Source organism: Nicotiana tabacum, chromosome 18, assembly GCF_000715075.1.
Source record: "Nicotiana tabacum cultivar K326 chromosome 18, ASM71507v2, whole genome shotgun sequence".
Classification (NCBI taxonomy): domain Eukaryota; kingdom Viridiplantae; phylum Streptophyta; class Magnoliopsida; order Solanales; family Solanaceae; genus Nicotiana; species Nicotiana tabacum.
The window spans coordinates 50,436,493-50,580,671 of NC_134097.1; the positions used below are offsets into that span (position 1 = coordinate 50,436,493).

The following is a 144,179-nucleotide window of genomic DNA, read 5'->3' on the forward strand; positions in this document are numbered from 1 at the left end:
CTGAGTCACTTTGCTTCCGATGAATTGCTTCCCGTTATCACACGTTATCTTAGAAGGAATTCTGAATTGGCATATGATATGGTCCCAGATGAAATTAATGACTTATTTTTCCCATATTTTTTTGAAGGTTTGTGCTTCAAGCCATTTTGAGAAGTAGTTAGTCATAAATAAAATAAATCTAGCTTTACCTGGATCCGTTGGTAGAAGTCCAACGATGTCCATACCCCATTTCATGAACGACCATGGTGACAAAATTGAATGTAGTTGTTCACCAAGTTGGTGAATCACTGGGGCGAATCTTTGGCATTTGTCGCATTTGCGGACGAACACTTTGATTTCCTTCTCCATGTTGTCCCAATAGTAGCCTGCCCTGATTATTTTTCGAATTAACGAATCGGCACTAAAATGATTTCCGCAGGTGCCCTCGCGAATCTCTTGGAGCACATAGTCTGTATCACCCGTCCCTTGACATACTGCTAGAGGGCCATGAAAAGTTCTTCTGTAAAAAGCTCTACTTTCGTCGAGCAAGAATCGAGCTGCTTTGGTCCGCAGGGCCCTCGACTCTTTTGGGTCTGTGGGTAGCTTCCCGCTCTCCAAATAATCGATATATTTATTTCTCCAATCCCATGTTAGGATAGTGGAGTTGATCTCGGCGTGGTCTTCCTCGATCACTAACTATGACAGTTGAACAACAGATATGGGGAGTATGTCATCTTCCTCGACAGATGATCCCAGGTTTGCGAGTGCATCGGCTTCGCTATTCTCCTCTCGGGATATGTGGACTAGGGTCCATTCTTTGAAGCGGTGAAATGTGATTTGAATTTTGTCTAAGTATCTTTGCATCCTGTCTTCCCGAAGCTCGAAGCTCTCATTTACCTTATTTACCACCACGAGGGAATCACATTTTGCTTCAATGACTTCAGCTCCTAGGCCTTTGGCCAATTCCAGACCTACAATCACAGCCTCATACTCGGCTTCACTGTTAGTTAACCTTGTTGTTTTTATAGATTGTCTAATCACGCCGCCTGTAGGTGGCTTTAGGACTATGCCGAGCCCAGACCTTCTTACGTTCGAGGCGCCGTCGGTGAATAGGGTCCATATCCCAAAAGATGTGCCCATTTTTAGCAAAAAGTTCTTTCTCGACCTCGGGTACGAGAGAAGGAGTGAAGTCGGCTACGAAGTCTGCCAAAATTTGAGACTTTATAGCCGTCCGGGGCTGATACTCGATATCATATCCCCAGAGTTTGATGGCCCATTTGGCCAGTTGGTTGGATAATTCGGGTTTATGCAATATACTTCGAAGGGGATACGTTGTTAAAATCCAAATATGATGGCATTGGAAGTAAGGTTTCAATTTTCAAGACGCACTTATTAATGCAAGATCTAGTTTTTCCAGGTGCGGATACTTGGTTTCAGCATCACCCAGTGTTCGACTTACATAATAAACAGGGAATTGCGTGCCTTGTTCTTCTGAAACCAACACACCACTTACCGTTATCTCTGATACGGCCAAGTATAAATATAATTTCTCATCCTCTTTTAGGGCATGGAGCAAAGGAGGGCTTGTCAGGTATCGCTTGAATCCTCCAAGGCACGTTGGCATTCTGGAGTCCACTCGAATTTTTTTTTATTTTTTGAGCAAGGAGAAGAAATGGTGACTATTGTCTGATGACCTTGATATAAACTGGCCCAAGGCTGCTATCTGCCCGGTCAGCCGATGTACGGCCTTTACGTTATTTACCACCATAATTTCTTCGATGGCTTTGATTTTATCGGGGTTGATCTCAATTGCTCTATTCAATACCATGAAACCTAAGAATTTGCCCGATCCTACCCTGAAGGCGCACTTCTTGGGATTGAGTTTCATGTTGTAACTTCTGAGGATGTCGAATATTTTCTGTAAATGAGTCAAATGGTCCTCTGCACACAGGGATTTACTAGCATATCATCAATATAAACTTCCATGGACTTGCCTATTTGATGTTCGAACATCTTATTAACTAGGCGTTGATATGTGGCCCATGTGTTTTTAGCCCAAACGGCATTACATTGTAATAGTACGTACCATACTTTGTGACGAACGAAGTCTTTTCTCTATCCTTGGGGTTCATCTGAATTTTATTATACCCCGAATAGGCATCGAGAAAAGTGAGGATTTCATGTCCAGCCGTGGCGTCAATCAAACTGTCGATGTTGGGCAGTGGGAACGAGTCCTTTGGGCACGCCCTATTTAGATCTTTATAATCTATGCATATTCTTATTTTATTCCCCTTTTGGGAACTACCACCACATTGTCCAGCCATTCGCGATATTTTACTTCCCTAATAGACCCTATTTTGAGGAGCTTTGTTACCTCGTCCTTAATGAATGCATGCTTTATCTCAGACTGGGGTCTCCTTTTTTGCTTCACCGATTTGTACCTGGGGTCGACACTTAGTCGATGGGTAGTTATCTCTGGTGGGATCCCTGTCATGTCTAAATGGGACCAAGAAAAGCAATCAATATTGTTAATAAGGAATTGAATGATCTTTTTCCTGAGTTCGGGGGTTAATCCCGTCCCCAAGTATACCTTCCGATCTAGGAGATGCTCGATCAATACGACTTGCTCCAGTTCTTCAACGGTCGACTTTGTTGTATCTGATTCTTCGGGGGAAATGAAGGTTCTGGGAGTGAGGAAATCCCCTTCATCATCCTCGGGGGTTTGTTGGCTTTCCAACTCTTCCGAGGTGGAGTGTGCAGAATTCAATACCTTTTCATGGTCCGCGAACATTTCCTTCGTTGCATATTTCTCCCCATACACCATCTTTATACCGTCCATTGTTGGAAAATTCATCATTTGATTCAGGGTCGATGCTACCACCTTCATGTTATGTATCCATGGCCTACCGAGCAAGGCATTGTACCTCGTGTCACCTTTAATTACATGGAACCTGGTATCTTGAACTGCATCGGATATGTTAACTGGGAGGGTGATCTCTCCTTTCGTTGTTTTGGTGGCTATAATGAAGCCATTGAGGATTCAGGAGGTACGTATGACCTAATCAAGTAATCCGAGTTGTTCTACCTCCGTCGACCTAATTATGTTAAGAGAAACGAGTACACGCTTAATTTGGATATTATTTAAGAGAAACGAGATTACCAGTGCATCGTTGTATGGATGAGACAAAGTCTCAAAGTCTTCTTCACTGAACGCGAGGATGTACTCATATGCTCGGCCCTGGGTTTGCCCTTGTTTTTCCACATAAACCTTTATCCGCTTAGTCTCGGGCCCTTGGGGAACGTCGGTTCCCCCGACAATCATATGAACGATGTGCTGAGAGTTTCCCACTTTGCTTCCCCTGTTTGCTTATCTTTCTTCCCGGGTGAGGGCTTTTCGAGTGTCCAGTTGATTTTCTCGGCATGTACTCCTGTTGGTGTGGGAACTTACGCCAATGTGTTGAGTGTTGTGTGAGACCATATCAATAGGAATCGGTTCTTGTGCGACCTCAGAGTTTTGTGGTGGTACACCATTACCTGGAACAGCTGCACCATACTATTTATGGTCTTCGAGGCCATTGTTGTCATGTGCGTTTACCGAGCTAGATATTTTGACCTGAAATCAATGATTGTTGGACGAGCAAAAACGTGAAAGATAACTTGTGTTATGTATTAAACTAACATGAAAACAATCAGTATTATTTTTAGCCCCATGGTGGGTGCCAAACTGTTTACCTAGAAAATGGTAATAACAATTAGATTTTATTTTGTGGTTCTAAAAATATGTGATCTATTTTTATGCTCGTTGTTAGGCAATAGATGCTAAGTAAAAGATTAGAAAGAATAAGACAATAGCTTGAAGATAGTATAATAATCAAACCAAATGGCTGGAAATCGGAGCCTCGAGCTTGCGCGTGCGGGGCCTCGAGGTCAAGTCGGGTGCCGGACTAAGGGCAATCAGTGGAGGATTAACAGCTATGATAAATTTGATTGCATCTCTTTTGACCAATAATGAGCAATAAAACTAAGAACAATAAATAGAACACAATGAATATAAGCAATAAATGTAAGTATCAAGACTATGAGTCCAAGTTAGAGAGCTGAGAGAATGTTCTTGTATATTCAGTATTGAGTATCAGATCCCCTACAAAAATGACAAGGGTCCCCTTTATATATGAGGGAAAAATCCAATATGACACATGTGTAATTATTACATAAAGTAGCGATACAACCACTCAATCAGCCTGGTGCAGTCTGTGACTATTTGCGCAGGCATTGTCATAAAATACTACTCCTAGGGAAATTCCCGCTTACTTGCCATAAGCATCGGTTTGTTCTGTCCCGACACCGGGCATGAAGAATCCCTGAAGACATCGAACCCCGGGCTATTCTCTGGGCCCTTCGAGATGAGATTGTGTAATGCCTCATCTACCGTAACAATGATCTTCCCGATTTTAGCCGTATACAGTGTACTAAAAAGTTAGAACTTGGTCAAACCTTTCAAATTTAAAGCTTTAAGGTAAGGAACATTCTTCCATATCTGTTCTGATTAACCTGAAACCCAAAACCGACGATTACAAATGCCATAATACATCATACGGGGCTAGTCATGACCGATAACTAGCGAGCAAAGTGCAAATTCTCAAAACGACCGGTCAGGTCGTTACATCCTCCCCAACTTAAACATACGTTCGTCCTCGAACATGCCTAGAGTTGTTTCGAAAACCACCAAATCGTTGTGTACCCTTACCACACACATACCTAGGGGTGATCCCATGTCACCCTATCTCATATAGGTTCAATAGCACAACATAACTGAAAATTCGCAATCCAACCTAGCCCATAAACCTTAGAACCAAATTTCCACTTCCGAAATTGTCTACAAGATCAGAATCTCACATCTATACACTGTATAAGCCCAAACAAGCTGTATCAAACTATATCTGTAACCCAAGATGTAATCACCTAATAACTTCTACTCACAACAGCTACTCAAACAACCCAATACCGGTAATAAATCTCTTATCAAATAAAGCCTCACTCCAACACTTTCATATAATTCCAATGATGAAAGAAAACACGCAGAAATCATAACCATTCCTCATATCAACCAGTCATAGAGTTCCTTATCCTTCTGCAAGGACAGTAGTAAATTTCTAAGCCGAATTCCAATATTATCCTTCCAACATGCTAAAATCGAATCCGATCGTATTCAATCTAGACCCTAATGACCTCATCTCACCCAGCACGACTACTCTAGTGACATGGCACATCGAAACAATCTAAAGCCACAACCCGTGCAACCCGCGCACCAGTAAGTAATAGTCCAACTGTACACAATTCATGGAAAAATGGCTCAAATGACAGAGCTGTACCGCAATCTCACCAGTACCACCACAACACAATACTGAGAACCCATCACACATCGTAGAACCACAACACACGAATCTAACCCGAAGGATCATATCTTAACATAACTTCGCTGCAATGCACGACCCTATCCAAACACTGGTCCACATGAGACACCCCAAGTCACCATGCTCAAAATCATCAACCGCGCGCAATTTGATTCCTAATACCAAAAGTGAATCACCATAACCACGTCGAAACAAATGACACAATTCCATACCAACCCAAAAGAACATATCCAATGCGCAATCAATCATGCAACACCCAAATACCCATCTCATTCAAATTCCTCTATAAAGCCCCAAATTGAACCCTATCACTTGTGCATAAAATCAATGAATCATAACTCCTCACAAAACGGAAAGGTAACTCATAGATCACTCCCAAACGCAAATAAGCTCAACGACAATCGAAGGACATATCCCTCAACAATAGCAATTCGGAATTAGCAAAGCCGACTCGATGTAGAACACACGTCCATATTGGCCTATCAATGAACCCCTTATCAAGGAGTTCCTGATGCTGCTCCTTCAACAATTTTAACTCTTCCGGTGCCATACAATACGATGAATTAGAAATGGGCTGAGTGCCCGACATCAAATCAATACCAAAATAAATAACCTTGCCCAACGGCATGCCCGACAACAGGAAACACATCCGAAAAATCCCTTACCACCGGAACTGAGTTGATGGTAGGAGTCTCTGCACTGACATCACTCACGAAGGTCAAATAAGAAAGACAACCCTTCCCAACCATCCTTTGGGTCTTCAAAAAAAAATCACTCTATTGGGAATATAATCCATCGAACCTCGCTACTCAATTCGTGGCATCCCCGGCATAGCCAATGTCACCGTCTTAGCGTAAGATTCCAGAATGGCACGACACAAAGACTACCAATCCATACCTAATATCACATCAAAAACCACCATACTAAATGACAAAGTATCCACCTAGGTATCCAAACACCCGATAGTCACCACACAAGGTCGATACATGCGGTGCACAACCATGACATAACCTATTTATGAGAACTCCCGGTCTTCAAATCCGTATAGCACACGAATCACCATATCTGATCCCAACTCCACCGCCTGTACATCTAACACACCTCTAATACTCGATCATTCCACGAGGGATACTCTTATAATCTTTCTGTGCCACCAAGCAAACTCGAATATCAGCAATCGATCAATAAGATAGTGCCGCAATACAAATGAAGTATCCTTAACTCAAACATATTGCCCTTTCTGAAAATGTATACCCTCTTCAAGCCACAACAATTAGTAATATAATTTACCTAGTCATCTGAAACTGTCCATGTTGCCTAAGAATTCATGACCTTCTTTTCGGAACTAAACTGTGACCTTACACATGCAATCCTCACTCCTACATAACATACCGCATATACCATGCCATCCCATGATAAATATGAGAACTTCATAGTCCATTCCGAGCCACAAGCAACTATCTACTCAACTAGCCAAGAGCTTTCCATTTGATCCCATCTAGAAGAAAATCACTATATATCACATGCTCCTCACTCCAGTAGAAAATATACATCCCTAACCATGGTAGAAACCATCAAGAACTCTCTGAATCCCATCTATACAAAACCAAACCATCAGGACTGAATACTTTTAACTCAACCAAGTTACGCAGGTCACCAAAAACCCATAAACATTGTCGTGAAACACCTGTAGAAACTCATTACCTCACAAGCACCCAAAGAACCAATCATATCCCTCACCATGCCGATCCGACCTACTACAAAGCTATCATATTTATCCAAGTTCCTTCTAAATTACCTTCAACTAGATGTTTCTCCTCACCATAATACCGCAATCCTCAACTCAAACTCACCACACAGGACCCAAGCATAAAACTACACCGTTTAAAGGCTCATAAATTGCTGATACTCTGTTAAATATCCCCAAAAGCACCACATTCAAAACACTTACCTTGAAGAGACTTCCTGCGAATCCAAAATAATTACCTTCACCTTCCTGATACTGATATGCAGAATCTATAATTTATATAGAAATGCCATAAGTCTTGACACCCTCCAATGTAAACCTCAGTTTCTAGCCAAATACACATCCTAAATAATTCCAAATTGTTACCTGTAAATTATGAACCCGTCAGAACATCCTCGAGAGTCGTCCACTCTACTTAGGTCTCAATTAGGCTGATCAAAAGGTCCGAACGACATGTGCCCCATTAGCACAACAACACCTAAGGAAGTAACCCATCCTTCCAAGAAGCCGAGTGATATCCTGCTCCATACCGTTTACATCCCTTACGACAACAACTAATTCATCCAACGATTTCTCATATACTCACAATGCATAACACACCACTATCCAAAATTTCCTTTACTCGGGTCATCCTTGATCTCGACCTCTGTAAGCCACTAGTGATTCACCGGTATACCATGAACTGAAACTAATACAATACCTAGCCATTCAATTAACTATCAATAGCAGACTCCCCCACTTGGCTCAAAGCCATAGGCCAAAACTCGCAATGCCCATACTGTATTACTGCCATAATACTATAGGGAAATTAAACTAAATCCTTTATAAGCTCATGCAACACAATCATCAAGTACTTCAAATCATCCGAAAATCTTGCATTCACCCTTGTAACGGTTAAGACAACTCTCATACGCAATCCAAACTAAAACTACAGCACATATAATTCACTGGAAAAAGAGGACCTCCAACAAACAATATAGGGGTCACACAAACTTCTGAACACTACGTAGGAGATAATCCACCTGCTTTTCCTAAAACTAACTCCTCTTCCTACCCTTCCACCGTCATAAACATCATGCAATCACTTAATCTTCCTGAGTCTGAACTCATATCCATAAAATCTACCTCACTCCCCGCCTAAATAACATGAAAAGATCCTTCAGCACACCCACAACTCGGGGCTATGCATCAAATTACGATGGAAATCAAGCACCAGATAGTTCTTTCTACCCTCAAGCAGATCCTTCTCGTCATATACAAATCATGTGAGCGCACCTCGCAGTCACATCATACCCATCACGTAGCCATCCAATCATCACTTTCTTTAATAGACACACTATCGAACATATAAATCCAAAAGCACGTGCTCACACAATCAACACCTCAGTGCTCAAGTTGTAGGCAAAGCCCGACCTCAAGTCCTCCAGACTTGCCCAACATCAACACAGAGAAATCACATCTCGCCCCTCGATCAGGGAATCACAAGCCATCGATGCACAACTAATACCGAGCATTCATGTGCTCATACGAACGCGTGGAAGGAATTTCAAGAGTTACATTTAAGGTTGACTCAATGACGCATGATAAGAATTCAAGAATTTGGGATTTCCTAAAGGTTCTACAACCTTTCAAAGATAAGAACAGACGTCTCCGTACCGATCCGCGAGACTCTACTAAACCTGCTCATGACTCGTGAGACCTATGTAACCTAGGATCTGATACCAACTTGTCACAACCCCAAAATCGGCCCGATAGTGATGGCGCCTATCGTGAAACTAGGCCAACCAACACAATCCCAAATCAAACAAATATTATATAAAAGGAACATTTTAGGCTATTAAACAAATTAAATCCCATAACATGAGTCTAACTAACAAGTGCAGAAAAAAAAACACAAGCCCGACATCGGGGTGTCACAAGTCATGAGCATCTACTAAGTTCTGAATACAACAAAGAGTACCATAGTCTGGAAAAAAAATACTAAAACAGTCTAAGGAAGATGAGATGGAGAAGAGCAAGACTGCGAACGCTAGGCAGCTACCTTGCTAACTCTGATGGACCTGCCACTAAGTACTCAACACCCGCTACCGGGTTCAAAAATACCTGAATCTGCACACAAGGTGCAGGGAGTAATGTGAGTACGCCAGCTCATAACGTAATAAAATTAAATAAAGACTAAGAAATAAGAAAACACATAATCTACGTAATAACACCACAGTAAGTACAGGATGTTTCCAAAATAGTATATAAATCAAGTCATCTTGTTAAAATCCAAATTCAGTAAAAATCCTTTGAAAAATATCTTTCTATCACTTTCAACAGAGATTCAATAAAGTTTAGAATAAAAATGATGAAAGTCGTAAATAGCCCCTCGACAAGACATGTATCATAAACCACCCTTCGGGCATAACATCAATCAGAAACAGCCCCTCGGGCTAACTCATAATCACTCGTAATCAGTCCCTCGTGCACAACTTGTATCAAGATCAGCCCCTCCGGCAACATCATATCACTCACTTAGGGTACCCGCGCTCACTGGGGCTATTCATACTCTAGATGGGCTCCTACAGCCCAAGCACTATAACAAGCCATCTAGTGGCATAAATCAGTCAGCCCCTCGGCCTCATAAAAACAAGCCACCTCGTGGGATAAATCAATCAAGCCCTCGGCCTCACAAAATCATGAATCAGTAACAACCTGCTACGGTGTGCAACCCAATCCCATATTATCCTTACAACACAGTCCTTCGGCCTTACTCTGTCAGAAAACTTTCAAGCCACTCGGGCTAATAGTGAAAAGGGTGCTCAGCCCAAAATATAATTTTATATAACAAACAAAGTAAATAAGACTGAGTTACGAAATCTGTAAGAGTATAGCATGGCTGATTACAGATATTATATCAAAACAGTAAGGGGTAATAGTAAAAAAAGCCCCTAAGGGTCTAACCAGCTTGGCACAAGGCCCAAATATGGCGTTCAGCCCAAAATATAGTAATATTTTCCAAAGCACAATAGTATCAAATAATTTCCAGTCAAATATGCGACTTAATGGTCGTACAGGATGGACCAAGTTACAATTCCCAACAGTGCACGCTCCCACGCTAGTCATCTAGCGTGTGCGTCACCACGAAGTAGTGAAACAATGTAAAATTAGAGGTTTCATACTCTCAGGACAAGATTTACAATCATTACTTACCTCAAACCAGACAAAACTCTAACCCGTGAAGCCATTGCCTCTCGACTCGGCCTCAAATCACCCCAAATCTATCAAAAATCAGAATCATATCATCAATACATGATAAAGGAACAAACCCCACACGAAAATTATTAAATTAAATCATAATTCCTGAAATTGGCCAAACTCGACCCCCGGGCCCACGTCTCGGAATCCGATAAAAATCACAAAACTAGAATCTTTATCCTCTTACGAGTCCATATAAACCAAATTTACCAAAATCTGACTCTATATGACCCCTCAAACCCTAAATCAAAACTCTCCAAAATCGCAAGCACTAACCCCTTATTTTACCCTTAATAACCACTAATTACATGATTAAACCACAGACAACTACCAAAATCACGAGTATTAAGGCTCAAATTACTCACCTCAGTGAAAACCCCCTTGAATCCCTCTTCAATTTGCTCCCAAAAGCTCCAAATCCGGATGAATAATTGACCAAATTTCACGAAGGGGCCTTTTTATACATTCTTCCCAGCACTTCCGCATCTGTGGCCCAATTCACGCACCTAAGGGACCGCACCCGCGATCTAAACGCCTCATCTACGCATTTCACTTAAATCTTCAGCTTTAGCATCTGCGCCCCAGGCCTCGCACATGCGGGCTCGCAGGTGCGGTTAAATCCTCCGCTCCTGCGACAAATTCCGCATCTGCGGTTGCTTCCCGCGTCTGCGATCATCGCACATGTGGTCCCCACTCCGCAGGTGTGGAAACATTAGAAGAAGCAGCTTCAGCTGCAAAATCCCACTTCCAAACTTCTCCGTTAACCATCTGAAATCATCCCGAGCACCTCAGGGTCTCAACCAAATATACCAATATGTCATATATCAACATATGAACATAGTTGAACCTTCGGAACACTCAAAACAACATCAAAACACCAAATTACCCTCGAATTCAAGCCTAAAAACTTCTAAACTTCCAAATTCTGCAAATGATGCCGAAACATACCAAACCTCGTCTAAATGACTTGAAAGTTTGCACACACGTCAAAAATGACACTATAAACCTACTCCAACTTCCGAAATTCCATTCTGATCCCGATATCAAAATTTTCACTGCCAACCGAAAATTGCCAAATTTTCAATTTTGCCAATTCAAGTCTAATTCCACTACAGACCTCCAAATCACATTCCGGCCACGCTCTTAAGTCCAAAATCTCCTAACGGAGCTAACCGAACCATCAAAATTCACATCCGAGATCGTTTACTAAAAAGTTAAAATTTGGTTAAACCTTTCAAATTTAAATCTTCAAGCTAAAGATCATTTTTTATATCTGTTTTGATTATCCTAAAACCCAAAACAGACGATTATATAAGTCGTAAAGATGGTTGGAGTTTACAAACACCCAACCCCATATGGCAATGCCTGGCATGCTGCTTACCATACTAAGCACATCGTGGCAAGGGCGGCCTCACCTGACTTGACTCACCCTTATATTGAGAACTTGAGGCCCTGAAATTCTGGCCAGCCCCTGAATATGTGGAATGATCAAATCTCTTACCGCTAAACTGAGGGGGCGCACTAGCCAATGGCTGGGCTGGATACCTGGGGTATTGTGGTCTCTGACCACTCGAAACTCACCAGAAGGACTCGAAGACCTCCCTATTTTATTTTAGGCCCTATTATGCTCACGATCGGCCCTCTACTTCTGCTTACGCTCCTCTACACCCTGAGTGTATGCCTGAACACAATTAATATCCATGTCTGCCTGAAGTGAGACCGACATACAATCGTTAAGCAATTGCGGCTCTAACCCTATCACGAACCGGTGAACCTGATCCTCTATCTTAGATACAATAGTGGGAGTATACCTAGCCAAAGAATCAAACTGAAGATTGTATTCCCGAACACTCATGTTACCCTGCCGAATGGTCAAGAACCTATCAACTCTGGCACGTCTAAGCCCTGGTGGCAGATAATGACGAAGAAAAGCCTCTGTAAACTCCTGCCATAGTTTTTCAATTGTAATTCCTACCTAGCTTGTTTAGAAGCATTCCATAGGAAACCCTTTGTAAACCTTAAACCTGTGTGTTTTTGGTTTGGATAAAGTTAGTCATGTTGGAAAGTTTTTGTAATTGAGTTATTACAAAGTGGCTTGTAATAGAGTATTATAGGTTAGTGAAGGATTAAGAGGTTAATTCCTAGGTTGCATAGGTTGTATTAAAGTTGTTCAGTAGTGAAGTTGAAATCCTACAAGGGTAGGTCGTTGTTTTTAATCCCATTGAGCTAGGAATTTTCCACGTAAAATTCCTTTGTCATTATATTTACTGCAGTGTGCGTGTGTACTGTTGAATCTGGTAGAGAACTTGGTTCTCTATAGAGTTTAGTGGATCTTTATATTCTATTAATTGGTATCATAGCGGGTTCTTTCTATCAGGTTAACACCTACAAATGATCCTCATGGTTGTTCCTTCAAACTTCGAAGAAGGCTAGTCTACTTATAGACTTCCAAGGTTCAAGGAAATACTATGGATGGTGGAAAACAAGGATGCACGACTTTATCATGGCTAAAGATTCTGAGCTATGGGATGTTATATGTGACGGACCCTTTGTCCCTACAAAGAACCTTGGTGAATCAGGTGTAGTCATCCCCAAAACTAGGAAGGAATTCAATGACGCTGATAGAAAGGCCATAGAAAAGAACTTTCGTGCCAAGAAAATTCTTGTTTGTAGCATTGGTCCTGATGAATATAACAGGATATCATCATGTTAATCAGCAAAAGAGATATGTGAGGTTCTTCAGACAGCTCACGAGGGAACAACACATGTGAAACAATCCAAGATTGATATGCTCACAACTGAATATGAGTTCATCAAAATGAAAGATAATGAATCCATCCAAGATATGCATACTCGATTTACCTCCATCATCAATGAGCTTCACTCTATTGGTGAAAGTATTCTAAGAAACAAGCTTGTCAGAAAAATCTTTAGTGTACTACCCAATTCTTAGGAAAGCAAAGTTAACTCCATTATGGAGGCTAAGGACTTGCAGACACTGACCATGAATGAACTTGTTGGAAACTTGAAAACCCATGAAATGAAGAAGAAGAAGAAGAAGAAGAAGAAGAAGAAGAAGAAGAAGAAGAAGAAGAAGAAGAAGAAGAAGAAGAAGAAGAAGAAGAAGAAGAAGAAGAAGAAGAAGAAGAAGAAGAAAAAGTAGTAGAAGAAGAAGAAGAAGAAGAAGAAGAAGAAGAAGAAGAAGAAGAAGAAGAAGATTAAGAAGGACAATGAAAGAAGAGAGCCCAAGAGGGAGAAGAACCTTTTCCTTAAGACGGACAACAATGACTCAAGTGGTGAAGATGGGGACATGGCCTATTTGACAAGAAGATTCTTGAAGATGGTTCACAGGAATGGAGGCATTCCAAAAAGGGAAAGTTCCAGCAAGCCATGAAATTATGACCTCTATCATAAATATGGCAAGCCAAGACACTTCATCAAGGATTGCCCCCTTCTAAAGCAAGATCAGTACAATAACAACTTTGTACCATAGCAAATGTGCTAATTAATGCATACCATAGTCTTATCACTGATAAAGATGCATTAATTATGGAACAAGGAAAACCTGAACAAACTAGAGATGACTTAGTAGTCATTGTAGTCGATTTGAAAGAAACGATAAAGAACCAGAAAAAAGAAAAGAATGCCTTAGAAGAGAAAATTGTCAGTATAGAACATGAAAGAGATGATCTAATGGTTATTGTGGTGGACTTAAAAGAAACCTTTGAGTGTGCAAGTAGAGAAAAAAACCCTCATTGAGAGAGTTGATGTCGTTGAGCGAGAAAGAGATGACCTAGTAGTGGTGGTAGTAGACTTGAAAGAAACAACTGAGGAATTTAAAATGGTAAGGAAGTTGTAAGTGAGGCACATATTACGCTTGAAAATGAGTTGAATTTGGTGAAGACTAGTCTGTGTGCTAATCTTGAGAAAAATAAAAAGCTTCAGGAAGAACTAGGGAAGGTAAAGAGTGACCTTGAAAAATTGCTTAAGTGGACCTAGTTCTCTAATGCCATCACTGCCATGTAAACCAATAGCGGGGGAAATAGATAGGGTACTGGGTTTCAAAAGGAAAAGATTCCCTACAAAGTGGAAAAGTATTGTGAGATTTGTAATAACAACTTTAATTTCGTTCATAAAGATTTCTAAAATCTCTGGTCAAAGTAAGTTGCGATGTGATGGTCCAAGCCAACTCATTTTGAGGGCTCTAACATTTTAAGAGGTCGTTTGGTAGGAGGTATTAGAAAAAATAATGCAAGCATTAGCTCTACGCATTACTAATACCTTGTTTGGTACCTTTTTTTAAACTTGTGTATAACTAATACTTATATTAGTTATACATCATACTTGGCATTATCTTATGCATAAGTAATGCATAGAAAACCATGGCATTAGTAATACCAAGGCTTTAATGCATGCATTAACATGGTTAAAGACAAAATTATCCTTAAAGTCCCTTAAAGCTAGAGAATATGAAGGGCATTTTTGTAAGCAACTATTTTTTTTAAAAATTATGCAATGCTTTATAATTTTAATACACCACACCAAATAATAGATAAGAATTAATATTTGCATAACTAATACTTGCATTACTAATGCATGCATTAGTAATAGACATTATTCCACATTATTCTTATACACCCTACCAAACGACCCCTAAGTGTCCAGAGAAGCTAAAAAAGAAAAGGAACTTATATGCATGAGAAATTAGTACCTTTCTCAATACCAAAGCCATTTCTTCCCAAAATGAAACTACTCACAAACCACATTGTACAACACATGCAATGCACATATTTTTATGCAATAACTGAAAATTCCTCCTACAGTACAACTACCCATTTCCTACAGTTAGACAATCAGAACTTCTCCCCATATCCGATCACCCAACCCCGCCTTCCCCCCTCTCCGATCACACTTTTGCCCCATTCCCCACTCGACTGGCTGAATCTGTTGCATTTCTCCTCTCAGAATCTGCAAATTTGACAAAAAAATGTCACAAGGAGACACAATACCTCTTAACTCGACATCCCAACCGGACATTGATGAAATCAAAAACCTCATTTATTCCCATCCTTCTACTGTCCTTCTAGCTCGCCCTCCTTCTCCTCCTCGTGCTGCCATCCCTATTTCTTATTCTCCTTTCATGCCTTCCAATATTCGCCCTCCACCTCCCCCTACCGCCAATCAGAAGAGGACACACGTCCCTTCCGTTCCCGCTCCTCCTCCGCTGCCTTCATCAGCTCAACAGTCCAATATAGCCGCTATGGGATTCGGATCTCCGCCAAATACGCTTACGGAGCCTGTTTGGGACAACGTCAAAAAAGATCTCTCCAGAATTATTAGCAATTTGAAGTTGGTGGTTTTCCCTAATCCGTATAGAGAAGATCCGGAGAAAGCGCTTCGGGATTGGGATCTCTAGGGTCCTTTCTTCTTCATTGTCTTCCTTGGTCTCACCTTGTCCTGGTCTGCTTCTGTTAAAAAGGTAACACATCTACATTGCCATTGTTATGAACAATCACTGTTAATCCATTTGGTAATTTTCCCTTACTATATGAAGGCTCCGATTTAAATCCCTAGTTATGCCCAATTTTGCATGTGTTTTGTCTGAGAAGGTACTGATATGTGTAAGCTTTCTAATATACTCCCTATATTTTGATAAAGAAAATAACAATAGGTTCATTTTAATTCGTACTACTTCAGTCCTAGTAGTTGTGATTAGATAATAGGCATGTTTTAGTTCAAGGGATTACTGTACGCTCAAATTAGATCAATAGACTCCTGTACGGGGGAATTAAAAATTAAAGCTTTAAAGATTGCGCGTGCTAGGGGAATAAAATACAAAGTGATCTATCCGCAAACGGCTCGATCAACACTTACATAGATCTAAACCATCAGTCACAAAACTTTTCATGCTACCAATCATAAGGGTTTTGGCATTTCTTTCAAAAGCAGGTGCAGAATGAATTATTAGCCCTGTCGCAGAGAAGCCAAAAAATAGGATCTCGGCAAAAAAAGAAAAGAAAAATATATATTCTAGGCATAACATGCTAGTGTGTTATTCGCCTTAAGGTTACTTTTGTTTAATAAGATGAAGAAATTCATAGGCGGAGTCATTTCTTGCGCATGAGTTGTCTGCACAAGTACACTTCCCATTGATAACCTGAAATGAATATTTGACATATGTTTTATTATCAAACATCAAACTATTAACCACAAATATAGTGATTAACATAATATCCCTACACTGTTTCTCCTCCAAGAAGCCTACATCCATTACCAACTTGGTAGGAGATAGCTGGTAATAGGTGGAATAGTTGAGGTGCATAAAAGTTGGCTTGGAACCACTGTTATTAAAAAATAAAATTGGCGTTAAAGACCTTGATTGACATTTTATGCTCTAGAGGTAAGACACATGTCTCAATAGCGCCAATCAGAAACCAACACCTGTCCCTTCTATTCCCATCCCGCCTCTGCTGCCTTTATCATCAGGACAATTGAATATAGCTGCTATGGGATCTGGATCTCCTCCAATACGCTTACGGAGTCCATCTGGGACACAGTCAAAAGAGATTTATCCACAAATATTAGTGATTTGAAGCTTGTGCTCTTCCCTAATCCATATAGAGAAGATCCAGGGAAAGTGTTTCCGGTTTGGGATCTCTGGAGACATTTCTACTTCATTATCTTCCTTGGAGACCTTTCTACTTCATTGTCTTCCTTGGTCTCACTTTGTCCTGGTCCGCCTCCTTAAAGAAGGTAACTCACCTACGTTGCCAATTTTATGAACAATCACTGTTAATCCATTTAGTAGCTTTCCCTTTCTATACGAAGACTCCGATTTAAAATTTAAATCACTAGTTATGTCCAATTTTACATGTGTGTTCTGCTAGAAGGTACTCTATTATGTAAATTCTGTAAGTATAGTCACTATATTTTGGTAAAAGAAGCAAATAGGTTCAGGTGAATTGGTACTACCTCAGCCCTTTTGCATTGTTATTACAAGTTCAATGGGTTTTAGATGAATTTCATTTTCGTGATTTTGTGGGTACGTTCTTGTAGTTTTGAGGTATATAATTTGACCAATTCTAATTTACTATGGCACCAAAGAGCGTACCTATATGCTCAAATTAGAGTCTAGAGGAATAAAAAGATAATGCTTTGAAGAGTACAAGTATCAGAAGAACAAAATAAAAGTATAATCTATCCACAAACAGGTCGATCAAAACTTACATAGATCTAAAGCATCAGTCACAAAACTTTTCATACCACCAAACAAAAGTGTTCTGGCAGGTGCAAAAAAATTTCCAATGAAAAGGAGAAATTTGTGATGCCTTTTCTCTTTTTGATGAAGTTGTGATCTTCTGGTGTAATCTTCTATAGAAATTCGTGAGAGTTAATTTTACTAGTCATATTGAAGATAAACGAAATAAGAAAATCTGTAGGCTTACTCCTACTTAATAAGCTAAAGAAATTTATAGACAGAGTCATTTTCCGGTCATGAGCTGCCTGCACAAGTATGCACAAGCACATTGCCTATGGGCAACTTGAAATGAACCTTTGACATATGTTTGTTTATCAAATATCAAACTGTTAACCACATATTTTTGATGAAGTAAGTGGTATATTAATAACAAAAGCATCCAGCGGATGCAAAATTACAAAATAGGAGAAGTATCAGCTCACAATATAGACAAAAACAATCAGAGGATTATGGAGCTGATAAATTCCAAAAAGAGGTCAGGACTATATATAGGGGTATGGTAACCCAACTAAAAAGGAAAACTAAACATCTAGCCTTAAGTTGACATCTGGCAGTTGAAATACCGTCAAAGCATCTTTGATTCCTCTCAGTCCATAAGCATCACAAAATAGAAGCAGGAACCATAGACCAAATTTTCTTGATGGATTTGTCAACTTCCCAGCAGCTCCAATACACAAAGGTTTCCCTCACACTACATGGCATAGTCCAATGTAGTCCAAAAAGTGAGAGGAACATAGACCATAGGCCAGTCGCAACTGAACAATGTAGAAATAGGTGATTGATCGATTCAGAGTTGCAGAGACATATGTGACATCTGTTGGCTAATTGGAAATTCCTTCTGATGAGGTTGTCTTGAGTTAGGCAAGCGCCATGTAGAGCAGTCCAACAGAAAGCACTGATCTTTGAAGGGAGCTTCATCTTCCATATACGTTTCCACGGGCATCGATCAATCAATACTTTAATAGAGATCAGATTAAAATAACTTTCTTTGACTGAAAAAGAACCTCCCCTCTTGTTGCCCCATTTAAGTTTGTCCATAATCTGAACGTTGACTGAAGCACTTTGGAGACTACAAAGAAGAGACAACAAGTCCTCAATCTCCAAATCATTTAGGTTTCTTCTTAAGTGAGGGCACCATGAGTTCTCCACCCAATTCTGAGCAAATATAGAATCTGGGTTAGACACAAGCGAGAACATTCTTGGATAAACATTTTTTAGTATGGTAGTTCCTATCCATAAGTCCTTCCTGAATAGGATACGTTCACCATTGCTTAACTGGAGTGAAGTAGTAAGAGAGAAAAAATCCCATAATGACCTGATGCCTTTCCATAGCCCACAACCATGAGGAGTATTAGCAAAACTAGAGCACCAGTGGCTGTCACAACCATATTTGGCTTGGACTACCAAGAAGAGCCAGCAAGTCCTCAATCTCCAAAGGTTTCTTCTTAAGTGAGGGCACCATGAGTTCTCCACCCAATTCTGAGCAAATGTAGAATCTGGGTTAGACACAAGCGAGAACATTATTGGATAAGCATTTTTCAGTATGGTAGTTCCTATCCATAAGTCCTTCCAGAATAGGATACGTTCACCATTGCTTAACTAGAGTGATGTATTAAGAGAGAAACAATCTCACAATGACCTGATGCTCTTCCATAGCCCACAACCATGAGGAGTATTAGCAAAACTAGAGCACCAGTGGCTGTCGCAACCATATTTGGCTTGGACTACCTCCTCCCAAAAAGCCATTCCTTCTTTATTATACCTCCCGTGCCATTTCATAAGCATACTTTTGTTGTGTAAATCCAAATCCTTGATCCCTAGTCCCCCAAGTGACTTAGAAAGAATTACCTTAGCCCACTTCACATGGTAAAATTTATGTTTTTTACTGTTGCCCTCTTATAGGAATGAACATCTCAGTTTGTCATGCTATTTCTGAACACTAGATGGAAGTTTGAAGAGGGATATAAAGTAAGTAGGTATGCTATCCAAAACACTATTAATAAGGGTTATTCTGCCACATAGGGAGAGATGTTGCTACTGCAAGGAAGCTAATCTCTTCTCAAAATTTTCAATGATTCCATTTACAGTAGATTTCTGTCTAGTAGCCAGAGGAAGGCCTAGGTAAGTTGTCGGGAAGGACCCTATATTACAACACATAATTTCAGCCAAATCCTCTAAACCAAGAACTACATTAATATGATAAATGATGCTTTTATACATGTTAACATGTAGCCCTGACAGTGCTTCAAAAATCATCAAAGTGAGACTAAGATAATGAACTTGAGTCTTCTTAGTACCACAAAAAATAAGAGTATCATCAACAAACAGCAAATGTGAAACTGAGACTGAATGACCAGATCTATTGCCAACCCCAAAGCCCTCTAACCAGTGCAGTTGTTTGGCCTTGTTTTAGCATGTTATTGAGTCCCTCCATAGCTAGAATAAAGAGGAAGGGGAATAAAGAATCCCCTTGCCTTATTCCTCTCTTGGGAGGATAAAAAACAATCGGGCTTCTATTTACCAAAACAGTATATTTGACAGTGGAGAAGCAATATTCAATCCACTTGATCCATTTAGCACCAAATCCAATCTGATTTAGAATCGAGATGATATATTTCCAGTTGATTTTGTCAAATACCTTCTCTATATCAAGATTGAATATCAACCCAAGTTCACCACTTTTTAGCCTCCAATCTAAGGCTTCACTAGAAATAAGAGCAACATCTATTATTTGTCTACCTTTGATGAAAGCATTCTGATAGTCGGAGACCAGCTTCCCAATAACCTTTTTTAGTCTTTTAGTAAGTACCTTGGCCACTATCTTGTACATACTGCCAGTGAGACTGATAGGCCTGAAATCCTTAAGTTTGAGAGATCCTTTCTTTTAAGGAATGAGGGCAATGAGAGAAGCACTAAAGGATTTTACCATATGACAATTACTGTGAAAATGGTTGAAGGTTCCCATGATCTCCTGTTTGATAGTTTCCCAACATTTTTTATAAAATACCATTGTAAAACCATCTGGACCGGGACTTTTATTAGGGGAAGAAGACTTTATGGCATTCAAAACTTCTTCCTCATCAAAAGCAGCTTCTAATACCTCCATCGCCTCATTATTTAGATAGCCCAAGCCTTCGAAAGTAGCGTTTGGTCTCCAATCTTCATTCTCGGAGTAAATGTCCTGATAGAACTCCAAAATCACACTTTTAATTTGCTCCTTATCTTCAATAATATCTTCTCCCACTTGGATTCTGTCAATACAATTATATCTCCTGTTGGAATCGGCTAACTTTTGGAAATATTTAGTGTTTTTATCCCCCTCCTTATACTACAAGCATCTTGACTTGTCTCCATAATGTCTCTTCAGATCTGGCAAGCTGCTGCAATTCCAACTTTAACTGCAAAATTTCATTGGATTCAGCTTGAGTCTTCAGTCTTTTTTCTATAGCATGCTCCATTAGTAATAGTTCTCCAAGTGCTATGTTAGTTCTAGTACTAACTCTACCAAATACTTCCTTGTTCCAGATTACTAGATCTTTCTTGAGTAGATTCAACTTCTGAGCAAGAATAAAGTCGGAGGATCCATTCACCAAATAACCTTGCCACCATTGTTTGATCATAGCACCAAACCCTTCCTGTTGCAGCCACATGTTCTCAAATTTGAAGTAAGAAGGTTCATTAGTCCCGGCCCCCCACCCTAATGCAATAGGTCTGTGGTCTGAAACCACTTTGGGAAGAGCTTGCTGTTGAACAGAGCCAAAAAAATCATTCCATTATGAAGAAATCAAGAACTTATCGATTCTTGAGGTTTGCAAGGAATTTTCACCTCTAGCCCGTGTGTAATAAGCCCCTTGGAGTGGAAGGTCTACCAAGCCCATGCCTTGAATAAATTCAGAGAACATCCTCATAGCCCTTGATCTTCGAATGCAGTTAAATCATTCATTCTCAAAATGACATCCATTGAAATCCTCCCAATCACTCAACTTTCATTCCACAATCCTCTCACAGCAGCCAATTCATCCTAAATTTCAATCATTTCCCAATTAGAGTGAGGATCGTAAACACTAGTAAAGCAAAATCTGAAATCAACACGACCCCCCTGTAGCATAGAAGAGATAGAGAATTGACCATGCTTATACTCGATGTAATTGCAATGTCTTTTATCCCACAAGATGATAACACCTCCTATGTTGCCTATAGCTTTCAATGCAGTTCAGCCGACCCATCTAGACCCCCAAATCTGTCTAACAATATCCACTGGACAATTATCTGTCTTGGTTTCTTGTAAGCAAAGAATGTCTGGACTTCACCTCTTAACTAGTGACTTTATTGTGTCTCTTTTGCTCATGTCATTGAGCCCCCTAATATTCCAGCTGATGATTTTAGCCTTCATTCGGAAAAGGCTTTGTGGTACCTGCCCCTAACTGAACCTTTACCATTTTTATATGTAATTGAACACTCCAGCTTCTTTATTTCTTTTTCCCCTTTGTTCTTTAATCTCTTCTCTATGGTCCCCTTCAGCCCTTGCATGAGCTTCTGAAGTTGCCTCTTTTGCTCCATTCGAAGGATCATATCAAATATTTCATGCTGAAAACCAGATGAATTAATTACAAAAGCCTTTCATGCATTAGTCATCGCTACCTTGGTCCAGTGGGTGGTTTCGATAATCATTGTTGTGCTGATAGTTAATTGCCCTAATGCTTCATGCCATGGTAGGGACATAGTTTCGCTGCCAAAAAGAGAAGAGATATCAGGATCTTGGAGTCTTACCATGGAGAAGTTGGGGAAATTCGATGGTAGAGAGAGGAGTGAAAGGTTTGGACTTGGATCAGCTTCATCATCAACATCTTCTTCTCTATCATCGAAGTCACCGTACCCAAAATTAGAGGTAGAAGCAGTGGCCATCTGATTTGAGGGGGTAAGGTTGGGCTCCCTTTGCAAAATCATAGGTGGGCTTCAAGAATTAAAGAGTGATTGGGCTGACCCAAAAGATTTAGCTCTCCATTTCATTATTTCTTTCCCTTTTGAAATAACCTTGGCCCTCTTACCTTGGTTATAGTTATTGTAGTATTTATGGTCCATCACGAGAGGGTTAGTAAATTTAGCTGACTTGTTGACCTTTGAGTTGGCCAACTTTTTTGTTAGACCGGGCCTAGATTGAGATACAAATTTTAAAATAGCAGGTGTGGGCCTCGATGCAGCCATCTCCTTAGACCAAAGGTCTTTGGACCTTTGGTCAATAGAAAGTGATTGAGAGCTAGTTCCGGCAGCAGCGATACTGCAGTGGCCATCTGGAATAATGGAGATAACAAAGACCAAATCTTCCACAACCAGGTCAATTTTACTTGGAGGATCTTGGACTTAGTACTTGATACAAATACGAGCCCACATGAGGTTGTTTCCATTCTTGGTGTCTACATCTATATCTATATAACCACCACAACAATTGCCGGTGAACTTTAATATTTTTTCAGACCACCCATGCAATGGAATCCCAAAAGCCCTTACCCATTTTTGACCGAGAATATTCTCAAAGATTTTTGTACCCATGGTCGGAGACCTCCAGTCGAGGGAGAGTCTTCTCCTGTTCCAGAACCAATCGCTAAACTTGACCCTTTCAGCTTCCTGCCTCAAGGGAAGCTCGAAAAGGAAGAGATTGTGAGTTAGAGGCTTAACTCGCATACCAACCATCACTTTCCATCGACTAGAGAACCATGTCTGAAGCACTTCAGGTTGAGGATCAGAACAAAAGGAGTCATTGAAAGCTCCGACTAGGCAGCTGGATAAAATCTTACTGTTTCTGTCTTCTGGGTTGGTGTGAGATTCAAAACCACGCCATTTTTGTAGGCTTGCTGCTTGAAAATAAGATAGGTCCAGCGAGGTAAATTTCTGATGAGAAGTGTTGGGGTTCCCCATAAATCTTAGGATCTTGTCTGCCACGTCACTCCAGCCCAGGTTGTAATCCTTCTCCGGGATTATAATTGTCGATTTCCTTTCGCCAATCCATTTTTCAACTCGAATGAAACGACCATATATGTTGTAATTTTGATATTCTCTGTGAACAAGATTTTGTTGCTGGAAACATCACCTGAACCCCTGGAAGCTTGCTTGAAGTTATCACATACCCATCTCAGATTGTCCTCATCAATTTTAATATTTTCTAATAAAACGGGCACTCCTTTCTATGAGAAGGAACCACCTAAGATGACCACACATTTTTATCAAACTAACATAACTTCCCTACATTATTTCACCTCTGAGAAGCTTGTCTCCATCACCAACTTGGTGGGAGACAGCAGGTACACGCTGGAATAGTCGAGGTGCGCACTAGGTGAGTTTGAAACCATCATTATGAAAGTAACGGTGCTAAAGACATAGATTAACATTTTCAGCTCTAGAGGTAAAAGACATGTCTCAATCGCTTTGTGTCTCCTCAGTGTTCAAAATAGCGACCGCTTCCTCGCTTTAAGTGAAAAGAGAAGCAGAGCGCCAGGTAGGTCGTTACCCAAACTAAAAGCGGCTTAGGTGGTAAAAAGTGACCGCTTCTGCCAAAAAAGCGAGAAGCGGTGAAGCGGTAGGAAGCGGAAGAAGCGAGCGCTTCTGGAAATAAAAGCCCAAACGAATCCTTTTCAATTAAAAGACCCAAATCGAGTGAGTCTTCTATTTTAGTCATTCTTCATCAGCAACCTAGGGTGATAAACCAACGATTTGTTCCTCAAAAAAACAGCGATTTCTTCCTCACATGAAGCAATGATTTGTTCAAGCAAACTAGGGTTCTTCTTCTTCAATATTACAACAAGTCAACAACAACTTTCAAGTTTCAACAGGTATGTTTTTACTTTCATTCTTCTTTTTCTTTCTAAACATCCAAAAAGCGCCGAAATGCTGGAGAATTTTTTTTCAGAAAAATTCTGCCCCGTTTCTGCCCAAATTCTGCCAAATTATATATTTTTTTATTCTTAGTTCTTATGGTCTTTCTTATGTGTTATGTAGTTGATATTTTAATGGCGCCAAAAGAAGATAGGAAAGACGCGTCTTGGGCTTACTCGGGAAGAGTTAGCGAGACCAACAAGATGGCCATTAGATGTCTTTTTTGTGATAAGATTACAAATGGAGGAATCTATCGTCAAAAAGCGCATCTAATCGGTGGTGATCCAAATGTTGCATCTTGTCCTAAAGTTCCGGGGCATGTGAAGAGAGAATTGAAAGCATACCTTTAAAAAAGAAAGAGTTAAAGACTCAAATGATGCATGAATAAGAACTTTATAATTTTGATGATGATGATGATGAAACAGAAGAAGGTGACGATGCTTCGTCGCTTCCACCAAAATCACAAAAACGGGGAAGGATGCTTTCACCAATGTCTTCTAGTTGTGGATCTACTGGCAAGACCAAAGGTCCTATGGATTATTACTTCCTGCAAAAATCTGGAGATAAGGGATAAAAAAGTGGTAATCCTCAAGTTGATGCCAAAGCGATTTTGAAGCAATATTCAATCCATTTGATCCATTTAGCACCAAATCCCATATGATTTATAATGGAGATGATATATTTCAAGTTGATTTTGTCAAATGCCTTCTCTATATCAAGCTTGAATATCAACCCAAGTTCACCACTTTTTAGCCTCCAATCTAAGGCATCATTAGAAATAAGAGCAACATCTATTATTTATCTACCTTTGATGAAAGCATTCTGATAGTCGGAGACCAGCTTCCTAATAAACTTTTTTAGTCTTTTAGTAAGTACCTTGGCCACTATCTTGTACATACTGCCAGTGAGACTGATAGGTCTGAAATCCTTAAGTTTGAGAGCTCCTTTCTTGTAAGGAATGAGGGCAATGAAAGAAGCACTAAAGGATTTTACCATATGACAATTACTGTGAAAATGGTTGAAGGTTCCCATGATCTCCTGTTTGATAGTTTCCCAACAATTTTGATAAAATACCATTGTAAAACCATCTGGACCGAGACTTTTATTAGGGGAAGAAGACTTGATGGCATTCAAAACTTCTTCCTCATCAAAAGCAGCTTCTAATACCTCCATCGCCTCATTATTTAGATAGCCCAAGCCTTCGAAAGTAGCGTTTGGTCTCCAATCTTCATTCTCGGAGTAAATGTCCTGCTAGAACTCCAAAATCACACTTTTAATTTGCTCCTTGTCTTCAATAATATCTTCTCCCACCTGGATTCTGTCAATACAATTATATCTCCTGTTGGAATCGGCTAACTTTTGGAAATATTTAGTGTTTTTATCCCCCTCCTTATACCACAAGCATCTTGACTTGTCTTCATAATGTCTCTTCAGATCTGGCTAGCTGCTGCAATTCCAACTTTAACTGCAAAATTTCATTGGATTCAGCTTGAGTCTTCAGTCTTTTTTCTGTAGCATGCTCCATTAGTAATAGTTCTCCAAGTGCTATGTTAGTTCTAGTACTAACTCTACCAAATACTTCCTTGTTCCAGATTACTAGATCTTTCTTGAGTAGCTTCAAGTTTTGAGCAAGAATAAAGTCAGAGGATCCATTCACCAAATAACCTTGCCACCATTGTTTGATCATAGCACCAAACCCTTCATGCTGCAGCCACATGTTCTCAAATTTGAAGTAAGAAGGTTCATTAGTCCAGGCCCCCCACACTAATGCAATAGGTCTGTGGTATGAAACCACTTTGGGAAGAGCTTGCTATTGAACAGAGCCAAAAAAATCATTCCATTATGAAGAAATCAAGAACTTATCGATTCTTGAGGTTTGCAAGGAATTTTCACCTCTAGCCTATGTGTAATAAGCCCCTTGGAGTGGAAGGTCTACCAAGCCCATGCCTTGAATAAATTCAGAGAACATCCTCATAGCCCTTGATCTTCGAGTGCAGTTAAATCATTCATTCTCAAAATGACATTCATTGAAATCCTCCCAATCACTCAACTTTCATTCCACAATCCTCTCACAGCAGCCAATTCATCCTAAATTTCAATCCTTTCCCAATTAGAGTGAGGATCGTAAACACTAGTAAAGCAAAATCTGAAATCAACACGAACCCCCTATAGCATAGAAGAGATAGAGAATTGACCATGCTTATACTCGATGCAATTGCAATGCCTTTTATCCCACAAGATGATAACACCTCCTATGTTGCCTATAGCTTTCAATGCAGTTCAACTGACCCATCTTGACCCCCAAATCTGTCTAACAATATCCACTGGACAATTATCTGTCTTGGTATCTTGTAAGCAAAGAATGTCTGGACTTCACCTCTTAACAAGTGACTTTATTGTGTCTCTTTTGCTCATGTCATTGAGCCCCCTAATATTCTAGCTGATGATTTTAGCCTTCATTCGGAAAAGGCTTTGTGGTACCTGCCCCTAACTGAACCTTTACCATTTTTATATGTAATTGAACACTCCAACTTCTTTGTTTCTTTTTCCCCTTTGTTCTTTAATCTCTTCTCTATGGTCCCCTTCAGCCCTTGCATGAGCTTCTGAAGTTGCCTCTTTTGCTCCATTCGAAGGATCATATCAAAGATTTCATGCTCAAAACCAGATGAATTAATTACAAAAGCCTTGCATGCATTAGTCATCGCTACCTTGGTCCAGTGGGAGGTTTCGATAATCATTGTTGTGCTGATAGTTGATTGCCCTAACGCTTCATGCCATGGTAGGGACATAGTTTCGCTGCCAAAAAGAGAAGAGATATCAGGATCTTAGAGTCTTACCATGGAGAAGTTGGGGAAATTCGATGGTAGAGAGAGGAGTGAAAGGTTTTGACTTGGATCAGCTTCATCATCAGCATCTTCTTCTCTATCATCGGAGTCACCGTACCCAAAATTAGAGATAGAAGCAGTGGCCATCTGATTTGAGGGGGTAAGGTTGGGCTCCCTTTGCAAAATCATAGGTGGGCTTCAAGAATTAAAGAGTGATTGGGCTGACCCAAAAGATTTAGCTCTCCATTTCAGTATTTCTTTCCCTTTTGAAATAACCTTGGCCCTCTTACCTTGCTTATAGTTATTGTAGTATTTATCGTCCATCACGAGAGGGTTAGTAAAGTTAGCTGACTTGTTGACCTTTGAGTTGGCCAACTTTTTTGTTAGACCGGGCCTAGATTGAGATACAAATTTTAAAATAGAAGGTGTGGGCCTCGATGCAGCCATCTCCTTAGACCAAAGGTCTTTGGACCTTTGGTCAATAGAAAGTGATTGAGAGTTAGTTCCGACAGCAGCGATACTACAGTGGCCATCTGGAATAATGGAGATAACAAAGACCAAATCTTCCACAACCAGGTCAATTTTACTTGGAGGATCTTGGTCTTAGTCGTTGATACAAATACGAGCCCACATGAGGTTGTTTCCATTCTTGGTGTCTACATCTATATCTATGTAACCACCACAACAATTGCCGGTGAACTTTAATATTTTTTCAGACCACCCATGCAATGGAATCCCAAAAGCCCTTACCCATTTTTGACCGAGAATATTCTCAAAGATTTTTGTACCCATGGTCAGAGACCTAAAGTCGAGGGAGAGTCTTCTCCTGTTCCAGAACCAATCGCCGAACTTGACCCTTTCAGCCTCATACCTCGAAGAAAGCTCGAAAAGGAAGAGATTGTGAGTTAGAGGCTTAACTCGCATACCAACCATCACTTTCCATCGACTAGAGAACCATGTCTGAAGCACTTCAGGTTGAGGATCAGAACAAAAGGAGTCATTGAAAGCTCCGACTACGCAGCTGGATAAAATCTTCCTGTTTCCATCTTTTGGGTTGGTCTGAGATTCAAAACCACGCCATTTTTGCACGCTTGCTGCTTGAAAATAAGATAGGTCCAGCGAGGTAAATTTCTGATGAGAAGTGTTGGGGTTTCCCATAAATCTTAGGATCTTGTCTGCCACGTCACTCCAGCCTAGGTTGTAATCCTTTTCCGGTATTATAATTATCGATTTCCTTTCGCCAATCCATTTTTCAACTCGAATGAAACGACCATATATGTTGTAATTTTGATATTCTCTGTGAACAAGATTCTGTTGCTGGAAACATCACCTGAACCCCTGGAAGCTTGCTTGAAGTTATCACATACCCATCTCAGATTGTCCTCATCAATTTTAATTTTTTCTAATAAAACGGGCACTCCTTTCTATGAAAAGGAACCACCTAAGATGACCACACATTTTTATCAAAATAACATAACTTCCCTACATTGTTTCTCCTATGAAAAGCTTTTCTCCATCACCAACTTGGTGGGAGACAGCAGGTAAACGCTGGAATAGTCGAGGTGCGCACTAGGTGAGTTTGAAACCATCATTATGAAAATAATGGTGTTAAAGACAGATTAACATTTTCAGCTCTAGAGGTAAAAGACATGTCTCAATCGCTTTGTGTCTCCTCAGTGTTCAAAATAGCGACCGCTTCCTCGCTTTAAGTGAAAAGAGAAGCAGAGCGCCAGGTAGGTCGTTACCCAAACTAAAAGCGGCTTAGGTGGTAAAAAGTGACCGCTTCTGCCAAAAAAGCGAGAAGCGGTGAAGCGGTAGGAAGCGGAAGAAGCGAGCGCTTCTGGAAATAAAAGCCCAAACGAATCCTTTTCAATTAAAAGACCCAAATCGAGTGAGTCTTCTATTTTAGTCATTCTTCAGCAGCAACCTAGGGTGATAAACCAACGATTTCTTCCTCAAAAAACCAGCGATTTCTTCCTCACATGAAGCAACGATTTGTTCAAGCAAACTAGGGTTCTTCTTCTTCAATATTACAACAAGTCAACAACAACTTTCAAGTTTCAACAGGTATGTTTTTACTTTCATTCTTCTTCTTCTTTCTAAAAATCCAAAAAGCGCCGAAATGCTGGATATTTTTTTTCAGAAAAATTCTTCCCCGTTTCTGCCCAAATTCTGCCCAATTTCTGCCAAATTATATATTTTTTTATTCTTAATTCTTATGGTCTTTCTTATGTGTTATGTAGTTGATATTTTAATGGCGCCAAAAGAAGATAGGAAAGACCCATCTTGGGCTTACTCGGGAAGAGTTAGCGAGGCCAACAAGATAGCCATTAGATGTCTTTTTTGTGATAAGATTACAAATGGAGGAATCTATCGTCAAAAAGCGCATCTAATCGGTGGTGATCCAAATGTTTCATCTTGTCCTAAAGTCACGGGGCATGTGAAGGATGAATTGAAAGCATACCTTTAAAAAAACAAAGAGTTAAAGACTCAAATGATGCATGAACAAGAACTTTATAATTTTGATGATGATGATGATGAAACAGAAGAAGGTGACGACGCTTCGTCGCTTCCACCAAAATCACAAAAACGGGGAAGGATGCTTTCACCAATGTCTTCTAGTTGTGGATCTACTGGCAAGACCAAAGGTCCTATGGATTGTTACTTCGTCCAAAAATCTGGAGATAAGGGATGAAAAAGTGGTAATCCTCAAGTTGATGCCAAAACGATTTTGAGGGATAGTGCAGTTACCTTTTTTGCGTGGTGGATGTATGATGCAGGTCTTCTCTTTAATTATGGTAATTATACTGACACTTTTGTTGCTTTTACTGAGGCCGTAGGCCAATATGGCCCAGGAATGAAGTCTTCAACTTATTATGAAGTTAGTGGGCCATATCTAAAAAAGGAGGTGGCAGAGGTGAACAAAATCGTGGAGGAGCACAAAGTAGAGTGGAACAAGTTTGGTTGTTCCATTATGATGGATAAGTGGACAGCGAGAAATGGAAAAATGATCATCAATATCTTGGTGAATTCTCCTAAAGGAAGCCTGTTTCTTGAGTCCGTTGATGCAAGCGACTCTTCGCTGATTCAATCAAAATGTACTCCTTGTTCAAGAGTACAATAGACTCTATTGGAGCAGAAAATGTTGTTCAAGTTGTCACGGACAACGCCAGTGAAAATGTTAAAGCTGGTGATATGATGTCTGCTTGCTACCCGCATATCTATTGGACTCCGTGTGCAGCACATTCTGTTAATTTGATCTTCGGTGATATTTTGAAGGAAAGACACTTCAGTACTGTCTTTAATCAGGCAATTATAGTGCATTCCTATATTATTCAAAGGCCTTTGTTATTGAACATGATGAAGAGATTCACTAAATAAAGAAGCTTGGTGAAACATGCAAAGACAAGATTTGCTACTGCCTTTTTAACTTTGGCTAGGATGTATGAGCAAAAAAGCAATTTGAAGAAGTTGTTTGTTTCAGATGAGTACACTTGCAGTGCCTATGGAAGGGAAACTCGAGGGAGAGAATCTACAGATATTATACTTTCTCCTTCATTCTGGAACAACGTGGTTCATGCATTGAAGATTGGTGGTCCTTTAGTTAAAGTGCTTCATTTGGTGGATGGGAAGCAAAGGCCACCAATGGTCTACTTGTACGAAGCAATTGATAGGGCAAAGGACGCTATTCATGCCTCTTTTAGTGATCAAAGAAAATACAAAAGAGTCTTTGAGATCATAGATAAAAGGTGGGATAGTAAGCTTCATAACCCCTTGCATGCAGCTGGACTTGTTTTGAACCCGGAACTATTTTATGACAATGAAGAGAGGATTCTAGGAGATGAATCTTTGTGGAATGGATACTATGAATGCATTGAGAATTTGATACCTGAAGAATCCGTGCAAGATAAAATCACAGAGCAATTTAGTATTTATAGGAATGCTGAAAGCCTTTTTGGAAAAAGCATGGCCATTAGACAAAGAAAGACGAAGTCACCAGGTGAGCGAGTGCTTACATATTGTTTTATAGTTAATAAGTTATTTCTTTATTAATATTATGTTTTGAAAATTTGTTCTACTTCTACAGTTGAATGGTGGAAGCAATTTGGTCATTCCACTCCATATTTACAAAAGTTTTCCATCAAGGTTCTAAGTCTAACATGTAGCTCATCCGGGTGTGAGAGAAATTGGAGCGTGTTTGAGCATGTAAGAACTAATAAGAAAGATTTAGTATTTTGAGATAATTAAATTATATCTCAATTGTCCTAATCTTACTAATTACTTATTATTTGCAGATTCATACCAAAAAGAGGAACAAACTAACCTTGAAGCGTCTCAATGATCTAGTCTTCATTAAGTACAATAGAACATTGAGGCATCGTTACAACGCTCGCAATGTAATTGATCCAATTAGTTTGGACAACATCGATGATGCTAATGAATGGCTAACTGGAGTCCCGAAAGATCATGCAGATGAAGAAGTATTTGAGGATACTTCTTATATCACTTGGGATGATGTTGCAGAGGCACGTGGAATTGGGGAGAGGATTTATGGTTTGAGGGGGAGTATCTCAACTTCAAGTTCACAGAGGAAGGGAAAACAGGCAACTACTTTGTCCCTAGTTGATGAAGAAGATAAAGTTGAAGAAGATGATGAGCAATATAATAATGATAGTGGAATACAAGAATTTGACAATCTTGTAGAAGAATAGGATGCTCATTTGGTGCTTTAATTGATGCTACTCTTGAAAATCTTGTAGAAGAATAGGATGCTCATTTTGTGCTTTAATTGGTGATACTCTTTAGTTTTTTAATTCAAGTATTGAACATTTGCTTACAATTACATGTGTTGTCTATGCCGTATTTATTTTAATTTTTTTTAAAAAAAATTCCGCTTCACTTCAAAAAAGCGGGCGCTTCGCTTCTCGCTTCTCGCTTTTCGTGAAATGGGGGATGTCTCTTTTCCTTGATTCACTCTATTTTTAACACTGTGTCTCTTTGATTCTTTTGAATTTTAAAAATTTCTGATCGACGAACCACAAATTTGGAAAAGAAGGAACAAAGAGAAAGTGACATATCTGAGAGAGAGAGAGAGAGAGTATGTGTGTCAAAGATAGGAGCAAGGGCTGGAGAGAGGGAGAAAGAGACATGGTGTGCTTGGATAGATATGATGTTATGTGTGTGGTATGGAGTGTTCATTCCTTTCATCTAAGATCTAGAGATTTTTTGGCTTTAGCACAGTTACATGGAGTTACATATGATGTGCGGGACTACTGGGTTGGTGGTATTTTATGGAAAATATTTGACTTAAGTTGGACATATTATAGCTCAAGATTGCTATAAAAGATGTTAATACTAGAGAGAAACTTTGTTAATCACCCGTATAAAAATTAAAAAACAAAAGCTAAGGAAGATTAAAGAAACTAGGTTATGCATCTAGTGTGCCATCTCTTCAATTTAAGTCTATAGTAGAGTTCCTTTTAAAATTTAGTCTCCCTTCCTTCTAACTATTTCAAACAAGAGCATGCACAATCACAAATAAGCTGACAGTTTCTCTGTTTTTCATCTAAGTTGCTCTGACACGGCAATTTAGGTATCGCATCTGTGTCGACACGACACTAGTAATGGGTGTGGGTATGGGATCTGTACTGGATCTGGTCAAATAATTTTGGGTACTTTGACTGCGATAGACGGAAAAATTCGAGACGAGATACAATTTGATTTTCGAAATCAGAACCAAAACTAGGATAAATCTGAAGAAAATAGCATGTCGTATCTACGAAATCAATCTTTACTTATCTACAACTTGAGAATAAAAATTAAATCCATACTTTACAACCTATACGTAAGTATTCCACAATCTTAATTTTCCACATTCCATACTAGGATCCATATCCCTGAATCTTAAAATTTTAATCTCGAAGGATTCGACCTCTAGATCCACACATGTGTGGGATAACATCACCCATGTCTGAGCAACTTAGGTTTAGGTGCCACACCTTTGTTGGCACGACACCAGTACGAGTGTGGGTATGAGATCCATACCAGATTTGTTTAAAAAATTCTAGACACTTTGACCACGATGGATGGAAAAATTCGAGATGAGATATAATTTGATTCCCAAAATCAAAACCAAAATTAGGATTAATTTGAAGAAAAGAGCGTGCCTTAGCTAAGAAATCAATCATTTCTTTATCTATAACTTGAGAATAAAACAATTCTATATTTTACAAGTAATACGCAAGTATTCCGCATAACTAATCATAATTTAGATATACTTTTATATATATTTTTTCTTTTTCAAATTACTTTTAGCTGGATCCCTGCACTTGTATCCGTAGTAGGATACGTATTCCCGAATCTTAATATATACATCTCAAATGATTCGACCTCTAGATCTGCACCCGTATTCGAGCAACTTAGCTTTTTATACCGTATTGGAATGAAATGGGCCTAAATGAATTGGAATGGACACAACAGATTCATTTAGCCAACACAACTAGTCTGGGATTGAGGTAATGTTGTTTTATGCAAGGCCGACCACTTCATTTGTTGTTGTTTGCTCATATCTCTCTTGTTCCAAATTCTTTTCTTCTATCTCCGCCTCTTTAACTAGTTTTCTTTGTAATTGGCTCTCAATTTCTCCCTGAATCTCGACTTTTCTTGCTGGTTCATCCCACAAGTCCAAACAAAAGAAAACTCATTGGAATTACCGAAGTTTCATCTTTTTACTATCAGTGTTGTCAAAGGCGAAAAGCTTTAGGTTCATCGGGCTTTAAGTGCAAAGCGCCAATTTAAGTGTGGACTTTAGTTATAAAAGGCGCAGTAAAAATATACGTGTAATTCAAGAGAAAAGTAATAAACTCATTCATATTGTTTTTCTTAACAGCCAATCCACTTATTTGCAATTATAATCTATTATTTCTCCATTTAAGATAGAATTCATGGGCAACAAGGGGCACATCTTGGTGTCTTTCCTGCATTGAAGCACAACTTAAGTGAGGCGAAGTGTCCTCCCTGAGATTTTCTGAGCTTCATGGCTTACGCACTTTAAATGAGCCTTTGGCAACACTATTTACTATCTAGCTGTCTATTGGCTATTACAGTTTTTGCTATAATCATGTTGATGGTTCTAGGGAGAAGGATGGTTATCCCTATCTTCTTTTAAGTATACTGTTCTTTGTTGATGTTCTAAGCTAGTAATCCTCTTTACATTATGATGTATTCTTGTAGGCACGTCCTATAAACGTGATCGGGTATCTTAAACATAGTTGGCTTGGTTAAAAAATGACTACAAAAGCAGCATGAATGGGTGCAAATAGTTCTGTTTAGTTTGTGCACCAAATTCCAACTTGCCTAGAGTCCCTATTCTCTTTGGCTATGCCTCTTCTTCGCCTCGTGGTTTAAGATATCCATTTTGGTTGAGGTATCAATATCATTTCCATAGAACAAAATCTCTATGCTCCACATGCAACAAAGAACTTTAGAGCTAAGTTGCTCGAATACGGGTGTGGGTATCCGACACGAGTGTGGATCTAAAGGTCGGATCCTTTAAGATGTAAATTCTAAGATTTGGGAATACAGATCCTAGTACAGATACGGGCGTGGGGATCCGGCTAAAATTAATTCAAAAAAATAAAAATATAAAAATATCTCTAAATTATGAGAAATTTTGTGGAGTACTTACATATAGCTTGTAAAGTATGGAATTTTTTATATTCACAAGTTGTAATAAGTAAATGATTGATTTCCTAGATGTGTTATTCTTCAAATTTACGCTAGTTTTGGTTTTGATTTCGGGAATCAAATTGTAACTCGTCTCGAACTTTTTTGTCCGTCGTGGTCAAAATACCTAAAATTGTTTGACCAGATCCGTTATGGATCCCACGCCCATACTAGTGTCATGTTGACACGGGTGCGGCACCTAAACTGCCATGTCAGAGCAACTTAGCTCTGAAGACCATCTCATATGTGCCATTTTGTAGGAAATGAGGAAATCAATAACATAGTGATAGATACAAATATCTTGTGGAAAGAACCAAATAAGAGATATTCTGGCAACAAAAATATATATATATATATGTGTGTGTTAGATAAGTACATAATGTAGTCTTGTCCCACATTGGAATATAAGTAGTATGTCCTTGTATATTATAGCTATAAATAAGGACCTCTTGTATTGTATTGAACACACAATATCAATATATCATATTTTCTCCCGTGCCTTCTCACAGTGTATCAGAGCTATTGTGAGAGATTTATAGATGTGCATAAATTCCAACGATTCTGGGAAGTGAAATCACTCACCGGTACCCTTTTTTCCGGCGATTTTTCAAAGTTGTTTTGCGTCTCCTTGTCTCGGTCAGTGTTGTGCAAAATCCAACACTACCACAAGAATAGTCAGTGTCCAGTGACCAAACCCCAGTGAAAATCTCTGGCGGTACTGTAGCTGTCAGAAGAAACTTTTTCGGCGAAGTTCTAATGTTGCGTGGGCCACCTTGCGGCCATTTTTCGGCGATAGCTCTTCAGGACAGATTGTTCCCCTTACAAATCCGAGCCTACCCATCCAGGTTACACCAAATTCCGACCACTTTTATATTTTTCCGACGTGAACAGTGATTTCAGAAGTGGACTGCCGACCATTTTTTGAAAAAGTTTCTTCAGAACAGTTGGGTCGTCTAGTAATTCCTTTTTTACCCCTACTGTTATTATTTCATTCCGACCACTTTGAATTTTTTCTTGCTGCTACAGTATTTTTGGCGTGAACAATATTTTCCATGCAGAACAGTGTTAAGTTTCCTGCGCAGAAATAGTATTTTCTTAGCGATTTCTTCAGTTTTCCCAAAGAAGTTACTAATTTATACCATTTCAAGTTAACCCTACTACTATTAATTGTAGCGACATGGGAACCGATACGTCGAATAGTCGGATGATTTCTTTTGCGAATTATTTTAAGTTTCTTCAGTACAAAGGAGGTAAGCAGACATCTTCTGAGATAACTTTCGTTGTTCAAACATGTAATAGCATGACTTGTGTCTCTCAATCTTCATCCTCTGAGTCTTGGATCATTGATTCAGGTGCATCGGATCATATTTTTGGTAACAAATCTCTTTTTATTATTATTTCATATTCTCAATCTCTTCCAAGAGTCACAATGGCCAATGGGTCTCATACCATGACAACTGCAATAGCTCAAGCAAGCCCAATTCCTTCCTTACCTTTAGATTCGGTTCTTTATGTCCCTAATAGTCCTTTTAATCTCATAGTTGTTAGTCTCCTAGCCAAATCACTTAAATGTGCCGTTTTATTTCTTGATGATCATGTTTTTATACAGGAACGCAGTACAGGGAGGATCATTGGTACCGGGCGTGAATCAAATGGACTTTATTACCTTATCCTTGCTAAATCACATGGACTCACATCTTGTCTTCCATCACCTACCTGTCATGTTACTGATTCACCAGCTTTATTACATAAACGGTTGGGGCAGTTTGTCAAAACTTCAGAAAATGGTACCTAGTTTATCTCACTTGTCAGCTCTAGAGTGTGAGTCATGTCAGCTTGGTAAGCATACTCGCTCTCATTTCCCTCGACGTATTGATAATCAAGCAGAGTCACCTCTTACTTTAGTCCATTCAGATATTTGGGGTCCTAGTCGGGTCAGTTCTACATTAGGATTCCACTACTTTGTCAGTTTCATTGATGACTATTCTAAGTGCACCTGGATATTTTTTATAAAAAATTGATCTAAGTTGTTTTCTCTTTTCCAGACCTTTCACGCTGAAATTCAAAATCAATTTGGGGTTTTTATTCGCATATTTCATAGTGATAATGCCCGAGAGTATTTGTCTTCCCCATTTCAGTAGTTTACGAAATCTCATGGGATTATTCATCAAACATCTTATCCATACACATCTCAACAAAATGGGGTAGCTGAAAGAAAGAATAGACATCTTATTGAAACTGCTCGTACCCTACTCATATAATCTCATGCTCCGTTGCATTTTTTGGGGTGATGCAGTTCTTACATCTTGCTATCTTATTAATCATATGCCATCTTCAGCTATCCAGAACCAAGTTCCATTCTTTGTCATGTTTCCCCACTTACCTTTGTTCTCTCTTCTACCTCGTGTCTTTGGAAGCACTTGTTTTGTCCATAACCTTACTCCAGGAACAGATAAGTTAGCTCCCCGTGCTCTTAAGTGTTTATTTCTTGGTTTCTCGAGAACACAAAAGGGGTATCGATGCTATTCTCCTGACCTCCACTGGTACCTTATGTCCGCTGATGTTACCTTTTTTAAAACCCAATCATACTTCACAGGTCCAGGTAATCACTTAGATATTTCTGAGGTACTATCGGTCTCTTCTTTTGGAGATTCAGTCACCATCTCCCATCCATCTTCCTCTACATCTCCAGCTCCACCATCTATAACTCCCATTCCACCATCTATAGCTCCAGTTCCATTACTTATAGGTCCAGTTCCTCCATATAATCCAGTTCAACCTTCTGTAGCTCCGCCACTCTTAACTTATCATCGTCGTCTACATCCAGTATCAAGCCCAGGTGATTCACGTCCTACATCAGGTTCAACACCTACTGCGGACTTGTCTCCTCTTAGTCAACCAATTGCACTCCGCAAAGGTGTACGATCCACACTTAATCCTAATCCCCACTATGTTGGTCTAAGTTATTATCGTCTGTCGTTACCTCATTATGCTTGTATATCTTCTTTGTCCACAGTTTCTATTCCTAAGTCTATAGGTGAGGCACTATCTCATCCTGGATGGCGACATGCTATGATTGACGAGATGTCTTCTTTACATGCGAGTGGCACTTGGGAGCTTGTTCTGCTTCCTACAGGTAAGTTTACTGTTGGATGTCGTTGGGTTTATGCAGTCAAAGTCGGTCTGGATGGCCAGGTTGATCGTCTTAAGGCTCGTCTTGTTGCAAAAGGATATACTCAAATTTTTGGGCTTGATTATAGTGATACTTTCTCTCCCGTAGCTAAAGTAGCATCTGTTCATCTTTTTTTTGTCCATGGCTGTTGTACGTCATTGACCTCTTTATTAGTTAGACATTAAGAATATTTTTCTCCACGGTGATCTTGACGAGGAAGTTTATATGGAGCAACCCCTGGTTTTGTTGCTGAAGGGGAGTTTAGTGGTTGTGTATGCAGATTGTGCAGGTCAATATATGGTTTGAAACAGTCCCCTCAAGCCTGGTTGGGTAAGTTCATCACAATTATTCCGGAGTTCGGCATGACTCGTAGTAAGGTTTATCACCCTGTGTTTTATCGGCATTTCGCTCCGAATTTATGTATTTATCTGGTGGTTTATATTGATGAATACGTTATTACTTTCAGCGATCAGGATGGTATTGCTAATCTGAAGAAACATCTCTTTGAGCACTTCCAAACTAAGGATCTGGGCAGTTTGAAGTATTTTATAGGTATTGAGGTCGCTCAGTCTAGCTCATGTATTGTTATTTCACAACGGAAGTATGATTTAGACATTCTTGAGGAGACTGGAATGATGGGTTGCAGACCTATTGACTCTCCTATGGATCTGAATGCTAAGCTTCTGCCTGAATAGGGGGAGCTTCTTAGAGACCCTACAAGATATAGGAGGTTGGTTAGAAAATTGAATTACCTCACAGTGACTAGACCTGACATTTCTTTTCTGGTGAGTATTGTAAATCAGTTTATAGATTTTCCCTGTGATAGTCACTGGGATGCAGTTGTTCGTATTCTTCGGTATATAAAGTCAGTTCCAGGCAAAGGATTACTATTCGAAGATCGAGGCCACGAGCAGATTGTTGGGTACACAGATGCTGATTGGGCAGGATCACCTTTTGATAGACGATCTACATCTGGATATTGTGTCCTAGTAGGAGGTAATTTGGTCTCATGGAAGAGCAAGAAACAGAATGAAGTTGCTCGATCTAGCGCCGAAGCCGAATATCGGGTCATGGATATGGCAACGTGTGAGTTAGTTTGGGTCAAGCAGTTACTCAAGGAGTTAAAGTTCGGAAATCAGCAGGATGAAACTAGTGTGTGATAACCAAGCTGCTCTTCATATTGCGTCAAATTCGGTGTTCCATGAGAGGACTAAACACATTGAGATCTACTGTCACTTTGTCAGAGAAAAAATACTTTCAGGAGATATTGTTACAAAGTTTGTAAAGTCGAGTGATCAACTAGCAGATATTTTTTCACTAAGTCTCTTACTGGTTCTCATATTAGTTACATGTGTAACAAGCTCGGTACATATGATGTGTATGCACCGGCTTGAGGGGGAGTGTTAGATAAGTACATAATGTAGTGTTGTCCCACATTAGAATAAGAGTAGTATGTCCTTGTATAGTATAGCTATAAATAAGAACCTCTTGTATTGTATTGAACACACAATATCAATATATCATATTTTCTCCCGTGCCTTCTCACAATATATATACACCTTACTTTCTGGTTTCAATGGAGCCTGAGCCATTATACCCAATTCAGCTTATTCCATGGTTGACAAGTGTATAGTTACTTTCCTTGGTAATTTTTTGCGGAAAGAATGGGAAAGTGAACTGGGCTTTTGGACCTCATTTTGATTTTAAACTATTTTAATTTCTTTGAACCAGGGCAAAATTGAGGAAGAAAAAGCTGTAGTAACCCATTCAAGATCTCCAATGTCTGGAGATATATGTAGACCGTGCGTTACTTCCAGACTTATCTATTGAGCTGGAGGGAAGCGCAAAGAGAAAGATTCTAGGTGCAGTTTAATTTATGCATTTTGGTTTCACCTTTTCAACTATTGATCCTATTTAATGTGAACAGGTTATTAACGTGGAGGAGGATAAGATCATTTCTTCCTGCTTTTCTTTGTGCTTGAGAAAAGATCATTTCTTGCTTTTCTTGCCTTGCTTCTCTTAAAAAGATCCCAGTTATTTCTTGGCCTTTATGAAGTCCCTTCTGGCATACTTGCTTTACCTCTTCATTTTGAAGCTGTTCGGGTCGAGCTAGAAGTGCTTGCTCAAAGCGTTTGCTAAGGTTGTCACAAGCCCTTCTACCACACTAATGCAGCTTCCTCATCTTATCTCATGGTGGGCAATTAACTGGGAGTAGATAGCAGATGGTCAAAGAGAGGAAGTTACAAGAACTGATCTGGCCTTTGGATAGCTTGCTTGAATGATAAAAACTAGAAAAAATCAGATGTATAATAGTTAAAAATTTACTATCCATAATGAGAACTAGAAGTGGTGGAAGAGAAGAGAAGAGAAGATGCAAAGGAAGGGAATGGAGCATACACCGAATTTTAACGAGTGTGCAACTAACAAATGTCTAATTCTAAAATAAATATTCCTCGTCTAGGTAAAACTATTAAAGCTTGTATTTATGATGGAAATCATGTGTCATGGGTAAGACTTCCCAAAACTTGGTTGTTAAAGCTAAGACTTGCAGGGAGAATTACCTAACCAACCAGGAAAACATCAGGGCATATTTCACTAAGGTCAATCAAGGAGCATGTTACATTATTTTGAAATACTTGTGAAATTCATCAAAATATCCTTAAGTAATTGACATTAAAACTCCTGAAAAAAATCAATAATGGTAATGTGTTTGAGAGCATATAATTCTATTTTGTTATAATGCTTTGCTAGGGAGCATTGTTAGCTACTCTTGGAGCAACCCCGATTAAGAATATGGATTTGCTATTGCACCTAAGGGTTTAGCGTAGTCGTTAATAGAGTGGGTGGTGAATATGAGTCTCAGGTTTAGGTCCCTGTGGAGACGAAAAACTATGTGATTTGTTTCCATTTGCCTAAGCGTTGGTGGCTAGAATTACTTGGTATCTATGCTGGTGGGAGGTTTTAGGTACCCGGCGGAGTTGAGGTGCGCACAATGCTTGCCTGGACACCACCATCATTAAAAAGAAAAGAATATGGACTTCCTGTTCTCCTTCTAACTATACGCTCTGTTGGTTTGTTACCTTCTCGCTTAAAGCAATCACAAACGAGTATAGTTGTTTCAAACCTTTCCTATTGCTTCTTAGAAGGCATCATTGTTCTGATTTTCACAAAGTGATTTCACATGCAACGTGCAGTCCCAATCTGAGGCTCCATATTATCATATGAATTACTCTGTAACTTCTTAATTCATCTTGGTCTTGAACCCATGAGCTTGGTTCTCAAAGTGTTAGTCAAACCAATTGGATCAACTGTTTGTGGCATTAAAACCACTAGCTCCCGCTTCATCATCCGATCCTTAAGTTTTTGATGGCCACCCGATCCATTTGCAAATCATAGAGAAAAATATAGAATGCTTAAATGATAATGTAGAACAGTAAACGCAAATGTGTCGTAGGACCACATGGTTCAGTAAGAACTTTTCTATCATGTGGGAAAGATCCTTGAGCTCTTTCTGATAAATAAAAGAACCTTCAACTCTCCTAATTAGAGGCCCTACATGCCAAAGAGAAACCTCCAATTTAGAGTGGGTATCGGGCATAATTCAAGTCCTAAACTCAAACCCACTCAGTTTTCATGCATCTCAATGTGGACAGTTCTTATTCATGTCTAACCGAACCTTCTGCAGTTGTTTTTGTGATTTTTAGTTTTTTATTTTATATTCTTTATTTTCTGCTGTTACTTCTTGTCTCTGATCTGACATAATGGGAGAAGTTACCAATCTAGTTTGATAACAATGTTTCTGTGGACCCAAGGACAAACCGAGGTTATTCAGTATCAAGAGAAAATGTTGTTTGTCTGGATACTTTAGTTATTCTGAGAAAAATTTGATGGAATGAATAAATCTACATCATTTTATGGACCGTTGAAACTTAGGTTGGGCTGGATCTTGCACAACATGACATGCTGTCTTGTGGCTGTAACCATGTCCAGGGCTACAGCCTTTACTTTACTTTTTGTTTTATACTACTACATTTGGTTTCCTCTTTACATAGCCAAACCAAAAATAGCTTGGATTGTTAAATAACTGAACTAAACTAGGACTAAGGCTTATGTGTTGATTGATTGGTATTTAATTGCCTGTGATTTGAGTGATTTATAGACTCACAATGATTAACAGGTAGACACTGATCACGCACAACTATGCCTTATAAAAGGACAATACGGATGTTGCAAATATAACCTGAGTATTTATGCCCAGAGTCGAATCCACAGAGAATTAACCTATCAATTATTTTCGTTGGACTTACTAAATTCTATAGAATCAAATTCCCCAAACGTTGTGAATAACAGTTGATGGTATATTTAATAACTAAGATTGAAAGTCAATAAACAGTTGTAAACTAAATATGCTAAAGTTGTGAACAATAATAAGAAGGTTCTAAGGTAGTGATTTCCCCTATTGATGGAATCCCTTCTGTTTATGATTCATATAGATTTACCAACACATCTCTATCAATCATGAACATTCTTTTTACCGTGAATCTCTTCCGAGCAATCACGATAATTTACTAGACGCACTCTCCCGAGATACGCTAGCTGGCTTTGTTTATTACAGTTCACTTTAGATTGCACCCAAGACTTCGTTATCCCTAATCTTACCTTTAAACCCGCAGTTATAGATCCCTCTTATACTTTGGGAGTGGTGTTGTTCAACAATCACCTAAATATGCACTCTCTCCCGAGTTATGCACACTAATTAGGCACAGCTAATTGAGGATCCTGTCAATTAACTACAACAAACACGTAGTTGAACAAATAGAGATTAAACTGGCAAACTATATTAACATAATCAAGAAGTTCATCCTTCAATAGGTTCCATCAAAACCCTAGACAAAGGATATAGCTACTCATGACAATGGGTAAATAAACTATGAAAACATTCATGATCAAAATTGCCAGAAAAATAAAGAGAAAGAAGAAAATATGATGTTTTGGATGATCTCTCACACTTGTTTTTCTTGCCAAAGTACTCTCTAAAACATTGCATACCTCCCTTGGACGAGTTCTATTGTTTAATATAGGGTTTTGGGCTAAAAATCCCGTGTTTTGCACTTCAGTCCCTCAATTTTCCGCTTCCTATCGCGGTTACGCCAGGACCGCGGCCAACTAGCCTCTCAAAATCCGCAACAGCCTTCTGCCGCGGTCCGACCGCGGTTACGTCGGGACCGCGGCAGTCCATCTCCAGTTCTGGTTTTGCTGCCTTTGCATGGTGCACTTAGAGGATATTGTAGGATTGGCCTCTTTTTCTCCGTAATTGATCCCAAAGGTACTCCATAGACTTCTTTTATTGTATATAGCCTGCAAAGCATGAAAAGCACTAATCAGAGCATTTTGTCATCACTTTTATCATAAAAACTATACAAGAAGGTGGTTCTTTAGGGCCTAATTATAGTCCAATTCACCTATTATCAACACCCCACACTTAAATCTTTGCTCGTCCTCGAGCAAGTTGAACCACACTTCTAGGCCTAATCGTTCGATGCATTACCCAGTTTATGTCACACCCGCCATTATGAAAGAACAACCTAAGCAATGCAACAGCCACACCTCAGATGAAGACTCTAATGTTATGCAACACTCGTGCTTACTCTAGTTACTCTAAACAGAGGTGAAAACTTGTTTTTTCTTCCTGAGTAACATGCCCTCACATCACATTTCTGATAGAAGTTTCAAACACATAAAATCAAGCAACAAGGAACTATAGATAGAACGAATCCACTCACTCTCAGCAAAGAACATTCACATGCCACACAGATACACCATAAGCTTGCCCTTAGTGTAATACTCTACTAATCGAGTTGTTCAGTCCAAGATCAAGAGGTCTTTATTTGGTTATAATGTAGGCTAAGGGACGAGTAGGATATATTTGGATATAGTGACTAACCTCCCTAAGCACTTTTAATACAATCGTTCCCTTTATTCCAATTTCCATGTTCAACCCAATCATTCTTCCACACTTGTTTCATAGGCTACCCCCACTTTTTTTTGGCAATCCGCTAGGCAAGCGCCTAGGGCTAATTTTATTAATAAAAAAATGATAAACAAATAACATTGTCAGGTGTACATTAAACCTATTACCAAGATTAAGCAAACAAACTCAACCTTGGTATCACAAAATGCATGCTATAACTAAAAAAGATAATGCCAAAAAGCCTTGTACTTGTAAAGTAGCTCCATTTTGATATCACATTAAAGTTATTAAACTTTGTAGAAAATCACTCGAGCCCACTTAAGTCGTTCCATGCCACTGAAGCCCAATGATAAACCAGTAATTGTCCAGTTAAGTACATGTCAAATTTATGTCTCTTCAGCCCAATTCCAATGCATCATATGTTTACGTACATAGCCTATTCCCAGTTTTGCATTTGTAGCCCCTTCTCTTGCAATCTATGCATATGAAGTTCAAAATCTGTGTAGAATCCACCCATGTTTTTTTTATGTAAATCTGTAGATTCCCATGGAGGTATCATGTGATCTCCACTTTGACCAAGAGAGCATGCTTCAATTAAATAAATGGGATGTTGTGAATGCTTCCAAATTGTGCAGTCGAAGACTCACGGTTACAATTTCAAATTGCCATGGAAGCATTCGTGCACAATTTCTCAATGATCCAGCGTATTTAAAATAGTAGAATTCCTCCAAAGCATGGTTGAGCATCTGGTCTTTTCTTTTTTCGGAAAAGTTGGAAAGGACAACAAAACATGTGATCTCCACTTTGTCCAAGCGAGCATGCCTCAATTGAACAAATTGGATGATGTGAAAGCTTCCAATTTGAGCAGTCCAAAACGCACGGTTTTCTTTTCATAGTTTGTACCCATGCTGGTCCTCGTGGGCTGAAAACCAGCGTGCTCCAGCTTAGCGTTCCAATACACAAAACAGAAACTGTAACAAGCAGTAGGCGTGCAAGATGTCCCCATGCTGCTCCTCGTAGGCTGCAAACCAGCGTGCTCCAGCTTAGCTTTCCAATACGGAAAACAGAACCTGTAACAAGCAGCAGGCATGCAAGATGTCTCAAAGAGCAAATGTGCTTTAAAATAATATAAAGCTGTGTGTGGATGCTTGAACATTTCAATGTGGAATCCCATGCACATGGACTGTTGTCGATCCCCATCCTTTGTTCATTTAAAAAATAAATTGTCACAACATTATATCTTTGTCTTTTGTATTTCTTTTCTTCCAAAGCTATCTTTTTCAGAGTGCTTAGATGGACAAGCAGCATGTGCACCAAAGAATAATATTTCAGCAAGCTTTTCCTTTTATTTATGAGTAATTCCCCATTTTGCTTTTTAAAAGACACATGCGTGAATAAAATATAAGCATGTCGATTTCCCATGATCAACTTGTCATTCCTTTCACATGCCCTCCACCACTTTGTAAGTACTCTAGTTATACAACATTTTAGGCTCAGATACCGTTGGTCCCAGTTGAGATTTTTCACAATCTTTCTTCTAGTTTTCTTCATGGGCGCGATTGTGATTGATCCCTTATTTCTCCACATCCTGACTTCTTCTTTTTTCACTTCCTGTTGCTTTGGTTGATCTGCCTCATGAAATGGTCGATCAAATTCCTCCAAAGTTCCAGCAATTCCTTTTGATGTAATTGCCTGCCTTGAAATGATCTTTGTACATATTCCAAAGCCCACCTTTAATGTACTCCTAGTGGATTGAATGCAAGGCATTAATACCACCACTTGAGATTCTACTATAACATAAGGCTTTAGCATCGATGAGATACCTCCAAAAAAGTAAACAATGTTAGCTGAAAAATTGCTAACCAATCTCTCCTCAAGAATGATTCGAGTCTGATAGCAAATTGTAGTCTGTTTTCCTCCTAATTCCTTGCAACCTTCACTCTTATGTAATGACATTGCATCTTGTCTTCATTAATAATCCTCCTTCCTTTTGAGTCCATATCCCAGAAGCCATGACATTCAATATTTCCTTCATCTAGAGCATAGTTGGCAAGGTGGTCTGCTAATGTATTCCCTTCTCTGAGTATGTGTGTGACCTTGATGATACTTTATTCCTTCAATCTTAAAATCTCCTCAACATGATCAGTAATACACCAAGGAGGCTTCCATGATTCCTCTATATCTTTAATAGCAAGGAATCTGTCTGCAGCCATATCGGAAAATAATTAAGATTTTTGCATATCTTCAATGCCTCCACAATAGCTACTACTTCTGATTCATTATTGGTTACTTCAAAAATCTCCCTTCCTTCTGCATATATCAAATCACCTACCTCATCCCTTATGCAGAAACCAATTGAACTCCTCCCTGGGTTCCCTCTACATGCTCCATCCGTATTTACTTTGATCCACCCTATTGGAGGAAATTCCCATAACACATTTTCATATTTCAATCGAGGTGTGTATCGCTCCATCATGGTCAGTAAGTCCAGCCACTTGTGAGGCACATGCAGTCCAGGCTTTTTTAGTTGGACTAGAGCTTACAGAGTAGATGACACCTGGTAAATAACTCTGCTCACTGACACTGCTTCTTCATATTTCAAACTGTTTCTTCTCTTCCAAAGTTCCCATACAATGCATGCAGATAAAACTTGTATGACTGGCTTCAATCTGGGAACAACTGGTGCTATCCAACACTTTGTAATTGCTTGTTGTAATGATAACCCTTCTAATGCAATTCCAGGTCTCCTCAGGAAGTAATTCCAAACACTCCTAGCTGCATTGGATGTGAAGAACAAATGTACTAGTGACTCCTCCTTAGGATCAACATAGCACCAACATTTTGATGGCATGGAGTACCCTATTTTACGCAAGAAATCATCAAGTGGCAGTTTAGCTTTCCACACCTTCCGTAGGAAGAAGGATATCTGAAAAGGTTAGCCTTTGACCCATATCATCCTGTAACCTAATCTTGGGTTGTCTCTTCTTCGCAGGTAATCCCATGCAGACTTCACTAAAAAATGACCTCTTATTTCAAGCATCCAGAATGGTGTATCTAACTCTGCACATTCGTTTGGTGGTCTAATATTCTGCACAATGTGGTTTGCCAAATCTTCAGGTAGAGTCTGAAATATTTTTTCCAAGTTCCACATACCATTTTCAACCAGATAATTGACATTGTGAATATCCTCATCGATACCAAACTCTGCAGGCACTTGGAAATATAAGGCTCCCAGCTCAGTCCAATTGTCGAACAAGAATTGAGCTGATCCCATTCTCGGTTTCCAGTAGATTTGATGCTCAATCAAGTCCCTATATTCTAGCATTTTTCTCCACATGTGGGATCCACGCTTCCAAGGTACAATTACTGGATTTAGTTTTTTGCAGTACTTTTGACTAATAAATGCACTCCATAAACTGGGCTTTGTCCTGAAATTCCACCACAATTTACAGAATAGTGCCTTGGATACATCATGTAGGGACCTGAAGCCTATGCCTCCCTCCTCATAAGGCATACAAAGGTTAGTCCACGATGACCAATGTCTAGAGTTGCCTCCCACATTGCTGCTCCAGAAGAATTTGGCAAAAATGCTATGTAATTTATTGATCAAATAAATTGGTGGATTAACTGCTGACAACATATGAATTGGGATACTTTGCATTACATTTGCGATCAATACAGCTCCGCCTCCTACAGATAGGAGTTTGCCTTTCCACGACTGCAGTTTGTCCATAACCTTAGTGATTAATCCCTGGTAATAGTCACTCTTTCTTCTTGCATAAAAAATAGGGCAGCCAAGATAGGTCATAAGGAAACATTGTCTTCCTATACCTGTAATCCTTTCAACCTTGTTAATTACCTCATTATCCGTTAAATGATGCAGGTATATGGCAGATTTGGCTTTGTTCACCAGTTGACCAGACGATGATTCATAAGCTTACAAAACCTCCATGACAAGTCTCAGTGAAGTTTCATCAAATGAGGAGAAAATGATTGTATCATCAGCGTATGAGAGATGATTTATTTTTGGGCTCCATTTTGGCATTCCAAATCCACAGAAATACAGGTTAGTGTGTAGTAAATTCAATCCCCGAGACATTGCTTCTGCTGCTAGAATGATAGGGTTGGTGACAAAGGGTCACCCTACTTAACTCCCCTCGAAGATTTGAAGAAATCATTTGGCTTCCCATTTATAAGAATAAAGTACCAATTATTCCCAATCAAATCAAAGATCAATCCAATAAACGCTTCAGGAAATCCCATCTTCCTAAGCATTTTGGCAAGGAATAGCCATGATAGCCTATCGTAAGCTTTTGTCATGTCGAGCTTAATCACAACATTTGGGCCTGCTTTTGTTCTCAACCTGATATCCGTAATGATTTCTTGAGTTAACAGTACATTCTCAACTATACTTCTTCCCTTCACAAAACCTGTCTGTTCCTGTGAGATTAAGTTTGGTTAAAATTCAACCAACTTTTCATGAATACCCTCGAGAAAATCTTGTTAACAAAGTTGCTGAGACTGATTGGGGTCATGTCTGCAAAGGTCATAACTTCTTTTTTCTTTGGTAATAAAACCAAGTTTGTGTGTGTCACACTCTTTGGCAATTGCTGACCGCAAAAGAAAGCCTTGACCATGCCTACTACATCTTCTTCAATGATTTCCCAGCATGTTTGGTAAAAGGCTCCAGTGAAGTCATCCGGTCCACCTGCTGAGTCCCCATTCAACCCCATAACTGCTCTCTTCACTTCTTCATTGGAAGGCAAAGCCATCAATCTTTCATGTTGATCACTATCTACCATTGAAGGTACATGATTTAGAATATCAAAAGCATTAGGAACTTCACTCTCAGTAAATTGATCCATGTAGAACTTTAATGCTTTTTCTGCTATTAAGTGATCTTCTTCAATCCAGTTATGAAGGCTATTCTGGATCCTTGATAATTTCTGTCTCTTCCTTCTCCCATTAACTTGAGCATGGAAGAATTTAGTGTTTCTATCGCCATCTTTGAACCATAACATACCAGATTTTTGTCTCCAAAATTCTTCCTCTAATGTAAGATATTTAACCATTTCAGCTTGTACCTGTTGTAATCTTTGTTTGTTCAACTGTGTCGGATTGAATTCAAATTTCCTTTCATGAACCAAGACCACCTCCTCCAGGCTTACAATCTTTTGGAATATATCCCCATATGTAGCTCTGCTCCAGGTAGATAGTGCTTTCTTAAGCTTCTTTAACTTGTAGTTAAAAATGCAGAAATGGTTAGCACTAAAATCAGCATTCCAATTCTCCTTTACTACATCCTTGAAGGTTTCATGCTTAGTCCAGAAGTTAAGAAATCTAAATGACTTATTAATTGGAGGAGTTTCTATATCACATTTCAGCATCATTGGGCAATGATCAGACCAAATTTTGGACAGGTGAGTTGCCTTCAATCCAGGAAAGGTCTGTTGCAATTCATGATTGCCAAAACATCTGTCCAATCTTTTAAAAATACAGTCTTCATCTGATATTCCATTCCACCATGTAAATATTCTTCCTTTAAATCCCAAATCTGTCAAGTTGCAGGTATTGATGAAGTGCCTAAAGTCATCTACTTCAATAAGAGAAACTGGTAAGCCTCCAAATTTCTCTTCCTCGTCCCAAATCACATTAAAGTTGCCTCCAACTAGCCATGGTACTATCATATCTGATGTCATTGCATACAAAGAATCCCATAGTTCAATTCTTTCAATGTGATCATATTTGGCATAAACTAGTGTAAGGATGAGCTCAACATGTGTTTCAGTGTGCGTTAATCTCAAAGTCAGCTATTGAGTCATGTTATACAGAATAGTAACCTCAAATATTTCATCAATAAAAGCCCAAATCTTGTTTGATAGATTCACCACATCCTGTGCCAAACCAATTCTTGCTCTATCCCTCTCCATTTTGTGAGAATGTTGCATAGGCTCAAGGATTCCTACGAACTCAAAGTGATGTTTTCTGTGCATTGTAATCAGCCTTTCAAATGCTTGCATTGTATTTACTGACCTTACATTCCATATAATTGCATCCATTAAATGTTTTGGGGTTTAGACAGTGCTCTCCTTGTTTGTACTCCACTGGCTGGGACAGTAGAAATCTGTTTTGACTGTTTCTTTTTTCCTTTTATTGCAGATTTTACTATATCAATAAGACTTGGCGATAGATCACCCTGCTTGGCAACATTAAGGAAATTTTGTGTAGTGGATTCCTCATCCATGTCTCTACCTTTAAGTTCTGCGTTGCCAACTTGGTCATCTGCTTCTATTGCTTCTTTTGATGTCACAACATCATATGCCTGATTGGTAAGTTCAGCAACTTTTTCCTCATGTTCATTGGTCAACAGTTGTGTATTGTTTGATGGAACAACATTTCCTGCTAGATCCTTCACTGTGCTCAATGGTACAACACTTCTTGCATATACTTGCACTGTCTTCTCTTGGTTCTTGTCTGAATTTTTCTCTTGGTTCTTGTCTGCATTTTCAGCTTCTTTCAAGACATTACTAACATCATTATGTAAAATCCCTCCTGGATCTATAATATTGATGTTCCCCTCTTTTGTCTTTTCTACTGCTGCATTTGTGCATTTACTTATGCTTTGAATATTGATTGCATTGGAATTACAATTAACACTTTGATTCTCATCTTCCACTTCATTTCCTCCAATTTCTTCTTCACTATGCATTGTATCTGGAATCTGCCCATTTGCTAAGACTTCCTATGTTTGGTTGATCCATAATCTCCCTCCTGCCCATTTATCTTTTTCATTGGTCCTGAATTTCTCAAAATCTGTATCTTCAATTAAGTCATTCTCTTTATTGTTTGCTAAATGTTGTTCAACTTTAGTGTCCTGTGAAGGAATGTCTTGACATGAAGTATTGACTTGAACTACATTATTTTTGAATGCTTCTTGCACCCATTGGGCAGTTGAGTAATTTTCAAAATGCTGCTTATTCCCCAAATCTCGTTGTACGCAATCTGCTGTTGATTCCCTATTTGCTGCATGATTTCTTATTACTGTAGGAATGAAAGTAGGTGATGCAGGGTTTAGTTTCTTTGGTTCTGACATAACTAATGGTCTCTTAGATGAACTAGGTGAAGTTCCTTTTGTACCATTTGTCTAGTCAAAAAATCAAATTGCAGCTCTTCCGACTCATTCTCCACAACTGTATGAATATTAATGGGGTCTGCATTATTTTCAGTCACAGGAATTATGGACTTGGAGGCATTTTTTTGCACAGCACTGTTAATGAGCTGATTTGTACAAAGTTCTTCACTATTTTCCACTTCTAAACGTGCAAACTTGTTTGGTGTCTGAACTTGCGGTGGAATTCCTTTTTGATTGTTTACAGCCACAATTTCTTGTCCAGTTTTTGCTAAATTTGCTGCCTGCTTCTCTTTTGCTTGTACTCTCCTATCTTTGACCTCCTTCCATTGAACAACTTGATTGCCAACAACTTTCCCACTTGTAAGAACCATTATTGGAGCATTGTTTGTTTTGTTATCCTTGTTGGGCTGCACTACAGCATCAGTTGAAGCCTTCTTTTCATCATTTCTGTTGGCCATTAGTTCAGGATGAATTTTCCAGCATTCGAACACATCATGGCCCTGAAGCTTACATTCCTTACAATACTTGGGTAGATAGTCATATTTGATAGTCACCCACTCAGTTCTAATATCTCCAGTAGGCTCATTAACAATGTCTAATCGAACCTTCTTAGGCAGGTCTGCTAGCAGGTCCACCAACACTTTCACGCGAGCACAACTAGGTCTAGTTTTCTTGACAGTAGCCAAGTCCAAATGGAGGGGTTTACCGACTGTAGAAGCTAGGGAGAACAAGCATTCTCTTACAAAATAAGTAGGCAGCAGATTAGGGAATGAGATCTACACCATTACCTTAGGAGTCTCTTCGTCAACTTTAAATTTAGCATCATAAATCAAGGTTCTTAGTTGATATTCATCTCCAAGATTATCCTTTACATAATACACACCTTTTGACGAGAAGTCTACATAATCTTGCCATAATGAAAAACGAATCAAAATGTGCGTATCACGTAGATATCCAATGTTGCATTCAACTTTGATACCACACTGTAAAGGAACAATGCGACGTATTTCATTGATATATGGCCATCCGTATGAAAAGTTTCAAACAACAGCCTATTGCAAACCTTCCATTAAATTCATGCATTCAACTTCAGTTTCAGAAAATCGTACAATTGGTTGTCCTTGAAATATATGGGCTTGTCTTGGAGGAATTTGGCTCAACTACTGTTGCACGTTCTTGCATTGTCGAAGTGTTGTTCGTAGGTTTTACAACATTTGCATAGTCCATAGGTTTTGTGCCATTAGAAAGTTGGGTGATGTTGGGGTGGGGGGGGGGTTGTGGAGGTGGCCCAACGTGAGGGGGTGGCTGGCCACTGGCCATAGTGGCCGTGGCAGCACTGCATGACAGTCTTCCCAATGAGTTCTTCAAAATATGGATACTTCGCGTAAAAGTTGTAAATCACTTAAGAAACGTGATGCTACATTAATAGTGGCCAAAATCTAGATCAAATATCTGCCAGATAATTCACCAAGAGAGATGTCGTGCTACAGTAATTTTCGAACTCAACTGATAATCAGTAGAATTGTTATACAAGTATATAGTTTTTCAACAAACCAACCCTTGAGCTTAGAGCATAACAGATTCACATTACAAAGTTGAATAACGAAGCAGTTTGAATGAAATAACTCGACACTACAGTAACTGGAAAAGCTAGAATTAATATCTGTAGCTTCTTGATATAGAAATCAGTGAAAACACCAAAGGAGGTTGTTTGTGATGAGAATGGTGTTCTTTTAAGACCAATTTTGTAGTGTTCCCTCACCGGATGAAAGAGTTATGGCCGATGAATAGTGACAGAATCACTATTATTGTCTTCTTCCTACCCCCACTTTTTTTTGGCAATCCGCTAGGCAAGCGCCTAAGGCTAGTTTTTATTTATAACAAAAAGAAAAATACAACAATTAGAAAAAGTAAAAATAAGGGGGACAATAGCACCGGTCTTATTACCCATATAACACAAACTGGGCTAACCTTACCTTACTAATCCCCACTTTTCTTTAGGTACAACTGGCCTTTTTTTTTCTTTTTTTTTAACAGCCATTGCACCATTCAAGTATTTCCTTGATTTTCCTTTTCCCACTGCATTACTACCCCACACTTTGACTTTTATATGCTCTTTAACAATTCAAGTTCTTCTAGGAGGTACAAGTTCAAATAGTCAAACTTTTCAAACACAGGGATGTAGGTTATTGTAAGGTTATCAAAGAACAGGCTTCAGGCTCGAAGGGGTTAACTATGGCAATATGTACGGGTGGATTCATAATTATATAGGCTACACAAGGAACTTCCTCAATCATCTCTAATGCCAAACAACTTCTATTTCACTTTGCAAACACACAGGGCAAGTTCTAGGTATCGCATGCAAGCATAGAATACAAGTATTATCTCACACACACTTGGCGTGTAACTAATTGTGAATTAGTTTGTCAACACACCCACGTGAGCGTTCAAGAAAGACAAGGTGTGCAGAATTAAGACATAAAATTATGAGTCTACAAACGAGCCTAGACATCGCACCCTCAAGTTCGTTTTAGTTATTTGCAGGTGTGTACATTACGGGTTGCATTCTTGCCTTCACCCATCTTGGTCCAATAGAGTCCTAAGGGTCCTAAAAATATTAAAGAAAAATCTACCTAACCCGGTTCAAGAAAAGCCCTTGGAAAAGAACCGTGGTCAAAAGAAACACTAAGGAGGAATTACTACACTACCTAAAAAGAAAAATAAAAAAAAAATCTAAATGGACTACTTCCCTCAAGAGTATTGTCCAAGTGGTCCGTCCTCAGGAAGAGTCTCCTACATTTATTTATTTTACAACAATGTATATGTACACTAATAATACACCACTAAAGCAAGTCTCCCACCCCACACAAAAAGTATATGGCATGTCCCCATGTCATAATACAAATAAAGTGCAGAAGGGTAAGAAGACTTCCCTGAGCATCACTCGGAGTCGGAGACGGTGCTGGGATCCACATGACAATCCCTCCCCAAAGCACATAACCAAGCCATCATTCGGCTCTCAGACCTGGCCTGCCGCTGAGACATGGCATCCATACGCACATGCAGGCCATCCACCGAGGAGCGAAGATCTGCCACCTCTTCCTCCAAAGAATGCAACATGGGTCAACTGGACTGTGATCTAGAGAACCCTGCCCCAGTATGGGATCGCTGAGAGGATCCGGCTCCATCATAGGATCTCCTGGATGGTTCCATGGGTGTTGGGGCGTCATCCTCATCATCAAGCTCAATGGTTGTGGGTGCATCTTTGCCCACTGTGATCTTTGAAGCTCTGAATGTCGCTTTTGCGGGCAAAGCTCCATCTGTAGGACTGGTGGGGACACCATCCAGCAGACACAACCTCGTCACAAGTGAGGGGAAGTAAAACCCCTTAGATAGCAGAGGTGACCGAAGGATCATTTCATCTCCAATAATTCTCGCCACATCAAAGTCTTTCTTGGTGACGAAGCACCACACCAATAGATCTCGTAGGTGGTTCACATCTGTCGTGTTGCACGTGGGCAATAACCGGCTACAAATAATGGTGAACCAGCACTTAGCCTCATGTGTGAATGACTTGGAGTGAAGGGTAATGTTGTCCTGTAGCCAGATTGGTCAACCCACTACGCAGATTGTCTCAATCATAGTGTCCCAAGTGACCCCTTAGGCATCGTAATAATGATCAATGTCACCAGTGAATTGGGGTAGCTGCAAGACCTGGGAAATCTTAAGAGTTGAGGCATCTACCACCCTGCCCCGCACTATTATTGGGTTTGCCATCTCGGGTTCATCAAACAAGAACTCTATCTCCCTCCATCTGATTTCCTCATACATGTCTGCTTTTTCCATACAGAGGGCAGCCCTGTCAATAGGAATCTCAGGGATAAAGCTTTTGGTGGCCTTAGCATGAAACGCGTCCTCTGCCTCCTGTGACTGGAACCTGGTGGCATCATATATTGGCATTTGGGAAGTGCTTGCCGAGCTCTTTCGCCTTTTTCGAGCCATATTACCTGTAGACAATTCAGGGTAACAATCAGATGCATCCTAACATGTGCCAGTCGGATGGGTACTCAGACTTCGCCACCCGATGGCACCAAACAGTTTCCTTTTGTCAATCAATGCCAGTATACCCAATTAGTAAGGTGCCCAGAGTTGACAACCTCCACTATTGCCCTCACACCACTATTAATTCTATAATTCCTCCATATAATACCCCACACAATCTCCCACAAGGGAATCATGTCAAATGCTACCACCACCACAAACTAAGAAGGGCACAAAGTGCTCCAAAATTTTACAACACAATTTTCGGCCATTTATGCCCCTCCACCAAGCTTCACCCTAAAAAATTTGTTTAGGCCTCCAAACATTCTAAAAATCGCCCCCAAGTTAAGCACAATGAAAACCCAACCATTTAAGCATCAATCATGGCAAAAAGAAGCAAATAATGGAGAAAAGAAAAGATAGAAAAGAAAAAAAAGAAAAAATATTTACCCTAAAACACTACCTAGGGTTTAATTGAAACTAATTTAGACTACTCATTACACTTAGTTATGGAAAAGAAAGAGAAAAGAATGGAGAAGCTTACCTTGAGGATGAATGGAAGGGATAGGTTGTGGAGAGAGAGAGAGATGGAGAAGAAAGGAGGGGCAACAATGGGGGTTTGAGGGATAGGAGATGGTGTGAAAGAGAGAAGAGAAGAGAGAAGGGGATGGGGGTTGCGGGTGGTTTGAAGAAAAGAAGGGTTTGGGGGAATAGTGGGGGGTTAGGTTTATTAAAAGGGGGGGGGGAAAGAAAATTCTGCAACTTATCTGGCCCATGCTGGTCTACCGCGGTCCTACCGCGATTACGCTGGGACCGCAGTAGATCTCTTTCAGAGGGGGTATTTGACCGCGGTTACGCTGGGACCGCGGTAGACTTCTTTCAGAGGAGGTCCTTGACCGCGGTTACGCTGGGACCGCGGTCTGGGCGTGTTCCTGCTACTTTTTTTTCATGAAGTTATGCATTACACTTACAACACATTCGTTGGTTGCCTCCCACGCAGCGCCTGATTTAACGTCGCGGCACGACGCAGATGAGCGCATTTATGGCTCGCTCGACCTCTGTGGTTCAGTCAGGTGTAGCTCAGACACTTCCTCTGGTTCTCTCATGCCCATATATAGTTTCAATCTCTGCCCATTGACTCTAAATGTACGAGAGTCTTTCTCTATGGCGATCTCAACATCACCTGAAGGGAAAACTTTGTCGACGCCCCCTTTTTCTCTAACCGTGGGATCAAAAATCGGTTATACGATATTGGGAGGACAACTCTATTCCCTTTCGAGAATTTGGTTTAGAAGTTGAAGAGTCGCCACCTAATGATTATAGTGCATTAAGACACTTATTAGAAGAGCTTGAGTTGGAAAACCAGAGATTAGGGTAAGAGCTAGAAATTATCCCGAGGGGAAGGTGTTAGGCACCCCTCAGGATCCACAAGTGTGGTTCTCGGCCATGCTACAATTGTGACTTTAAGAAGACAAGTAGAAAAAATAAAGCAAAGGGCTTCACATAGTTTTGCAAAAAAGTTTAAGAGTTCAAGAAGTAGAGAGTATAGAAAATTAGTTTTAAAAGAAAGCTTAAAGATTAACAAGTAAAGGGGAAAGGGGTCCTAGGTTTGTGATTAATATGGATCACTTCAATGCAATACCCAGCAATCACTCCTCAAAAGAGGGGTCGCACGTGATATTAGCGCATCGGTCATCATCTCCATATTCTACCCTTCCCACCCCGTAAAAGTTATTTAAACGCGTGATTGGGTCACGAAAGCGTATTGCGTGTTGTACCCGTCCCATCCTATAAGTCCTAGAGGGTATTTAGGACCACTATTCCTACGAGGTAAGGACTAGGCTGAACCCTTAGGTTTAAAGGACAAAATGCTAGGCGACATACATAACAAGTAGGACTACATATAAAGGAGTCATACAAAGGCGAACAAGTGGCTCACAAATCCCCCCACAAGTAAACATGTAATTAGCACGTCTCAAACCCATTTATGGTCTTAAAGATAAGAGTTTTAAAAAAAAACAAGAATGCCGGAAAAAGATAAACTTCAGTGAAAGCAAAAGGTTTAATCCAAAAAAAAAAATGGCCCGAAGAATGTTTGACTTGCAGAAATACAACTAAGAGGGCAACAGTTGAGTAAGTAAAAGGTAAGGGAATTGTTAAAACATCATTTGAAGAAAGTAGAGATTTGAAAATACAGCAGTTTGAAATAACACGTTTTTGGACAGAAAGATAACCTAGTAGCTTGAAAGCTTAATAGGGCGAGACTCAGAAAATTAGTGAGAGTGTATAAATATGAAACTGGTTTCCAGATAGAGAGATTTTCAAAGAAAGAGTGAACTTTAGAGAGGCAAACGAGAAACAAAGTTCAGAAAGTTAAAAGAGGCTGAGTAGTCTGAAACTGATAAAAAAAATCAATAAATTTTTATTAGGCCTAAAGCTTGCCTAGGCGTCGTATGTATTGCCTACTTGAAAAGGTGAACATGCATATCAATTACAATTTTTTAAAGAGAAGAGGCAGTTTAGCCCAAACATGTGTTATTAAATTAAACAACTGGCGAGGTGTTCAGCAATTGCAACTCAGATGAAATAGAATCCTAAGCAACATGATGTCTAATGCACATCAAGCTCTTAAAACATGATCTCTAAATGCAGTAGTAATTTTTTATAACAGTTGTTTGTTGGTTACTAATCGTGATTACGAAATGAGTATAATAACAATATGAAAGTAAAGAGCCTAGAGCAGGATTTCTATATGTAAGATGCATGTCCTATACATGGTTTCTATTGCACAAATAGGTAAGTAAAGCCCTATAGACATGTTTTCTACCCATTACTTAAACTAAGCATGCGTAATCCCACCCAATTTCACTATAGGCCCAATCAGTTGTTTACAAGTTATTACAAACCATGATAGCTGAATTACGTAAGTAAAAAAAAAGTTACTCTATAGGGAGCCTTTAACCAGGCCCAATCTTCCAAACTCACTTCTTTCGAGTTTCACAACCTTTGCCATGGTTTGGGTGCGACAAAGCTCCCTAAGGGCCCATTCAGATCCTTGGCCAATACCAGCACCCAAACACTAACAAAATATTGAACAAGTGTAGTGTGGGATTACCAGCCTTGTGCATCAAAGTTCAATAATTTCTCAAGGGTACCCAAGGCAATGCTTACACGAAGGGGGTAGAACCTAAACTCTAGGATTAGTGAGAGTGCTTGACATAGTTTTTAAATAAATAGAGTTGACAAACAGTTTAAAACAAATGATCCATGTAGAACCAGTTTTGAAAGAAAACAATGTGACAATTTTGACAATCTCAGAGCCAAAATACCACATATAGTTTAGGGAAGTAAACAGAAATAGGGAAAAAGGGAAATGGGGACAAGTAGTTCACATGTAAGAGCATAGACATCAGAGAAAATACTTCAGCCTTCAACAGTCATACTCCGTCCCAAAGAGATTCAGGATTATTTAATAGCTAGGAAGGGTTATGAATACAGACTGATAACGTATTGGGGTTAGGGGGGTAAGGAAGAAATGTATTAACAAGTAAAGGAAACATAGACAGGCTGAACTACAGGAAAGATGATCACATCAATGAATTAGCAAAAAACATGCTAATTGCAATGAAGACAGCAGAACCATAAGTAGAAGCATGAAAGAAATAAGATAAAGTGCAGTATGTATAAAAACATATTGTTTTGGAAGCTGTAAATCAAATAGAGGGCATACAAGTCGAGGATGAGATAATATAGAACAGTAGTGTGCAGAGAAGTAGAGCAGTAGTATGCAGACCAAGCAAGTAGCAATGTATGGAGCAGTAGAATAGTAGAGCACTCCCAAAATCACTCAGTCTTGGCTTTTAGCCGACTGAGTAATCAGTAGTCAACAGGGGAAGTGAGAGAGGATGTGTAGAGAAACAAGAGAGAACAGTGAGTATGCTTATGTGTGTAAGAGAGAGTTCAGAACACTGAATGTCTTTTTTGCTAAAGAGAGGGTAGAGTACTTATAGTTCTTGAAAATAAGTGGAAAATAAGGTAATACGTATAGACTGATTATAATTATAGAAAGAATACTTATTAGAATCAATTAAAAACTTGGATTTCCTTCAATTAGGGAGTCACACCTTAAACGGTACAAATTGCATCAAATAAGGAAGATGTTTGCAAGACTAATATTTCGTTAACAGGAATAGTATGAAGCATGTAATAGGGACTAAGTACAAAATAATTACAAGTAAGGAAAGTAAAATAAAAGTATATTGTGCACATAAACAGATGAATTAAAGACGAATAAAAAAATTAGTTCAGGAATTCACAGACGAGATTGAGAATCACAGGGAATCAGCACTAAGTAAGGAAAGCATCTCACAAACAAGGAAGTGACTCAAATCAGTGGAAAACCTTCAAAGAAATCACATACAAAAATCAGGGATTCGAAGAGATGCACAAAATCGGCAGAACATTTAGTAAATAGAAAACAATTAGACCTATTTAAACACAGTAGGCACAAAACCAAAGAACCCTAAGTAAGAAATCACATAATCAGTGGAACGTTACAACAAAATTAACACGTAGAAATCGGGAAATAAACCAGAAAAAAATTAGAAGATATAGTGATTTCGAAAGAGGTTCAATAACCCTAGTTTTAAAAGAAGAACAAAGCGTTGAAAACTTGAGAAATCATAAAGATCGAGTAGAGAGTAGTGTAAAACACAAAAGAGTAAGTTAAAAATCGTTAAAAAGACTGAGATTTAAGAGGTCTAGGTAGAAATTAGGGTTTCGTAAAACCAGCAAGAGGTAAGAAACCTGGCTATGAAACTCGTCAATAATGGTGTTCGTAGCACCATCGGACCAAAACCCATCGGGAAAAGGCCGGAGACAAACCTGGCAAAGCTTCCGGTGACCATCTTGTATGGTGGAGGCTTTTGGGGTCTCGAAGATAGAGGGAATCAACAAGACAAGGTTTCACGGCGGCTGGTGGTCGAGAGAGGTGAGGCTGGAGGTGGCCGGAGAGGCGGTGGATTCATCGGAGAGAACCAGAAGGTTCTAGAGGGAAGGGAGAGCAAGAGTCAGTATCGAGAGATCGAGAGAGAGAGAGAGAAAGAGAGAGAGAGAGAGAGAGGGAGAGAGAGAGAGAGACCGTCTTTGAAATGAGGGGTCTGGGGGCCAGGTAAAAAATGAAATTGGGTCGTTTAATTGGGTGGTATTGGGGTTTAATTTTGGGCTAAAATTGAAATGACAATGGCTATGTGTTAAATAAACAATTTCTCCCCTTTTATTTCATATAAAATAATTAAAAAGATTTTTAAAATAGATTAAAAGCATTGAACTAATTAATAAGGTATAAGTATTAATTTAAAAATACTGAAAATAATTTAATAACAATGAAATACTATTAATTGTAAAATAGGCTATAATTGCAATTACATGCAATTTAGCTTTTAAATATCAAATAAATTTGTAAAAATATGCAACAAAATCACCTTAATTATATTTTGGTGTAAATATGAGAAATAAATAAATTATTCACCAAAATGATAATTTTGGGAATAATTATTGAATTTTGCACTACTAAAATGGATAATAAATTGGTTTTGAAAGTCTGTAGAAATTTGGGAAAAATATCAAAACACTTGGGCATGCTTATGTATGCACATATATGTTATTTTGAAAGTATTTTAAGTGTAAAAAATACTTAGGGAAAAATTGGGTATCAACAACTGCCCCTCTTTACCCGGGAAGGATTAAAGAGTTGTTGGGTAAGGATACGATGGCCAATTTTGCCCGAAAAGAAACGATTTGAAATGTTTTGCTCGAGCTCTGGTTCCTGAGTTGCCGATATATCCCTGGTATTACAGGAATCAGGCCACGTGTAGTTCAAGATCCATTGACGGGATATGCCGATGGAGATTTTAAAAAGAACAGACATGATGTTTGGTTGAGAAGAGTGGTTGAAGTCTGAAAGGCTGCGAGAACTGGAGTGGGATCGCTCCTGCTGAGGCGGCTGTTGATAGCCGGTGTACCTGCAAATGAATAATACCAACATACATTGTGCATAAATTTAAACGTCATGCAAGTTCCCATCGGACCATGAATGTTGTCTATGGATGGTTAGGATGACGTCCTCAGATCATGATGTCCTGGGCGCATGAAGCATATAATAAAGGATTCGCAGGCTATGAAATGATGTTCTCGGGCTATGATAATGATGCCTCCGAACCATGATGCCTTTGAATAATGATATGCAAAAGGTAAAATAGGGGTCCTTAGGCCATGGCATGGCGTTCTCGGGCAATGCAAATGGTACCTCCGAACAATGACGCCTTTGGACAATTTGGCGATCTTTCAGCCCATGAAATGTAGAAGGTGGCGATCTTTCAGCCCATGAAATGTAGGATTTGGCGATATTTCAGCCGATGCGAGGCGTAAAAGGTGGCGATATTTCAGCCATGCGAGAGAGATAAGGTGGCGATCTTTCAGCCGATTCAAAAAAATAAAGTGGCGATATTTTAGCCATGCAGGATGGAGACAGAGCTTAGTCTCGGAAGGCAGAAAGGTAGCCTTGTGCAATGCAGGAGATACAGATGGAGGTAGAGCTTAACCTCGGAAGGCAGAAAGGTAGCCTTATGCAAAATGCAGATGGAGACAGAGCTTAGTCTTGGAAGGCAGAAAGGTAGCATTATGCAACGCATGAAATGCAGATGGAGGTAGAGCTTAACCTCGGAAGGCACAAAGGTAGCTTTATGCAAAATGCAGATAGAGACAGAGCTTAGTCTCGAAAGACAGAAAGGTAGCCTTATGCAAAATGCAAATGGAGATAGAGCTTAGTGTCGAAAGGCAGAAAGGTAGCCTTGTGCAACGCAGGAAATGCAGATGGAGGTAAAGCTTAACCTCGGAAGGCAGAAAGGTAGCCTTATGCAGAATGCAGATGGAGACAGAGCTTAGTCTCGAAAGGCAGAAAGGTAGCCTTATGCAAAATGCAGATGGAGACAGAGTTTAGTCTCGAAAGGCAGAAAGGTAGCCTTATGCAATGCAGGAAATGCAGATGGGAGAAAATACTTAGTCTCGAAAGGCAGAAGAGTAGCCTTATGCAGTGCAAGAATGTAAAAGGATGATTAGTAGTAAAATCTCTTAGCTGATAGCCGATTACGACAATATGACTACTGGGGAGATTGTGTACGGATAGCAATTGCGGGCAAGTGATGATTCTGAGAAGTTGCATTCTTGGGAAAGTATGCGTACATAAATATACCTGACTATATTGCAGGTTGAGTGCCTGCATCCAAAGAAAATCGTGAGTTCTGTGAGGGGAAAGGTTAGTTTGTCTTCCCCGGGCTCTTGACGTATAGGTGCCTTTGGAACCCCAAACTCAACCTCAATTGGCCCGACCACCTTCGCAGAAGAAGGTGCTTCAAATTTGAGAGGTATAGACATGTTTACTTCATCGCCCCTGGAAGGATGGTTCTGCACAACAATCGGGTTAAGTGTGACCGCTGTTTCTTTGGCTCATCATCCTCAACAATCAGTCCTATTGATCCCTTGGGGTCCCAGTCATCTTCGATCTCGATCATGTGAATGTCCCCACATCTGTGATCAGGCAGAGGGTTGTTGCGGACATTAGGAGCAGTCTCCTTTTCTACGATAACCTTATTATAGATCGGAGTTTGAATTCTGTCCTTCAATGAGCGGCACTCATCAATGGTATCTCCCTTCATGCCGGAGTGGTACGCACATGTCTTATTAGGGTTGACCCACTGGGAAGGATTTGTTGTAGTTATGGCAGGGATAGGGGAGACGTAACTAGCAGCTTTAAGTTTCTCATACAACTGGTCAATTGGCTCAGCGATGGCTGTATATTATCTGGGAGGTCTGCGGTCAAATTTTGGTCTGGGTCTAGGGAAATTTTGGCGAGTGGGAGGTGATTGGTAGTGAGAGGGTTGGGCATTATAAACTTGGTAAACGGGTGCAAGTTGAGAGTATCTGGGTGAAGTGGGTTGATATGTGAGAGGTGGAGATGATTGGTAAACGGGTGGTGGATTTTGGTAAGAGGGTGCGGGTGCTTGGTAATTTGGGATAGGCTGATATGTAAGTGGAGGTGACGGGTAAGTGTGGTATTTTTGTGGTGATTTGGCTCCCTGTGCGACCATCACGACATTGACATCCTTATTCTTGGCCGTGCCACCAGATTGTAAAGCCTTGTTGGTGGCCTGTAATGCTTCAAGATTAGTAACCATACCATTCTTAATGCCTTCCTCAATTCTTTCTCCCAGCTTGATGATATCGGAGAATTTCTGGCCCTCGATCAACATCAACCTCTCATAATATTGTGGGTCCTAAGCCCGGACGAAGAATCTATTCATTTGTTCCTTTTCTAAGGCTGGCCTGACCTTAGCAGCCTCTGATCTCCAACGAGTAGCATACTCGCGGAATGTCTCGGTAGGCTTCTTCTTCAGATTCTTGATGTAGAATACATCCGGTGCATTCTCTGTATTGAATCAGAACCTATCCATGAAATCTGATGCCATACCTACCCAGCTTGTCCATTTCTTGGGGTCCTGACTGATGTACCAGGATAAAGCATCCCCCTTTCAGGCTTCTCATGAAGAGTTTCATACGGATTTTCTCATTCCTTCCGGCTCCGACCAGCTTATCACAATAAGTCCTTAAATGGACTCTGGGATCTCCCGTGCCATCGAACATTTCGAACTTGGGAGGTTTGTATCCCTCTGGAAGTTCAACATCTGGCTGAATGCAGAGGTCCTCGAAATTCAGCTCCTCTATGCTTCTGTTTCCTTCCATGCCCTGGACTCGGCTGGTCAACTTCTTGAGTTCTACTGCCAAGTTTCTAATAAGAGAGTTCTTGTCATCAGACTCAGGTGCACTTGAGATTGGTTGAGTGTAGTGGGGTATGGTATCTACGTAGATGGGAGTGTAGTGGGGGTGGTCGTTTGTGGTGTTCAGTGGTTCAGGAATGAGTAGTGGAGTATGGCATGTGTTGCAGTGTTAAGCATGAGTGGGTTGCATCTGTGGTTGTGGGGTGTTTTGTGGAGGTGCGGGGTTTTGAGCGTTTGGAAATTTGACATCAGGAGCGGTGAGAGTGAATGATAAATTTGCCAAGTTCCGCACTTGATCCAGTTCTTCTTGGAACTTCAATAGTTTCTGCTCAAGTTGGGCAGCAGTTTCCTTAGCAACCGGGGTACCCTGAGGAATCTCAATTCTTTCAATTTCCTTTCTGGCGCTTGAATCTCCCATTCTATCTTTGTTCTTGTTCCGGATAGGACTTAGAGGAGGAGGAGGTGGAGGGCCCTTGGATCTCATACTGTATGATGATGGTGCCAGAATGCACGAACTAACCTTTGGGGAGGGGAATAAAAAATAAAAAAAAAACAAAAAAGTAACAAGTTAGTGCTGGTTATGAGAAGAAAATGTTGCAATATTTAAACACATTGTGCAAGAATATAAATCGCGTCATAACTTGGGTGCCTCGTTGTGCCCGAGGTAGGCCTAGCGACAAATTAACTTGGAGAACTTATAATGCTAAATGCCTAATTTTATTGATAAAAATAAGACGAATCCAAAACGATGCTAAATAATAAAATGTCACTAGTGGCCATCAGCCTTATTACATCATTAAAATCAAAATAAAAGACTCCTAACTACTTGGTCCCCGAAGGACCTTCCCCAGATTCAGTATTTTTATCCCCCTCGAACAGCTTCACCAGCTCGCGCAGCCCTAGCAGCAGAAAAGCTTGGGCCAAATGTCCGCCTGCATTCCCTTCAGTGTTTCGACAATCTTCAATCCTCTTGAGGAACTTTCCTTCTAGCTCCACTAGACCCCGCTCCAAATACCCTAGTCGCTTGTTCGCGCTAACAGCCATATCCTTCCATTCCTCGATCAACTTCTGATGGGCTTCTTGTATTTCCCGATGCTCACTTTCACACTCTCGAATCCTCTTGCGTAGTTGATTGTACTTAACCCGTGCTTCAGCTTTCTCGTCAATGATTCTGTGTCCGTAAATGAATCTGGGATGACCCATACCATTGTGATTATCTTCCAACCAAACCGAATAGTGCGACACGCAACCAGCGCGATACCCGTCTGGCTCAATAGATTCTTTCCCCAAAATGAGCTTGCAATGCCACATATGTTGAGTTTGGCTTTTTTGAGGGCTATCATCGTCCTGGAAATCATCCCTAAAGTGACTCATTTTGTCGACTCTTGGTATGATTTGCTTTCTTCCCGCCTACCTCATGGCTCGGAGGGGAACGTAGGGATAAGTTCCTCTTAGACCAATGAGTATGAGAAATGGTGCGTCTCGGGATCGAATAATGAATTCTTCCGTAGGGAACCATTCGACCATCCACTATACCTGGTCTTCTTTTAGATTCTCGAATAGCTCCACCCATCTTCCAGCGTCCTCTGGCTGAGCGAACATGTTAGGTATATAATTCATACGCCTTGGCTGGTGGAAAGCAATGTGATCATCCCAGTCTCTGCGTAAGATCTCCTGTCGGTATTCTCCTTTCTGGAGGTGCTCCATGAGCCAGAGCTGATGTAATAAATTGCATCCCTCAAAATGACTGGCTTTTCACTGACAGTTGTCCAGAGCCCGGTATATCTCAACAACGATCATGGGCACTATATTGAAAGGTTGTCCACCAATTCCTTCCATTAGATTCTTAGTTACCATGACCAGTCTGGTGTGGATCCTACCCTTTTTCATAGGGAACACTATCATCCCCAGGAAACAAAACATGAATACGAATACCCTTCTGTGAATATGCCCCAGTGAGGTGAGGGAAAATTCATCTGAGTAGGTGCGGTATGACTTGCTATGGTCGTACCTCTCGTACAGATAGTCGAATGGGATGTAGGAGTCTTTCAAACAGGTCAAGTCTGGGTTCTTCTTTAGTCCCATCATCTTAAGGAAACCCCTACCCTTGCGATTCTCTGGCATAAGGAAACCCATCGTCTCCCAAGGAATACCAGCTAAGCCTCCTATTTCTTTGAGCAAAGGAGTCATTTCAAGGTCCCCGAAGCGGAACACGGACCTGTCACTATCCAGAACAGAGTTGCAGCCTCTATGATTTTGTTGTCAGGCTGGATTTCTAGAAGAGAAGGCATATTCCCTAAGTATTTTTGGACGAGTGTCTGATCACTGGAGTGGAGATCTTCCTACCAATTTAGCAGCCTTGGATGAATGTTGGTTACCATGCCAAATCTGGGGACTTCGTCACTCATTTTCTACAAAACAGAGTGTTAGACCCTTACCCCACCAGACTAGACTATTTAAACCAATAATTAGCATAAAAAGCAGTTACTTCTCCAAATAAATGCACAGGACATGTAGGTGTCCGTTTGGGTTTCAGGGAAACCCGATGGACTTTGGACAAGGCTATCTTAGTGAGTCACTATGTGGACAACATAACTGACTCGACTAGGTTTGACCATGATGCATGCATAGTTAGACAGAGTAAGGTTTCTATCGGGGTGTTAGACAGGTACCCTTGAGCGGACAACTCAAGAGGGAAAGGCACGGAACCGTCGACTGCACCGCTGATCGACTGGTTTTACCGCAAATACGCATTTGCCAAGATAAATGATTACAATACTTGCAGTAATTGCAACAGTATTAAAATAAAGCAGTAAAGGAAAGCAACTAAAGGAAAGAAAAGACATGAAGAGCCAAGTCAGTTTCGTAGTGAAAGAATAAAAGACAGTAAATAAAGAAATTAATGAGATAGTAAAGTCACAAGCAACATGCAATGGTAAAAGCCTAAAGAAGATCCCCAGCAGAGTCGACATGCTGTCGACGCCCCCTTTTTTTCTAACTGTAGGGACAGAAATACGGTATATGACATTGGAAGGACAACTCAATTCCCTTTCAAGAATTGGGTTTAGAAGTTGAAGAGTCGCCACCTAATTATTATAGTGCATTAGGACACTTTTTAGAAGAGCTTGAGTTGGAAAACTAGATATTAGGGTAAGGGCTAGAAATTATCCCGAGGGAAAGTTGTTAGGAACCCCTCAGGATCCACAAGTGTGGTTCCCGGCCATGCTACAATTGTGACTTTAAGAAGACAAGTAGAAAAATAAAGCAAAGGGCTTCACATAGTTTTGCAAACAAGTTTAAGAGTTGAAGAAGTAGAGAGTATAGAAAATTAGTTTTAAAAGAAAGCTTAAAGGTTAACAAGTAAAGGGGAAAGGGGTCCTAGGTTTGTGATTAATATGGATCACTTCAATGGAATACCCAGCAATCACTCCTCAAAAGAGGGGTCGCACGTGATATTAGCGCATCGGTCATTATCTCCATATTCTACCCTTACCACCCCGTAAAGGTTATTTAAACACGTGATTGGGTTACGAAAGCTTATTGCGTGATGTACCCGTCCCATCCTATAAGTCCTAGAGGGTAGTTAGGACCACTATTCCTACGAGGTAAGGACTAGGCTGAACCCTTAGGTTTAAAGGACAAAATGCTAGGCGACATACATAACAAGTAGGACTACACATAAAGGAATTATACAAAGGCGAATAAGTGGCTCACAAATCCCCCCACAAGTAAACATGTAATTAGCACGTCTCAAACCCATTTAAGGTCTTAAAGATAAGAGTTTAAAAAAATAGGAATGCCGGAAAAAGATAAGCTTCAGTGAAAGCAGAAGGTTTAATCCAAAAAAAAATGAATGGCCCGAAGAATGTTTGACTTGCAGAAATACAACTAAGAGGGCAACAGTTGAGTAAGTAAAATGTAAGGGAATTGTTAAAACATCGTTTGAATAAAGTAGAGATTTGAAAATACAGCAGTTTGAAATAACACGTTCTTGGACAGAAAGATAACCTAGTAGCTTGAAAGCTTAATAGGGCGAGACTCAGAAAATTAGTGAGAGTGTATAAATATGAAACTGGTTTCTAGATAGAGAGATTTTCAAAGAAAGAGTGAACTTTAGAGAGGCAAACGAGAAACAAAGTTCAGAAATTTAAAAGAGGCTGAGTAGTCTGAAACTGATAAAACAAAATAAATCAATTTTTATTAGGCCTAAAGCTTGCCTAGGCTCGTATACATTGCCTACTTGAAAAGGTGAACATGCATATTAATTCCAATTTTTTAAATAGAAGACGTAGTTTAGCCCAAACTTGTGTTATTAAATTAAACAACTGGCGAGGTGTTCAGCAATTGCAACTCAGATGAAATAAAAATCCTAAGCAACATGATGTCTAATGCACATAAAGCTCTTAAAACATGATCTCTAAATGCAGTAGTAATTTTTTATAACAGTTGTTTGTTGGTTACTAATCATGATTACGAAATGAGTATAATAACAATCTGAAAGTAAAGAGCCTAGAGCAGGATTTCTATATGTAAGATGCATGTCCTATACATGGTTTCTATTGCACAAATAGGTAAGTAAAACCCTATAGACATGTTTTCCACCCATTACTTAAACTAAGTATGCGTAATCCCACCCAATTTTACTATAGCCGCAATCAGTTGTTTACAAGTTATTATAAACCATGATAGCTGAATTACATAAGTAAAGAAAAATAAGAAGTTACTCTATAGGGAGCCTTTTACTTGGCCCAATCTTCCAACCTCACTTCTTTCGAATATCACAACTTTTTCCATGGTTTGGGTGCGGCAAAGCTCCCTAAGGGCCCATTGAGATCCTTGGCCAATACCAGCACCCAAACACAACCAAAATGTTGAACAAGTGTATTGTGGGATTACCAACCTTGTGCATCAAAGTTCAATAAGTACTCAAGGGTACCCAAGGCAATGCTTACAAGAAGGGGGTAGAACCTAAACTCTAGGATTAGTGAGAGTGCGTGACATAGTTTTTAAAGAAATTGAGTTGAAAAACAGTTTAAAAAAATGATCCATGTAGAACCAGTTTTGAAAGAAAACAATGTGACAATTTTGACAATCTCAGAGCCAAAATACCACATATAGTTCAGGGAAGTAAACACAAATAGGGAAAAAGGGAAATGGGGACAAGTAGTTCACATGTAAGAGCATAGACATCAGAGAAAACACTTCAGCCTTCAACAGTCATACTCCCTCCCAAAGAGATTCAGGATTATTTAATAGCTAGGAAGGGTTATGAATACAGACTGATAACGTATTGGGTTAGGGGGTAAGGAAGAAATGTATTAACAAGTAAAGGAAACATAGATAGGCTTAACTACAGGAAAGATGATCACATCAATGAATTAGCAAAAAGCATGCTAATTGCAATGAAGACAGCAGAACCATAAGTAGAAGCATGAAAGAAATAAGATAAAGTGCAGTATGTATAAAAATATATTGTTTTGGAAGCTGTAAATCAAATAGAGGGCATACCAGTCGAGGATGAGATAATATAGAGCAGTAGTGTGCAGAGAAGCAGAGCAGTGGTATGCAGACCAAGCAAGTAGCAATGTATGGAGCAGTAGAATAGTAGAGCAGTCCCAAAATCACTCAGTCTTGGCTTTCAGCCGATTGAGTAATCAGTAGTCAACAGGGGAAGTGAGAGAGGATGTGTAGAAAAACAAGAGAGAACAGTGAGTATACTTATGTGTGTAAGAGAGAGTTCAGAACAATGAATGTCTTTTTTGCTAAAGATAGGGTAGAGTACTTATAGTTCTTGAAAATAAGTGGAAAATAAGGTAATACGTATAGACTGATTATAATTATAGAAATAATACTTATTAGAAGCAATTAAAAACTCGGATTTCCTTCAATTAGGGAGTCATAGCTCAAATGGTACAAATTGCATCAAATAAGGAAGATGTTTGCAGGAATAGAAAACTTGAGAAATCATAAAGATCGAGTAGAGAGTAGTGTAAAACACAAAAGAGTAAGTTAAAAATCGTTAAAAAGACTGAGATTTAAGAGGTCTAGGTAGAAATTAGGGTTTCGTAAAACCAGTGAGAGGTAAGAAACCTGGCTGTGAAACTCGTCAATAATGGTGTTCGTAGCACCATCGGAACAAAACCCATCGGAAAAGGCCGGAGACAAACCAGGCAAAGCTTCTATTGACCATCTTGTATGGTAGAGGCTTTTGGGGTCTAGAAGATAGAGGGAATCAACAAGACAAGGTTTCATGGCAGTTGGTGGTCGAGAGAGGTGAGGTTGGAGGTGGCCGGAGAGGCGGTGGATTCATCGGAGAGAACCAGAAGGTTCTAGAGGGAAGGGAGAGCAAGAGTTAGTATAGAGAGAGAGAGAGACCGTCTTGGAAATGAGGGGTCTGGGGGTCGGGTAAAAAAATGAAATTGGGTCATTTAATTGGGTGGTATTGGTGTTTAATTTTGGGCTAAAATTGAAATGACAATGGCTATGTGTTAAATAACCAATTTCTCCCCTTTTATTTCATATAAAATAATTAATAATATTTTTAAAACAGATTAAAGGCATTGAACTAATTAATAAGGTATAAGTATTAATTTAAAAATACTGGAAATAATTTAATAACAATGAAGTGTTGTTAATTGTAAAATAGGCTATAATTGCAATTACATGCAATTTAGCTTTTAAATATCAAATAAATTTGTAAAAATGCAAAAAAATAACCTTAATTATATGTTGGTTTAAATATGAGAAATAAATAAATTATTCACCAAAATGATAATTTTGGGAATAATTATTGAATTTTGCACTGCTAAAATAGACAATAAATTGGTTTTGAAAGTCTTTAGAAATTTGGGAAAAATACAAAAAACACTTGGGCATGCTTATGTATGCACATATATGTTATTTTGAAAGTATTTTGAGTGTAAAAAATACTTAGGGATAAATTGGGTATCAACAAACTTCGACCACTCTAAATGGTCCAGACCATCGTGACCTGAGTTTACCCGGAAATAGCCTTAATCGTGAGTTATAAAGCAACACCATATCTCCAGGATTGAAATTCTTCTCCACAATGTTCTTGTCGTGCAACCTCTTCATTCTTTCCTTGTACAACCTTGTGCTCTCAAAATCAAGATGTCTGAACTCATCGAGCTCATGCAATTCTGTGATTCCCGTTGTGCCCACAGCCTCGATGTCTAGATTCAGCTATTTTAGTGCCCACCACGCTCTATGTTCAAGTTCCACTGGCAAATGGCAGGACTTCCCGAACACCAACTTATATGGTGACATACCAATCGGTGTTTTAAAAGCAGTTCTATAGGCCCAGAGTGCATCATCTAACTTTTTCGCCCAATCAGTTCTTGTGGCGTTCACAGTGTTGGTTAGCACGCTCTTTATCTCTCTGTTGGACACTTCAACCTGCCCACTAGTTTGCGGGTGATAAGGGGTATCCACCTTGTGGCGTACATCATACTTTGCAAGCAACTTCTCGAAAGCTCTATTATAGAAGTGAGTGCCTCCGTCACTGATAATCGCTCTTGGTGTCCCAAATCTGATGAATATGTTCTTCTTCAAAAACCCCACCACCACTCTTGCATCATTAGTGGGCACCGCTGCAGCTTCTACCCATTTGGACACGTAATCCATAGCAACAAGTATGTACTTATTGCCATAGGAGCTGACGAAGGGACCCATGAAGTCAATCCCCCAGACATCAAACACTTCGACCTCTTGAATTGGGTTCATGGGCATCTCATGGCGACGGGAAATGTTCCCGGTCCGCTGACATTCATTGCAGCCCTTCACCCATTGGTGAGCATCTTTAAACACTGTTGGCCAAAAGAATTTGGCCTCAAGAACTTTCGCAGTTGTCCTGACCCCTCCAAAATGTCCTCCATAAGCCGATGTGTGATAAGCCTGCAAAACAGAAGATTGTTCTATCTCGGGGAGACACCTCCCGATCATATTGTCAACACAAATTCTAAATAGGTAAGGCTCATCCCAATAATACATGCGGAAGTCACGATAAAACTTTTTCTTTTGTATAGATGAAAGGTCATAGGGAACTATACCGCAGGCCAGGTAATTTGCAAAGTCTGCATACCATGGCACCTCCTCAAGATCAGTAGCGATTAGCTGATCATCTGGAAAGGTTTCTAGAATATTTTCAACCTCAATTGCATTTTCACCTCCCTCAAGTCGTGATAGATGATCAGTGACTTGGATCTCTGTGCCCTTACGGTCACGAATTTCAAGGTCGAATTCTTACAGCAGCAACACCCAACGAATTAGGCACGGCTTAGACTCCTTCTTCTCAATCAAGTACCTGAGAGCTGCATGATCAGTATATACAATTACCTTAGAACCAAACAGATATGATCTGAACTTGTCGAAATCAAACACCACAACCAACATCTCCTTCTCAGTCATAGTATAGTTCAGCTGGGCTCCACTCAGCGTTCTACTAGCATAGTAGATTGGGTGCATCAGCTTGTCCTTCCGCTGTCCCAGCACTGCCCCCACTGCGTAGTCACTGGCATCACACATGAGTTCGAATGGTTGCTCCCAGTTGGGGGCAACAATGATAGGTGTTGTGACCAGTCTTTTTTTCAGCTCTTCGAATGCTACCCTGCAATCATCATAAAACAAGAAAGGGTGATCTTTTTCTAACAACTTATAGAGCGGGTTGGTAATTTTTGGGAAGTCTTTTATGAATCTCCGGTAGAAACCGGCATGCCCAAGGAAGCTTCTGATTGCTTTGACTGATGTTGGAGGAGGTAGCTTTGCTATTACGTCCACTTTAGCACGATCCACCTCAATTCCTTTGCTTGACACCCGGTGCCCCAAGACTATGCTTTCTTGTACCATGAAGTGGCACTTCTCCCAGTTCAGAACCAAGTTAGTCTCGATACACCGTTTCAGCACACGTGTCAGATTTATCAGGCACTCATCAAATGAATTCCCCACCACTGAGAAGTCATCCATGAACACCTCCATTATGTCCTCTACCATGTCAGTGAATATGGTCATCATGCACCATTGGAATGTGGAGGGTGCGTTGCATAGGCCAAAGGGCATCCTCTGAAAGGCATAAATGCCATAAGGGCAAGTGAAAGAGGTCTTCTCTCTGTCTTCCGGTGCAATGGAAATCTAGTTGTATCCTGAGTACCCATCCAGAAAACAGAAGTGTGACCTCCCTGCCAGTCTGTCTAACATCTGATCAATGAAAGGAAGAGGGAAGTGGTCTTTCCAGGTGGCTAGATTTAGCTTTCTATAATCCATGCAAATTCCCCAGCCCATGACTATTCTTGTAGAGATCAATTCATTGTTATCATTCTTAAATACCGCCATGCCACCCTTTTTAGGTACATATTGAACTGGGCTAACCCAGCTGCTGTCAGAGATTGGGAAGATAATTCCCGTGTCTAACCACTTTATTACTTCTTTCTTCACCACTTCCTTCATGTTAGGGTTGAACATTCTTTGGTGTTCCCTGGAAGGTTTGTGTCCCTCTTCCAATAGAATTTTGTGCATACAGTAGGCGGGGCTGATCCCCTTTATGTCTACCATGGTCCACCCAATGGTAGTCTTGCACTCCTTAAGTACCTGCAAGAGTTGTTGCGCCTGCACATCTAACAAACTAGATGAGATAATAACAGGTAATGTGGAGTTAGGTCTAAGGAATTCATACCTCAGATGGTTGGGCAATGGCTTTAACTCCAACTTTGGTGGTTCTTCGATAGATGGCTTGGCTGGAGGAGTCTCTCGATTTTCCAAGTGTAAGGGCTCAAATTCTAGAGTTCTATCCCAGAACCCTCTACCCTCTAATGCCAACACCCATTCCGCCAGTTCCTCTCCATTCACCTCATCCAAATTCATTAAACATGCAGCAAGGGGGTCCTCAAAGGTTGGCACCTCATCATCAGTCTCTACGATTACATCTACGGCATCAATAAGAGAACAATTGGCGAATTCACTTAGTCCTCATAGATTTCTGCACATTGAATATTATCTCCTCACCGTTCAATCTCATCTTGAGCTCCCCGGTTTCACAATCAATGAGAGCTCTCCCTGTGGCCAAGAATGGTCTTCCCAAAATTATGGGAATCTCTTCATCCACTCTGCAATCTAAGATCACAAAATCTGCAGGGAACACAAATTTCCCTACCTGAATTAGCACATCATCCAGTATACCAGAGGGTCGTTTCACTGTCTTGTTAGCCAGCTGCAACAACATAGAGGTGGGTCTAGCTCTTCCAATGCCCAGCCTCTTGTAAATCGCCAGGGGCATAAGATTGATGCTGGCCCCTAGATCACACAGTGCTTTAGCAAAAGCAAAATTACTAATAGTGCATGGCATTGTAAAGCTCCCTAGGTCAAACAGCTTTTCTGCAATTGGTCTAGTCACCACTGCACTACATGTCTAAGTAAGAGTAACTGTGGCCAAGTCTTGGAAATCAAACTTTCGGGACATCAAGTCCTTCATCATTTTTGCATACCCAGACATCTCTTTCAAAGCTTCAATCAATGGTATGTTTACCTGGATTTGTTTCAGCATTTCGAAGAACTTCTTGTATTGTTCCTCCTTTTGGTACTTAGCCAGCCTCTGAGGGAAAGGTGCAGGAGGTCTCTTCTTCCCAATCAACTGGGATTGATCCTTATCAGCTGCTACATCAACTACTGGTTCCTGGACTGTCTCAGCTTCTTTCTCGGTCGCATTCTGAATGCTATTTTCTCTTCCTGGGCAGGCTGGACTAGCACCTCCGTCAGTTTTGTTGACTCATCCAGCTCAATGGGCATTGTTATAAGGGTCTCAGCGTGTCTAGTTTCTCGAGCCCTCTCTTGCTCTACATTCAGATCTCTGCCATTACGTAGACTTACCGCCATCAGCTGCTTTGGGCCTTGATTTTTTGGATTTATCTGGGTGTCTGCAGGTAGTGTCCCATGAGGACGATTATTCAGAAACATAGAAATTTGGCCCACCTGCACTTCAATATTCTTGATTGTTGCATCATGTGCATCCACTCTCTCATTAATCTTTGCATTAGACCCAATAACCTGCTGCATCATTGCCTCAAGTCTAGCAAACCCATCTTCCTGCCTTCCACCATGCTACTGTTGAGGAGGGTGATACCCCTGCTGCTGATTCTGATTATTATATCCCTGTGGCCTTGGGTAAGGTGCCATATTGTTAGGGGGTCTCATACCTCCCATGTTTCCATTGTTGAACTGTGGATGGACTGGCCTGTATTGTTGATTTTGCTGGTCCCAATTCTGACCACCTTGTCTGGCCTCAATAATTAGACACATAATTCATGTCTTCAGGGTAGTGGTGATGATCATGTTCTGCATTCCATTGGTTACCAATTGGTTGACTAATGCAAGATGCGCATAGGCCCTCATTGGTAGTATCTACGATGTGTACCTGCTGCTTCTGCCCTGACTCTTCCACCTTTTTGGTGAGTATACTCATCTGTGTCAATAAGGTGGCCATATTTTCAGCCATAGAGTTGGATGGATCTAAGGGCATTGAGTGAACCACTAAAGTGATAGGTGCATTCCTGGTTGTCCATCCCAAATTTTGTGCCATCTTGTCAAGCAGACTTTGGCCTTCTCTCCATGTTTTGCTCAAAAATGCTCCACCAGTTGAAGCATCAACAATGTTCTTCATGCTATCTGACAATCCCATGTAAAACTGCTGCCCCAACATCAGATCTGGAATACCATGGTGCGGGCATATAACGTGCATCCCTTTAAAGCGCTCTCATGTTTCATGCAGTGTCTCCATTGGTCTCTGTTTAAAACTCAAAATTTCATCAATTTGTTGAGCAGTCTTATTGGGTGGGTGAAACTTGTTATGGAATTGTCTGACTAACTCATCCCAAGTTGTTATAGAATTTATGGGAAGTGAGTTTAGCCAAGTCTGGGCAGCTTCTGTCATTGAGAATGGAAACAATAACAGTTTGATTGCTTCAGGAGTTACGTTGGGCTGCCTTTGGGTTTTGCAGATAGAGATAAGTTCTTCAAGTGCTGCTGAGGATCTTCGACTTGCGACCCCGAAAATAGTCTCTTGTTCTGCAATAAGTGCAACATGTTATTCATAATTTGGAATGACTCGACCTGTATCTGCGAAACTACAATGGTTGTGGACAGATTTTTAGCTGTGGGTTGTGCCCAGTCATAGATAGCAGCCTCTGGCACTATTGGTACCGCTGGGTTTTCCTCGTAATCCCCCCTGACTGTTTCGAATTGTACAGTTGTTAGTTGTTGTTTGTTTTTTCGATTAGCCCTATTCAAGGCCTTGAAAACTTTCTCGGGATTTGTTAATGCTTCAAATACTTCACCAGATCTCGATGAGTTTCTAGGCATGCACCTGTGCAACCAAGTCAACAAACGTTAAAATTTCAATGTAAAAAATTGGGTATAGAGAAAATATGACTACAATGAGAATTTTTGTACTTCTTTCAATTGTAATTGATAACACCGTTAATTCCCCGGCAACGACGCCAAAATTTGATCACGCCCAACTATGCCTTATAAAAGGACAATGCGGACGTTGCAAATATAACCTGAGTATTTATGCCCGGAGTCGAATCCATAGAGAATTAACCTATCAATTACTTTCGTTGGACTTACTAAATTCTTTAGAATCAACTTCCCCAAACATTGTGAATAACAGTTGATGGTATATTTAATAACTAAGATTGAAAGTCAATAAACAGTTGTAAACTAAATATATTTAAGTTGCGAACAATAATAAGAAGGTTCTAAGGTAGTGATTTCCCCTATTGATGGAATCCCTTCTGTTTATGTTTCATATAGATTTACCAACACATCTCTATCAATCATGAACACTCTTTTTACCGTGAATCTCTCCCGAGTAATCATGATAATTTACTAGACGCACTCTCCCGAGATATACTAGCTGGCTTTATTTATTACAGTTCACTTTAGATTGCACCCAAGACTTCGTTATCCCTAATACCGCCTTTAAACCCGCAGTTATAGATCCCTCTTATACTTTGGGAATGGTGTTGTTCAATAATCACCTAAATATGCACTCTCTCCCGAGTTATGCACACTAATTAGGCACAACTAATTGAGGATCCTGTCAATTAACTACAACAAACATGTAGTTGAACAAATAGAGATTAAACTGGCAAACTATATTAACATAATCAAAAAGTTCATCCTTCAATAGGTTCCATCAAAACCCTAGACAAAGGATTTAGCTACTCATGACAATGGCTAAATAAACTATGAAAACATTCATGATCAAAATTGCCAGAAAAATAAAGAGAAGAAGAAAATATGATGTTTTGGGTGATCTCTCACACTTGTTTTTCTTGCCAAAGTACTCTCTAAAACATTACATGCCTCCCTTGGACGAGTTCTATTGTTTAATATAGGGCTTTGGGCTAAAAATCCCTTGTTTTGCACTTCAGTCCCTCAATTTTCCGCTTCCTATCGCGGTTACGCCAGGAACGCGGCCAACTAGCCTCTCAGAATCCGCAACAGCCTTCTGTCACGGTCCGACCTTGGTTACGCCGGGACCGCGGCAATCCATCTCCAGTTCTGGTTTTGCTGCCTTCGCATGGTGCACTTAGCGGATATTGTAGGATTGGCCTCTTTTTCTCCGTAATTGATCCCAAAAGTACTCCCTAGACTTCTTTTATTGTATATAGCCTGCAAAGCATGAAAAGCACTAATCAGAGCATTTTGTCATCACTTTTTATCGTAAAAACTATACAAGGAGGTGGTTCTTTAGGGCCTAATTATAGTCCAATTCACCTATTATCAGACACCTGATTAACGAATTCATTTTTCTTTTAATTTTCTTTAAGTCGGAGGTTTTTGCTGTTGCATTTGCTCTGCTTGCCGCTGGTGCTGTCATTCTGACATTGAATGTCTTGTTACTGGTAATGACACTTTCTCAACCCATCCCTATAAAAAGAATAAAGACAAAAAGAGTAACAAGAGAAAAAACACCCTAAATATGGGCATGCTCAAAGATTTTTTGCCAGTTATGAGATATATATTTCCTCTGGTTTACAATAAGTGACCAATATGCCTTGGGCACATCCATTAAAAAAAATACTAAATTCTAGATAAAAATAGTTAGTGCAGCTAAACTATCCTTAATTAAATGTTGTAGCATAATTTAATGTGAGGAGTAAAAGGCTTTTTAGGGATACATACATCTGGGTAATTTTGGTAAAACAAATTGATTTTTTTCTTAATTATATAAATGGAAATTTATTTTGGACAAAGATAAAAAGATATTTTGTTCACTTATTGTTGACGGGAGGGAGTAATAAAGATGCTTAGAGAAGAGATGTTGAACGGATAGGGGAAAGGGCAGCTCATCTGTGGATATATACCCAAGGAACGCAGTCTATAGGCACTATCAATGAAACAAAACCATTATACAGGCACTTTTGAGCAACAATTTGCAATTTTTTTTACAGTTCTAAAGGAGATGGGGGGTCACAGAATTAATGTAAATGATTTATCTATTACTTCAGATGGATTAAGGATGTTGACTTGCAGGGTGGTCACATAATCTTCTTCCAAAGTCTCAGTCTGTTGGGTTACTGTCAATTCCCACTTGATGTTGGTGCCCTTATTTGCATGCTTAAGGACAGTGTGATATTGAAGGTGGTTGTGGTATGTGTTGCACTAGCTTAGAGCTCTTGGGCTGCATACCCTTTCATGAGTACAGTTGTTAACCCTAGCAGGAAAGCTCTGGCCTTGTATCCTGTGGTACTCATGTATGTATCTGTTGGATTTCTCATTATTGCCATTGATTGATGTCACTGATGCCTGTCATATGAAAGATGTTTGAAACCCGTTAAATGCATCACATAAGATGTTTGAAGCCCATTTGAAGTATGCATATAATGTGGATGACTTTTTACCATATGAAATTTTGTTGATCGTTTCAATTCTACCACGGATATGTCACATTTTGTACTGTGTTTTAAAGATGTTGTATATATCTAGTTATTTCTGGTGTTTATCATATAAGCATGAAACACCGTCTTCACTGTAAAAGATATCTTCTGATGATGGTTGTTTATTCATGGGTGTACTATGGTAGATCGGTCACGTACTACACTCGTCTCGTTAGTGCAATGCGTTGACTCCTTTCTTCCTCGTCATTATCTCCAGGATACCTTTAAGAGGCAGAGGGAAGCATTTTCACTTTTTTCATTGAAGGGAAAAGGTCTGAATTTGCCCTTTAACTTTGGGATATTGTTTACATTTAACCTTCACTATACTATTCAGCCAAATTTACTCCTAATCGTTATACTATTCGGCCAAATTTAATCCTACCATCAGTAAATTTTCAAAAATTACCCTTCAGTCTATTAGGTAACCCAAAATCTCTCAAATTACTTTTATTTAAATCACTTGTTCTTCTTATTGATTCACTATTTTTAGAAATTACTATTAATATGAATGCTAAAGATACTAAACTATACAAATTATTCATGGATATTTTTAATTACCATTGCACCCACTTTTTTTCTTGTGATAATGGTTTTGGAATTGGTTTAAAATTTTTATAATTTTTCAATCATATTAACACTACAAAATTTTGTGGGTATATTTATTATTCCCTCCATTCCAGTTTATGTGAACCTATTTTCCTTTTAGTCCCTTCCAAAAAGAATGACCTCTTTCTAAATTTGGAAATTATTTAGCTTAATCCTCCAATTCTATCCTTAGTGAGAAGCTTTTATAACCACACAAATACTCTGGACCTCTTTTTGACTTGTTTAGTACCACAAACTCTAAAAGTCTTCATTTTTTCTTAAACTCCGTGCCTATTCAAACAGGTTCATATAAATTGGAATGGAGGGAGTATGTATTGTATGTGGCTCCTCATCATGTATGTACATATACATTCAAATAAATTTTTGTAATTGTCTAGTTAGTATTCGGTCGACTAATTTAAGAATACACACTACGTAGGTATTTGATTAAGACAAAGTTGAATTCGACAATGCAAAGTCTCAAAGGAACTTCAACTTCTATTATCAATACTTGCAAAGTCTTCGTACCTTTTGTGGAATGAATTTATTAAAGTTGAGGTATTGTAAATGCTTTTGAAATTTAAACAAACTATCTACTTTAGAATCTTCAATTAACTATACTTTGTTACTAACCGCTATATTATTTTAATATTTCTTTCTTTTATTTTTTTTCTAATTAAGAATACCGATAAATGCTAACTATTTTGAAAATAGTGGATCAAGAAGAAGAATAAGTGACTTAACAAAAATGATTTAGGAGATTTTGGGTCACCTGACAGTCTAAGGAGTAATTTTTAAAAGTTTAGTGGTGGTATGGGTAAATTTGGCCGGATAACAGTAGGGAAAACTTGGCCAAATAGTATAACAGAGTTTAGGAAAAATGGGAGGTAAGATAAGCTCATAAGCAACCTCCCCAACACGTCGCAATACCTAAAAAGGACCAATAAACGTCAGACTCAATTTTCCCTTCTTCCCAAATCTCATAACGCCCTTCATAGGCGAAACCCGAAGCAAGACCCGCTCTCCAACCATAAATGAAACATCGCGAACCTTCCGGTCCACATAACTCTTCTGTCTGGACTGAGCTGTGCTGAGTCTATCCTGAATCACCTTAACCTTCTCCAAGGCGTTCTGAACCAAGTCTGTGCCCAATAATCTAGCCCTGCCCGGCTCGAACCAACCCACCGGGGATCTACACCGCCTACCATAAAAAGCCTCATACGGTGCCATCTGAATACTAGACTGATAATTGTTGTAGGCAAACTCCACCTAAGAAATGATCGTAAGAACCTCCAAACTCCATCACACACGCACAGAGCATATCCTCAAGAATCTGAATAGTGCGCTCGGACTATTCGTCCGTTTGGGGTGAAATGCAGTGCTCAACTCCACCCGAGTACCCAACTCATGCTGTACGACCCTCTAGAACTATAATGTGAACTGAGTACCTCTATTTGAAATAATGGAAACTGGAATACTATGCAGACGAACAATCTCCCAAATATAAATCTCCGCCAAACGCTCCGAAGAATAGGTAGTACACACAGGTATGAAATGTGCGGACTTGGTCAGTCGATCCACAATCACCCAAATGGCATCGAACTTCCTCAAAGTTCGTGGGAGTCTAACTAGGAAGTCCACGATGATCCGCTACCACTTCCACTCCGAAATCTCTATCTGTTGAAGCAAGCCACTCAGTCTCTGGTGCTCATACTTTACCTGCTGACAATTGAGGCACCAAGCTACAAACCCAACTATATCTTTCTTCATCCTCCTCCACCAATAGTGCTGTCTCAAATCCTGGTACATCTTCGCGGCACTCGGATGGATGGAATACCGCAAACTGTGGGCCTCCTCTAGAATGAACTCCCAAAGCCCATCAACATTGGGTACACATACCCGACCCTGCATCCTCAATACCCCATCATCACCAATGGTCACATCTCTGGCATTACCATGCAGAACCTTGTCATTGAGGACGAGGAAATGAGGTTCATCATACTAACGCTCTCTGATATGATCAAACAAGGAATACCGAGAAATCACACAAGCTAGAACCCGACTAGGCTCCGAAAGATCCAATCTCACAAACTGGCTGGCTAAGGCCTGAACATCTATCGCCATGGGCCTCCCCGCTGCTGGTAGATAAGCCAAACTCCCCAAACTCTCCGCCCAACGAGTCAAAGCATCGGCCACCACATTGGCCTTGCCCGGGTGATACAAGATAGTGATATTATAGTCCTTCAGCAGCTTTAACGACCTCCTTTAATGCAAAATAAGGTCCTTCTGCTTGAATAGATGCTGCAAACTTTGATGATCGGTATAAATCTCACAAGGAACATCGTACAAATACTGACGCCAGATCTTCAAGGCGTGAACAATAGCAGCTAATTCGAGATCATGGACAAGAAATTCTTCTCATGCACTTTCAGTTGTCAGGATGCATAGGCAATTACCCTACCATCCTACATCAATACCACTCCAAGGCCAATCCTCGGGGCATCACAATAGATAGTATAAGACCCCAAACCTGTAGGCAATATGAATACTGGGACTATAGTCAAAGTTGTCTTATGCTTCTGGAAGCTCTCCTCACACTCTTCCGTCAACTTGAACGGAGCACCCTTTTGGGTCAGCCTGGTCATAGGTGCTGCAATAGATGAACATTCCTCAACAAACTGACGGTAATAACCCGCTAAGCTAAGAAAACTATAGATCTCTGTAGCTGAGGATGGTCTGGGCCAACTCTACACTGCTTCCACTTTCTTCGGATCCACCTTGATCCCTTCATTCGATACCACGTGACCCAAGAATGCCACAGAATCCAACCAAAACTCACATTTCAAGAACTTCGCATATAATATCTTTTCCCTCAATGTCTGAAGCACTGTCTTCAAGTGCTGCTCATGATCATCCCGACTCCGGGAGTATACCAGAATATCATCAATAAAGACAATGACGAACGAGTCAAGATATGGTCGGAACACACTATGCATCAAATGAATGAACGCTGCTGGGGCGTTAGTCAGCCTAAATAACATAACAAGAAACTCGTAATGACTATATCGAGTCCTGAAAGCAGTCTTCGGGATATATGGCTTCCAAATCATCAACTGATGATAACCTGAACGCAAGTCAATCTTAGAAAACACTCGTGCGCCCTGAAGTCGGTCAAACAGATCATCAATACGAGGCAAAGGATAATGGTTCTTCACTATAACCTTGTTCAACTGGCGATAATCAATACACATACGCATAGAACCATTCTTTTTCTTCACAAACAAGACAGGAGCACCCTAAGGTGATACACTGGGCCAAATAAAGCCCTTATCAAACAATTACTATAACGGATCCTTCAACTCCTTCAACTTAGGAGGGGCCATATGATAAGGAGGAATAGAAATGGGTTTAGTACCTGACAACAAATCAATGCCGAAATCAATATCTCTATTGGGTGGCATATCCGAAAGATCAACTGGAAACACATCAGAGAAATCCCATACTATTGGGACTGAATCAACTGTAGGGGTATCAATACTGACATCTCTCACATAAGCTAGATACACGTCACACCTCTTCTCAACCATTCGCAGAGCATTAAGAAATGAAATAACTCTACTGGGAGTGTGATCTAAACTACCCCTCCAATCTACTCGTGGTACACCTAGCATAGCTAGCGTCACAGTTTTGGTGTGATAATCAAGAATAACATAATGGGGCGACAACCAGTCCATGCCCTATATAAAATCAAAATCTACCATGTTGAGCAATAATAAATTGGCTCTGGTCTCAAAACCACTAAGAGCAATCAAACACGACCGATAAATGTGGTCCAGAACAAGAGAATCTCTTACAAGAGTAGAAACATAAACAGCGGAACTCAAAGAGTCCCAAGATACGCCCAAATGTGGGGCAAAATAATAGGACACGTAAGAATAAATGGAGCATGGATCGAATAGAATAGATGCATCTCTATGGCAAACTAGGACAATACTTGTGATGATAGAATCGGAGGCGATAGCCTTAGTACGGCTAGGAAGGGCATAATATCTGGCCTGGACCCTCTATAGGGCGGCATCTACCACCTTGACATCCACCTCTAGCTGGCTGGGCAACAACTAATGCTGTGATCATAGCCTTGGAACTCTACGGAGCACGCTCTGGATGAGAAGTCTGTGGAGGTGCACCCCTCCTAAGTCTGGGGAAATACCTCACCATATGGCGTGTGTCACCCACTCAAAACAAGATTTGGGAGGACGTGGCAGATTTGACTGGCTCGGGCTACGTCTGCTGAACTGACCACTGAAAGCACCACGCGTAAGAGGCACACTAGATACTGGAGGTGCATAATAAGGCTCCTGAGGTCTAGGAGGATCTGGAATACCACTGGCTACTGGAAGAGCTAAATGAACAGGGCGACTCATATAACCCCTAATAATGGCCCGACTCTTGAGACCTCTTGGCCTTCCTCTCCACTCTATCCCGAGCAAGCATGCCCTCTACTCTCTTAGAAATGCTCACTACTTACTGATAAAAAATATCCATCTCCAACTCATGGTCCATGCTGGACCTGATGCTGGGAATGAGCCCCTCATAAATCGGCGAACTCTCTCACGAACTGTAGAACCAAGGTCGGTGCATGCCTAGCCAAGCCATTGAAACGGACAGCATACTCCGAGACAGTTATAGTACCCTGGCGCAAATGCTCAAACTCCGCGCGCCATGCGTCCATGAGGCTCTAAGGAACATACTCCCTCAAGAACATATTTGAAAACTGGGTCCATGCAAGGGAAGCTGCCTCAACTGGGCTGTCCAACTTACAAGTACGCCACTACTGATAGGCTGCCCCTCAAAGCTGGAAGGTAGTGAAAGAAATCTCACTCGATCCTGATATACCCATAGTGCGGAGGATACGATAGCACTCCTCTAGAAATCCCAGAGCATCATCTGATGCTAAACCATTGAATATAGGAGGCTTGTACTTCTTGAAACATTCAAGCCTCCATTGCTCATCCTCTGAAGTTGTTGCCCTGTCCTCAGGCTGAATTGGGGATACAGGATGTACCAGTATAACCTTTGAGATCTGATCAACCCGGACCCGCTGCTCTGGGGTGCAGACGACGGGAGTCTGTGTTCCTCCCTAGGCCTGTGATGTGGCTGCAGCAAGGGGAATCAACCACGCCTGAGCTACAGTGGTATACATGCTCACGAATTGTGCAAGGGTCTCCTGAAGAGCTAGAGTAGTAGTAGCAGTAGGCGTATCAGGTGCCAGGGCTCCGGCTGGAGCTGCTGGTGGCTCCTCTGTGGTAGCTCGCGCGGGTGCTCTAGCTGCACCACGGACGCGATCTCGGCCTCTACCCCGACCCCGACCTCTAGCGGCTCTAGCAGGGGGCACGGGTGCCTGGTCATCTCCGGTAGCACGTGTCCTCACCATCTATGAGAGAATAGAAAATAGAGGTTTAGAATTTTGATATCAAAATCTCGTACGACAAGGAAATCAAATAAAGTGGAATTTTCCTAACAGTTACATTGCTTCTTGTAGATAAGTACAGACATCTACGTACCGCCACGAGACTCTAATAAACCGGCTTGTGATTCATGACTCCTATGACCCTAGAGCTCTGATACCAACTTGTCATGACCCAAGTTTTCCCTCTGTGAACTGTCGTGATGGCACCTAGTCTCTACGACTAGGTAAGCCTTGCAATTTGCGGAAAAGGGAAATGAAATAGGAAACTAGCAAGTTGCGGGTAAAAACATAATAAAAGAGTTTAAATTACCGCTTGGCATATACAATACACACTCTCAAAATTGAATCAAAACTCCCAAAACCTGGAAGATCATGAAATCACATGTTATATAAACCACATAGTGTTCTAACTACAGAATTTCCAATCAAAGGAAGCCTAAAGGTAAAAGGGAGAATAGAGAGGGACTCCTAGGTCTACGGATGTGGCAGATATACCTCAAAGTCTCTGATATCACCCGCCTCACTGATAGAACGACTGATCAGAAGAACCTAGTTCGGTACACGAATAACATGTGCAGGAAAGGGCATGAGTACACCACAGCGGCACCCAGTAAGTGCCAAGCCTAACCTCGGTCGAGTAGTGATGAGATCAGGTCAGGGCCCTTTTGGATTTATATATATATATATATATATATATATATATATATATATATATATATATATATATATATATATATATATATATATATATATATATATATATAAAGATAAAGCAGTATGAAATGTGATAGTATAATTAAGATACTAACAGTCGATAAAGAATAAATCACAGAAAGAATATAACTCAGTACACAGAGATAGCAAAAGAGGATCTCCCAGGATATCGTCCCGTAATCCCAAACGTAAATGTGCAGAGGACTTCCCAGGATATCGTCCTATAGTCCAAATCATAAATATGTTGGAAAATCTTCCGGAATACCAATTCGTAGTCCCAAAGTAAATATCTAGTACAGGGGATCTCATGGGGTCTCGTCCCGTAGTTCCAATTCTAAATGTGCATGGGGATCTCTCGGAATAATGATCCGTAGTTCCAAAGTAAACATGCAGGGGGATCTCCCGGAATACCGATCCATAGTCCTAAAGTAAACACACAATAGTATCAGAAAAGAATCCTACAATTCTATTCAAGTTCGTATCAGGAAAATAGGAAATTTCTACTCTAAACATGCTATAGAAAGTCTAAGTAAGCAGTTAAAGTAGGTAAGATAGTTAAGTCACATAAGCAAGCTTTTCCTAAGATAAACAAGAGGCTTTAAAATACAAGTAGTGTTCAACAAAAAGGAAGCACATATATTTAATTAATGAAAATGGGATTTTCCAACAATTAGCACGTGTACCACTCGTCACCTCACATACATGGCATTCACATGACAACAATATCAAACCCTAAGGGGAGTTCTCTCATACAAGGTTAGGTAAGCCACTTACCTCGAACTAGCTCAAGTCAATCCGATCTCACGCTCTTGCCACGAGTATCCAACTCTGAGTGGCCCAAATCTAATCAAATCAATGACATAACGTAAATAAAACTACAAACGACTAATTTAACTAATGAATTTAAAGCTATGGAGAGAAATTAGAAAAACAACCAAAAATCCTCCACAGGACCACGTCTCGAAATTGGGTAAAAATTACAGATTATGAACACTCATTCACTCACGAGTCTAACCATACAAAAAACACTCAAATCCGATACCAAAACCTCGATCAAAATCTCAAAACTCGGCCTAAGAACATTTCCTCAATTCTCCTAATTTTCGTCCCAAATCCAAAATTAAATGATGAAATTAAGCTTAGTATTAATGGAATACAACCAAAAGGGAGTTAGAAATCATTACCCAACGATCTTCTCTTCAAAATCCCCGTAGAATTTCCTTCCTCCGACCTCTAATTTGATTTCCAAGTTATGAACTCAAACCCTCAATTTTTCATATTTCTGCCCAGTGATTTCCGCTTTGGTGGTCATGGGGCCGCATCTGTGGTCCCGCTTCTACGGCTGGGTGCCCGTACCAGCGATATTTCATTAAACCCCCAGGAGCCGCACCTACGCTCCAGACTTCGTAGATGCGGTCCGCTTCTGCGGTTCTTAAGTCGCATCTACGACCACTGGTCTTCAGGCCCCAGACCGCACCTGCAACCTCTTTCCTCGATTCTGAGGGCTGCACCTGCGGGCTCCTCACCGCAGGTGCAAAAATACTAGAAGCAGCAAAGTTCAGAATTTGCGTAAGTCCGAATTCACTTTTATTAAGCATCCGAAACTCACTCGAGGCCCCTAGGACTTCAACCAAACATACCAACCATTCCTAAAACATCATACGAACTTAATTGAACCCTCGAATTGCATAAAAAATTGCTAAAACCACGAATCACCCTCCAATCCAAGCCTAATGAACTTGAAATCTCAAGAATTCTACAACCAAAGCCGAAACCAACCAAACCATGTTCGATTGACCGCAAATTTTACACAAAAGTCACATTGAACACTGCAGAGCTATTCCAACTTTTGAAACTGGATACCTACCCTGATATCAAAATCTCACAATCGATCCGGAAACTTCATGTAACGACCCGGCTAGTCGTTTCAAGAATTAATGCACCGATACTCTATTAACTGCTTTTATCGTGTTTTTTTCTGCTATTTTGAATTGCTGGGATAATTCGTTGGGATTTTCGCAGTGTTTTGGGACACTTAATCCCTCAATGAGAGCTGAAACTTTAGAATTTGGACCGTAGTCGGAGAACTATGAAGGCGGCCTCAGAATGGAATTTTGTCAATTCCGTTAGCTTCGTTGGGGGACTTTGGGTTAGGGGCGTGTTTGGATTGTGTTTTGGAAGTCCGTAGCTTATTTAGGCTTGAAATGCCGAAAGTTGAGTTTTTGAAGTTTCTGTATCAATAGTGAAAATTTGATATCGGGGTCAGAATCTGATTCCGAAAGTTGGAATAGCTCCGTAGTGTTGAATGTGACTTGTGTGCAAAATTTGGGGTCAATCGGACTTGGTTTGGTTGGTTTCGACATCAGTTGTAGGATTCTTGAAATTTTATGTTCTTTAGGTTTGGATTGGAGGGTGATTCGTGGGTTTAGCATTGTTTGATGTGATTTGGGGGTTGTACTAATTTCATATGATGTTTTAGGATTAGTTGGTATATTTGGTTGAGGTCTTGGGGGCCTCGGGTGTGTTTCGAATGCTCAACGGACCATTTTTGGACTTGGAGAAGGATAAGATTTTCTGGTTATTCTGTTGCAGACTTTCCTTCATCGCAATTGCATAAGGAGGCTCCCGATCGAGTAGGCTTAGCTGAGTAGAGGGAGTAATGTTCTTCACGATCGTGGGAAAAGGTATGCGAACGCATAGTATTGGTAGAAGGTTGAATCGCGAACGCGTGGGCTATGTCGCGTTCGCGAAGAAGAAGTGAGGAAGATATGGAGCGGTGAGTTTCTCTTCGTGATCGCGTGAGGTCAACCGCAATCCCGTAGACTAAAAAGTGCAAGCATCGCGTTTGTGCGGAGAGTATCGCGATCACGTAGGGTAAATCTTAGAGCCAGTGAAGTTGTTCTTCGCGATCGCGTGGGAGCTTCTACGATCGCGATTAAGGTCGCGTCTGGGCAGAATATAAATTTCAAAATCGAGGGTTTTGAGTTCATATCACAAATATTGAATAGGGAGCTCGGTAGGAAATGAATTTTGGAGAGATTTTCTGAGGAAGTTTGTGGGTAATGATTCCTAACTCCTTTTTGCTTATAACTCATTAATCTAAACATGAATTCATCATCTAATTTCGGATTTGAGGTGAGAAATTGGGGAAAATTGAGAAAAGTTCTTAGGCCTAATTTTGGGGTTTTTATCAATATTTTTGTATCGTATTGGAGTAATTTTGGTATGGTTAGACTCGTGAGTGTATGGGTGTTCATAATCCGTAATTTTTACCCGATTCCGAGACATGGGCCCGGGGAGGATATTTGGGCATTTTTCTATTTTCTTACCTTAGCTTCGATTCCTTTAGCTATATTTATTGGTTGTAGTTTGAATTAAATTATGAAATTTATTTGATTATATTTTGGCCACTCGGAGTTAGATACTCGTGGCAATAGCGTGGTATCAAGTTAATTTTCATGTTTGTTCGAGGTAAGTGTTTGTCTAACCTTGTGTGGGGGAACTCCCCTTAGGATTTTGGTATTGTTGTTATATGAGTGCCATGTATGTGAGGTGACGAGTGCGCACACGTGCTAATTGTTGAAAAATCCTGTTTCTATTAAGTAAATATCTGTGTTTTTCTTGTAATTGAGCAATGCTTGTACTTGAAGCCTCTTGTTTAGCTCAGGGAGATCATGCTTATGTGTTCTAAATGTCATACCTGCTTTAACTGCTTACCTGCACTCTGTGCAGCATGTTTAGAGGAAAATTCCTGTTTATTCACTAATAGAACTGTAGATTCTTTCGTGATACTGTTGTTTGTTTACTTTGGGACTACAGGACAATATCTCGGGAGATCCCCCTACATGTTTACTTTGGAACTATGGATTGGTATTCCAGTAGACCCCCCTGCACATTTCTATTTAGGACTATGGGACGACACCCGAGAGATTCCCATGTACTGAATATTTACTTTGGGACTATGGATAGGTATTCAAGGAGATCTCCTGCACTTTTACGTTTGGGACTACGGGACGATATCCTAGGAGATCCCCTGTTGCTATCTCTGTGTACTAAGTTACATTCTTTCTGTGATTTTGTTTCTCTATTAAGTGTTAGTGCTTATATTATACTATCATATTTCGTATTGTTTACCTTGTTTTATGTATATAACCAGTAGGGCCCTGACCTTCCTCGTCACTACTCGATCGAGGTTAGGCTTGGCACTTACTGGGTACCGCTGTGGTGTACTTATGCCTTTTCTTGCACATATTTTTTGTGTGCAGATACAGGTTCTTCGACTCAGCCATATTATCATTGAGGCGAGGTGTTTTTCAGATACTTCGAGGTATATCTCCCGTATCCGTAGACCGAGGAGTCCCTCTCTATTTTCTCTTTAGCTATAGCCTTCTGTATTTTCCTGTGAGTAGACATTCTGGAGTTAGAAAACTATGTAGTATCCACAACTTGTGATTTCATGAGATTCCAAGTTTTGGAAGTTGATTCAATTTGAGAGTGTGTATTTGTATATGTCGAGTGACATCTTAAACGTTTATTATGTTTTATCCGTAGGTTTTATTAGTTTCGTATTTTGTTTCCTTTTTCCACAATTTGTTAGGCTTACCTAGTCCTAGAGACTAGGTGTCGTCACAACAGTTCACGAAGGGCGAACTTGGATCATGACAAGTTGGTATTAGAGCTCTAGGTTCATAGGAGTCACAAGCCGGTTTATTAGAGTCAATCAGATCGGTACGGAGACGTTTGTTTTATCTACGAGAGGCTGTGTAACTATTAGGAAAATTCCATTTCATTTGATTTCCTTGTCATGCGAGATTTTTGAAATCAAAATTCTAATCTTATGTCTTCTATTCTCTCACATATGGTGACGACACGCGCTACCGGAGATGATTAGGCACCCCCGCCCCCTACTAGAGCTGCCAAAAGTCGGGGTCGGGGTAGAGGTCGAGGACACGCCCGTGGTGTAGCTAGAGCACCCATGCGAGCTTCCAATGAGGAGCCACCAGTGGCTCCAGCCGGAGTCCAGGCATCTGATACGCTTGTTGCTACTACTATTCCAGCTCTTCAGGAGACCCTTGCACAGTTTGGGAGCATGTACACCACTGTAGCTCAGGCAGGGTTGATTCCCCTTGCTGCAGCCATATCTCAGGCCGGGGGAGGAGCACAGACTCCGCCACCCGTACTCGGTTCTGAGCAGTGGGTCCAAGTTGATCAGATCCTAGAGGTTATACCGGTACCGCATGTGGCCCTAGTTCAGCTCGAGGACAGCGCAACGACTTCAAATGATGAGCAGCAGAGGCTTGAGAGGTTCAAGAAGTATAAGCCTCCTATATTCAGTGGTTTAGCATCAGATGATGCCCTGAGATTTCTGGAGGAGTGCTACCGTATCCTCTGCACTATGGGTATATCAGGATGGAGTGGGGTTTCTTTCACTGCCTTCCAGCTTCGAGGAGCAGCCTACCAGTGGTGGCGTACTTATGAGTTGGACAGCCCAGCTGAGGCATCTTCCCTTACATGGATCTAGTTTTTAGATATGTTTTTGAGGGAGTATGTTCCTTAGAGCCTTAGGGATGTATGGCGCATAGAGTTTGAGCATTTGCGCCAGGGTACTATGACTGTCTCAAGAGAGTATGTTGTCCTTTTCACTAAATTGGCTAGGCATCAGGTCTAGCATGGCTCGGAAGTTGGAGATGGATATTTCTTATCAGCAGGTGGTGAGTATTGCTAGGAGAATAGAGAGTATGCATGCCTGGGATAAAAAGGAAAGGTTGGCTAAGAGGTATCGAGAGTCTAGCCATTATTCTAGTAGTTGTGCCCCAGCTGCAGTTCGTCATGGTAGGGGTTATATGAGTTGCCCCGTTCATTCAGCTCTTCCAGCAGCCAGTGGTATTACAGCTCCTCCAAGACCTCGAGAGCCTTATTATGCATCTCCAGTATCTAGTGCGCCTCCTGCACGGGGTGCTTTCAGTGGTCAGTACAGCAAACCTGGCCCGAGCCAGTCATAGCTGCCACGTCCTCCCAGAGCTTGTTTTGATTGTTGTGACACACGCCATATGGTGAGGGATTACCCCAGGCTTAGGAAAGGTGCATCTCCACAGACTTCTCAACCACAGCATGTCCCGTAGAGTTCTCAGGCTATAGTTACAGCACTAGTTGCTACCCCACCTACTCAGCCAGCTAGAGGTAGAGGTTGGGGAGGTAGAGGTCACCCTAGAGGGGTAGGCCAGACCAGATACTATGCCCTTCCTGCTTGTACCGAGGCTGTCGCCTCCAATTCTGTCATTATAGGTATTTTCCAGGTTTGTCATAGAGATGTATCAGTTTTATTAGATCCAGACTCCACTTAGTCTTATGTGTCCTCTTATGTTGCCCCGCATTTGGGCGTATCTCGGGATTTTTTGAGTTCTCCTGTTTATGTTTCTACTCCTGTGGGAGATTCTCTTGTTGTCGACCGCGTTTATCGGTCGTGTTTGATTTCTCTTAGTGGTTTTGAGAGTAGAGTCGATTTATTATTGCTTTAGCAGATAGATATCCCGGAGTGGAAGTGAGAGCGGATCACCATGGACTTCGTATTTGGACTTCCACGGACTTTGAGGATGTTCGATGCCATCTGGGTAATTATGGATTGCCTGAACAAGTCCGCGCACTTTATTCCTTTGTGTACTACCTATTCTTCAGAGCGGTTGGCGGATATATATATATCCGGGAGATTGTTCATCTTCATGGTATTCTAGTTTTCATAATTTCAGGTAGAGGTACTCAGTTCAGATCACGGTTCTGGAGGGCCGCACAACATGAGTTAGGTACTCGGGTGGAGTAGAGCACAACATTTCACCCCCAGACAGACGGACAGTCCGAGCGCACTATTCAAATTCTTAAGGATATGCTTCGTGCGTGTGTGATGGAGTTTGGAGGTTCTTGGGATTAGTTCTTGCCACTAGCGGAGTTTGCCTACAACAACAGTTATCAGTCCAGCATTCATATGGCACTGTATGAGGCTTTGTATGGTAGGTGGTTTAGATCCCTGGTGGATTGGTTCGAGCCTGGCAAGGCTAGACTGTTGGGCACAAACTTGGTTCAAGATGTCTTGGAGAAGGTTTGGGTGATTCCGGATAGACTCCGCATAGCCCAGTCCAGATAGAAGAGTTACGTAGATCGGAAGATTCATGATGTTTCCTATATGGTTGGAGAGCGGGTCTTGCTTCGTATTTTGCCTACGAAGGGAGTTATGAGATTTGGGAAGAACGGAAAATTGAGTCCGAGGTTTATTGTTCCTTTTGAGATATTGCTACGTATTGGGAAGGTTTCTTATGAGCTTGCCTTACCTCCCAGCTTGGTAGGAGTTCATCCGGTATTTCATGTTTCGATGCTCCGGAAGTATCACGGTGATCAGTCGCACGTGTTGGATTTTAGTTCCATCCAGTTAGACAAGGATCTATCTTACGTTAATGAGCTAGTGGCGATATTGGACAGGGATGTTCGAAAGCTGAGGTCAAAGAACATTGCATTAGTAAAGGTTCAGTGGCGGGTCAGCCGGTCGAGGAGGCATCTTGGGAGATCGAGCAGGATATGCGCAGCCGTTACCCTCACCTTTTCACTACTTCAGATATGTCTCTATGCTCGTTCGAGGATGAACGAATGTTTTAAGAGAGGGAGGATGTAACGACTTGGCTGACCGTTTTAAGAATTAACGGCCCGAATCCCTATTACCTGCTTTCCCCATGTTTGTTTCTACTATTTTGATTTGTCGGGATGATTCGTTTTGAGTTTCTGAGTGTTTTGGGACCGTTAGTCCCTTAATGAAATCTTAAGCTTTAGAATTTAGATCGTAGTTGGTGCAGTGTGAAGACGGCCTCGGAATGGAATTTCGTTGATTCTGTTAGCTCCGTTGGGTAATTACGGGATTAGGGGCGTGTTCGGATTGTGTTTTAGAGGTCCGTAGCTTATTTAGGCTTGAAATGCCAAAAGTTGAATTTTTGAAGTTTCCGGATCAATAGTGAAATTTTGATATTTGGGTCAGAATCTAATTCCGAAAGTTGGAATAGCTACGTAGCGTTGAATGTGACTTGTGTGCAAAATTTGGGGTCAATCGGAGTTGGTTTGGTTGGTTTCGGCATTGGTTGTAGCATTCTTGAAATTCAAGTTCTTTAGGTTTGGATTGGAGGGTGATTCGTGGTTTTAGCGTTGTTTGATGTTATTTGGGGGTTGGACTAAGTTCATATGATGTTTTAGTATTGGTCGGCATATTTGGTTGAGGTCCCGGGGGCCTCGGGTGTGCTTCGGATGCTTAACAGACCATTTTTGGACTTGGAGAATGATCAGATTTTCTGATTTTTCTGTTGCAGATTTTCCTTCATCGCGATCGCGTAAGGAGGCTCACGATCACGTAGACTTATCTAAGGCAGAGGGAGTTTTGTTCTTCGCGATCGCGGGAAAAGGTATGCAAACACGTAGTATTGGTAGAAGATTGAATTGCAAATGCGTGGACTATGTCGCATTTGCGAAGAAGAAGTGAGGCAGTCGTGGAGTGGAAAGTTTCTATTCGCGATCGCGTGTGGTCAACCGTGCTCGCGTAGACCTGAGCAATGCAAGCATCGCATTCGCATAGAGTGTATTGCATTTTCATAGGGTAAATCTGGGAGCCAACGAAGTTGTTCTTCACGATCCCATGGGAGCTTCCGCGATCGCGATTAAGGTCGTGTCTGGGCAGAACATAAATTTCAAAATTGAGGGTTTTGAGTTCATATCACAAAAATTTAATTGGGAGCTCGATAGGAGACGAATTTTGGAGATATTTTCGGAGGAAGTTTGCGGGTAATGATTCCTAACTCCTTTTTGCTTATAACCCATTAATCTAAACATGAATTTATTATCTAATTTTGGATTTGGGGTGAGAAATTGGAGAAAAATTAAGAAATGTTCTTTGACCTAATTTTGGGGTTTTACTCAAGATTTTTGTATCGGATTGGAGTAATTTTGGTATGGTTAGACTCGTGAGTGGATGGGTGTTCATAATCCGTAATTTTTACCCAATTCCGAGATGTGGGCCCGAGGAGGATTTTTTGGGCGTTTTTCTATTTTCTTACTTTAGCTTCGATTCTTTCAGCTAAATTCATTGGTTGTAGTTATAATTACATTATTAAATTTATTTGATTAGATTTGGTCCACTCGGAGTTAGATACTCGTGGCAAGAGCGTGGTTTCGGGTTGATTTTTTAGCCGGTTCAAGGTAAGTGACTTTCCTAACCTTGTGTGGGGGAACTCCCCTTAGGATTTTGGTATTGTTGTTATTGAGTACCATGTACATGAGTGACGAGTGTGTACACGTACTAATTGTTGAGAAATCCCGTTTCTATTAAGTCAATATTTGTGTTTTTCTTGTAATTGAGCAATACTTGTACTTGAAGAATCTTGTTTAGCTTAGGGAAAGCATGCTTATGTATTCTAAATGTCTTACCTGCTTTAACTGCGTTCTTGTACTTGTGCAGCATGTTTAGAGTAGAATTTCTTTTTATTCACGAATAGAACTGTAGATTCTTTCGTGATACTATTGTTTGTTTACTTTGGGACTACGGGACGATATTCCGAGAGATCCTCCTGCATGTTTACTTTGGTACTACAGATAGGTATTCCGGGAGACCCCCTGCACATTTATTTGGGACTATGGGATGACACCTAGGAGATTCCCCTATACTGAATATTTACTTTGGGACTAAGGATTGGTATTCCGGGAGATCCCCTGCAGCTTTACGTTTGGGACTACGGGACGATATCCTGGTAGATCCCATGTTGCTATCTCTGTATACAGAGTTACATTCTTTCTGTTATTTTGATTCTCTATTAACTGTTAGTGCTTAAATTATACTGTCACATTTCGTATTGTTTACCTTGTTTTACGTATATAACCAGTAGGGCCTTGACCTTCCTCATCACTACTCGACCGAGGTTAAGCTTGGAACTTATTGGGTACCGCTGTGGTGTACTCATGCCCTTTCCTGCACACGTTTTCCGTGTGCAGATCTAGGTTCTTCGGATAAGCCAATATATCAGTGAGGCGAGGCGATCTTCAGAGACTTCGAGTTATATCTGACGCGTCCGCAGACCGAGAAGTCCCTTTTTATTCTCTCTTTTAGCTATATGCCTTTTGTATTTTCCTTTGAGTAGACATTCCAGAGTTAGAACACTATGTAGTATCCGCAGCTTGAGATTCTGGGTTTTGGGAGTTGGTCTAGTTTGAGAGTGTGTATTTGTATATGCCGAACGGCATCTTAAACATTTATTATGTTTTATCCATAGTTTTTGTTAGTTTCGTATTTTGTTTTCTTTTTCCCCAATTTGTTAGGGTTACCTAGTCATAGAGATTAGGTGCCATCACGACAGTTTACGGAGCGAACTTAGGTCATGACACTTCAAAAATTCACCTTTCGACATTTCAAGCCTAAATAAGCAACTGACCTCCAAAACACAATCCGAACACTCCCTTAAGCCCGAAATCATCCAACGAAGCTAACAGAGTCGATGGAATTTCATTCTGAAGCCGTCTTCACAATGTTCCGACTACGGTCCAAATTCTAAAGCTTATGCTCTCAATTAGGGGTTAGGGGATTGGGGCGTTAATTCTCAAAATAACCGCCGGGTTGTTACATGGAGATTTCATGTATTGACACGGTTTATTTATGATATTTGACTTTTGACTTGTATTATTTCCGAAATTTTGTTATCTTGTTCCGTTATTGTTATGCTTGGCTTGCCTAGCAAGTAAGTGAGGCACCATCACGCTCGGATGGTAGTTTTGGATCGTGACAAGTCATGACCTTTTCGCTAATTAGGACCACAAAGACTAAGAGACCTACAATTGGGGGAAAATGTCTCTTAAATACTCTGTTTGGATCATTATTCCCCTTCGTTTTATAATGTATTGTATTATGTTGTATCGTATTGTATCGTATCATTTTATGAATACAATGTTTGGATAGATTGTATTGTTTGTTATAGTTAAATAATTTTTTGATGTTTAGTTTGACTGTATCGTACTGTACTGTAATTGATAACTATACTAAGATACCCTAAATTATTTAAATATTAAATTTATCAAAAATTATGCATAAAAATAATTTTAAAAACAAAACAAAAGAAGACAAACCACTTTAGGAAATCAAAACAAAGGAGTGAGATAGAAGAAAGCAAAACAAAGGAGCACAACTAATTAGAATTGAGTTAAAAGCAAATTAGAAGAAAAAATAAAACAGAAGGCGGCAAAACACCTTTAATGTTGGCGCCAGATGTTCTGGAAAAAAATAATGTACTCCCTCTGTTTCAGTTTATGTGAACCTATTTTCTTTTTGAACTGTTCCAAAAAGAATGATCCCTTTCTAAATTTGAAAACAATTTAGCTTAAACTTACAATGCTACCCTTAATGAGAAGCTTTTATAACCACACAAATACTCTAGGCCCCTTTTTAACTTGTTTAAGACCACAAATTCCAAAAGTCTTCATTTTTCTTAAACTCCGTACCCAGTCAAATAGGTTCACATAAATTGGAACGGAGGGAGTAGGTTATAGGATTGAGATTTGGAGTTAAAATAGCAAAAAATGCTAAAGGATAAAATATAATTGTGGAGTAATAAGTTATGGCATAATTAGAAAGAAAAATAGAAAACAATCCCACCATACCAAATTGGTTGTTTCAAAAAAGGGACTTTTCGTTGTTCCAGAATAATGGATTTGAGAATACAATACAATCAATTTTAATGAAAGAATCAAAACAAATATTGTTTTGGGATAACAATACAATACGATACAACAGTGAGAATCTGTAAATAAATTTAATCATCTGAACATTGAAAACCATTATGGTGGACTGTTCGACTGCTTATAGCTAGTTACCTTGCCCAATTTAAAATTTTCACCTGATCAGATTGAGAGAGAGTACCGACAACATTGAGATTTAGTCTACAAAAATAAAAAGTATTGCGTGAGATGGAAAGAAGTAGCACAAAGTCCGTGACCATATTTCACTCTAAAGCAAAAGAAAAATAAAAAACAAATGTTGAGAGCGACTAAAGCTAATTGTACGGCCTGTGAATGGAGGAGCAAAGGATACGCAAAGGGGAAGGGTGAGGGAGAGGAAAAGGAGGAAAAGTAAGGGGAACCAAGATTTGAGCATCAAGCTCTGTAAACGTCAGCGGTAAAAGTTATTTAGAAAACCTAAATGTTTCCACTTATAATTGTTTCCAACAGTTTTTAAAATACCATTTTCCTTATTCGACTCTCTCTTCTCTTCCACGGGAAAAAAACCAACCACTGGAAATCCATCAAACTAATGAAAAAATTGTATCACATGTCGTGATCTGAATTGAAATCCAATAGTTGCCATTCAAGTTGGTAACTTAAGCGACAAAAAGGCCCGGTAAATCTTTTTCCTTTTTTTTAAAAAATATCAAAAACTGAAAGTGGATATTTCAGATTTTACGGATCTAAAATTTTCGCTTTAAATTTGATGTTCTTCATTTTTTGCTCTCTTGATTTTCTGTTAACTGGGAAAATAATTTTTGATTGTGATTTCAGGATATGTTAGTCACAAATAAATCAAGCTTTTCGTCACTTGCATTCACTTTGTTGGTGTTGCAATCACAAAAGAGAAGAGAAACTTTTTTTTTCAAAGTAAAAGATCAGCCACTATTATCATTACTTGGTAATGTCTTCCTTCTCCTCTTTTCCTTCTAAGTTAATTTTTGTATCAACATCTACTTTTATTTAATTATTGTGTCTACTGACCGAATTTGTATCGCTTACACACTAACATAAACTTGCGACTAATAGTAGCTATCTTAATGATTCATATTTTATCGTTCACAGCCGATGTTTATATCAACTTAGGGAATATCTAATATGTTTCTTTACGTAATCTGTTCGCGCTTAATTATATTCGATCAATATGAATTTTTAGATTGAAAGGATACAAACACATATTAATTTTGCTAATACTTTTGCCGATCTTATGCTATTTGATTTTGTTATAAATGACCAATCGTGTTGATTTTTGCCAAAGTTGAACATCGAAAGCAACAAGGTAGACTGGTGGTACTGATGGTGGCTCTACCCCTACTTCTTCCATTGACGTTTGTCCTTTGGGTAATTTCATAAAATTTGATGTTTCTGTATCGTTTACTTTTTCTTGAATTTATTCGTTGATCCTTTTTAGTTGGATTGTATAAGGGACATGTTTTATATAGGATACCCATAAGAAATAAGCCTTTTGAGGTGTTTTATCTTTTTCGCGCAACCTAATTTTGATAATGACGATTGAGAATCTTGAAACTTTACTATAAGTGTAGTAAATTTGATAAATTATTTCTTATAGTTGATATGTGTGACGACCCAAAAAGTCATCACTTGTTTTAAAATAAAATACCGATTCTGAGGCCTTGAAAATCTCATTTAGATTCACCTCAATTTGCGTGCGCAATCCAGGCTCGTAGCCGGAAAGCTTAAATATGATAATCTGTGAAAAACGATAAGTTTTGATTATAGAATGAGATCATTTGACTTCGGTCAATATTTTGGGTAAACGGACCTGGACCCGTGATTTGACAGTCCCGGAGGGTCTGTAGGAAAATATGGGACTTGGGCGTATGCCCGGAATCGAATTTCGAAGTCCTAAGCCCGAGAAATGAATTTTCAAAGGAAAATTTTTTTCTGAAATTTTTTAAGGAAATTTAAATGAAATCTGATTAGAAAGCGATAGTATCGGGCCCGTATTTTGGTTTCGCCGCCCGATACAGGTCTTATATTTGATTTAAGTCATTTATGTAAAGTTTGGTTGAAAACGGACGTCGTTTGACGTGATTCGGACCTAAATTGCTAAATTTGATACTTGATGAAGTTTGAGAAAAAATTCTTGATTTTAAAGTTTGATTCATTGTTATATAGGTTATTTAGGTGATTTGATCATACAGATAAGTTCGTATGATGTTGTTGAGTTAGTACGTGTGCTTGGTTTGGAGTTCCGAGGGCTCGGGTGAGTTTCAGGATGTTTTAGGGTTAAAACCAGAAAACAATTGCAGGTCTCTGAACCCCACCAGTGCGGTCCGTGGTCAACCTTGTGCGGTGCGCAGTGCAGGCTGTGCAGCCACGGTCGGCTTTATGCGGTACGCACAGGGTGCTGCAGTGTGGTCCGCAGTCGGTTGCGTGCGGAGCGCGGTTGAGACCTGTGAGGCCGCGGTCCATTTCTTGCGGTCCGCACTGGGTACTGGACCGCAACACTTCAGGAGGGCCTGTGCGGCCGCGGTCCATTTTGTGCGGTCCGCACAGGGAGTCTGAGAGGGGTATAAATAGATGGGATTTTCAGTAATTTTTTATTTTTCAAAACCCCAAAAACATAAGAGGCGATTTTTTCAAACAACATTTCTTCTCCAAATCAATTGTAAGTAATTTTTAACTAGTTTTCTTCAATCATTAACATCTTTTAACATGATTTCAACTTCAAATCAATGATTTTAATGGGGGAAATTGGGTGTTTTGGGTAGAACCTAGGTTTTTCAAAAATTGAGGATTTGGACCTCGATTTGAGTTCCGATTTCAAAACAAATCATATATTTGGGTTTGTGGGGGAATGGGTAATCGGATTTTGGTTCGAACCTCGGGTTTTGACCATGTCGGTGATTTTTGACTTTTGGGTAAAACTTTGGAAAAACTCATTTTCATGCATTGGGGTTGATTCATTTAGCATTTATTGATGTAATTAAGTAATTTGTGACTAGATACGAGTGAATTGGCGGTGGAATCAAGGGATAAAGCTATAATTGAAGCTTGAGTGGTGTTCGAGGCATCGAGGTAAGTGTTTAGTCTAACCTTAGCTTGAGGGATTAGGAGTTGTGTCCTATTTGCTATATGTTTCTTGTCGAGTACGACGTACAGGCATGGTAACGAGTATCTATGCGGTGGTGTCAAGCATGACCGCGAGTCTTATTTTGTGATTTTCATGATCTCGCTGTATTATTCATGCCTTGGTGAAGATTTCTATTTGAAGTATAAAGTTGTGGAAAATTTGTGACCTATGAACATTGAGGAGCGTTGGCTCCAATTGTATAACGAATTGTGAAAGTATAAGTGATAATCGAAACTCTAGAGCATTGGCTCGAGTTGTGAAGTGAATTGTGAGGTAAAAGTGAGAAAGAGAAGAGATCATTATGTTACCCCTTGCCAGGCTATTGTTGAGTTGAGGTTCCCTTGCATTGTGCTCTTAATTGATATTACGGACGATTAGGTTGATGATTCTTCGTGTTAGGTGTTGTAACAAGTTTGGTTATAGCTGGGTAGTTAGGTGTTGTAACAAGTTTAGTTATAGCTGAGGTAGTTAGATGTTGAAACTAGTTGAGTTATAGTTGAGATAGTTAGGTATTGGAACAAGTTTGGTTATGGCTGTTTCTCCCTTGCCGGGACGTATATACTTGTAATGTGGAGTTCTCTTGCTGGGATAGTGTAGTCTATTGTTGATCCCTTGCTGGGATGGTTAATTATAATTATTGTGGACTGTATATTTGGAATGGGTTGCGCGCCGCAATATTATTAGATATTATGTTGGATCGGGTTGCACGCAGCAATAGCTATATATGTGGATTGGGTTGCACGCCGCAACAGATATTATATTGGATCGGGTTGCATGCCGCAACAGTTATATATGTGGATCGGGTTGCATGCCGCAACAATGTTAAATGATAAGGGATCGGGTTGCGCACCGCAATAGTATTGTTATCGTATTGATTGTAGACATCGAGTGTTTCTCCACACTTTATTATGTTTCTGATAGAATTGGTATGTTTCCCCGAAGCATATTTCCCCTTCCCTTTAAAACTGTTATTACATGTTTATACTTCTGCTGTATATTATATAACTGCACAGGTTTATCTAGAGTCTGCTCCTAGCCTCGTCACTACCTCATCGAGGTTAGGCCAAACACCAGCACATGGAGTCGGTTGTGCTATTACTACACTCTATATTCTGTGAAGATATTGGAGCGGCACTTGATCAGTAACAGTAGCTCGGGAGCCAGCCTTCAGTCCACCAAGACACCGAGGTAGCCTTGCAGGCATCCGCAGGCCCGGCGTCTCCACTATCTTATTATATATTCTGTTATCTCAAGTATTCGAGACAAACAATGTTAGATTTCTTTCAAACGGTTGTATTTAGTACTCTTAGTAGTCTGTGGATGTTGTGACACCAGGTTCTGGGTAGAGGCATGTATTGACTTTCGAAACATTCTGATTTTATATTTATTTAAGACTTCCGCTTAAATATCATATTCCGCTGTTATTTAACTATTTATTTCCTTGTTAATCTAATTGATAAGAAGTTTTAAAATAAAGGAGTTAATGATTTCTAAGTTCATGGCTTGCCTAGCTTCTACGAGTAGGCGCCATCACGACTCCCGCGGGTGGGAAATTCGGGTCGTGACAATATGTCATTTGTATATGCAAATTTTAGACCAAAATGGAGATACATAATGTGCTACTCCAATGAGATATAATCTTTATTTATTTTTCATCTTTTAAAGTCTTTCCAGGATCTATTTAACTTTATTCTTAAATTTTTGACTTTGTTCTATTTTTTGGATATATTGATTTATTATTTAAAAAGAAAAAAAAATTTAATATGTCTTTTCTAAGTAGTTTTCCAATTTAAATAAGTAGCCTATAGCCATGTTCCTTTCTCCATTTAAACTCACTACTTCATAACTTAATTACTTGAATATTCATCCGTTTTGATTGCCCATTATTTTGATTAGCTTTTAATGTGTTCCATTGTTGTTCAAGCCTACTACTTGACTTTCATAGGTTTTATGTTAGTTTCCTCAACCATACTTTTTGACATTTTTGTTGCTTATATAGATCTTTGCTCTGTTCGTAGCCCGTGAGAAAAGTTATTACTATCTCCACTTCATGTATAAGTTCAAGGGATCATTTGATTAATGTCCGGTCTAATGAGTTAGAGTTCAGACTTATATTGCTTCCATATAATGAGAGTTGAACCCAAAAGTTTAAAGGATTTCAAGGGGAAAAACCTTGAGTATGATACCTCATAGCTTCATGAGTTCCTTGCTCGTTTATTTTTGTTCAATATCGTACAGTACTTGATAATTAATGTAATCAAGTACAATAGGTAAACCTTTAATATTTTGACTAGGTTTTCCCTAAATTAGATTTGTTGATCGAGAACTCCTTCCTCTTACCTTCTCCATGTCTTATTAATCTTGGAATTGAATGTTTTGTGCTCAGTTTAAAGTATAGAAAATCTCTTGATTTTTTGCTTGATATTTCGTAACATGGAGCATAATTATATTGTAGCCTTACAAGGGTGATATTACTGCAACTTAGTAACGAAATAAGTATTATTTTTATGCAAGGCTACAAGTGAACAATCAAATAATATCCCTCCAAAGCAATAAACCATGAGACACTAGCGAATTGGGAAACAATCATGCAGTAACAATTACGGAGACCATAAAGAGTTTACAAAATGTCTGATAAGAAACGACGGAGTCTTGTAACTTTTGTTGAAACAAAATGCATATATTACCATTGAAACAAACTCTAAGTTTTCAAGTTAGTACTAAAGTGAGGAAGGTGTTGCGAGAAAAGTTATAATCATCTCATAATCCAAGCAAATATGTATTATTCTTTTTTTTTTATCAGTGACTGTATTATTCTTCAGTCAACATTCCCAGAAAGAATATATAATTTTCATGATTTCCATTTACACTAAACATTGAACTCATATGGCAAAAGGTGAATTTTGCTGCTCTTATATTCATTTTAAATGCATTACCCCTCCAATTGTCACTTTTATTACAAAGAAGTTAAAAGATCAAACCATTTTGTACAAAGAAAAATGACAAACTGCACCAACCTGATAATCCGAGTCAAACCGAGAAAAAAAATTCGACTATGGTTTGGTATTAAAAAAAAAAACCCGACCATAATTGGTTTGGTTTGGTTTTAACTAAAGAAAGTCAAACCGAAACCAAACCAACCCGACATTACATATATAGTAATTTAAGATATATTTAATATATAAATATACTTATTCTGATGTAATTTATAGATATTTCTTAAACTTTTTCATAATTTTATCTTTTAAGGTATTATTATTTCAAGGTTGGACTTAGAACTTTTGAATGTTCCAATAAGTTTTATAGCCATTAATATAAGTAACTTAAATAATGCTAATAAAAGCCCAAACCAAAATCAAATCAATACTAACACTAACAAAAGACATTCAATTCAATGCTAGAACGACAATGTATTGAATATCTATTTTTTATTTTGCAATAATTTAGATAAAAATGCATAACATATTTTATTTTTTTTCTTTAGCGTTTAGTCATGTAATTAATTAATACTCCCTATTAGTCTACTTATTTTAGTATGATTTAGTACTTTTAGATTATGTTTATTTCTATTATGACTTTTTAGTTAGCGATATTTATATTACATAATTTTATTGTCTTTATTGTTGAATATTTTAGGATAATCCCATGACACATCTCATATTATATATTGGTTTCTTGAAAATACCTTATATAGTTGTATCTTACTAGGACTAAAGAATTTTTTTTAGCACAAGTTATATGTTTTGTGGTACGAAGATTTTACCAAAAAAAATCCGAACAAACTCGACACAATTGGTTTGGTTTGCTAATTTCAAAACCCGAACCAACCTGACCTATGTACACCCCTAGATCAAACCATTTAGCAAACCGTCTAATGCACTAAGATATAATTTACGCTACACTTGATTCTTCAGTGTGTACCTCCTAATATGATATAATAGTGACTTCGTTAATTCTTTATGTCAAAATATTAGTTGCCGTTTTAAATGGGTGTTCAATTGGTTCAACGAAGATGCCTTTATCATTCTGCTAAAGACTTTATGTCTTCCATCTCCACTGTTAAAACTAAATGATATATTTCGTTAATTTAAAAAGGTTTATTATGACTGCGCGCGCGAAGCACGGACAAATTATCTAGTACATAAATAAGTTGCAGCTACTAAAGCTAATTGTACGGCCCATGAATAGAGGAGCAAAGGATACGCAAAGGGGAAGGGTGAGAGAGGAAAAGGAGGAAAAAGTTAGAGAAATGGAAAAACGTTTTGCCTCAGTTGTATTTATACGTTGGATCACATGGATCTCCTTCTTAGTTTAATTCCACATAATAGCAAATTAAAGCTTGTTGATGTTTATGCAATTAAGAACCTTACGTAGGTAGTATACTTATATCTTAACAAAAGTTTTACATGTAAAGTTTTAGGCTTTAAGAAATACTTATATCTAAAAAAACAAAATTAGTAGCAATCGCTATTCTTGGCAGAGTGAGTTCTCACTAAAAATTGCAGCAATATTGGATAGTATTACTCCAATGAAGGAAATATAGACAAAAAGTGATAATGGTCCCCTGCCCATTTCAAATTCCAAAAGCAAAATTTGTTCTTATTTTCTTTTCAGCTTGCAATAATACTATAAAGCCTATATCATCAGCATAAAATTCTCCAATAAAAGAAAAAAAACTATTGAACTAGGAAAAAGGGAGGACAAAATATGTGTGTGCCTAAGGTATATGATACAACTTAGATGGTTTAAGATCCCTAGTGACATTGAAATAAGTAAGTGTCTGAATCCACTTCTTTTGGTTCTTCAGAAGATGAACTGCAATAGTGTCCGGCCACAGCTCGTGCGTACATCTAGTCGGCGGCTCGGGAAAATTGTACATAGACCATTTGGCATTGTATCGATGTTTTCCCCGGTGACCATCTCGGAGCCACTCTCCAAAAACCTTATCTTCTGGCCCTTCTAAATGATTTTTAGGAATATTAGAATCTCTTATCCATTCTGCTATATCCCAACTCACTAAATAACCCATGCCTGACATGTAGTGCACAAAAGGGTTCATGCTAGGACATGGAATAACATAACCGTAGTACAAATCTTCCCTAGGCAATGTCCTTAAGGATTCTACAAAATTCTCGAGCCTTATGTACGTGTCATCGTCGGCTTTCATCACGTAATGATAAGGTGGATAATATGGCTGGTCTGAAAAAATTTCTGGCAAGCTGGAAAAATAGGTATACGTCTTACCTTTGTTCATATTTTCTTGGCAGTTGAGGATGATGATATCGTCGTAACGCATTATTTCAAGTGCCACTAATACCTTTTGATCTTCTTTTGTTAGATTACAGAACACAAACTTGATGTCAACTTTTGCACCCATTATTGGAGGTTGTGTTCCATAGATTAGACGCAGGAAGTGTCGCTTTTGGTACTGATCAGGAAGTGTCAAAATTCCTATGAGAATTCGGATTTCGTTATTGGTGGACAAGGAGGAGGAATTTACACTAAGAAAGTTTGTAGCAGAAGAAGAATTACTACTAATTGTTGCTTGTGATAAAGCACATCTACCAACCTTCAAAAAGCTATCAAATCCGATTTCATTGATTGAAGCTAGAACACAAAGGAAAATAATACAGGAAAATGAGGGAATGATGAAACGTCGACCATATGGCCTGTATTTCTTCATCGTAACATGTAAACAAAAGCTTCGTGAACAAAAAAACTTAAAGAGGCAAAGCTTTGGGAGAATGAGTTTGGAGTTTAAAGGGCGGCATTTCAAATTTTCAATATTAAAATTGGTCATAATAAAGTGCACTAATTTCCTTGAGTTTAAAGATTTTGGTTGGCTATATCGTGCTACTGAGTCTATCGCTTTGACTTTCGTCAATTGGACTCAAAGAGTACGTGGGTATTATTACTCCCTTTGTTCCCATTTTGGTGAGGGTATTCGGATTTCCATAGACAAACGAATAATTATATATTGATCATGATACTTTTATATATCTTTTAAATATATTAGATTATTAATTATTGTATCTTATTATACCTTTTTATGAAGTTTTGAAATATATAAATTTTATTTCGAAAAATTAAAAAGTTCTATGTCGAGATGTATAGTCAAAAATTAAATTATTTGAATCTTGAAAAGCGAAAATTACAATGTAAATTGGGGAAAAGGGTATATATACATTACTTTGTTTTATTTTATTTATTATACATTTTTATAGAAACAGGAACAAGAGGAGCTTAGTGTCACGTCCTTAGTCGTTAACTAAGTACACGTGCGACACTTGACAGCTCATTCACGATCTTGTACAACCTGCTCACGTTCTTGCTATGCCAAATCAGCCTTACTACACTCAAGATCACTAAGAGAGAGGTAGAAAGAGCACAAGAGAATTGTTAAAGGAAGGTTTGTATTACAGAGAACTTGAATTGTTTGCTTGGTGAATTACAAATGAATGGTCCCCTTTATATATTAGTCTCCTAGAGGCTAGTCTGTAAATATTACTTGTTATACAAGTCCCTTATTATTTATAAGTAAGTTCCTTCTCTAGAATTTTCTACATAGCTAGAATCTTCTAAAGACATTCCCAGCAAATCTATAGGGATCTAAGGTCTTCCTATGGAAATATCCATACTTCTATAGAATCTTCTCACAAATGCTAGCCTTCCTCCTATGTAAGCTTCCACATGGTATTAATATATGCCAAATGACACCTATGTGGCATGATGACATGGTGGGTCATCACACTCTCCCCCACCTAATATTGCGATGACCGTAAAGCAATGCTACTGCATAAACTCTCGGATCTTATCTTTGAATTGCCATAAGTCTTCATATGGTTCCCACGTGTCCTCCTCCGGTGATTGCCCATTCCAATGGACGAGGAACATAACAGTGGCTTTTTGCCCTTATTTTAGCATAGCCTGGTAATCAATGATAGCCTCAATTTCCTGATCATGCAAGGCGGTGGTAGTAATCAGCGCTCAACTTGATTGGCCCCTACTCGGATCATCCTTGTCTTCATTATATGGCTTAAGCATGTTGACATGGAAGACGTGATAAATCTTAAGATACGATGGCATGTCAAGCTTGTATGAGATCTTTGCTACCTTGGCGTTGATATTAAATAGCCCCTCATACTTGCAAATCAGATTCAGATGCATGCCCCGTAATGCCTTGAACTATCTTGGGTTAAACATCATCATGACCATGCCCCAACTCTATAGTCCGTGGGACGCTGCTTATGGTCTGCAAACTTTTTCATCTTCTTAGCTGCCTTATCCAAGTAGGACTTAGAAGTGTCAAGCTGCTCCTCCCATCCTTTGGCCATATGATAAGCCCCCAAACACTTTCCCTCAAATGCGACTGGTAATGAATGTAGAGTTTGTAGTTGTTGGCCTGTGGCTAGCTTAAATGGTGTTCGCCCCGTGGACTCACTCTATTGCAAGTTATAAGAGAAATGGGCGATGTCTAGGAGCCTAGCCCAATCTTTCTAATGTGTGTGTATGCGGCAAAATCAAAAGACTTGATTCTCGCTGTCAAGTCATTTCTGAAGCATGCCTCGAGACCCCGAGGACGGGAGGCCACGACTGAGTTCCCAACCTCGGGGCTCGTCGAAGCCCGACTTAGAGAAAATGGAGACCGAAGTCAGGACAGAGGGGGAAGCTCCCAAGGCACACAGCTAAGTCAGACAGGGCCGGCCTAGCCAGAGCCTATGCTGAGGCATCACGTCAAGCCATCCCATCTCCATACTTTGTAATTAATCTCCACATATTTGTAGCCGAGTCCCCCCTCCTATATAAAGGGAACTCACCCTACCTTGTAAAGGTCTGATGTTGCTCCATTTCTCCACAAGTGCGATAATATCCCCCTCTCTCCCTTTTCTTTCTAAATTGCTCGTTCTTACTGGTTTGAGGCCACTTTAATATCTATCATTCTCTTACTTGTTCTTCACTATATTGATCAATATCGGTTGTGAAGAACCTTGATTAATCGTATACTTAATTGTTATCCCATTCCCGGCTGCCCCCGATAGCTCGAGCTCGACTCGAATCTCGACCCCGAGGTCCCCATCGACTGGTTCTGTATCCGGGCAACAGGCCCCTTCGGTTTGATTACTACCTCATTTTAGCCTGCATTTCATCGTTAAACTTCACGTTCTTAGCATCAACTGCTCTAACAACTAGCTCAAGAATAGATCACGTATTTTTAGAATTCCATTTACAAATTTAATTGTTGTTACCATTTTCAAGATTAACAGTTAGGCGCCCACCGTGGGGCTAAAAATAATAGTGATTATTTTCTTGCTGGTTTTATTGCACAAACACACATTATCTTTCACAATATTTCTTGTCCAAGATCCTTTGATTTCAAGTTAAAATGTTCGTCTCGGTAAGCAAATTCAAGAATGACTATCCTAAAAATCACAACGGAAACGGTGTGGCTGTTCCAGTGGCTAGCGCGATGCTGCATAACCCCGATAATGCATCCAGATCGATTCAAGCGGACGCGGGCTCGCAAGGCGCACAACAGGTCGATGAAGCCTCACGCACCAATGGTAGCATACATCATATCAACCAATAGGAAGCTCAAAAAAACCCGATCCAGAAAGAACATGAAGTGAGTCTTCGCGGTATTTTTAAAATATTATAGGCACAATAATTGGCTATCGCTCAGCTGCAAAGTCACCCGAAGACTCCCAGCACAGTAGCGCCGAAACATCTCCCTATACCGAATGAATATTCAAGAGATCAAACAACAACGGATCGGTAACTGACCCCACCGTAGCAAGGATGCTTGGGGATCTCTTTGGAAGGATCGAGTCAGGTTCATGGAAGTTCGTACGACAATCGCCCCCCAAGGAAGCGGTCCCAAAAACAGCTTCAAGGAAATTCGGAATGCCGAAACTCCCTAGGTACGACAGGACCTCGGATCCCTATAAGCACACCACCGCTTACACGTGCTCATTCAAAGGCAGCAACCTCTAAGATGATGGTTCGAGCCCGTCTCGTTGAGGAAGTTCGAGGAAACTCTCTTGAAAGAAACCATGATGCAGCGCCACCGCCTGGCACCTGACCTCACAAGCTTGCTTACCATACCAGTGTGTTTCTCCGCAGAAGCACGCACCGATGCTATTAAAGCAGTAGCGAGAGGTCCCGATACACCTGAGACCGAACGAAGAAAAAATGAAGCACCACGGGAAGCCGCACCTCATTCCCTGATAGAACGAATGAGATCGCTCCCAGTTTTGGATGATTGGGAAACACAGGCCTTCACCCGAAACATAAACAAAGCATGCTCGACAAATCCAGGAAATTTCAAACGAAGCTTGATCAGATACCTAGCCGAGATCTGGTCGGATGCCCATACCGGGCACCAACCACAAATTGGGGTCATGGACAACCGTCCGGGAACCTCCTCGAGTTCGGTATATCCAAGTAGACTCCCGACAAAGAAGCTAATTCCAAATAGATGGAGATACCATCCATGCACCGCGAATAGAAGAAACGACACGAGATGAAACCTACCTCGCAACGATAGATAAATAGGTCGATGGCAACATCCCCGAGAAATCTCGAGTGGAACCAGTTTCGACAAGGCACAGCCGACAAGGGAACCCCGCCAGCTGAGTACAATTTTAGCATTGCTTTACTGAACATCGTGATCACCTTAAGCAAAAACAAGAACTCCAGGCGATTCAGACCTATTCGACCAAGACCCTTTCAAAAGAACCATTACCCGGTGCAGTAACCGTAGGGCATGCGCGGCCACGGAGTCAAAAATGGCTACTGTCTAAAAAGAACGACAACTATGCTATTCAATAAAAATACCACCAAGTACCATAGAGCGGTTAGGCTCGAATCTAGCTCCAAGGGAGGAAAGAGACCGAGAAGAATGAAGCTGACAAGCCACAACGTATTGCCACGACAGTAAAGGGGCGGCGACACCCTTCAAGGATCCATAAAATTTAGAGTGAAAGTGCTCGTCGCTGGGGAAAGACGGGTCCAGGAAATATTCCAGAGGGCACCCTTACATACAGAGAAAAGGACACTAAGACCACGCCTCTATCTCACACTTACACATTGGTAACCTTCCCCCTCGTTTAATCTATTTTCAATAAAATGTATGTTCATGAGTTTAGGAGATTCGATCAAGTACACCAACAATGTTGGACCAAAATCAATTGAGCGGTCCGGACCAACGGACCGAATCGCTTTGGCATCTCGAATCGCCAATAGATTCGCTGATAGATTCCAGACGACGGTAGCCACAAAAATCATTCTATTGATACAGCCCGTCTGAGCTTGGGCTGAGACTACCAGCTCCGCACCATTAGAGAAGGCGCAGGCGTCTTATTCAGAGGGCCACCAACACACTACCCGAAGACAACATCTACCCCATTTCGCGAAAAAGATGAAATCTCATGCAAATGGCGGGTTTAAAATAAGGCGGCAAGGGGCAACACGCCACGAGTGAAAATTCCTCACCATATAACGCACCGCCGACGTCAATGCCTCTGCCCTCAAAAGGATTGCAGGGTACGGCAAACCACATCTTCAGCCAAGCCTGGTTGAACACAGTAGAAGGCTGTATTAGGGCTCACGCCTCGGAATGGCAGAAATATACCAAACCTCGAAATGTCACCTACACATCCCGCGGTGAGAAAGAACTACTTCGCTCCTTTATTTATTTTTCACTAACCTGTATGTAAGCAATCAGCTGGGGCATTCGGAAGTTCTAACTCCACCCGGAGATCCAAGGACTTAGTAGGTCCCGCCGTGCTCTCTTCCCTCGATCATACTTCAGACCCAATGAGGGTCCCGCCAGCAGGATCCGACAAGATCACAAGCCCTCTTCTATAATCGGACGATGAGCGATGATCTTCTCTTAAGGGAATCATTCCCTCGGAAGGACAGAAAATAGTAGACTGAGTTTCAAAAGGGAACCTTGTAACAAATTAGATGGTCCGAAGAGCCGCACCTACGCGGGCCGAGCACACAATAACAAGACAACATGTATTTACAACATAAATTAACGCCAAGCGATGAAGAATATCTTTTTGGCATTTCATTCTTCGGAAAAGGGGATTTCAGCATAATCGCGACAAGGGCCTCTCTACCGAATGCGTCCCGAGATACTCGAAGACTTAGCATCAGCAATTCAACACCCGCACAATCCCAAGGCCGGAACTCCGGGATAATGAAGCCCCCAAAAGGCAACTCCGAGCTCACGAGAAGCGGTCTACAAGCTTAAACAAACTCGATGACTGCCATTAATCGCCATATGTTGGAAAACCCAAAACTGTAAGACCCCTAGCGGGCAGCCTTGATGTAACCAGATCTATTCTACGTTACACAAACTGTAAGACCTCAACAGGCATGACAAACTGTAAGACCTCAACTGGCATGACAAACTGTAAGACCTCAACAGGCATGAAAATCCTGAAATTTAGGCTATACATCACATTTGTAGAAATCCCTAAAGGGAATACATACTCTCGATGTAGACGCCTAAACTATCACTCGGGATCAAAAATGGCTACGGCAAAACGCACATGACTACAATCAAAACGGCTGATACAACCAAAATAATGTGACTCGGGGATGCCCCACTTCCACTAAAATCGCAGGCCACTACTTTGAATATACTTCGAAAAGAATCGATTAAAACAGGCTTCACTCAACAGGCAATAAACGAGCTCTGACCATGTCGGCTACAAATCGCAAGAGTGTCGATCTACTCGACCTACGAGCTATGAACCTTCTGAGGTGCTCAAAACATCACTGACAACGACTTGAAATCGAGGTTCTTCTAGAACCGACAACGGGTCAGGCCAAAATATCTCAAAAGACCTTAACGAGCGGAAAACAAAGCCTACAAAAAAGCCCACAAGCAAAAATAGCGCAAGAGCCATTGTCGCCAGCTAAGCAAGCCTTCAGGCCACATATTAAAAGTTCTCTATGACCAAACAGCGTAAGAGCCATTGTCGCCAGCTAAAAAATTGACAACTTGAGGATTAAAATAAGCTCGAATCATTACCCGATTCGGAGACCGGATCCAAATAGTTAACTTTGCAAGCCTCCGGGCAACATATTGAAAGATCTCAATGACCGAAACAGCGTAAGAGTCGCTATCGCCAGTCTAAAAACCAAAGGTACTTGAGGGTCAATTAAAGCTCAAGTCATAACACGACTCGGAGACTTGGCTCGAAATAGCTAAACCACAGTATGCCTAAGGACACGGCATAAATGCCACCATCACCAGCCGAGCGAGTCTCGGGCCACGTGCCTGTAAGGTCACTTTGACCCAAAGCACAAAAGACTGTCATCATCTTCCCATGCAGGCAGGAAAATGCTTGAGGGTCAACTGAAGCTCGAGTCACAATGCGACTCGGAGACTGGATCCAAAATAGTTGAAACGGCAAATGCCCAAGGGCAACTTATAAGAACAATTGCTACCTGCTCGCACGAGCACAAAAGATTCAAGGGCAAGAAGGATCGAGTCAAAGCCCGACTCGGAGACTAAGCCTAAACAGCCGGGCCGAGCACAGAGGCCCCACCACCTGCTCACATCAAGGATCACACTTAAGAGCCCCCGGGCCTGTCCGATCAGTTGCAGACCTACAAGGATCCCGTCAAACACCAAAACCAGCCTGCCCGGTCGAAATAAATAACAGAAAAGAGGTATAGAAGAAATAAAGATTAAAGTTTCTTCCTATATATTACATGCGCGAAAAAGGAGCATTCTTTATCTATAGGCATGCTCTACATATATCAAAAACAAAGTGACAAAATGGCAAAATCTACAATCCACACTAAAGGGCTACAGCTTGTCAAATTCGCCCTCCGCGACGTCAGCAAAAAGTGACCGAGCGTCTCACTCATCTGCCTTTGCTCTAGGAAATTCCTTTGAGAGAAAGAAGCCCCCTGCACCGACCTCCTCGAGTACCTCTCTTCGGGGTTTGGAACAAACATATTCCTAGATCCTCTTCTCCTGATCGAGGGCTCGCTTCAGCTTAGCTTGGGCATCAGCAGCATCCTTCATACGAATCGCCATCTCCTGATCAGCCTTGGTTTAGCTTAGTGTCGCTTCAGCCCGGGCGTCAATTATCTCAGCTCTGACATTTGACAGATCAGATTTAAGTTTCCCAATCATATACACTTGAACTTTGCTGTTGTCACGAGTCAAGCGGAGTTGGACCTCGAAGGTAGGGACCTTGGCCGAGGCATTTATCTCCACCTAAGCTCGAACTTGCACTTGAGCCCTTAGCTCCTCACAAGCAACTCTGACATGGTTGACTTCGCCTTTGAGGTACTCCTAGGCCTCCGCCATTTTCTGCAGCTGATATAACAAAAGGGGTTAGCCCTAAGGTTAGAAAGGAGCAAAGCGCATACTACAAGAAGTTACCTGCTCCATCAAATAGCTCTCATAGTTTGAGCTCTGATACGCCTCATATCGCCAATGCACCAACTCAACCTCCTTCTCCTCGCTAAAGAGTCTAAGGGACTCTCCCTTGTTCAGGATTTTCTGGAGCCTGGTCCCTTGATGGAGTAGCTCAGACATAAGCCTATCACAGACCTGCACAAAGAAAACTCAATAAAGGGAGGAGGGCGCGACATACAGGAAAAAACACGCCTAAACTCACCTCGAAGAGAAGCTAACGGACTTCCTCTAAGTCGAAACACACTCCTATTGATCCACCTCTCCGGACCCAGGAGAACTATTCACTTAGAGGAACCACCGCCCGGGAATCTGATACTTCGAGAACATCAGGCTCAGACGATGCCCTCTCCTCAAAGATACGAGCCCACCTAGTGCCACTAAAAGCTCCATCATACCACAGATGCCGATCCCCCTTATCGCCATCGTCCCTCGGCTGGGAGGCCGACGACTCATTCCCCTCTTCGAAAGAGCACTGCCTCATCCCAAGAAACCGCCCGATGTCTACAAACGGCGAATCCAGTACAAACGAAAGGGAAAAATGTTAACTCGAATGTACGAAGGCCAAGGCAAAGTCAACATATGCACATACCTTGGTATTTTACCCCCCATCTGGTATGAAATACAACTTTCCACCTGCACTCGTCGCAGGTCGAATGGGTCACCAGCCTCTGGACCTAGCCGGGCAGGTCAAGGACTTCGCCCAACGTCCACGAAGTTGCTGCAACAAGGGAGACAACATTATTACTCAACTCATTTTTATTATAGGCAAAATCTGAAAAAGTGCCAGATGCCCCACTCACATGTGTGATTCCACCCTTCGGGAAATGGCAAAAGCCCCGCAAGGATAATGTCAGCCGTCCAGACCCAGATAAACCAATTGGACCACTCTCGATCCTCGTCTTCTTCATCGTCAACAACAAAGTGCATGGACAAATGGCACCTCAGAGTTAGCAGGCCTCGATGATGGAAGGGACGATATAGCCTAACGAGGTGATCAAGCATGAATTTTAGCCTAGCTTTCGCAACAATGAACCTCATCATCAGCACCACTCGCCAAAATGACGGATGTATCTACGCCAGAGTAACCTGATACATTAAGCAAAAATCTAGCACAACCATATTAGGGGGGACAAATGCGAAAGGGTATAGGTATACGCTCAAGAATCCATCAGTGGAGTCTGTAATACTCTCATATGGGGAAAGCACCTGCAGTATTATCCCCTTGCTCCACCCGCAGTATCTCCTCACCATCTCCAGGTATTCCTCTCTTTATCAAAGAAAAGATCTCCAAAGCGAATTCCCTTAATTCCTGGGCGCCAGGAGCAGCACTCCCTACTTCCTGACGGGCCGGCCCCGAAGTGCCCACCATGACTATGGTAAAACTAACAGATCAGAGCAAGGACGTGCGCCAATGTTTTTTGTGCCTGAAGAAATGTAGAACCCTATGCCAAAGCGAAAGGGCAACTATCTAAAATAGTGAGGTCTTGCAAAGAAGCCGAAGTCGACCCACATATATACGAGAGGCAGTGACGACTTGCCTACCTGAGGCAAGCCCCGGGAAACTAACAGCCTCGATACTGATCGACGGGTCGATACTCGATCCAGATAGCATCTTTCAACGAGAAGTCAAGACTCAAGGAGCCGTCCATATTATCTCCAAGCTCGAGATAGCATTCTATCTCGAGGACTCTCGACCCGAAGAAGTCAGACTTCGGGAAGATTTCGACGCCATCACTCGACGTGAGGCAGGTACATGGTCTCGTGGTTCCCCTCTTCTAAAAGAGAGGAATAAGGACGGGAAGCTCCGATCACAAAACCTCCATGAAGGTCCAAGGCAACGCCTAAATACATGCAACTTTTCAGAAGAAGTCTATCCTATACGTTTAAAGGGGGTATTTGCATCAAGATCAAAAGGGACCCCCTGGTACCCAAAGCCGACCTTCTTTCAGCATAACATCATCGAAGGCCCTGAAATTCGGCGCATTAATCCCATACAATTCAAAGGGCCTTGGTAGCCCAGGCTTGTCAGATCAAATCCAGGATTGGTCCTAGGTATAACGATGGGATTGGAAAGAGAGCCATATCTGCAAGTAGAGGAGTGGAAAGAAGCCCACACCCAAGTTAGATATCAGCTGTCAACAAATAAAAGAAGGCACTCAAAGGGCCTCGAAGGGCATGAGAGCATACAGAAACAAAGCAAAGATCGAAAGTAGAAGTCAATGGAGTATATTCATATTCATAAAAGATCCATGTACAACATCCCTCGAGGGGACATTACATACAATTACAAAAGCCTACGGAGGATCTCTACACCTAAAGGAAGTGACAAAGGGATGTACACGCAAAGTGAAAGCCCAAAGACCAATCCACCTTCAAAGGTCCGCAACAAGTGCCTCCGGACGTGCATCCTCGAAAGTTTCATCCCAACCTTCCACACTGATATCCCCAAAGGACATGGTGAGCGGCAGGGAGGGATGAAAAAATGCCATAGCTCTCTGAAGCTCAAGGACCCTCATTGACCAAGGGAACCTCGGTGAGACAATAGACCGAACAATCCTCGGTCCCACTTGCATGACTGCTTAGAATCCACTCCTTGGAATGTCTAGCCGTGCAAGCCCCCAACAAAAAGTAGAGCACCATGTCGAGCCAAGGTATGAAGGTAAGAAGCAGTGTATAATCCGAGCCCCCTTTTGAGCAATGGTGAATAATCTGAATGACTGTCTACATGAGGGGGAAACCGACTCCCCGTCCATCATTACCTCGAGCTAGCAGCAGCAGCAAGGGCCAGTATATCGACGGTCACATCAATAGAGGTACAACAAAGTTATGCCCGATGAAGGGAAGCCCTAGCAGAAGGCCACAACACGGTCTAAGGAAACTCCTCCAAATGGCCTTAAGGTCATCAGCCCCTAGCATGATGTTCGAGGGTGAAAGAAGATGATAAGAAGAAATAGGCAAGCAAGCCAACAAAGGTACTGGGATAGGAAAAGCAAAACCAAGGCACGTCCATTTACAGAGGGTTACGACACAGTCATCAAGGCTTTGAAAGATTGGCCGACGGGCGAAGTCAATGCATCCATGGAAAATCGAACCAACATCGGTACCTTTACCTTGGGAAGCGAGAATCAGGAGTGCAATGAATGAGGTCGAAAAGCACGAGCCCGTGGATGTCCGGTTACCACCAAGCTCGCGCCAGGAGTCGCATCATCGATATTTCATCACCGAAAGAAGCTCGATGAGTCAAGATTCGGAATCATTTCCCATCACTTTGTTATAAGAAACACAGAGACTATCTGTATGCGGCAAAATCAGAAGACTTGATTTCTCACTGTCAAGTCATTTAGGAATCATGCCTCGGGACCCCGAGGATGGGAGGCCACGACCAATTTACCGACCTTGGGGCTCGTCGGAGCCCTATTTAGAGAAAATGGAGATCGAAGCCAGGACAGAGGGGGAAGCTCCCAAGGCAAACGGCTAAGTCTGACAGGGCTGGCCTATCTAGAGCCTATGCCAAGGCATCACGTCATGCCATCCCATCTCCATACTTTGTAATTAATCTCCACATACTTGTAGCCAAGTCCCCCGTCCTATATAAAGGGGACTCACCCTACCTTGTAAAGGGCTGATGTTGCTCAATTTCTCCACAAGTGGAATAATATCCCTTTCTCTCTCTCTTTTCTTTCTAACTTGCTCGTTCTCACTGGTCCAAGGCCACTTTAATATCTATCATTCTCTTATTCGTACTTCACTATATTGCTCAATATCGGTCGTGAAGAGCCTTACTTAATCGTATCCTTGATTGTTATCCCATTCCCGGCTGCCCCATATAGCTCAAGCTCGACTCGAATCTTAACCCCGAGGTCCCCATTAACCGGTTCTACATCTGGGCAACATGCTCTTTTAGTTTGATTACTGCCTCATTTTAGCCTGCACTTCATCGTTAAACTTCATGTTCTTAGCATCATCTGCTCTAACAACTAGCTCGAGAATATATCACATATTTTTACAATCTCATTTACAAATTTAATTGTTGTTACCATTTTCACGGTAAACAGTGTGATTATCAAGTAGCATTCTAGTAAGGCATTGACCTGTTCTATTTGTCCATCCGTCTATGGGTGGAAACTAGTGGAAAAGTGTAGTTCCGTGCCAAGTATATCGAATAACTCTCTCCAAAATTTCCTAGTAAAACGGGGTTCTCGATCACTAATGATATGCCTTGGTAAGCCCCAATACTTCACCAGGTTCTTAAAGAATAGCTTTGCAGGTTCCTTGGTTATGTAACCTGGTGAGGAGGGCATGAAGATGGCATATTTAAAAAATCTATCTACAACCACCATAATAGTACCATAACCATCAAACTTCGGTAGGCAAGTGATAAAGTCCATAGTCACGCTCTCCCATAGATGTTTTGCAACTAGTAGTGGCTCAAAAATTCCTCCGGGTTGTTGTTGCTCAACCTTTTCCCGTTGACAGACAAGACAAGTCTGCACATAACACTTTATGTCATCTCGCATGCGTAGCCAATAGTAGACTGACTCAACCAAGGCCTTAGTGCAACGTTGGCCTGGATGACCAGCCCACATTGTGTCATGACTCTCCCTTATGATCTGCTGTTTAATGTCTCCAAACTTAGGCACGTAAACTCACCGACCCGTAGTAAGAAATATGTTGTCTTCTACCAAAAATGACTCGTCTTGCCCTGGTTGTCTAACTCGATAAGTTGTTTGCTAGTGGATCATGCTGCATATCTTCTTTTTTAGCCTCACGAATGTCCCATCTTGTTTAAGTGATTACAACAAGATCAGGTTTCCGGCTCAAGGCATTGGCTACAACGTTACCTTTGCCCAGCTTATACTCCAGCACATAAGCAAACTCGGCCAAGAAATCCAGCCACCTATCCTGTTTTGGTGTGAGCTTCTTTTGCGTCTAAAAGTATCTAGTAGACACATTGTCGGTCTTGACCATGAACCTCGACCTGAGAAAATAATATCGCCATGTATGAAGGCAATGCACAATGGCATTCATCTCTTTCTCTTTCACCGTGTAACGCCACTCCGTCTCATTTAACTTGTGACTCTCAAATGCTATGGGTTGCTTATCCTTCATCAAGACACCCCAATGGAAAAATCTGAGGCATTTGTATGCATGTCAAATGTCTTGGCAAAGTCAGGTAATGCCAAGACTGGCTCCTCTGTTACAGCTGCCTTAAGGCCTTCAAACGCCTTTTGATAATGCTCCGTCCAAATCCATGGCTTGTTCTTCTTTAGCAACCCAGTCAATGGTGCAGTCTTTGCTGAGCAGCCACTGATGAACCGACGATAGTAGTTACTAAGGCTAAGGAAATATCTTAACTCAGTTACCTTTATAGGTTCCTCCCACTCCTGGATAGCACGTACCTTAGCCTCGTCCATGCGTAGCTCACCATTCCTAATAACATGACCTAAGAAGTGCACCTTTGATTGTGCAAACTCGCTTTTCTCCCTCTTGATGTGTAGCTCATTCTCCCGCAAGACTTGGAAAACCTTTCTTAAGTGGTCCATATGCTCCTCCAATGTGTTGTTGTAGATGACTATGTCATCTAGGTAGACTACAACGAACTGGTCAAGGTATGGTTGAAAAATCTTGTTCATAAGGTGTACAAAATATGGTCGTTGCATTAGATAAGCTAAAAGGCATTACCAACCTTTCAAAGGCTACATATCTCATCACACATGTTTTCTTCGGCTCATCCCCTTCTGCAATTCAAACCTGGTAGTAGCCCTTGCGAAGATCCACCTTAGTAAAGTACTTGTCTTGACCAAGTCTATCGAACAAGTCAGCAATGAGTGGGATCGGGTACTTATTCTTCACTATGACCTTATTAAGTACTTGGTAGTCTATGTACCTGCAACGATCCATCCTTCTTATTTCTGGAACAATACTGGAGTGCCAAAAGGTGCCTTTGATGGGTGAATGTGACCAGCATCTAGCAACTCTTTTAATTATTTCCTGAGCTCCTCTAGCTCGGGTAGTTCCATACGATATGGGGCGAATGAGGGTTTCTTAGCCCCTCGCTCCAACTAAATCTTGTGATCCACCTATCGCTTAGGTGGAAAGTGCTTAGGCAGCTCCTTAGGCATGACATCTTTGTTTTCCTCAAGCATCTCCTCTATGCATAGTGGCATTGTCTCTTGAAAACTTCTGTCTTCCTCTTGACTTGCAATAGTTTCCAAAAACATCGGCTCCCTCTTCTTGATCCCCTTGACAACCTGCATAGCTGAGAGTTGTTCTTGGATCTATCCATGTGGTATAGTCATTGTAGATAGCATGCAAACTCCTTCTCGCTCCATAACCAAGAGATGTTGGAGGTAGGGGTTGATCAAAGTATGACAATGTCTAAAGAACTCTTGCGCTAGTATGATGTCAAAGATATCCATAGCGGTTACAATAAAGTTTTTCATACCTCTCCAAGTTCCCAATTTGACACCAAGTCCATTAGCTACCCCATGAGCATTTTGTACCTCGGCATTCATGGTCTTGACGCGAGAGTTGGTTGGAGCAAGCTTCAATTCTAATCTATTTAAGGAAGCTTCAGTCATGAAATTATGAGTTGCTCCAGTATCCACCATTACACGGGCGGGCTTGTTATTGATGGTAAGACCTACGTACTAATTGCCATTCTCGGTAGGGTGGATAGCTTGCTTCGTGATAGCACCACATAATCCGATCATACCCAACTGTGCGGTTCCCAAACTCTCTCCTTGCTGTTGCTCCTTGCATTCACGGACCATGGTGTTGTGGCTCTTTAGCTTAGGACAATTCCTAAAGCCGTGCATCCCTCCACATATATAGCATCCCTTCTTCTCACCTGTGGCTTATTCTTGGCGTAGCCCTGATGGTCACTCAACTTTTTGGAATATTGAGTCTTGTAGTATTGTTGTTGTATATCCTTTCCTTTGCCACGGTCTCCCCCACCTTTGACATTGTTAAACTTTAATTCTTTGCCTTTGCTATGGTCGTGTTTGTCATGCCCAAAATCCATCAATGATTTGCCTGCCACTATGGCTTGGTCTATATCTGCGACTTGCCAGCATGCAAATCTTGTTTAGCCAATTTTGCAACCCGTCCATGAAGTGGAACAACAAGTCATCATTGGTCAGGTTAGGGATTTGAAGCATCAGGGTAGTGAACTCCTTGACAAAGACACGTATGCTCCCTGTTTTCTTGAACTTCCTAAGCTTGTGCCTTGCCTTGTACAAGACATTGTTTGGAAAGAACTGTCACTTGAACTCGGCTTTGAACTGGTCCCACGTGTTAATAGTACATAGACCTTTACCATGTCGTCTATCTTTCTTCTCCACCGTAGAATGGAAGTATCTGAAGAGGTACAACACCGTAGTGTTGATCTTGGACTCATCGTCCCTCACTTTGCCGTGCCTGAAGTAGTTCTCTAAGTGCTAAAGGAAGTTTTCCTCTTCTTGTGCATCACAAACACCTTTGAACATTATGGGTTTAGAGCCTCGATCTTGGCCTCCCTCGTCACCACAACATTGTTGGCTGCCTCAGTCATGCCAGCATTGACATGCTCCTTGAGTGACTCTATCTTTTCCTTTATAGCATCGATAATACTCAAAGACTCCATGAGTCTGCACTCTAAGGGTTGATGGTTTGCCTTAGTTCCATCTCGGTCTATACGTCGCTCCAAGTCATTTTGGATACTCTCAATCTCTTCAAGAGTGTGCCCCCCAAGAACGCTAAGGGTGGCTTCCATCTTCCCCAAGCGTTGGCCAAAGATCTCCATGAAATCCATCCCTGCATTCATCTTCATCACCCACTCTTTATCGAGCAAGACGTCCTCGAGTAGGACCTCCGCTTCATCCTTGCTTGCCTCAATGGCAGATGGTTCTGAGGATGTAAGCCCTTCGTTTGACACAACCTTGGGGGGGGGGGGGGAACCTCCTGGCTCTTATTGGTGGCATTCCACTTTTTGCTATGACCGCTCTTGCCAGCATTATCCTGGATGATGTTGGCTTGGGTGTTGGCAGCGTTAATTTCTCCGTTATTCGCCATTCCCTTAGTTGCAACCTTGGCTCTAATAACATATTGTCATGTCCTTAGTCGTTAACTAAGTACACGTGTGACACTTGACAACTCACCCACGATCTTGCAAAACTTGCTCACGTTCTTGCTATGCCAAGTCAATGTTACTACACTCTAGACCACTAAGAGAATGGTAGAAATAACACAAGAGAATTGTTAAAGAAAGCTTTGTATTAGAGAAAACTTGAATTGTTTGCTTCGTGAATTACAAATGAATGGCACCCTTTATATACTAGCCTCCTAGGGGCACGTGTGTAAATATTAATTGTTACACAAGTCTCTTATTATTAACAAATAAGTCCTTTCTCTAGAATTTTCTACATTGCTAAAATTTTCTAAGGACTTTTCTAACAAATCTATAGGGATATAGAGTCTTCCTAAGGAAATGTCCATACTTCCCTAGAATCTTCTCACAAGTGCTAGCATTCCTCCTATGTAAGCCTCCACATGGCATTAATATATGACAAATGATGCCTATGTGGCATGATGACATGGTGGGTCATCACATTAGGGTCATCCTACTTAGAAGGGTAATTTGGCCATTTGTAACTGCCTGATCAGTCGTTTCAAGAGTAATAACCCCGATCCCTTATTTACTACTTTCCCTGTATCTTTTTCTTCTTATGTGACTTATTGGGAGATTTTTTGTGGTTTCGAAATGATTTGGGACACTTAGTCCCTAAAACGGAAGCTTAAGTTTTAGGATTTTGGTCATAGTTAAAACTGTGTGAAGACAACTTTAGATTGTAGTTTTGTCAATTCCGTTGGGTGATTTTGGAATTAGAAGTATGTCTGAATTGTGAATTGGAGGTCTGTAGCTGAATTAGGCTTGAAACAACACAAGTTGAATTTTTGGGAAGTTTGACCAGGAGTGGACTCTTTGATATTGGGGGTGAGATTTTGATACCAAAAGTTGGAGTAGGTTCGTAATGTCAAATGTGACTTATTTGCAAAATGTGGGTCAATCGGATGTGTTTTGATTGTTTTCGACATCAGTTGTAGAAGTTGGAGGTTTCGAAGTTCATTAAGCTTGAATTGGAGTGTGATTCATGTTTTTGTTATTTGATGTGATTTGAGGGCTCGACTAAGTTCAGATGATGTTGTAGGACTTATTGGTATGTTTAGTTGAGGTCCTGCGGGCCTCGAGTTGATTTTGGGTGGTTAACGATCATTTGGCGTTGTTTTGGGATGGCTGAAGCTTTGCTGCACCTAGTGTAATCGCACCTGCGCACTTTGGGCAGCACGTGCAGCACCACAGAAGTGGCCATTGAGTCACAGAATAAATTATGGGCCTGCCAAGCTGGTACCGCAGGTGCTGCTAGAGTTTCGCAGAAGTGGACTCGCAGGAGCAGAAGAGGAGCGTAAAAGCAGCTTTTTTTCGCAGAAGCGAACTTTGAGGACTTAAGTGAAGTCTACACTGATAGGGTTTTTTTTGTAGGTGCGGAACCGAAGATGCGGTGGATTCCTCGCAGAAGCGAGATCGCTCGGCAGAAAAAGGGGAATTATGAGGGTTTGATCTCATTTACACTTTGGGACATTGAGAGCTCGAATTTAGGCGATGATTTGGGGGATTTTTAGAGGAAACTATTGGGTAATGACGCTTAACTCATTTATGGTTATATTTTATTAATCTATAGTTGATTTCATCATTTATTTAAGGATTTGGGTTGAGAAATTTGGGAGGAAAGTTGGAAAGTTCTTCAACCAAATTTTTGAGTTTTGATTCGGATTTTGTTATTGGATTTGAGTAATTTTTGTATGAGTGAACTCGTGAGTGAATGGGTGTTTGTATTTTGCGATGTTTACTTGATTCCAAGACGTGGGCCGGGGTCGTGTTTTTGGGGCAAATTTCTAATTTCTCGCTAATGTCTTGATTTCATTAATTAGATTAGTCTCTTATACTTATATTTATGGTATGTAATTGCTTTTGGCTAGATTTGGGCCATTCGAAGTCGAAAAATCAAGGAAAAGGCATTATTACTAAATTGATTGAGTTTGGTTCGAGGTAAGTGGCTTGCCTAACCTTGTGTGGGGGAAATTCCCTTAGGATTTGGTACTGTTGTGATACTTCTGTAATATATGAGTGCCGTGTATGCTAGGTGGCGAGTGCATACACATGCTAATTGTTGAAAAATCCAGTTTTACTGAGTAGTAACCTTTTTCATCTTAATTGAGTTATACTAGCATATGCAGTTATCCTGTTTAGCCTAGTATCGAATGTCTATGTGTCTTAAATGCTTATTTGAATTCTGTGCAGCATGTTTAGTTGATTTCCTATTTTCCTTGATCCGTATCAGTCCTAACTGTAGAATTCTTGCTAGTAATTGTTGTATTCATCGGTTTCGAGTTGTGTGTTTACTTTTGGGAGTACGAGGCAGTACCTCCGAAAATCTCCCTGCACAAGATCTCCTTTCATATTTACTATTAGGACTATGATACGGTATCTCGGGAGATCCCATGTTGTTTATCCCTGTGTGTTGTGCAACTATTTTTCTGTGGTTTTCTCTTTGTTAAATTTCCAATCTCTTATTGCAGTGCAATATTCTTCCTTCTTATTTATTATATCCTAGTAGGGCCCTGACCTGACCTCGTCACTACTCGATCGAGGTTAGGCTTGGCACTTACTGGGTACTGTTGTGGTGTACTGATGCTACTCTCTGCACATGTTTTGTGTGCAGATCCAAGTACTTCTTATCAGCCTCGATATATGTGAGTAGCGAGATGTTAGAGTCTTCAAAGTATATCTGCCGCGTTCGTAGACCTCATAGTTCTCCTCTATTCCCTTCTATGTCATTTACCTTTCCGTACTTTCTTAGACTCTGGTGTATAGAGATACTTAGTTTTTTTTTATTCTATAGCTTGTGACTTATGATTATCAGGTTATGAGAATACTGTGTATACTTTAGTGCTGGGTTACTTTTACATGCCAAGCGACATTTTGTCATTTTATAGTTATCTGTTGAAGTTTAGCTGTTAAATTTTGTTTTTATTTATGTTATTCCGCAATTTGTTAGGCTTACCTAGTCATAGACACTAGGTGCCATAACGACATTTTATGGAGGGAGATTTGGATTGCGACAAGTTGGTATCAGTGCTCTAGGTTCATAGGTGTCGTGAGTCACAAGCAAGTTTAGTAGAGTCTCGTGGATCGGTACAGAGACGTTTGTACTTATATTTAGGAGGCTATAGAAATGTTAGGAAAATTTCACTTCTTTTGATTCCTTGTTGTGCGAAATTGTTGACTGCGAAATCCTAAACTTCTGTCTTCTATTCTATCACAGATGGTGAGGAAACGTACAACCGGATCAGATGACCAAACACCCACGCCCTTGCTAGAACCGGGAGAGGCCGGGAGGTCGAGGCCGAGGACATCCATATGGTGCAGCCAGAGCACCCGCATGAGTTGCTACATAGGAGCCACCAGTAGCTCCAATCGGAGCGTAGGCACCTGAGATGCATGTTACTGCACCAGCTCTTCGGGAGACCTTTGCACAGTTCCTGAGCATGTTTGGTACTCTAGCTCAGGCAGGGTTGATTCCACTTGCTCCATCCATATCTCAGGCGGGGGGAGGAGCGCAAACTCCCCCCGCCCGCACCCCAGAGCAACGGGTTTAGGTCGATGAGGTTCCAAAGGTTATACCAGTATCACCGGTAGCCTTAGTTCGGCTCGAAGGTAGGGCAACAGTTTCTTAGGAGGAGTAACTCAGGCTCGAGAGGTATAAAAAGTACCACCCTCCTTCTTTCAGTGGCTTGGCGTCAGAGGATGCCCATGGTTTTCTTGAGGAATGCCACCGTATCCTCCATACTATATGCATAGCAGAGTCGAGTGGGGTTTCTTTCATTGTGTTCTACCTTAGAGGAGAGGCCTATTAGTGATGGCATGCTTATGAGATGGGTAGTCCGGCTGAGGCAGCTTCACTTAGTCGGTCTCGGTTCTCAAATATATTCTTGGGGGAGTATGTTTCCCTAGAGTCTCAAGGATGCTTGGAGACCAGAGTTTGAGCAGTTATGCCAGGATTCAATGACTGTGGCATAGTATGCGGTTCGTTTTAGTATTTGTCTAGGCATGCACAAGCCTTGGTTGCTCTTATACATAAGGCATATGGGCCTCTAAGACCAAAATAACCACTCGTACACTGAACATAGGCCGACAAGGCCATACAATCTTTTACGTACATGACATTTGTCTACAAGCCTCTAAGATACGCTTGCTCGGGAAAGAGAGGAGAGGGAGGCCAAGAGGTCTCCAGAGTCAGGCTCTAATAGTGGTACTCATGCCCCAACGACAATTTGTCATAGTAGGGGCTATGTGAGTCGCCCTATTCATTTAGAACTTCCAGCTGCTAGTGGTATTCCGGCTATTCATAGCCCCCAAGAGCCTTAATATGGGCCACCAGTATCTAGTACACCTCCTACATAGGGTGCTTATAACGGCCAGTCCAGCAGACCTGGCTTGAGCCAGCCACAATAGCCACGCCCTCTGAGAGCTTCTTTTGAGTATAGTGACACTCTCCATATGGTGAGGGATTTCCCCGGACTTAGGAGGGGTGCACCTCTACGTACTTCTCAGGCACCACATGCTCCACCGGGTTCTCAGGCTATGATTACAGCACCAGCTACTACTCCACCTACTCATACAACTCAAGGTAGAGATTGGGCAGGTAGAGGTCACCCTATAGGGGAAGGCCAGGCCAGATATTATGCACTTCCTGCTTGTACAAAGGCAGTTGCTTCCGACTCTGTCATTACAGGTATTGTTCCAGTCTGTCATAGAGAAGTGTAGGTTTTGTTTTATCCAAGATTCACTTATTCCTATGTGTCATCTTATTTTGCTTTGTATATGGGCATATCCCGTGATTCTTTGAATTCTACTATTTATGTGTCTACACCTGTAGGAGATTCTATTTTTGTTAACCGTGTATATCGATGGTGTTTGGTTGATCTTAGTGGTTTTGAGACCAGAGTCGATTTATTATTGCTCATTATGGTAGATTTTGATATTTTCTTGGGCATGGACTGATTGTCGTCCCATTATGCTATTCTTGATTGTCATGCCAAGATCGTGACACTGGCTATGCTAGGCCTACCACGATTAGAGTGAAAGAGGTACCTTAGATTATACTCCCAGTAGAGTTATTTCATTTCTTAAAGCTCAACGAATGGTTGAGAAGGTGTGTGATGCGTATGTAGCTTATGTGAGAGATGTCAGTATTAATGCCCCTATTCTGGAGTTATTCCTAGTAGTGAGGGATTATCCAGATGTACTTCAAGCTGATCTTCCGGGCATGCCGCCCGACAAAGATATCAATTTTGGTATTGATTTGTCCAGGTACTAAGCCTATCTCTATTCCTTCATATCATATGGCCCCTCCTGAGTTGAAGGAACAGTTACACGAATTGCTTGATAAGGGCTTCATTTGGCCCAGTGTGTCACCTTGGGGTGCCCAGTCTTATTTGTAAATAAAAGGATGGTTCTATACGTATGTGCATTGATTGTCTCCAGTTGAACAAAGTTACAGTGAAGAATAGGTATCCACTGCCTCGTATTGATGATCTATTTGATGAGTTACAAGGTACCAGAGTGTTTTCCAAAATTAAAATTATGTTCAAGCTATCATCAGTTGAAGATTCGAGATCCAGATATCCTAAAGACTGTTTTACGACTTGGTATGGTCACTAAGAGTTCCTTGGAATGTCATTTAGGTTGACCAATGCCCCTACAACATTTTTTCATTTCATGCACTGTGTATTCCGACCCTATCTTGACTCATTCGTCATTGTGTTTATTGACGACATTCTGGTGTATTCCTAGAATCGGGAGGTTCTTGAGCAGCACATGCGGACTATGCTTCAAACCTTGAGAGAAAATAAGTTATATGTAAAATTCTCAAAGTGCAAGTTCTGGCTAGATTCCGTTGAATTTTTTGGTCACATAGTGTCGAATGAGGGGATCAAGGTAGATCTAAGGAAGGTGGAAGTAGTGGAGAGTTGGCCTAGACCATCCTCAGCTATAGAGATCTGGAGTTTTATTGGTGTGGTGGGTTATTATTGTCGATTTGTAGAGCGTTTTGCATCTATTGCAGCACCTATGACCAGGCTAACCCAAAAGAGTGCTACGCTCAGGTGGACAGAGAAGTGTGAGGAGAGATTACAAAAGCTCAAGATAGATTTGACTATAGCCCTAGTATTAGTATTGCCTACAGGTTTGGAGTCTTATACTATATATTGTGACGCGTCGTGGAATGGCCTCGGTGTGGTGTTGATGTAGGTTGGTAGGGTGATTGCCTATGCATCTAGACAACTGAAGGTGCATAAAAAGAACTATCTTGTCCACGACCTTGAATTACCAGCTATTGTTCATGCCTTGAAGATTTGGTAGCACTATTTATACGGTGCCCCTCGTGAGATCTAGATGATCACTGGAGTTTGCAGCATCTGTTCAAACAGAAGAATCTTAACTTGCATCAGCGGAGCTGGTTAGATCTGCTTAAGGAATATGATATCACTATTCTATACCATCACGAGAAGGCCAATGTGGTGGCCGATGCCTTGAGTCGTAGGGCATAGAGTTTGGGGAGCTTAGCATATCTACCAGCAGCAGAGAGGTCATTGGTATTAGATGTTCAGGCCTTGGCCAACCAGTTTATCAGATTGGATATTTCTAAGCTGAGTCGAGTTTTGGCTTGTGTGGTCTCCTAGTCTTCTCTTTATGATTGTATTAGGGAGCGTCAGTGTGATGACCCCCATATGTTTGTCCTTAAAGACACGGTTCAACATGGTGATGCTAAGGAGGTCCGTGTTGGAGATGATAGTGCATTGAGGATGTAGGGCAGGCTATGTATGCCCATTATAGATCGTTTGCGTGAGTTGATTCTCTAAGAGGCTCACGGTTTGCGGTACTCCATTCATCCAGGTGTCGCGAAGATGTATCAGGACTTGAGGCAGCATCATTGGTAGAGGAGAATGAAGAAAGACATAGTGGAATATGTAGCCCGGTGTCTAAATTGCCAACAGGTGAAGTTTGGGCATTGGCGTCCAAGTGGATTGCTTCAGAATCTAGAGATTCCGGAGTGGAAATGGGAGCGTTACTATGGATTTCGTTGTTGGGCTTCCACGGACTCAGCGAAAGTTTGATGCAGTTTGGGTGACTATGGATAGGCTAACCAAGTCAACTCGTTTCATTCTTATGATGACTACCTATCCTTCAGAGCAGTTGGCTCGAGTTTATATCCGCGAGATTGTCAGGCTTCATGGTATGCTGGTATATATCATGTCTGACCGAGGTATGCAATTTTTATCACAGTTTTAGAGAGCCGTACAACATGAGTTAGGTGCCCGATTTGAGTTGAGCATAACTTTTCACCCTCAGAAAGACGGACAGTCTGAGCGCACTATTTATATACTAAAGGATATGCTCTGTGCATGTGTGATGGAGTTTGATTCTTGGGATCAGTTCTTGCCACTTGCGGAGTTTGCCTACAACAAAAGTTATCAGTCGAGCATTCAGATGGCACCGCATGAGGCTCTGTATGGTAGGCGGTGTTTGTCTCCAGTGGGTTGGTTTGCGTTAGGTGAGGCTAGGTTATTCGGTACAGACTAGGTTCAGGATGATTTGGAGAAGGTTAAGGTAATTCAGGATCGACTTCGCATAGCCCAGATGCTACGCCCCGCTATATTACATCGACATTATGTCCCACAGTATTATACTACGATGATGTTACACCTTGTCGTACTACATTACGATGATGTTATGCTTCGTAATATTAAATTACGACGATATAGCACCCTGTAGTATTATACGTGGAATACGTCGTAAGGTAATTGACATCAGTCCAAGGAAATGATTATTTGGAGATTATAAGGATTATGATATTTCAAACAAGTGACGAGTAAATTCATGAAGGTGAGATAGGAAGGCAGTCAAAGAAAATGAGCCTTCGTCCAAATTTGGCATGTTGGGATAAAATACAGGTTGAGCGTTAATACCCGATATTTTATGGACTAGTACCATACAAGGTACCATATGACCATGATAGTGTGATGTATAAAGTATATATATTTATGGACTAGTATTAAAAATAAGTAGAATTTTAAGTAATTTGAGACAACTCTTAATTATACAGATAATTAATTAATTATCGGGTAACGGGACACTATCTAATTACCTAATAAGTGGATAAAGATTAAACCTTCCCACCCCATCCCCACGTGACAGCAAGCCACACCCTAAAGAAATGACTCTTAGTCATTTCTTATGAGGTGGCAAGCTAATGTAAAGGTCTAGACATTCATTTTATTCCAAACATTTTCTATATCAAAAGGCATCCATCAGAAGTTAGACATTCATTTATTCCAACCATTTTCCATATCAAAAGTCTTCCATCAGAAGTTGGGGAGGAACGTTAGCCATTATTAAAGGCTTTCAAATAAGTTTCATTCTCCATAATCTTCAATCAAATTACTACAGTGATAACATGATTTCTTCAAACAAAATCAACGAGGTTTCTTAGCACAATTAGCAACGTGAGATTTTGAAATTTTAAGGGAGTACGGTGTAAACCTTCTTAAAAATATCACACGGATTTTTCCTTACTCTAGGTATGTTAAGGCTATCCCTTCTTTCTTTTGGCATGTTCCATACAATACAAATGAAATGAGCAAAATATGCAGCTTTCATAAATGACTCTATTCATAGAAATACTAGGGGTGCATATATTCTTGATTCCCCATGTGTCATATTATTATATCATCTGTTCATTGGTTTCAGAAAAATACGAAAGTTGAAAAGAGTTTACTTTATGATATTACCCAAAGACAAAATGGTCTTATAACATTCCGAAAGATTTTATTAATGTATTTTTCATGCATTGCATTCATGTACATTGAGCCATGACCAGATGGCGTTACATGCGCGTATATATGTATGTATATATATGTATATGGGGTATATGGGATATGGGAAAGGTTATGGCATTATATACGCACCACCACCTGATCAGCTGGTAGACGTTGATGATTTTGCCCACAGTGGCCAAAATGATATGATGGGATGCCCTTAGAGGCTGATGATGTTATGAAACATGCACCTATGAATGACATGACATTCATACGCATATGCATGATACTATAGTTATTTCATGATTTACAAAGTTTTTCAGACTTACAGGTGAAGTTATTTACTCGATATTTCCTAGATGTCTGTTATGTACTTATCTGTGTGCCTTACATACTCAGTACAATATTCGTGCAAACATCCCTTTTTGCTTGGGGACACTGCTTTTCATGCCTGCAGGTCCTGATAGACAGGTCGAGATCCCTCCAAGTAGGCTGTCAGCTCAGTGAAAGATGTTGGTGCGCTTCATTTGCTTCGTAGTTGCTTGTTTGGTTAGTATGAGTTAGATGTGTATTGTTTGGTATGGTGGGACTCTGTCCCGAACTTTATGAAAATTATGTATTATTAGAGGCTTGTAGATAGATGTCATGTACGTAAAAGATTAATGTATGGCTTTGTCGGCCTATGTTCAGTGTTCAAGTGGTTATTTTAGTCTTAGAGGCCCATATGTCTTATGTAGAAGTTGGCATTACCTGTTGTATTCTACCTATTTCATAGCAGCCTCTCTGAATCAGTTATATATGATAGCATGACATGAAAAGATATGTTATGTTGGTACTCGGTTGAATAATGTACCTGTCACACCTCCTTTTTACACCCGAGAGTATATAAGGGAGTTTTTCCAATTAAAGTGATATTAATAGAAATGGGATTATTTTATTTAATCAGAGTCGCCGCTTAGAATAGTTTATTTTGTGTCCCAAGCCACCGGTTGTGACGACCCGGCCAGTCGTCTTATGAGTTACCACTCTATTTTCCCCATTTCTGCTTCTTTATACTTTGTTTTTCCGTGTTATATGGTATCGGACTAATCGGATCGAATCTGGAATGATTTTGGTAAGATTTGAGACATTTAGTCTCTTTTAAGGAAGTTTAAGTTGGAAAAGTCAGCCGGATGTTGACTTATGTGTTAGAGGGCTCGGACCTGAGTTCCGATGTTTCGGTTAGCTTCGGGAGGTGATTTATGACTTTGGAGTCAGATCGGAATGAGTTTTGGAGGTTCAGCGTTGATTTAGGCTTGAATTGGCAAAGTTGAGATTTTGCGATTTTCGGTTGATAGGAGAGATTTTGATATAGGGGTTGGAATGGAATTCCGAGAGTTGTAGCAGTTCCGTTGTGTCATTTGGGATTTGAGTGCAAAATTTCAGGTCATTCGTACGTGGTTTGGTTGGTTTTTCGATCAAAAGCGGAATTCGGAAGATTTTAGAAAGTTAGGCTTGAATCCGATATGTTTTGGTTGATTTGATGTTGTTTGAGGTGTTTTGAAGATTGGAACAAGTTTGGATAAGATATTGGGATATGTTTGTGACTTTGGTTGAGGTCTCAGGGGCCTCGGGTGAGTTTCGGGTGGTCAACCGGATCATTTTGAAGTTAAGAAAGTTGCAGAAATTGTAGGTTCAGAAGTTGCAGGTATTTACTCTTCACGTTCGCGAGGCAGTTTACGCATTCACGAAGGGATACGAGATTGTGCATCGCGTTCACGTGTGTGTAGACGCGTTTGCATAGAAGGAATTGAGAGGCTGAGCTTCGATGGAATTAACCCATCGTGTTCGCGATGGATGGAACGCATTCGCAAAGGTTCGTCTGGGTGAAGCATCGCGTTCGCGAGGTTCTTGTCGCGTTCACGTAAGAGGATTTTGGTCAAAGTTTTTTTGGTGCTTCGCGAATGCGAGCCTTTGACCTCGTTCGCGAAGAAGGATTTTCAGGCCTAGGCAGAAGTTTAAAATGTCATCTTGTCCGCGAATGTGAGGTTTATTTCCTCCATAATTGGTCGTTTTTGGAGCTTTTTGAAGGAGATTGAAGAGGGATTCAAGAGGGATCACTTGGAGGTAAGATTCTTGGACTTAAGACTCAATTATTATGTGAATTCCACCTAGAAAATCATGGAAATTAAGCCAAAATTGAAGAACTAGGGCTTGGAAATTTAGAACTTTAATTGAGGATTTGAAGGACCATTTGGGGTCGGATTTGAGAACTTTTGATATGTATGAACTCGTTGGAAGATAAGGAATCTATTGATGCAAAAATTATTGAATTCCGAGATGTGGGCCCGGGGGTTGGGTTTTGGTAATTTCGGGATTTGTGCTATTTATTAATTGTTTTCGCTTGGGCTTCATTCTCTTAGCATATTTTGACGTCCTCGTTCTAATTTTGGATATATTCGACGCGAGTGGAGGCTGATTCGAGGGGCAAAGGCATCTCGAGCAAGAGATTTGACAGGTTCGATGTGAGTAATGATTGTAAATGATGTTCTGAAGGTTTGAAACTCGGATTGCACATCGTAGTGCTATATTAAGGCGAGGCACACACTTGATGACGAGCGTGGGGTCATGCACTATTGGGGATTTTGACTTGGTCCGTCCCGACTGATGATTTTATCGCGTATTTGACTGAAATCTATTTGTTATCATCATTATTTGGGTTGAATGCCATATTTGGGCCTTGTGCCAACTATTTGAACCCTTCAGGGATTTTTATTGATATTTCCTCACTATTTTGACTTTATACTTGAACTCAGTCATGTTATTTTCCACTTTTTTCATACTCAGCCATGTTTACTCAGTTTTAAGACTTAAATGATATTTTAAATGATGTTTGGGTTGAGAGACACTGTTTTACTATTGCCCGAGGGGCTTGTGAGGATTTTTGACTGAGTAAGGCCGAGGGCCTATGTTGTGAGGAAACACCGATATTGATTTGAGCTCGAGGGCCTGAGATTTGTACGCCACGAGGTGGCTTGATTGATATGAGGCTGAGGGCCTAGTGATGATGCCACGAGGTGGCTTGATATTGCACTTGGGCCGTAAGGGGCCCCTCCAGGAGTCTGTATACCCACAGTGAGCGTGGGTACCCATTGTGATGTGAGACTGAGCCCGAGGGGCTGGTACTGTTCTAAGATGTTGCCCGAGGGGCGGATGTGTTGATACTGTACCCGAGGGGCGAACTTCTATTTGTTTACTTTACCTTAACTGCCTGTCAATTACCTGTTACTTGTTGAAAAGGATTGTTACTTAACTTTTCACTAGTTTACTGCTGTTAAATGGTTTTACTGCTTCATTATAGAATGCCTTGTGCCTTATGTGTTTTCTTGCTTTCAGTCGTTATTTACATTTGTTATTCACTGAGTTGGAGTATTCACTTTTTTCCGTGTACCCTGCGTGCAGATTCAGGCATAGCTGGTTCCGCTCTCGAGTGCTGATCCCTCTAGCTTCAGGTGGATATTCGGAGTTCAAGAGGTAGCCGTTGGCGTCCACAGCCCCGTGTCTCTACTCCTTTATCACTTCTATCTCTTTTCAGACAATTGTACTAGTTTATTGACTTAACGGATTTGTATTATGACTTGTAGATGCTCATGACTAGTAACACCCGGTTAGGGTTGTGTTGGGTTGTACTTCGGTATTTTTATTGATATTATTTGCTACTTCGTATTATTAATCATGTTTTAGGCTATTCTATTGGTGTTTAATTATTTAACATTGAACTGGGAATAGTTGGCTGGCCTTGTCTTCACGAGAGGCGTCATCTCAACCGGGTCCGGGTTTAGGGTCGTGATAAGTTGGTATCAGAGCATAGGTTACATAGGTCTCACGAGTTATGAGCAGGTTTAGTAGAGTCTCGCGTATTGGTATGGAGACGTCTGTATTTATCCTCGAGAGGCTGCAAAACCTTTAGGAAAAACTTCATATTCTTGAAACTCTTATCCTGCGTCCTTGATTTAGCTTGAAAAGTAACTCTTTGAATTCCTCTCACGCATTCGTATGCGCACATGAGCACTCGGTATTGGATATGAATCGATGGCTTGTGATTCCCTGATCAAGGGGCGAGATGTGATCTCTGTGCGTTGATGTTGGGCCAGTTTGCCTATAGCTTGAGCACTGAGCTATTGATTTTGTGAGCACCTGTTTCTGGATCCATATATTCTGTTGTGTCCCTATTAAGTGGGGTGATGACTGGATAGTTAAATGATGAGTGTGATGTGACTGCGAGATATATTCATGTGATTTAGAACGACGAGAAGGGTCTGTTGGAGTATAGGAGGACTATTAGGTGTTCGATTTCCATCTTGATTTGAGGTATAGCCCCGAGTTATGGGTGTGTGAAGAATCTTTCCATGTTTCCTAGTTGAGAGTAGAGTAAATTTTATGTTGCGGTCTGAGTTCAGACTCAGGAAGTATAAGTGACTGCGTAATGTTTATGATGGTGGAAGGTATACAGAAATGTTAGTTTGAGGCAAAGTAGTTAGGGTTATCTCCTGTGGATTGTCCTGAAGTTTGCGTAATCCCTTGTGTCATTTATTGGAAGATCTCTGTTACCATGTAAAATATATGTTTTACAATTTGAATTTGGGTTGCTCAAGTGATTAGGCTTGACTACTACGAGAGTGAATGCAAGATTTGTAGAAGATATAAAGTACCAGATGTTCTGTGTTCCACGAGCTTATGAAGGATTGAGTTTAATCTCACTATGGTATTATGGCAGCAATAGAATATATGCGTTATGAGTTATTGTATATGTTTTGGTATATGGCTTCGAGCCATGTGGGGGAGTCCACTATTAATTAGTCGATTGTACGGTTATGTGCTATGTTGGTTCCAATTTAAGGTGTGCGGGTGAATTAGTCATCGGCTTCAGCGCCAGTTACTTCACCACCACCCGCCCAATCAGCTAGGTGTGGAGGTCAGTCAGCTAGGGGTCGCCACGAGGGGGAGGTCGATCAGGTGGCAGTCAGGCCCGTTTCTATGCACTTCTAGGCAGACCCGATGCTATTATTTCAATTGCTGTTATTACAAGTATTGTTTCAGTCTGCCACAGAGATGCCTCTGTATTATTTGATCCCGGTTCCACCCTTTCTTATGTGTCATCATACATTGCTCTTTATTTGGGTACGCCCCATAAGTTTCTTGCTTCACCTGTTCATGTATCTACCCCAGTAGGCGATAATGTTGTTGTAGACAGTGTGTACCGGTCGTGTGTGGTGTCTATTGGGGGTTTTGAGACCCGTGTGGATCTTTTATTACTGTGTATGGTGGATTTCGATGTCATTTAAGGTATGGATTGGTTATCTCTGTGTCGTGCTATTCTGGACTGACATGCTAAGATAGTAACGTTGGCTATACCAGGTGTGCCACCGATTGAGTGGTAAGGTGTGACTGATTATGTTTTCAGTAGAGTGATCTCATTCTTGAAAGCCCAGCGTATGGTTGGGAAGGGTTGTATTTCGTATCTAGCCTTTGTGAGGGATGTCGGTGCTGAGACTCCCAATATTGATTCTATTCCAATTGTGAGGGATTTTCCTGATGTGTTTCCTGTAGACTTGTCGGGCATGCCATCGGACAGGGATGTTGATTTTGGTGTTAACCTGGTGCCAGACACTCAACCCATTTATATTCCCCATATCGTATGGCACCAGCGGAGTTGAAGGAATTAAAGGGGCAGCTTCAGGAACTCTTTGATAAAGGGTTCATTCGGCTTAGTGAGTCACATTGGGATGCGCCGGTTCTATTCGTGAAGAAGAAGGATGTCACTATGAGAATGTGCATTGATTATAGGCAATGTAAAAAGGTAACAATTAAGAACAAGTATCCTTTGCCTCACATTGATGATTTATTCGACCAGCTCCAGGGAGCGAGAGTATTCTCCAAGATTGATCTCCATTCAGGTTATCACTAGTTGAAGATCAGAGACTCAGATATTCTTAAGACAGCTTTCAGGACCAAATATGGTCATTATGAGTTCTTGGTGATGTCTTTGGGCAGACTAATGCCCCAACAGTGTTCATGTATTTGATGAACGGTGTGTTTCGGCCTTATCTTGACTCGTTTTTCATAGTCTTCATTAATGATATTCTGGTATATTCGCGTAGTCAAGAGGAGCACGCGGAGCATTTAAGAGTTGTGTTGCAGAGATTGAAGGAGGAGAAGCTTTATGCCAAATTCTCCAAGTGTGAGTTTTGGCTCAGTTCAGTGGCTTTCTTGGGGCACGTGGTGTCCAGCGAGGGTATTCAGGTTGATTCGAAGAAGATAGAGGCAGTTCAGAGTTGGCCCAGACTGTCCTCAGCCATAGAGATTCACAGCTTTTTTGGTTTGGTAGGCTATTATCGTCGGTTTGTTCTGGGATTCTCATCTATCGCATCACCCTTTACCAAGTTGACCCAAAAGGGTGTTTCATTTGTATGGTCGGACGGGTGTGAGGAGAGCTTTTAGAAGCTCAAGACAGCTTTGACCACAGCTCCAGTGTTGGTTTTGCCATCAACTTCAAGTTCATATACCGTGTATTGTGATGCTTCGAGAATTGGCATTGGTTGTGTACTGATGCAGGAGGGTAGAGTTATTGCTTATGCTTCTCATCAGTTGAAGCCCCATGAGAAGAACTACCCCGTTCATGATTTGGAGTTGGCTACCAAAGTTCACGCATTGAAGATTTGGAGGCATTACTTCTATGGCATATCTTGTGAGGTGTTTACTGATCATCGTAGGCTTCAGCACTTGTTCAAATAGAAGGATATCAATTTGAGGTAGCGGAGATGGTTGGAGTTGCTTAAGGATTACGATATCACTTTATTGTACCATCCGGGAAAGGCCAATGTGGTGGCCGATGCTTTGAGACAAAAGGCAGTGAGTATGGGGAGTTTGGCATATATTCCAGCTGGGGATAGACCTCTTGCAATTGACGTTCATGCCTTGGCGAATCGATTCGTGAGGTTAGATATTTATGAGCCCAGTCAGATATTGGCTCGTGTGGTTTCTCGGTCTTCCTTGTATGATCGCATCAGAGAGTGCCAGTATGACTATTCGCATTTTCTTGTCCTTAAGGATAGAGTTCATCATGATGTTGCTGGAGATGTGACCATTGGTGATGATGGGGTGTTGAGAATGCAAGGCCAGATTTGTGTGCCCAATGTGGATGGGCTTCGAGAGTTGATTCTGGAGGAGGCCCATAGCTCGCGGTATTCCATTCATCCGGATACTGTGAAGATGTATTAGGATTTGAGACAGCACTATTGGTAGAGAAGAATGAAGAAAGACATTGTGGGATTTGTAGCTCGGTGTCTTAATTATCAGCTGGTGAAATATGAGCATCACAGACTGGGTAGCTTGCTTCAGCGGATAGATATTCCAGAGTGAAAGTGGGAGAGGATCACTATGGACTTTGTGGTTGGACTTCCACGGACTTTGAAGAAGTTCGATGCTATTTGGGTGATTATGGATCGGTTGACCAAGTTCGTGCACTTCGTTCCTGTGTGTACTACCTATTCTTCAGAGCAGTTGGCAGAGAACTATATCCGAGAGATTGTTCGGTTGCATGGTATACTAGTTTCCATCATTTCAGATAGGGGCACTCAGTTTACATCGCAGTTTTGGAGGTCCGTGCGGCGAAAGTTGGGTACTCAGGTTGAGTTGAGCACAACTTTTCACCCTTAGACGGATGGGCAGTTTGAGGGCGCTATTCAGATATTAGAGGACATGTTGCGTGCTTGGGTCATTTATTTCGGAGGGTCATGGGATCAGTTTCTACCGCTTGCAGAGTTTGCTTATAACAACAGCTACCAGTCGAGTATTCAGATGGCGCCATATGAGGCTTTGTATGTGAGGCGGTGTAGATCTCCAGTTTGTTGGTTTGAGCTCGGTGAGGCTAGGCTATTAGGAACAGACTTGGTGTAGGATGCCTTAGAAAAGGTGAAGGTGATTCAGGAGAGGCTTCGTACAGCGCAGTCGAGGCAAAAGAGCTATGCTGATAGGAAGGTTCGGGATGTGTCCTACATGGTTGGCGAGAAGGTTCTGTTGAAGGTTTCACCCATAAAAGGTGTTATGAGATTTGGGAAGAAAGGGAAATTGAGTCCGTGGTTCATTGGACGTTTTGAGGTGCTTCGAAGGATCGGGAAGGTGGCTTATGAGCTTGCTTTGCCACCCAGCTTGTCGAGTGTGCATCCGGTATTTCATGTTTCTATGCTCTGGAAGTATATTGGGGATTCGTCTCATGTTTTGGATTTCAGCATGGTTCATTTGGGTGATGATTTGACTTATGATGTGGGGCCAGTAGCTATTTTGGGTCGTCATGTTCGAAAGTTGAGGTCAAAGGATATAGCTTCAATAAAAATGCAGTGGAGAGGTCGGCTCGTGGAGGAGGATACCTAAGAAACCGAGCGGGAGATGCGGAGAAGATATCCTCACCTGTTTGAGGCTTCAGGTATGTTTCTTGATTCGTTTGCGGACGAACGTTTGTTTAAGTTGGGGAGGATGTGACGACCCGACCAGTCGTCTCATGAGTTACCACTCCGTTTTTTCCATTTTTGCTTCTTTATACTTTGTTTATCCGTGTTATGTGGTATCGGGTTGGTCGGATCGAATCCGGAATGATTTTGGTAAGGTTTGAGACACTTAGTTTTTTTTTACGGAAGTTTAAGTTGGAAAAGCCAATCGGATGTTGACTTATGTGTTAGAGGGATCGGACGTGAGTTTCGATGGTTCAGTTAGCTTTGGGAGGTGATTTATGATTTAGGAGTGAGATCGGAATGAGTTTTGGAGGTTCGGAGTTGATTTAGGCTTGAATTGACGAAATTGAGATTTTGGCGATTTCCGGTTGATAGACGAGATTTTAATATAGGGGTCAGAATGGAATTCCGAGAGTTGCAGTAGTTCCATTGTGTCATTTGGGATATGTGTGCAAAATTTTAGGTCATTCGGGCGTGGTTTGGTTGGGTTTTCGATCAAAAGCGGAATTCGAAAGATTTTAGAAAGTTAGGCTTGAATCCGATGTGTTTTGGTCGATTTGATATTGTTTGAGGTGTTTTGAAGATTGGAACAAGTTTGGATAAGGTATTGGGATATGTTTGTGCCTTTGGTTGAGGTCCCCGGGGCCTCCGGTGAGTTTCGGGTGGTCAACCGGATCATTTTGAAGTTAAGAAAGTTACAGAAATTGCAGGTTCAACAGTTGCAGGTATTTACTCTTCGCGTTTGCAAAGAGACAGCTGAGGGAGGTGGAAATTCAGCCTTCACATTCGTGAGGCAGGTTACGCATTTGCGAAGGGCTACGAGAATGTGCATCGCGTTTGCGGGCATGTAGTCGCGTTCGCATAGAAGGAATTGAGAGGCTGAGCTTCAGTGGAATTAACCCATCGCGTTCGCGATGGAGGATTTTGGTAAAATTTATTTTTGTGTTTCGCGAACACGAGGCTTTGACCCCGTTCGCGAAGAAGGATTTTCAGGCCTGGGCAGAAGTTCAAAACGTCGTCTTGTTCGCGAATGTGGGGTTTATTTCCTCCATGGTTGGTCGTTTTTGAAGCTGTTTGAAGGAGATTGAAGAGGGATTCAAGGGGAATCCCTTGGAGGTAAGATTCTTGGACTTAAGACTCGATTATTATGTGAATTCCACCAAGAAAATCATGGAAATTAAGCAACAAATTGAAGAACTGGGGCTTGGAAATTTAGACCATTAATTGAGGATTTGAAGGACCATTTGGGGTCGGATTTGAGAACTTTTGATATGTATGAACTTGTGGGGAGAAAAGGAATCTATTGATTTAAAAATTATTAAATTCCGAGACGTGGGCTCGAGGGTCGGGTTTTGGTAATTTTGGGATTTGTGCGATTTATTGATTGTTTTCACTTGGGCTTCGTTCCCTTAGCATATTTTGACGTCCTCGTTCTGATTTTGGATAGATTCGACGTGAGTGGAGGCTAATTCGAAAGGCAAAGGCATCGTGAGTGATACATTCCATACTTTAATATTAGGATGATTCGTGGTAATTCATATGAGCTCGAAGGGATTAAGACCTCGTAAGTTTAGTAACATTGATATCGTTATATAAATTTGATATAGTATTTTGAGTGGAACATTTTTATAAAATTATTTGAAAAAATATGATTTTACATAGTTGTTAATATTACTACTATCAACAAATACGTGTATAGAAAGAGGTATACCTCATCTTTTGTAGCTTCTCCTAGAGCATTTTGATCAGGTAGTGCAATTTGATGATCTAGTGGAACAATCTCAGTATTGTTCGCCATTCCTAATCTTAGATAGCTTTCTTGAGCTATAATTCTAATAATAAAAAGAAATATAGAGATGGTTAATAAACAATAATGTATTAATTTTCTTAGTGTTGCTCTGGAAGCTAACCAAAAACAAACCCATGCATATCTACAAAGTATAGACCACATTAAAATGGTTTATTTAAAGTCGTAATGGCACAACATTTCAATGAAATGAGCAAACGCACAACTTTCATAAACGACTCTATTCATAGAAATACTAGGGGTCTCTATGTTCTTGATTCTCTATGTGACATATTATTATATTTTATGTTCATGTGTCTCAGAATATAACGCAATTGATAAAGTTAATCCGAAAGGAATATTGAGAAAATATATGTATTTTTACATGGATGTTTTAATGAAATAATAATGTATATATTTATTTTATATAGTACCACATGACCATGATAGTAAGGTACGTAAAGTGTATTAAAATATAGTAGAATTTTAAGTAATTTGAGATAATTCATAATTATGCGGGTAATTGGTTAATTACCAGGTAGCGGAATATCACCTATTTAATTAATTAACTATAGGATAAGATTTCACCCCACCCCACATGGCAGTCATGCAATGTTGATACCTAATTTTTCCCTATATATATTTTTAATATGCAAAATACCTTCAAAATAGCATATGCATGCATATATAAGTATGTCCAAATGTTTTATTATTTTTCCTTAATTTTTAAAGGTTTTTAAATCAATTTATTTCCCAATTTTATCCATAAAAACCCAATAATTATTTATAAGATTATCATTTTTGATGATTCATTTATTGGACTTTCACATTTATGTTAAAATATATCCAAGATGCTTTTTGCATATTTTTACAAATTTATTTAGTATTTTTAAAGCTAATTTGCATATAATTGCAATATTAGCCTCTTTTAGGATTTAATTGTGTTTACATTTATAAAAATGAAGTCCAGTATTTTTAAATTGATAATTATATGTTATAAAACATTTTAGTACTTTCAATTTATTTTCAAAAATTAATATTCTATTTAATTATAGCCTAAAATTGAGCCCAAATCAAGACCCAATTCCCTAACCCAATTTCAACTCAAACCCGATCCCCTAACCCAATTTACACGACCCAACCCGGATCCCAACCTAACCCCTTTAATCGCAGCCGTTGATCATTTAGATCAATGGCCATCGGCTTCCCTTTCCTTATTAAACCCAAAAGACCCCCCAACCTAATTCATTTCTCTCCTACCGCCGCCCTTGAATCCCTATTCTCTCCCAACTCTCTCTGAAACTCCTACAAACCCTAACCGCCGCCATCAAACTACACCCTAATCCACCTTAACACCTACCTAATCCACGACCTTCCGTGATTATTTGAGACTTGTACCAGCCTTCTATGGCTTCTATGTGTTTGGTTCTATGGTTTCATGACCAAACTTCGAAGGAGTTTGGTCTAGGCCTACCTCGATTGGTGTTCATGGCCTTTCTCCGACCATCCACGACCTTTCCCGGCAATTAATGGCCTTTCACGGCGAGTCCTTGACCTTTTCTGGTTAGATCGTTAACTTTCAAGATCTTTCTCGTTTCTTTTGGGTTTTTTGAAATCCAAATCTCTAAGATCTTTCGATTTCTTTCAGATCAACCTTAGATCTGTGCTGGCCATGAACCTTTAAGCATTTTTTTCTCGAATGTTTTTTAACGTTGTTTTCAAAACGACTCTTCATTGTTCTGATTAGGGTTTTTCTTTAAGTTATTTAAAAAACCTTTTCTCTGATTCTCGATGTTATTTTATGACTTTACTATGTTTGAACTATTTGTTATGCTTTCCTCCTACTTGAGTCAGCATGTTAAAACCCTAATTTTTTTTGGGTCTCAATCGAGTTCTGAAGCTGTTTGTTAGATGTTTGCTTGTTTGTTTAAAATCCTTGCTTGACATATCTGTTTACCATCTTTGAAATCGATTGTTGTTGAAAATCCCAGGTCTTTGGCTCTGAAATTGTTTGTTTGAATACTTGATTGAAACTTCATGTTTCATACTCTCTTTTCTTTTTGTGATACCTGATGTTCAGTATCTTTCAACTCGACTATGGCTGAAACCCTAACTTTTCAAAAGGTTTCCTCACCTGCTACTGTGAGACCTTTGCATGTTTCTGATACTCTGTTTTCTTCAATATTGATTCAATGTGACTTGTCCTACTTGATTACTATTCTTTGAATATTTGCTTTACTACTGAACCCTCGCTTATTTCTGCCACTACTGCATGCTTGTGATTATCTCTTTTGCCAATGTGCTTGGCCTCGCATGTCTGATGACCCAGTTCACTTTATTTATATACTGAAGTGCAGAAGCATGTTTCTTCTTTGATTGATCTCAATCGTGTGACTAACTTCAAAAACTTTCTTTTATGAACTCTAATTTCACTTGCCTGTTAAAGTTAATTCATTCATTTCCTTATTTTGCCTTACTGAATCTTTTTCCAAAATTAGCATATTTCTGTACTTAGACTTGATTACTTACTCAATGCTTTTACTACTCCTTTTATGGCAATAATCAGTTTGTCTCTAAATTGATCTTCTTTCCTTATTTTGAATATGTCATTACCCGTTAAACAGTGACTCCTTAATTAAAGGGAGTCACTTGTGTAATTGATTCTATATTTGTATTAAAACTTTACTTATTACCTTACTTCTCACTCATTTTCAGAAGCTACAAA

At 40.5% G+C, this 144,179-nt stretch overlaps 2 protein-coding genes, 1 non-coding gene and 1 pseudogene across 3 annotated transcripts; 2 read left to right on the top strand and 2 right to left on the bottom strand.

Moving 5' to 3' along the window:
* Positions 1-675: 675 nt before the first annotated feature.
* Positions 676-1,119, bottom strand: LOC107822044 (uncharacterized). The gene has a single exon (XM_016648538.1). The coding sequence runs from the start codon at positions 1,117-1,119 to the stop codon at positions 676-678; it is 444 nt and encodes a 147-aa protein (XP_016504024.1).
* A 14,180-nt stretch (positions 1,120-15,299) lies between these two features.
* LOC107828522 (protein YIP4b-like) lies at positions 15,300-79,016 on the top strand (annotated as a pseudogene).
* On the top strand, positions 75,926-76,032 carry LOC142173127 (small nucleolar RNA R71). The gene has a single exon (XR_012702557.1). It is a non-coding gene; the product is annotated as a small nucleolar RNA R71 (small nucleolar RNA).
* Positions 79,017-105,442: 26,426 nt separating the features above from the next.
* Positions 105,443-106,500, bottom strand: LOC107828523 (hydroxyproline O-galactosyltransferase GALT3-like). Its single transcript, XM_016655853.2, has one exon. It carries the CDS (start codon positions 106,496-106,498, stop codon positions 105,533-105,535), a length of 966 nt encoding a protein of 321 aa, XP_016511339.1. The 5' UTR covers positions 106,499-106,500; the 3' UTR covers positions 105,443-105,532.
* Positions 106,501-144,179: the final 37,679 nt, after the last annotated feature.

What these genes read in the sequence shown, in the direction of transcription:
- LOC107822044 (XM_016648538.1), bottom strand. Translation starts at nt 1,119, where the DNA reads ATGGGCACATCTTTTGGGATATGGACCCTATTCACCGACGGCGCCTCG.
- LOC107828523 (XM_016655853.2), bottom strand. Translation starts at nt 106,498, where the DNA reads ATGAAGAAATACAGGCCATATGGTCGACGTTTCATCATTCCCTCATTT.